Here is a 104,285-nt window from a genome sequence, read left to right on the forward strand (position 1 = left end):
CAACAACAACAACAACTTTTCTGTCTCTTCTCAAGGCTCATGGTGGGGTAGAATCGTAGATCCAGTCCAATTCCCTGCCATGCAGGAACTCTCAATCAAAGCATCCCCAACAGATGGCCATCCAGCCTCTGCTTAAAGACCTCCAAAGAAGGAGACTCCACTACACTCCGAGGGAGTTTGTTCCACTGTCGAACAGCCCTTACTCTCAGGAAGTTCCTCCTAATGTTGAGGTGGAATCTCTTTTCCTGCAGTTTGCATCCATTGTCTCTGGAGCAACAGAAAAAAAGCTTGCTCCCTCCTCAATATGACATCCCCTCAAATATTTAAACAGGGCTATCATATCACCTCTTAACCTTCTCTTCTCCAGGCTAAACACCCCCAGTTCCCTGAGTCTTTCTTCATAGAGCATGGTTTCCAGACCCTTCACCATTTTAGTTGCCCTCCTTTGGACACACTCCAGTTTCTCCACATCCTTTTTGAATTGTGGTGCCCAGAACTGGACACAATATTCCAGGTGAGGCCTGACCAAAGCAGAATAGAGTTGCACTATTACTTCCCTTGATCTAGACATGATGATGATGATGATGAGACCTCTAGAGCTGGGTGGTGGCAAAGGCGGAGATCAAGTTTCCATTGAACAGTGGGGGGGGGGGAATCCCCTTCCTTTGGAATATAAAAAGACAACAACAACAACAATGCTTCTAAAGAAGTAAACTGAAGTCTGCTCTGGAGACCAAGGTTCGGATCACAGCTCAGCTACGTAAACCCACTGGGTGAGCTTGGGCAAATCACACTCTCTCAGCCTCAGAGGATGGAGGAATTGTGCCAAGAAAATCCCGTGATAGGTTTGCCTATAGGGTTGCCATAAGTCAGAAAGGACTTGAAGGCACAACAACAACAAAGACAACCCATCCGAGCCTCCTATTTACAACTTGGCTAAGCTGCCAAGTAGAAGCATTTCTCAAAGGCGAAGAGCCAACCTGGTGCTACTCAATGGGCTTCTTAGCCATGCTCAAAATGGAGAACATTTTGGAATTCCTCCTGTACAGAAAATTGAAATGGAGGACATGTCCAGGAAAAGGAGGGCATCTGTTCACCCTATTCCAGGACATGCCCTTCATTTGAGCCTTCTGTCCAGGAAGAATTCCAAAATGTCCTCTATTTTGAGCATGACTAAGAAGCATGTATTTAAATTTATGCGAGTGGTTTTAGTGACCAGAGATTCTTCTTTTCAGGACATGTCCTCCATTTCAACCTTCTGTCCAATAGGAATTCCAAAATGGCTGAGAAGCATGTATTTATATTTATATGACTGTCTTTTAGCTCAGGGTGACCAGATAGCCCCCTTTACCTTTACCTCCATTTTGGCCTTCTGTCCAGGAGGAATTCCAAAGGGCCCTCCATTTTGGACTAAGAAGCATGAATGTATAGGAGTGTGTGTGTGTGTGTGTGTGTGTAGCTTTTGTTTTGTAACGCCCCACATTTCATTACCCTTATACATGTATGTAATGGCTGCCTCCCAACCAGGGGCCTTTAGGGGACTTAGGCCTCACAGTCAGCTCTGACCACTTTCTGACCACTAGGCCCAGAGCGCATGCGCAAATCTAGGCCGCCAAATTCAGTCAGGAGCTGCCTGAGGCGAGGCGGCGCTGTAATGGCGGCGGCCTCCTCTTCTTTCTCCTCAGCGGAGCCTCTGGTTTGCGAGCGGTTCCATCCTCGGCACGACCCTCGCTGGCTCCTGGAGGGCTTGCCTTCGCCCTTGTGCTTGGCTTGCGCCCTTGAGACGCTGAAAGAGGACGGGGTTTCGGTGGGTCCTCACCCGCTGCCACCCCGTTCCCCCTCCTGCGTCTGCACTGCAGAACTAATCCGGTTTGAAGTCGCTTTAACTGCCATGGCTCCATGGTATGGAATTCTGGGAATGGTCGTTTGTTGGGGCACCAGAGGTTGGGGCAGAGGTGCCCCAACAAACGACCATTCCCAGAATTCCATACCATGGAGCCATGGCAGTTAAAGCGCCTTCAAACCGGATTAGTTCTGCAGTGCAGATGATTGGTACAGAGTGACCAGAGGTCCTTCTTTTCCAGCTCATGTCCCCCATTTCAACCTTCTGTCCAGGAGGAATTCCACAGTGTCCTCCATTCTGAGCATGGCTAAGAAGCATGAATTTATATTTACACGAGTGTTTTTAGCTCACGATGACCAGATTCTCCTTTTCCAAAGCAACTCCTGCATTTCAACCTTCTGTCCAGGAGGAATTATTATTATTATTATTATTATTAACCTTTATTTATGAAGCGCTGTAAATTTACACATTTCAAAATGTCTCCATTTTTGAGCAGGAGCAAAATCGAGAATTTACATTTATATTTGTGTTTTTAACTCAGGGTGACCAGAGATTTCCCTTTTCCAGGACATGTCCCCCATTTCAGCCTTCTGTCCAGGAGTTTCACAGTGTCCTTCCTTTTGAGCATGACTAAGAAGCATGAATGTATATTTATATGAATGTTTTTATCTTTTACTTTGTAATGCCCTAAATTTTGCGGTCCTTTGTCCTCCTTTTCAGTTAGGACATCTGTTCACTGCAGTGACTTGCCTCATTTTGGGGTTTGTTATATCTGCAAGTTAGGATGTTTTATTTATTTTTAAATTATCTAAATGTTTATTTTTACATAAAATTATTTTAAATGTAGAGCATATTTATAAACTATAAATGTTTATAAATGTATTATATGTATGTATGTATGTATGTTGTTGTCTGCCTTCAAGTCATTTCTGACTCATGGCAGCCTATCATGGGGGTTGGCTGAGTAGTCATAGTTCAACACTCAAACTCTACACTATGCTGGCTCTCATACACATTCTCTCTCTCTCTCTCTCTCTCTCTCTCTCTATATATATATATATATATATATAGCCAATGTGAGGGTTAAGGTCCTGGAGACCAGGGTTCAATTCCCTGTTCAGCCATAGAAACTCCCTGGGTGGCTTTGGGTGAGTTACACACTCTCAGCCCCAGAAGACCCCACAATAGCTTCTCCTTAAATTCACCAGTAGTCAGAAATCACTTGAAGACACACAACAACATTACTTAAAATACATCTGAAAATCAATATACACACAAGGTTCTTTAAAAAGAATAATAAAGCAGCTCCTTGCTCTCCTTTTTGTAAAGATCCAAGGAGATAACTATGTAGATTCCTCTGTGGAGGAAGAGGCACAAATTGAAGAAGGGACAGAGTTATTTGTCTTTGTTTACAGTAAGGAAGAGCAGATATTGAAAAACTTATTTTGGACTGTAACTCCCAGAAACGTATATCAAAGTGGTCAGTGGTTCTGTTATAGGTCAAAAATAATTTTTCCAACCCTGGATGTGGTGAGTATAGAATTATGCTAAAGATGTAATGGAAAACATAGGTTTGTGAAGTGATTTCAGGGTTTGAATCTCCATTCAGCCATGAAACCCCACTGGATGACCTTAGGCAAATCACAGTCTCTCAGCCTCAGAGGATGACAGTGGCAAATCCCTTTTGAAAAAACTTTCCAAAAGAAACAGAGGGGATGTACAAATTTACAGAGAAACATTTACATGAAGGTTTAAACTTTGCTTATATTAATACATTGTTCTTGTGTGCCTTTTAATCATTTCCGACTTATGGTAAACCGTAAGGTGAACCACCTATCATGAATTTTTCAGTAAGATTTGCTCAGAGGAGAATTGCCAGTGCCTTCCTCAGAAGCTGAGCGTGTGTGGCTTGCCCACAGTCACCCACTGAGATCCAAAACACATTGCAGAAATAATCCAGTTTGGGACCGCTTTAACTGCCTTGGCTCAGTCCTTGGAATCCTGTGTCTTGTAGTGTATTGTGGTACTAGAGCTCCGACAGAGAAGGCTCAGTGTCTCCCACAGCTACGGTTCCCAGAATTCCCCAACATTGAGCCAGGACAGTTAAAGCGGTCTCAAAGTGGGTGATTTTTACAGTGTGTTTTGGACCTGAGTTTCCATGTCCACGCAGGCATTCACACGCTGGTCTCCCAGAGTTTTGGTCCAACACTCAAACTCCTACATCATGCTAGCTCTCCTTTTAATAAATAATGGGTGTAATTTACCTTTTCTAACTTTTAGCAAGTACGCAAGAAGCATGTGCTCTTCTGCCTTCAAGAAGTTCTGTCTCGGAACGCACAACTGGTCATCCCACTGTGTGCACAAGATGAAAGAGTATGCGCTCATTTCATAACAACTTTGTTTGGTAAGAGATAATCATATATACTTTGTGAATGTCACAGATTTAGAGGAATATTATCCTGCTTGATTGCCATTTCAATCTACAGTGTTTGTTTTGTATACTGGGTGAATTTACAAATTATGAGTGCTAAATTAGATGTTATAAATGTATTTAATGTACTTAGCTTTCCCTCTCTTTGTAGTGAGGTGGGCCTCTAACACCAGACAGATGTATTTTGGAGGAAAATGTTGCAGATTACGTTTATTGAAGCTTTGTTTGTCTTTTTCCATCCCTGAATATTAGGCCACAAGGCTTTGAAAGTAGTAATTGCAACGTGGATAAAGGCCTGGTTTTACCTTTGTTATGATTATGCTAAGAAACAGAGTCCATAAAATGTTTGCCTGCATACCACTATGGTGGCAGTGGCAACAATAATGGCAGTGGCAACAAGTGCCCTGGTGGCGCAGTGGTTAAATGCCTGTACTGCAGCCATTCACTCAAAACCACAAGGTTGCGAGTTCAAGACCAGCAAAAGGGCCCAAGCTCGACTCAGGCTTGCATCCTTCCGAGGTCGCTAAAATGAGTACCCAGACTGTTGGGGGCAAATTAGCTTACTTGCTAATTAGCTTACTTGCTGTTCACCGCTATGATCTTTGGAATAGCGGTATATAAATAAAAAAAAGTGCAGCATATGCATTTTACCACCTTTGGAAGATATTTGTATTGTGGGTTGGAAAGATCTGACCACATTTATAAAGAATTATAAAGTGGATAGATACAGATTGGTGCAGGCAGCATTTGGTCAAAATGTGCTGCAGGTAGTGGTGACTTAGGATATTACAGTACTTGTTTCCACCCAAATTATTAGAGTTTTGCATAAGTCCCATGAGTGAGTGGATTGAGTCTGGTTTGTTGTTGTTTTGCTTTCAAGTCATTTCTGACTTACGGTGACCCTATCATGGGATTTTCTTAGCAAGATTTATTCAGAGAGGTTTTTCCTTTGTCTCCCTCTGAGGCTGGGCAAGGGTAACTAGTCTAAGGTCACTTACGTGACTTTCCATGGCTGAGTGGGGATTTGAACTGTGGTCTCCAAAGTCATAGCCCAACTCTCAAACCACTATGTCATGGTGGTACTTACTATGAATGGTCATTCTGGAATGGCAGGAGGAGCAATCCACCCCTCCCCCAAATAAATGGGTTTTAATTGTTATTTTGCTGGCTATGTTAAGTTAGTCAGGTCACAGCTTTATAATTAAACTGGTTAGGAACAGATGTAGTCTCAATGGTCACAATGGAAAGAACTCAGACACTTACCTTCTCTGTTGGCACATGGGGAATAACCCATGAATTAATGGACTGCTCCTTCATCATGAATGACCATTCACAATAAGTACCAACCTCTCAGTCAGTTTTAAGGGGATGCTGTAAGGATTATTAATGCATTTTAAATACTTTTAATATTTGAAATAATATACTGTATGTGCTGATGTTTTATGCATTTATTACTCATTGATAGCACCAAATTCTTACATCTTGCTTTGTGGTTTTGTTTCCTAGAACCGCAATATGGTTGTTGTTGCTGCTGCTATTTTGCGAGAACATGAATCTGACCTATCTATGAATTTATTTTACAGAGATATTACAAACTATGGAAGACAGCAGTGCTCTGGATTTGCCCATTGAAAGTAAGTACAAAGTGGGACACTTTAACTATTAGTGTGTGTGCAAGCAATTATTTATTTTGAAATTAAATTTGCATTAGGCTTTATTTAATAGAGCAAGTTCCATTAAGAGAAATTCAGGGACCTTCAGATGTTGTTGTTTTGTCCCAAGAGCGATGCTATGGACTTTGGGTGTAGTAAGGCCTCTGGCTCTTAGGAACACAGCCTGAACAAAAGACTTGTCCACAAATTTCTTAAGTTTCAAAAGCTTTACTGGTTGTAAACACAAAACATGAAACTGATCTCCGTTTTCTCAATAGTCCTTCCTAAATACCTTGCTCTCTCTTCTTGGTGGATTCTATCTTTCTTCTTCTGAGGACTTTCTTCTTTTGTGGACTTATCTTTGTCAAAGGAAAATACTCTCTCCGGGTCTGACTTAGCTGAAATCTTACTATACAACTGAAACTAGCTGGAGAGAGACAGTAAGAGACCCTGGGATTTCCCACAATCCTTGTCTTTCTTAAAGCTGTAGATCTCTATTTCCCCTTCTAAACTAATACATAGAAAGACTAATATAATCTTAACTAAATATTTGTCTCAAGAGCACCAAAGATGCTCTGGAGGTATGACAGTTGTTGAATTGCAATTCTCATCATCCCTCCTCATTAGCAAGGCTGACTCAGGCTGATAACAATATATGGAGAGGAATCATAGAATCAGAGTTGGAAGAGACCGCAAGGGCCATCCAGTCCAACCCCCTGCCATGCAGGAAATCCATATCAAAGCATCCCTGACAGATGGCCATCCAGCCTCGGTTTGAAGACCTCCAAGGAGGGAGACTCCACTACACTCCGAGGGAGTGTGTTCCACTGTTGAACAGCCCTTACTGTCAGGAAGTTCCTCCTAATGTTGAGGTGGAATCTCTTTTCCTGTAGCTTGCATCCATTGTTCCGGGTCCTGTTCTCTGGAGCAGCAGAAAACAAGCTTGCTCCCTCCTCAATATGACATCCCTTCAAATATTTAAACAGAGCTATCATATCACCTCTTAACCTTCTCTTCTCCAGGCTAAACATCCCCAGCTCCCTAAGGCGTTCCTCATAGGGCAAGGTTTCCAGACCCTTCACCATTTTAGTCGCCCTCCTTTGGACACGCTCCAGTTTCTCAATGTCCTTTTTGAATTGTGGCGCCCAGAACTGGACACAATATTCCAGGTGGGGCCTGACCAGAGCAGAATATAGTGGCATTATTACTTCCCTTGACCTAGACACTATACTTCTATTGATGCAGCCTAAAATCACATTGGCCTTGTTAGCTCCCACATCACACTGTTGACTCATGTTCAACTTGTGGTCTACTTGGACTCCTAGATCCCTTTCACATGTTGTCTCCTTAAGCCAGGTTTCCCCCATCCTATATCTGTGCATTTCATTTTTTGCCCTAAGTGCAGTACCTTACATTTCTCTCTGTTGAAGTTCATTTTGTTAGCTGTGGCCCAGCTTTCTAGTCTATTCAGGTCATTTTGAATTTTGATCCTGTCCTCTGGAGTATTAGCTATTCCTCCTAATTTGGTGTCATCTGCAAATTTGATAAGTATTCCCCCAATTTTTTCCTCCAAATCATTGATAAAGATGTTGAACAATTACTTCTCTCCAGGATGAAAAGGTGCCATTGTTGAGCACCCTTTGGGTTCGGCCGGTCAACCAATTACAAATCCATGTAACAGTTGCCTTGTCTAGCCCACATTTTACAAGCTTGTTTGCAAGAATGTCATGGGGAACCTGTCAAAGGCCTTACTGAAATCAAGATATACTATATCCACAGCATTCCCTTCATCTACCAAGCTAGTAATTTTATCAAAGAAAGAGATCAGATTTGTCTGGCATGAATCAAAGCTTGTCCCTCTGTATTAAACAGTAGACTAAAATGAATTGGTCTTGTTAGTCACCACTTACATAGGATCTCAACTGGTCTATTCCAGTTGGAATTGTCCTTGGATTTAGCCTGGTGGTCCTTATTCTAGGTAAACATACTTATGATTGTTCTGTCTGGAGAGTAGCTTGATTCTGGTTTTCATGTGTTGTTATGAAAAATACATTTGAAGATAAAAATTTTCTATAGCAATAGTTACGGTAAGTAAAACTTCAGTTACACTGAATATATTCAATGTATATTTCAGCACTGTGTGGCAAAACACAGATACCATGACTGGTTAATTATTAGTTAAGAATCCACTGATTAGGCCTGTCAGTCTTTCCTATTCACCCAGTTTTGCATTCCTCAAATGCATCAGCATCGGAATAATATTTGCATAATTTACCGCCTATTATATTCCTCACAGCAGACCCTGTCATGTAACCCCCCGTCTGGATTCCTCTAGTAGTGTGAGATTATCTCCATCTTCCTTTTCAAACAGTTCTCTAATTTTTAATATTGGGAAGGAGCTGTGCAGATTAGCAGGGGCTGGGTTTTGTTATTCCACACGTCTATGCTCAGGAAAAGCTGAAAGAGCACATCCAGTTTTTGAATTTGAGTTATGTGAATAATACATGCCATGAATGTTCCTAATGCAAACTTAAATATGTGAAAATAGAATTGGTGGCTAAATCCCAATCAGTTTTTGTTGAAGTGGCATGTGAAATCTGCTTGATTTGTTACCAAGAAATTGATTTTCCAGTGTTATATCAGCCATCTGCACTCTTCTTAACCAAGCCAAGCAGTACTTACTGTGGTTTTCCATGAGCTTATTTTTCAGTAGAACAGATGGAATAAGATCATTAGACAGTGATTATGTGCCAAGACACCAAATCTCAGTTGGTACCAAGGAACTAAAACAGTCATCACAAGAATACCTGAGCAGTTAATTTACAGTTTCTGAATTATAGTTTTTTTTTAAAAAAAAATAGCTCCTGCTCCAGTACATGGATTGCTTATAGTAGGTGATAAATCATCCAAATGTATCTGGGAAAAAGCACCTTTGCCTTAATCAAAATGCTGAAAGAAGATTCTGAGAGGGGTGTGCTGACAGCATAATTGATGGTTGTGCTTCTGATTTAACTAAGTAGAATTTTTAATTCCTTCCATATGTATATTATATGAAATATGATATATCATGGTTAAGCTAATTTGTATTATATTATGTCTGTTGTGTAACACTAAACAAAACAGAGAGAAAAAGGATGCCTTTTTCTTCCAAATCTCTTCTTCCACACAAGGACTCTGCAGTTTAAGGACTGGAAAGATCACAGTGAGGCTGGGGATGAATGTGTCAGGTCTCTATATAATAATACCAGCAGTAGTTATGGTAAAACATACTGAACTATATGAAAACTGTATCAAGAATGAGCTTATTTTTCTTATGCTCAGTTTTGGTGGTATTGATAATGGAGCTGAAGTTGGATCGCTACTTGCACTATTTACTGGATGAATGCCGGAAAGAGGTTAGTAGCTTATTCCCCAACACCTTCCAATGTGTTCTTGCTTGAAGCTGAGGAATCTGGGGTGTGATGTGCAATCAAGGCAAGAAGATGGAAAGAGGTTTTTTTGCACCATTTCCAAATTATTGTTGGTACTGTATTGGAGGATTCTTTTCTATGAGGCTATTTCTATGTTTGTGGTAATGTGGTATACCTGAAACTAATTAAAAGGTCCACTTCAGCTTACCTTCTCAGAGTTTCTTCCTATAATGTAACAAAGTTGTATATGGTGTAGTACTTAAAAATGGCTGATAGAATAGATGAGTGATATTAGCCTGTTCATTTATAATAATAATAATAATAATTTATTTATATTCCACCTTTTCCCGGAGGAATCAAGGCGGATTACAGCAAAAACTATAATAAATACAAAGAAAAATAAAACCACATTTCAAAATCACAAGATACATGATGTAGGGAGAATCATGTCCCTAGCTTAATATCCACCGCTGCTGGCAGGTGATGTTATGAGGACAACTAAAATGGGGAACTCTGTGGGCTCTGCTAAATAAGGAGTCCATATTGTAAAAATGATATGCCACAGCCTCCCTTCACTACTGCCATGTCACTGGTGCCTCTCTCACAGGCAAGCTTCCTTTCAAACAGCTGGGCTGGAGTGATGTTCCTGGGCTCAAAGGTCTGTGAGCTGGCTTTTAAAGGTGCCTTTTAAAGGTGTCTGTAAGCTAGCTTTTAAAGGTGCCTCTCTCACAGGCATGCCTCCCCTCAAAGAGCTGGGCTGGAGTGATGTTCCTGGGCTCAAAGGTCTGTGAGTCGGCTTTTAAAGATGCCTCTCTCACAGGCAAGCCTTCCCTCAAACAGCTGGGCTGGAGTGCTGTTCTTGGGCTCAGAGGGAGAGAGTAGGCTGGCCCAGTTCCATCAGGGGCTAGCCTGAAGAAAGAGGCTCCTCCCTCCCTAACTGTCATCTTTCGGCCTCTGAGGGAGAGAGTAGGCTGGCCCAGTTCCATCAGGGGCTAGCCTGAAGAAGAAGAGCCCTCCCTCCAGTCCATCTGCCTTGGTCCAGGCCTCAGAGGGAGAGAAGAATGCTGGACCTGATTCCCTCCCCCCCTCACCATTCCCTTCTCCTTTTGTATCGTGTCTTTTAGATTGTAAGCCTGTGGGCAGGGAACTGTTTGTTATCCCCTCTATTGTAAACCGCTCGGATTCCCAGTGATTGGGCGGTATATAAATAAAACCTATTATTATTATTATTATTATTATTATTATTATTATTATTAAAGGTCTGTGAGCTGGCTTTTAAAGGTGCCTTTCTCACAGGCAAGCTTCCTCTCAAACAGTTGGGCTGGAGTGATGGTCCTCACTCCACTATTTAGAAATAATTAACACAAATGAATGGCATTGACACATTTTTTTCTTGACTTCCATGAATCCTTTTGTCTGGAGAAGTGTATCAATTGATCTGCTGTTTCACAGATACTTCCCTTATTGCAGTTCCATGATTACAGAGCTTTAAAAAGTGGTTGTGGGCTAGTCTCATGAAAGCTTTCTGCAATCATGGAAGTATCACTGGAAATATATATGTGGAACAGTAGCCAGTTATAAAATACCCTTCTTCACTCAGTGGTCCAAATGGCCTACATGATTTCTATTCACATGTGTGCACTGAGTGTAATTGGGCAGGCTAATCCCACTGAGCATTTTCTATTACCCACAGTTTTTAATTACTATCCCAGTGGGAAAGTAATTATTCTTCATTGTAGTGCTTTTAAAACTTTCCTTAGTTTGGCCTTGCTGGGCTTAGTTTAAGTATAAACCTGTCGTGATATTATAAATCCTGGGCATGTAAATTCTAGTTCAGTACATCGGTGAAATTCCTGTTTCCATATGACTTGCTTAGTATTTTCACAAACAAACAAACCCAAATCTACAGTAGTCCTTTAACCTTGCTTTACTGAACATTTTCTCAGGCCTAAATATCATTATATTGTATAACATAAAGAGGTCATTTTTTGTTGCTGATGATATTCAGACAAGTTATAGCACACCAGTGGAAAACTGACAACACTGGATATGTCTGCATGATATGCAAAATTATGGGTCATTGCCTAATCTGAGCAATTAATACACAGTTCAAAACATAGGGGGGAAAAACAGACATGAAAATTTTTATGGAAACTTGGTTTATTATCATTTGTCATATGAAGCAAGGATCCCAGAAAACAAGCTCCAGCTTCTCATGGTCAAATTTGGAACAATACCTTTGACTAGTATAAAAATGATCCTGAAATGATATAATTGACTGCTGTACAACATTTTCTTCAACAATGGCATTTATTTTTATTTTATGTTAGATGTTTAGATGAGATTTGTTATGTATGTAAGGTGTTTTTTTGATTTTTAAAATATATATATAGAAAATATCTATTTGCAGAATACATTTCCCCTTGCTATCATTGTACCTTGATCAAGAAAGCTTCATGGACTGTATGCATATGTGAATTGGCCATTTCATACCATATTAAGGAGTACACCACAGAGCATATAATGGGAACCCCAGTTTAGCAGTTTAGGGAAACAAAGAAGACAAGTATTATATTTTTTCAAACAATAGTCTCTTGAATTGTCAGTTTATTTTATAATATTTGCAGTTGATGATTTGCTTTTTTATACCTCCTTCCCCGTAGTTATACAAGGTAACCACTGTAAGAGGTAGCTTACCCATATTTATTCTTCTTGGAAAATTGGCAGATGCCATCCCAAGTTTTGCTGAGGTATTGGTTATTGAACACAGTAAGTATTAAAAGTGAATCATAACTGTATAGTGATGATATTAAGAGCTCTCCAGAAGATGAGAGGTGCATCTTTTTCATGACACACCTAAAGATTATTATATCAGAAAACAAGGTGACTAAAACAAACCTAATTTCAGCCACACTCTTGGAAACTATTCAGAAGATCAACTGCACTCTTACTGTATAAACTAATGTATACGTTTAGAAATTTTTGTCAAAAAATTGACCAAAAAATCTGAGTCAAACTATCCATGGGTCAGTGTAAGTACTGTACTCGTATTAAAATAGGAACCATCCCCTGGTGAAAGGCAAGAGCATGATCTGTCCTGGAAGCACTGACCCCTTAACCCCCCCCCCCACTCCCATCCATCTAGCCTCTAGGGTGAGCACAAACAGTTATGTCTGCTGGAATTTTGTAACTTCTTTAACATTGTTTTCCTTTGCTTCATCCTTTAGATCCTTTGTATGCCCCTAAGTTTTACCTTTGATTTATCCACAGACCATATTAAAATCCATAAATCTGGCCGCAAAACTTGCCCTCAACTTATATATGAGGTTGATTTACAGTTGAGCATATACAATATTTTTGGTCAGTCTTGTAAATCTATCTGAGCAGAAGTAATTATTTAGCTTTTGAGCAAAAACATTTTAAAGGACTATGATTTAACAACATGGGTTTTGCAGCTATTGATGATTCATTTATAAATTCATAAATTTTTAAGTTTGCCTGTGTGAAGAGGAATGATCAGGCATAAGTCGTACTCAGCAAATATACTGTATATTTTACAGGGTATAGAAGCAGAACATGGACAATTTTTGTAAGACAAAATTACTAAATGTTTTAGAATTTAGGGTTTGAATTAAAAAAAAAACAATATCTTGGTAGAAGACAAGACTTAAAGTGAAATGTGTGGCACTGGCATAGCTCAATAGGTTGGGTTTCATGTGGGTGTATATGGAGGCAGGAAGGATATAGGAGTTTAAAGGTGAGGTAGTAAAAGTGAGAAGAACTGTAGGGAACTAGGGCAGTACATCTGGGGATAAACCTTTGCATTTGGGGGTGATTTGGAAATAAAGAGCTCTTTATTAATCTTTTGGTCTTTGGAAGTAGCTGATATTGGTAGATAATGGGCATGTTTTCTACTAGAAAGGATAGTCATATAAGAGGTCAGTGGAAAAAGGTGCTGGGATATTTTTAAGGATAAATGGTGAAAAACCAGTATAGGTTAAGTCTTCCTTAGGATCAGTGCTTTGAATTTCAGATTTTTTTCAGATTTCAGAATAACTGTATTTGTATATATAGTACTTTCATAATGAGATATTCTGGAAATAGGACCCAAGTGTAAACACAAAATTTATTTATATTTCATATCTTAAAGGCACCAGATCCACTTTGATCTTGGAAGCTAAGCAGGGTCGGCTCTGGTTAGTACTTGGATGGGAGACTACCAATGAAAACCAGGTGCCATAGGGCTATATTTTGGAGGAAGGAACTGGCGAAAACCACCTCTGTATTCCATGCCTAAGAAAACCCTATAAAATTTATGGGGTCGCCATATATAGACTGGCAACTTGAAGGGACATGCACACACATGCCCTTAAACACATAGCCTGAAGGTAATTTTATACAATATTTTAAATAGTTTTGTGCATGAAACAAAGTTTATGCACACTGAACCATCAGAAAGCAAAGATGTCACTGTTTCAGCTACTCATGAGAAAAGTTTTGAGTTTTGGAATACTTCAGATTTTGGAGTTCCAGATAAGGCAGTCTCAATCTGTCTACTTTAAAGAAAATGCACTGTTTTAGTTTTGAAATCTCACAATAAATGTTACCAGTGAATGTGATACGATTTACTTTTTTGTTAAAAACAAAAGAGTGTCTTTGCTGTCTTTGTCATGTAGCACAAATATATTGATTAAGTTAATTGTTTGTCAGAATACTTGCTAAGTATTGAGAACCAAAGTATTTTCTGTTCTGAAATTCAAGGTGGGGTGGCTGTCTCTTCTGCCCTCAAAGTGATACCTCTTTTACAAATGTTTTCTTATACTTTCTGCATGTAACATCATGGAACATCTGGCATCTGGTTTGATGTACCCCAGTGAGAACATAAAGACTGCTGTATGTTATCTTTATGGCAAGCTGTATTCTGTTCCCAGTGTTGCAGAGAGGCTGTCTGTACATTTCACAGAGAGGCTGTGTGACCTTTTTCTGACTACTATGAAGAATGCACAGACCAAGGAACTGCAACTTAATTGTATAGGTAAGGCTCACTGAGGGCACCTCCAGATGAGAAAAAGTCTCTAGAACAGGGGTAGGCAACCTTTTTGAGCCGGGGGCCGGGTTGCTGTCCCTCAGACAACTGGGGGGGCCGAAGCCAAAAAATAAATAATTAAATAATTCTTTTAAAAATTAATTAAATAAATAAACTGGGACAAATGTAGGACAACATTTTCAAATGGAGGACACATTTTTATAAAAAATGGAGGTCACACAAAAAATTAGCTGATTTTTTAAAGATGTTAATATAACTGCATGTTTCGGAGGCTTCTATAGACAATTGCCCCCCTTGCCCGCCGCCTGCCCCCCCTTGCCCGCCTCCTCCTGATAGGCCAAAGGCTCCGGCGGCAATCGGCGGCAGGACCGGGCTGGGGCCGGTCCCAAGGCCTTGCCGGGCCGCATCCGGCCCGCAGGCTGCAGGTTGCCTACCCCTGCTCTAGAAGTACTAGGTTTTGTTCCTGTACAAACCAAATTTACTTTGGAGATCCATATAACATTTTACTCCTTCCAAAGTATTTTGTAGGAGTTCTTGGCATTACCAAAAACTTTACATTCCCATTGCCCAGGTTAGTTTAAATTAGCCCAGTATGGTGAGCCCTTGGTATCCGCTGGGGTTTGGTTCCAGGACCCCGCATGGATACCAAAATCCCTGGATGTTCAAGACCCATTAAATACAATGATGTAGTAAAATGGCCCCTCTATATACAATAGCAAAATCAAGGTTTGCTTTTTTTTGGAATTTATTTTTTTTTTTTGAATATTTTCAAGTCATGGATACTTGAATCCATGGATAAAGAATCCATGGATATGGAAGGCCAACTGTACTTTTTGAAATGAAACGTTTCTGTACTTGCTTATGGGTTTCTATTGTCTGGGAAACAGTAAAGATAGCTGTCACCAAGTAAACACATCTATTGTTTTCAGGACACATGGTCAACAGAAATAAAGTGAAGGAAAGAGGAATATTAGTTCTGAAAGTGATGCCAATGCTTGAACAGTGTAATATTGCTAAACTGCTTTAGCCCTGTGACTACTGAATAATAATGGAAGAGGCTCATGCTGCATCCACATGGCAGAAATAATCCAGTTTGACACCACTTTAACTGCCATGGCTCAATGGTAGGAAATTCTGGGAATCATAGTTTGTTGTGGCAGAGAATGTATTCAGGACAGGAGGCTACTGTTAGAAAAGAATACTGAGAAACAGATCGGTTCCAAGTTGGGAAGAAAGTTAGACATACACTGCATTCTATCTCCCTGTCTGTTTCAACCTATATGCAGAAAACATACATAGAGCAGGTTTAGATTTGGAAGAAGGAATAATGAAGATTGGAGAAAGGAACATTAACAATCTAAGATAGGCAGGCTCTATACTATTAGCAGGAAAAAAAAGCAAAGACTTGGAATGATTACTAGAGAAAATCAAAGAAGAAAGTGATAAGGTAGGCCTACCATTGAACATCAAGAAAACAAAAAATAATAAACATGGATTTACATGAATTCAAACTGAACAAGGAAATTAAAATAGTTAAATAGTTCCCATTCCTTTGATCAATCATTGATCAGAATGGAGGCAGCAGTCAAGAAATCTGAAGAAAACCAGGACTGGGTCGTGCAGCTAAGAAATAACTAGACAAGAGCCTTAATGCAAAAATATAAAATGAAACACTACAGTTCAGTTTGTCCATGCCATCATATTTCCTATCATCATGTACAGATGTGGGAGCTGCACAGTGAGAAAAGCTGATAGAAAGAAAATAAACTCATTTGAGATGTGATGCTGGAGAACAGTGCTGAGGATACTGTGGATGACCAAAAGGACAGTGAATTTGGTCCTAGAACAGATTAAGCCTGAACTTAGCCTGGAAGCCAAGATGACTAAATTGCAGCGGTCATACTTTGGCCACATGAGAAGGCATGACTAACTAGAAAAGACAACAATGCTAGGAAAGGTGGAGGGCAGAGGAAGACCGCATACCAGATGGATAGACTGAATCCAAGGCCATGGCCCTGAACCTGCAGGACCTGAGTGGAACAGGCGAAGACAGGGGGTATTGGAGGTGTCTTATTCATGGGGTTGTCATGATATGAAGTTGACTGAAGGGCAGTTAACAACAAAATGCATTTAATTTACTTTATAGACTTTGAATGCATAGAGATAGCTGAACTACCCTGGAACTGATGCTCTTACTCTGAGTCAGATTGGCACTGGTATTATCCTTCTAGCTCACATTAGATATATGGCTATCTGTTATCTACTACAGAAAATGTAGAAACTAATTTTACATTTCCCTTGTGAATATAGCTTTTATCTGCTCCGTTATCAACTTAATAAATGTGAGATTTGGAGGGAGCAAGTTGTAGACTCTCAGACAAGGAGCTAGTTGGTGAAGAACTAGTATAAGTAATGACTAAAAACATGAACTGCAAGATAAAAGCAACAATGAATTTCCTGGCTTTCCTTAGGCATGCCTGTCTCCTTGTCAACATCACTTCACCATCTAAAACATAATCTATAATATGGAAATAAAAATGACCTATGTTGCAAGCTTTTGGTAAGGAATATTAATAAAAGCACCTGAAGACATTTCAGAACCTAATGATGTATTCCCTTAAATGCTTTATAATCCCTTATTTGTTACAGTTTCTTATCACCTCTCCTCTGCTCTGTTGCAGGTTTGTTACAGCAGCTGCTGAAGTATGGTTACTTTGTTTCTGTTATTATGAGTAATTCAGGGAAAGGAGCAGATTCTGCAAGCCCTGAGTTGTTTGAGGGAGACCGCCCATTACCTTTAATGCTTAAGAAGGTAACTGCTATATAAAGTTAGCTGTTCTCCTAATATATGCTGGATAAAAGCATATAGTTTAATTTACCATTAAGATGAGCTGAGCTGATTCCAAGTATTGTTGTTGTGTGCCTTTGTTTCTAACTTACAGTGACCCTATGAAGGGGTTTTCTTGCCAAGATTTGTTCAGAGGGGGGTTGTCTTTACCTTTCTCTGAGGCTGAGAGAATGTGACTTTCCCAAGATCACCCAGTGGGTTTCTGTGGCTGGGATTCGAACCGTTGTCTTTGGAGTCATAGTCCAGTGCTGAAACTACTACACCATGCTGGCTCTCTAATTCTAAATATACTAATTTATTTATTTTTTTGGCTTTGCTGTATCTCCCTAAAAAGTAATTAGTGAATATGTTCTATAGGACAAAAAATTAAAATTCTGGTCCAAAACACATAGAAATAATCCATTTTGAGACCACTTTAACTGCCCTGGCTCGATGCTAGGGAATTCTGAGAACTGTAGTTTTGTGAGACATTTGGCCTTCTCTATCAGAGAACTCTGGTGCCACAATAAATTACAGTTCCCAGGATTCCCTAGCACTGAGCCAGAGCAGTTAAAGTGGTCTCAAACTGGATTATTTCCACAGTGTGTTTTGGAACTCTGTATTATGACTGAATGTATTATAGAAAGAGTAGGTGGGAAAGCCTCATATTACATGGAATCACATTCACGATACAGTGAGTAAGGGAGAATATATTTCTTATAATTATTAATCTAACTACAGCACACACAGTTATTTCATTTGTAATATTTATTCATACTCTAGGGATTATTTTAATGCTATTTCAATCTTGTCCTGAAATTTTTTTTAAAAAACCTCCATTTTAATATCTGTGATGTTTATTTTTTAAATTATGATGGTATGAATCTTTTTCCTAATGCACTTGATGGAGTAAATTACTGTTAGGAATTTTCTTTAATACCAATTCTTATTTTTCTCTATAGCTATTATTGTCAAGAGATGAGATATTACAGGTAGCAAGTGCTCAATGTATATCTGCGGTACTTGTGCATTCTCCAGGAAAATATGCTCCTGCCTTTATTCATGCAGATATTCCAGGTAATAAAAATAACCAGAGTGTGCTACTTGTTATATGCCTCTGGATTATCATGTAGGTTACCATGAAATTTTATTTCAAAGCCATATTTGGAATACCTATAGCAGTAATTGTGTTGCTTTAGTATAAATCAATAATACATTAGAAGTTAAACTTCAAATCTTACGTATAAGAGAATTATATTTTAGCAGTCTAAATCTTAGGGCTGTATTCAGTCACTGAAGCACAATCTGTGATTCAAAGTTACCACAAGGGATGAGGCACTCATTCCAAAGTAACGAACTTATTCTTTGCAGTTGTTGTCAATGAAGTGTTCAGAATATGTTCTGCACTGCCTAAAAAAATCAAAACCAAATTATCACCCACTTTCAAGGCCTTTGCAGTAGCACAATTAGTTGTGAGATGTGTGCATGAAGGAGCAGTTCTGTATTGCTGCACTAAACACTAAACTGCATGAGCCATCTGACCCATATTCATGCTGCATGGGCTGAATTAATTGATCTTGACATGTGGCGACTTGTAGTGGAAAGGCTGAGTTGTTCCTTCCAAAATTGATGGCTAATGTTGCACATTTGTAATGTGATGTAAATATATGTCAGTGGAGTTGTGCTAGATCCCACAATTACACAACCATCCCATAGAGCATGGCTCTTAACAACAGAATATGATGGATGAGGTGAAAGACCTCTCTATCATTCTCTTCACATGTTAACCAACTGGATGCTCAAGCCAATAAGCAGGACATAAACTCAATAGCACCTCCCACTTGTTTTTCATAATAGCTGTTATTCAAAGATATGCTGTCTCTAATATTAAAGGTAATATAGGCCTGTCATGAGTAATTGGTGCTGATAGCCTTATCCTTCATTATTATGTTTAATCACCTTTCAAAGCTGTCCAAGTTGGTGGCTATCATTGTGTCTTGTAGTGGTAAATTCCACACTTTAACCCAAATTCTAGTATTAATCTAGTCACTTCTCACTAGGTATAATTTTATATACACACATCCCTCCATATTTGCAGCTTTGATATTTGTGGATTTGATTATTCATGGATTTGATAAATATGTTCTCTCTAGGAATCTCTAGGTCCTTCAGTACAACTCTATGGTCAACTTTAACTAAAAGTTGCACTGAAAGACTTAGAGATTCCTAGAGAGAATACTCTACTAGTCATTTGTAGCTCCTCCAGCGCAGTTCTGTGGTCAGTGTCTGTTGGATGTTGATCACAAAGTTGCACTGGAGGACCTAGAGATTCCTAGAGAGGTATTCTTTCAGGTAAAACCATGGTGTTTTTGTTTTTTGCAGTTTTTCCATATTCACGGGGGTCTTGTGTCCCTAACCCTAGCAAATATGGAGGGACAAATATACTCTGTTATGTCTCTGCTTATGCTTTCCACCTCCCAGTAACTTTAGCAGTACTAAACAATTACATATTTCCTTGTGGGGAATTACTTTAGCCTCTTGATCATTTTGGTCCTCTTCTGCGCCTTTTCCCATTCTACTATGTGGTCATTGAGATGAAAGAATGAACCTTATAGTAAGTGATTTAATATTTTATTCTCTTCAGCACATTTGAATGATGTGGACCCAACATGGCTCTGTTCAAGCCTCCTTTGGAACTCCTACCAAAAGTGTCCTTGGAATACTTCTCTCTGTTTCTCAGCTCATTAATTTAGATTTGTTTCTATCGTGAGTTCTGAATCTCAGCTCTTATTCTCAAAACATTTATATTTTACCAGGTGTTATGAGATGAAAACTGTGTTTCTTTTTTAATTTAGTGGAGTTACTATAAGCAAACAACCAGGTTTGATAGGTTACAGGATATGTTGCAGAGTTTTAAAACAACACTTCTTTCTGTTTTTATTTTTATTTTTTCCCCTCCACTGGGAAGTAGTTTTGCTGGGCTCAGCTGATGCTAGGATGAATTTATTTTTGTGCTTGCTTGCAGAGTTCCTGTTTGAGTGTCTCTTCTGCATGAGTGAAATTCTCATCTGGTCAATTTATTGCTGCCTACTGCTTCTGACTGAGGAACAGCTTTTCTTTTCCAAGTGCCACACTGTTTATGGTAAATCTCCACTTTCCATAGCCTGACAAAATTACTGTTAGATTATTCAGCACCTGCACATTAGTTGTTTTCTCTGAAATTGCCACTTTCTGTTAATTTGTTTTTTTACAGAAGGCGCTTTCCATAAAGCTTCTATCCTGTAAACTTCTGACATGATTCACATATTTTTGTGGGGGTGGGGAATCAATATTTTGTTTTTCACTTCTAATTCTCCTGTGTTTTCCCACTGCTTTGCCTATCTTTTACTTTTCCACAATAAAATACTTTAAGGAGAAAAAGACAGAGTAGCTGTATAATATCCTTTGATTAGTAGTACTAAGAGCTGTGGAAGCATCTAGAGAATCCAGATGATGATTTTGTAAATCTGTATATTTTAGGATGTTTTATAGCCTACACTTTGTAAACTGCTTAGAGAGTGCTTAAGTGCACTGATAAATGATATAGAAATGTACTTGCTATTGCTTTCACTGATCTGTGGTGTGAACAGAGAGAGACTTAGTTCCTCCATTGCAGGATGACTGTTGACTGTGATATCTGCTGCACCAAACTTTAAAACAGTGGTTCCCAGCTTGGGTCCCCAGATTTTAGGTTACATTTCCAAAATCACTGGTCATTGGTCATGCTGAAAGTTGAAGCTCAACAGCATTTAGGTAATCAAGTTTATGAACATGTGATTTAGAAATTATAGTTCCTTTAGTCAAAAGCTTTTGCTATGGAGCTAATTAATTGAGTCCTGATCAGAATGGTGAGAGATTGATGATGTTGCTATCTAATTAGTCAGTTTATCTTCCTTGTTTTGTAGGAAGACTTTAATTGCTACTTCCCTTTCGCTACTTGGAAAGCTTTTTATTTGAATAGCAAAATAACAGCCTTTCTCTGTTTGAAAAAATGTAGTAAAAGAATCAACTTTAGTTTTAACTAAAACCTGCCAACAAATGTGAAAAACAAAACAGTGGCTAACAGATTGGAAATGATCAATATACATTCCCCTCCACAAAAAAGAAGACACGGAAGATTGCAGCAACTAAAGGACCATTACATTAACCTCCCATGTGAGCAAAGTCATGCTCAAAATTCTGCAGCAAAGACACCTACCATACATAGAGAAATTCCAGAGGTGAAAGCTGGGTTCAGGAAAGGAAGAGGCACTAGGGATCACATTACAAACATACAATTGATAATGGAGTGCACCAGGGAATTCCAAAAGAAAATCAGCATGTTTATAAATTACAGCAAAGACTTTGATTGCATAGATCATGAAAAACTATGGATTGCTCTTAAAGTAAAGGGAGTGCCACTACACTTAATTTTTCTGATGCATAACCTATACTCAGGACAGGAGGCAACTGTAAAAGAAAATGCAAAGAAACAGAATGGTTTCCAGTTTGCAAGGGGGTCAGGCAAAGGTGCTTCCTATCACTCTACTTGTTCAACTTGTATCCAGAAAATTTCATGCATAGCAGATTTAGATTCGGATGAAGAAGACTGGAGGAAGGAAAATCAACAATCTTAAATATGCAGATGACACCATACTACTAGCAGAAAACTACAAAGACTTGGAACAGTTACTAAAAAAGAAAGTGCAAAGGCAGGCTTAATGCTGAACATTAAGAAAACAAAAATAATACCCATGGTAGACTTATATAAATTCAACCTAGATCACAAGGAAATTGAAATAGTTAAAGATTTCCCCTACTTAGGATCAACAATTGATCAGAACTGAGATTGCAGCCAGAAAATCAGAAAAATATTAGGACTGGACAGGGCAGCTGTGAAAGAACTAGACAAGATCCTGAAATGCAAAGACATAAAGCTGAACACTCAGGTTAGCATCGTCCAAGGCATTGTATTCCCCATCACCATGTATGGATGTAAGAGCTGGATAATGAAGGAAGCTGAAAATCAACTCATTTGAGATGTGGTGCTGGAGAAAAGTGCTGGGGATACTTTGGACAGACCAAAACAACAACAACAAAAACCCAACACACACACACAAATGGGTCCTTCAACAGAACTCTCCCTGTAGATCATGATGACTAAATTGAGGCAGTCGTACTTCGGCCACATCATAAGAAGGAATGACTCATTAGAAAAAACAATAATACTAGGAAAGGTGAAGGGCAGTAAAAATTGGTAGACCACATGCTAGTTGGCCAGACTGAGTCAAGGAGTCTACAACCCTGAGCCTGCAGGACTTGAGTAGAGTAGTTGAGGACAAAGGGACTTGGAGATGTCTCATACATAGGCTCATCATGAGTTGAAGTCAACTTGAGGGGAGCTAACCAACCACAAAACCGGTAATTAAAGTCTTGTTCCAATCCATGCCATAATGGGGAACAAGATCTGACTAATTAAAGTCAATTCACCCTAGATCTCTCAGTTCTTTTAAGTAGAAACAATAATTTATATTGGGTTCCATTGGCAAGGAGCAAATATTAAATTAACATGGTCAGTACCCTAAAGGCACCAGACGACATCTGATCTTGGAAGCTGAAGTGGGTTCAGCTCTGGTTAGTACCTGGATGGGAGACTGCTGATGAATACCAGGTGCTGCAGGCTATATTTCATGAGAAGGAAGTGGCAAAACCCTTGAATATTTCTCACTAAGAAAACCCTATGAAATTCATGGGATTGCCATAAGTCAACAGGTGACTTGAAGGCACACACAAACACACACACACACAGGAACTTTGCTAATGAAGACTTTGCAAATAAACTAGGAGTGTTTTGATCATGAGAATTTTTTTATAGATAAAAATTTGTTGTTGTTGCTCTCACATAGCACTAAATGTAACCAGCATTTAATTTTTTGTTTCTAGCTGATTTTGAAAAGTTTACGTCAGCAAAATGTAAGGGTTGTAATTTGGAAGTACGTAACCATAATTTTATTTCTTTCCTTTCATATACAGTACTGACATATCGGAGCTCTCTAAACAGAATTATTTTTCTTAGATACTGTTTTACAGTGCAGTTCTATATGTAACTTGCAAGGAAGCCCCATTCAGGTCTTCTTTCAATCAAAACTCTATAGTTTCTATGATGTGGAGCAGATGGCCAGGAAAGAAAAGCCTCTGGCTGTGATTGGGTTAGAGCGGGCCATTGCCTGCGGGCCCAAGCGGCACTGCCAGAAGTTGATTTAAACCAACTCCCTTTTGATCTGGTCCTTTAGATCAGAGTGCGGCCTCCAGCTGCTTTGGGGGTGTGCTTCATTAAACACCATGCCCCCAAAGTAGCTGGAAGCTGCTTTTTTTGCCCATATGTTCCAGGCCTAAATTGCCCCATTTGCGAGTATTCACTATCATGGATTTTCACATGTTGATTACAGAATTTAATTTCAGTTGGTTTCTTGTTCTAGGGATTGAACCAATTTTGAGGAGTCTGAAAGAAATCTTGCTTCTTAATAATACAGAATTACAAAAGCAGGGACTTCTGCTTTTCACTGAAATATTGAAAAGGTGAGTGACTTTAATTTTTAATTTGAAGATATTATATTATTTAAAGAAATTTGTGGTAAAATGTGCATGGGAGCAGAAGTTTTAGAAGAAAATAATATATATGTTCAGGAGAGAATGTACATAGTTCACTATGAACTTTCATAGACTTGAGCCTGCTTCCTCAGAGACTCAAGTCTATGAAAGCTCATGCTACCAACTTATCCCTTTCAATTAGTCTCAGAGGTGTTACAAGATCCCTTTGCATACGGATTTTCAAGACTAACATGTTGTATCTTGGAATAATTACTATGCTGCATTTCTCACCAATGTTTAGTCTTAACAATAAATTTGCAGTTTAGTTAATTATTGTTTGCCTTTGCTTTCCATGTAATCAAAGTGGATTTGTGGATTTATTTCATACAAGCACTGAAATGAAACCTTGGCAGTTTCTGCAAGGAGTGTTTCTTACCTCTTTTTAACTCATAAAGCAGTTAGTGAAGCAGTAGAAATAATGTGGCCTTCCCAGGCTTAGTTAAACTGTACTTTACATCATCCCTAACCAGCATATCCAGTATTGAGTTTGAGAGATGCAGTCCAATAACATCTTGGGGGGGGGGGGGGAATGCATGATTCTTAGCAAGATCTTGAACAATTACACAGATCTTAATTGGAGCTGTTACCATTTAATCATATTCTCAAAGTGAAATTACAGCATATATGACTATATTGCTGTTAAGTGCAAAAAACTGTATCCTTCACTCATAGCCATATGCCCAGTTATGTACAGATAGCACCTACTTATGTGTTTTTTTAAAAACACTACTTTTTTCTTATTAAAAATGCATAATAATAATAATAATAGGTTTTATTTATATACCGCCCAATCACTGGGAATCCAAGCGGTTTACAATAGAGGGGATAACAGACAGTTCCCTGCCCACAGGCTTACAATCTAAAAGACACGACACAAAAGGAGAAGGGAATGGTGAGGGGGGAGGGAATCAGGTCCAGCATTCTTCTCTCCCTCTGAGGCCTGGACCAAGGCAGATGGACCGGAGGGAGGGCTCTTCTTCTTCAGGCTAGCCCCTGATGGAACTGGGCCAGCCTACTCTCTCCCTCAGAGGCTGAACGATGACAGTTGGGGAGGGAGGAGCCTCTTTCTTCAGGCTAGCCCCTGATGGTACTGGGCCAGCCTTCTCTCTCCCTCAGAGGCCAAAAGATGACAGTTAGGGAGGGAGGAGCCTCTTTCTTCAGGCTAGCCCCTGATGGAACTGGGCCAGCCTTCTCTCTCCCTCAGAGATTCTGACAGAGTCCTTGATACCAGAATGCTGTACATGATGAGCAGTGCCACAAAACCCTTGTTAGGAAATCTGTGGACCTTTCACATATGCAGTGACTTTTTGTCATTATGCACATAAATGTTAGCAAACCATATTAGATATTCGATGGATCTGGTTCAAAACACATACATATATATCTGTTTCATATGTAACATGTTTTGTTTATAAGACATGCTATAGGTAACTATGAACAGGGATTGTAGGTTAGGAATCCATCTGTTTGGTTTCTAATGCATACCGAAGTAGTACTTAAAGGATTTAGCAGGCACAGAGTGAGCCTGACGATTAGTAATGAAAGTCGTTATGATGTTCATGTATGGTATGTTTTACTTTCTTGGTTCTTAATCTTGTTACTTGAAGCTGAAAACAATGGCACGGTGCAGTTAGGATTTTTATTTCTGATGCTGGTGAGCTGATATTGAGAGTGATTTAAAAGGCTGTATAATGTAAATCAGGATTTTTTTTCTATAGGTGGCTATTCTTTAAATATTTTTAATATTTCTTCTCTTTAGGCAGCCAGTAGAAATAAAACTGTTTACAAATAATGCTCTCTTTAGAGATGCCATTAATATTCTTCTGGAAGCTGTAAATTCTCCTGTTCTTGAAGTAGCAGGTGAAGCAATGAAAGCTGCTACTGCAATTCTGAGGTAAGTGAGGAAGATTTGGGTCCAAAACAGACTGCAGAAATAATCCAGTTTGAGACTACTTTAACTGCTTGGCTCAATGCTAGGGAATTCTGAGAACTGTAGTTTTGTGAGACATTTAGCCTTATCTGTCAGAGAACTCTGGTGCCACAATAAATTACAATTCCCTGGATTCCGTATCACTGAGTCAGGGCATTTAAAATGATCTCAGACTGGATTATTTCTGCAGTCTGTTTTGGACCTTGGTCAGTTTTGGAGTGAGTTATAGGCACACAGTTATCATTCTGTTCGTTGTTCTACTTTTCTATAATTCAGCTTGTCCTATAGAGAGGTATATTCAGCATAAAGTCATTGGTAGTATCTTTATACAAGTGTAATGTCTCATGCCTTATCCATGTTCTGCTCATCACAAGTATTTATTTATCTGAGGTCTAATTCAGGCATTTCTCACTTCACTTTCTTCAACATGTATGAAAGGGAACACTAATCTTTGTGTCATTATGCTTCTCATAGGGAAAACAGCATGCCTGAAAATGAGAGCTTTCTATTCATGTGGAAGTTTCCCATCTTCTTCAGACACATTGCTTTCAAAGTAAATAAAGACATAGGTGTAAAAACTAGTTACTAGGGTCTCCCCTCAGTGGTGTCACTAGGGTTGGTGTCACCTCTCCATTTACCTCCTCCCATACTATACAGAAACCTTAGTAATGTTTTTTGTACTAATGTTACTCAGAAATTGTATTTCCTGTATATCACTGAATGTAATAGCAATAGTTGTGACATGAACAACTAGCAAAATTAAAATTATACATTTAAATTACAATATCATACACACAACCTGAATGTATTTACGTGTACATAGTTGCATGTAGTTAAAGTGAAAATTTGGTAAGATATGATGTGTTTAATTTTTTTTAAAAAAATAATAATAAATATTTTTAAAAATTTAAAATTTAATTTTAAAAAACCCTCTGAGGCCTTTTTTCTTCTCCATCTGAGCCTTGCTCCACTCGGATCATCTCTTCCACTGAACTTCAGCTTTTAAATGGAAACAGGCAAACATCACAGCCTGTTTCTGCCCAAAGGCAGATGTTTGGGAGGCAGTGGTATCACCTGGTTGGGCCTACACCTCCTAGTGTAAACCCTGGCTCCCCTGCTCATGTAGGTGGGTAACAATGACAGTGGAACACACTCCCTCAGAGAGTGGTGGAGTCTCCTTCCTTGGAGGTCTTTAAACAGAGGCTGGATGGCCATCTGTCACAGGGGATGCCTTGATTGAGAGTTCCTGCATGGCAGGGGGTTGGACTGGATAGCCCTTGTGGTCTCTTCCAACTCTATGATTCTATGATTTGAATCAGGCTTCTATTTCCCCACATTTCAGAATTTACAGGTCCAGATACTTCTTCTGTCTAGTAATTTCTCCTGATTTCTCCAAAACCTTTTCATTTTGCTTCTTGCTTTAATCTCCAAACATTTTTGGCAAGAATTAAACAGGTGAGTGCTTGGATGCAAAACAGATAAATGTCCTTCTGTCACCTATTAACCTTCAGAATTCCACTCTTTCTTTTCCCTTTCTTCCCCATCCTTCCTATTTTGTCATTTAAATTTTTTTAAAGATTTAAAATTTACTCCAGACTCCAGAGCTTTAGCACGAAAGCATTAGGCTCCTGTGTTTGGAAAGATCAGTTCCCTCTTCCACTAGTCAATCTGATGAACTCAGGGACTTTCCAAATTATTTAAAACAGTTGTGATATCTCAGTACAAAAAACTTCATTTCTCACTCATTGGGACTTCCCTAAAAAAGCATTTTCAATGAACACAAACCTCTTCAGTTGGGGTGAGGAAGAAGGATGAAGGAAGCTGGGTAGGCAGTTTAGTCAATTCATGTTCAGATTTCATAATGCTATAGACAATTGGCCAGTGAAAGACCTCTTCTGTGTCTTCACTCATTATTTGCTCTGGAGATCTAGATTATTATTATTTTTCAAAGGCAGTGTTTCAAAAATCTTACTATGCTATTCTGCCCATTTCATCCAAAATTCAAGTAAAGTTTGAAACTAGTTATCTGGACCTTTTGAAAAATGGAGCTTTTTGCTGCAGTCTAGAGGCATTCCCTCTCTTTGACTGCTTTCAGAATTGCCAGTGCCCAGATTAGTTTCAGTCTCCCCACCAATTTTTTTTTTTGGCTTAATATATTCTTACAAACAGATTGTGTATTGCACTTTTCACCACAGAAAGGATCATGTAAACTTTCCACCAATAGAATATGGAGAACTACAGAAGCTGGTTGAAGGTGTACTGAAACGCTGTAATGATCTGTCACTGGCACCTTTTAATAGGAGGCTCATGGTTAGTGATTCACTGTTCTTCTTCATTCTGGTGGGGTTGAGTGGTGGGCTGTCTCATACATCAAATTGCTTTCATTTTTCATGAGTGATGAAAAGTCTTCACACTAGCAAACTCTTGTTGCTCTATCTGGCAGAGGTGAGTATTGGGGCCCCATCCCTTCTCATTAAAGGTAATCCTCTCCACCTTCTTCAATTAAGGTGTTGCAATACTGCTGGGAAAAAACAGTCACTTAGTAGTTAAGAATACAGTTGATCTTATGTATCCATGGATTCTGCAACCACGGATTCAACCACCCATGGCTTGAAAATATTTTTTAAAAATTAGAAAAAGATTTTGCCATTTTATATGAGGAACACCATTTTACTGTGCCATTGTATATAATGGGACTTGAGCATTCACGGGTTTTGGTATCCATGGGCGGTGCTGGAACTAAACCCCAGTGAACAAGCGCCCACTGTATGGTTCAGGACAAAGTAGATAGCTATATTTCTTTTAAAATCTTAGTGAGGCAAATGGTAACATTGAAATGTATTTTGGCCCCCAACAGACATCAGTTTCAGTTTCTTTCTCAGATATTTGTTAAATCCCACAGGAGTTGCTGATGATATTAAAATAATCTGAAGATGCCAGCCACAGATGCTAGCGAAACATCAGGAATAAGCTCTTCCAGAACATGGCCACATACCCCCAAAACCCCACAAAAAACTATGAGGGACTCTATTCTCAGACAGGGTAGTAGGGGTGCCTTACCTTGTCACTCCCCTTCTTGACCTCAACAAAATATGCTTGATGCTTTAGCATAAGAAGATGTTGCTTATTTTAATTCCTTATGCCATCATACTTGTTCCAAGACTGATTACCTGTTAACTTCTGTGTCTAACACACAAGCTTCCAGAGACTGAAAAAGAGCCCATAGTAAATTTTGTCCACGCACCAGTATAAATGCTTCTCTCAACCGAGCAGAACACTTTTAAATCCTATAATTTGAGACCTAACTCCATTTTTCTGAGTAGTAACAGAATTATAGACAAAAGGGAATGTTTGCATTTTGTCAGCCTATCTGTTTAACTTGTTAACTGAATATATCATACATAAAGCAGGATTACACTTGGAGGCATGAAAATTGGAGGAAGGAACATCAACAATTAACATATGTAGGTAACATAATGAAATGATTACTGAAGAAAGTAATGGAAGAAAGTGCAAAATCAGGTTTATAGTGGAACATTAAGAAAACAAAAATAATGACCACATATTTACATAACTTTAAAATAGGAGAAGACATTGAAATAGTTCAAGATTTTCTATACCTTGGTGCAGTCACTACTTGGAATAGAAACTACAATCAAGAAATTGGAAGAAGACTGGGGCTTGGTAGGGTAGCTATGAAGGAATTAAATTAGATCGTGAAGTGTAAACATATATCACTGAATACTAAAGTTATGATTGTTCATGCTGTTGTATTTTCCTTTTCTATGTATCATTGTTAAATCTGGACAGTGAAGAAAGTTGATAGGAAGAAAATCAACTCATTTGAAATATGGTGCTGGAGAAGAGTTCTGTGTACTACTAAAAAAAACCCTAATAAACGGGTCCTAGAGCAAATCAAGCCTGAACTCTCTAGAAGCCAGAATGACTGGATTGAAATTGTCATACTTTGGCATATCATGAGAAGACATGACTTACTAGAACAGACAATAATGCTGGCAAGGTAGAAGGAATTAGGAAGAGAGGAAGACCACATTCCAGATGGATAGACTTCAACCAAGGAATCCACAGCCCTGAATCTGCAGGACCTGAACAGGGCTGTGGGTGATAAGTGACTTGGAAATCTCTCATTTATAGGATCTGCATAAGTCGACTTGAGGGCAGTTAACAACAAACTGGAAAACAGAACTTTCTTAACCAACATTTCTTTTCTGCAGTGGGTAAAGGATTTTCTTTTGCTGTGAGGTGACAGTTTTTTATCTGTTAGGTTTAGTTTAGAATTTTTGATTTGAGTATGGAGCATGCTACACTGGGAATTTAACACTGGGCATTATGAACTTGTCTTTTTTCAGGATTTTTCTTGATTTGATTTTTATAGATTAAATAGAAGAAAGTTGATTTTGATTCTTCCAAACTGGAATTATAATAATTCCTAACCATAATAAAAATGAAACAGGTGGGAAAGATAAGTTCATTAGGATGGATGATCAAAATGATTTCAAAACTAATATTTTTTGAATAGAACTGTTACTCTAAACATGAGATTCACATGGCATAAAACATAGTTATTCTTTCATCTCAACATAGAGTCACCTAGGAGGCAGACATCAGAACAAAGCAATTTCACAGCAAGGGCAGTTCCTACAGACTGCCTTGGAAAGCTTCAGAAATGCTTGTAGGTGAGTAATATTTTTGTTCAGCTTTATTGATCTTTTGGAGCACTTAGAAGGCTTCCTGCAGAGTTTATTCACATTTGTATAAAGGAGCTTGTACTGCAGATGTACCAACTGCCCATCTACACCTGAGTATCTAGATAAAGAGGCATGAAGTAGGGTTCCCTGGTTTGCACCTCTATGTTCATTAGGCACAACAGTTGTTCACTTGAAGTTTATTTTGATTTTTTGTCCTAACTGGCAGAAGCAGAGTTTGCTCCATCCCAGGCAGTAATGGCAGATCAGGAGGAGGCAGAGACATTTCACTCTGTCTAGTATCGTAAATTAAATGCTCAGAGAAAAGAGCCAGGCAGTACTGTGCTCCACTTCAAATACAAGACACTGAGCTAACAAGGCCAGATGGGCTGATTAATTGCTGACTATAAATTAGCTTAGCCCAAGTCATTTCATTGCTTCAGAAAAAAACTCTAAAAACGACTGTGCACTGCTAATAGAGAAAATGGGTTGAATCCCAATTCACCACTCCAACCATAAAACAATAGAACAAACTCAATAATACACACACACACACACACACACACACAACCCAATTTTGCAAAAATTCAAAAGAGACTCTTAACAGCATTTGAACAACAATTAGCAGTTGTCATGCTTCTCAAAAAAAGGAGCAGAAAAACTCTGAAAATGTGAATGATAGATGGTAGGATAATGTAGAGCAAACAAATAAAAAACAATAACCCAGGTGTCAAACAGCTAGTGGGTAGCAAAGGAGAACAAAGATTGAGGATGGAGGTCATCAAGCATCCAGTACTCAGGAGGTTCAGGGGCAGCCAGAAAACACAGCAGCACACTATAAATTTAATCTTGTTCCTTTCTCATTGCTGTTCATCATGCTTTATGCTGCTTGGAGTTTCACTGAACACCTGCCATGAAGTAAAAAAAAAAAACTGGTATGGATGGCAGAGGGGAGGACTAAGGGAAACTACAGAGCCTTACTGCATTACAAAACCAAGCTGGGAGGGAATGGCAAAGCATGTCGGTAACATTTCCATGGGGAGCCAGACGTAAAAGTGTCCTTTTTCTTTCCCCAATGGATTTTTCCAGTGTGCTAAATTGGATGCTCCCTCTCGGCTTATTTTTGTAATGCAATAATGCATTACAAACTGTCTCCCGGTTTGTTTTCAGGAACATGCAAGAAAATTCCAGAAAATGACGTTGAAAAAACAACAACTTTATGTTTAGACTTTTAAAAAAACCTGATTAAATCAATGTAATTAAATCAGTGAATTGGTTTTGATCCGCACCTATGTATAAATACCGGTAGCTGTATATATTTAGAGTTCTGACACCTTTAGCTTAATGTGCAAAGTTTGGGATGGGTAAGTACAGTTCTGGTCTCCTTGTTGCCCCCTGCCACTTACATAGTAACTACATGTTGAAAATGGGGAGCAAGATGCTATTTAAGGCTTTGAGCTTTATGATTGAAATGGAATTAAACCTGTTTATTCCACATTGCAGTGCAACAATTCAGGTGCATCAGAAGCCCTTCAAGTTAATGGATAATGTTGAATGATTATATACTATAGCTTCTTATCTAAGCCTTGTGTATATTTTTTTCTAGGTTAGCTGTGGAATGCCAGAATGATCCTCTGGCTCAGGAGAATGCTTTCACTGCTCCCAACTCTGAGAAAAAAGATACACTGAAAAGCTTCTCTGAGTTTCTACTGAGGATGTCTGATTCTCTTTGCATTCCCATAGTCATGGTAGGATTGTTTTTCACTATACTCTTAATCAAGCAGGTCACATATGCTTATAGGAAAGCTAGGACTTTTAAGCGGCTCACACTCTGTGGCACAGACACAAGGAATTTCACCAGTAGAAATGAAACAGTTCCCCATGTCCTCCTGTTCTGCTCCCTGCCCTAATTATTGGTATATACTAAATAATGAGAATTGTTTGAAGATCCTTTAAGGTTGTTGTTGGAAGAATTTATTGTACATTTGAGTTCTTTTTAACAAACTTGTCAGAAACAAGAACTTTCAATTAGACTTTAGCATTTGACTTGGAGTCATAGGCTTGTCAGGTCCATTTAAAAGATTCTTCCTTCCTTTTCTTAATTGCATATTTCTTTCTGTAACAAGGACAGTATGCTTGTTTCTTTGTTCCGCAGAAATATTCTGAAAGGGCTGTCCGTCCATCTCTCATGGAAGTCTTCATCTCAACTCTCAACATCTTATTCATTATTATGCCACATATTTGTAAGATATTCTCCATTAAGTTAGGTAAGATAGAATATTATGTATCCCTCTTTACTATGTATATGATTAAGCAGTAGAATTTGTTTCTGCCTAATACTAATGAGGCCAGAAGTTTGGTAATCCAAATAAACACTGGGTCTCTTTTAGAGTAGATGTTCTTTCATATATTGAACATCCTAATTCAAACATTTTGGATGAACAAAGTTTCTTTTTCTCCAGCAACATCTTCTTTCATCAGACTAAACCTGGAACTAAAGGCCAAATTCTGCACTGGGCAAAGGTATTAAAGAGCTACTAAAACTAAATATCATACTCTGGTCTCTTGAAATACTTCTTTTCATATTTCATGGGTTAATTGCTAGAAATTGCATTTTGTTACTTTCTTCTTTTTCTCAGGTGTTATGAGTTGCTTATAATTTCCATAGAGCAGAAAGTTAGTTTTGAATGCTCTGGAGATGCCAGATAAAATGTCTGAGGTTATAACATTATTATTATTGCTTTGAGGGTTGACATCTTATAGAATAATAAAATATGAAACCAAAGAAAATGCTTTGATTATGATTGTATTGTCAAATTTTCTTTTGCATATTTTTTCCTCCAAGTAACCCTGCTCTGAATCAAGCGTGTTCAAGCTTTCTACATAGCATGTGCCTTAGTCTCTATTCCTCCTCTGAGAAGATGGTGGATTCTTCACAAAAGGGCAAGTTTTATAAAGTAACGTGTTGCTGTGTGCATTTGTAGTACACAGGTATGAGCTTGGGAAGAAAAGATGTGGCATGGAAGTCTAGGGGAACATAAGGTCTGTGCGTGGACGTCTTATGCTGTTGTCAGTTTGTTGCCTCTAAAAAAGGACTCTTCCAATGTTTTTAAAATGAGAGTTCTTGTACCTCCTCCATGAGCCATTTTTTCAGCTTCTGAGGTTGCATGAATTACAAATGTTCACTATACAAATAAACTTCAATTAACAAAGTAGATGTGTTCTTGGGCTCAAGAAAATTTGGTACCAGAGGTAAAATAATGTAGAAAGAATAGGGGTGAATTTTTTACCACAAAAAAGAACAGCACTTCAACATGTTTTCAAGAATATATAATATCAAAACTAACAATAGTTTTGAAATGAAACAGCCAGCTCAGGTAAATTCTGCATAAATACACAAAAACATTTCAAACCTTCTAGAGACCACTTAAAGGCATCTTCCAAATGCTTCTGTCTTTTTTGTTTCACCAGCCTTTCCTTCTATCATTTCTACTTCTGTGGCCAAATGTAAAGATCTGTATAAAATTTACATGTCTTTAACATGCTGGGGAGGGGTAACCAGTGAGAGGCATATCTCTGCTCTCTTTTTCTCTCAGATTTGCAGGTGGTCACACATCCTCAGTGAGAGATCCTGGGGGAAACAGCTGGTTCCCTTGCCTGTTGTGTGCAGATACGTATGTCTAGGATGACATACAGTAAAATCTTGTTCTTCCTCAGCTTTGTTTGCAGTAGTATTATTTATTGTGAATATGCGACTGCAAGTCTGTTTCTCCAACAGACTTCATCCTTCTCCCAGTATCAGTGCTGCCAAAAGATTTGCAGCTAGACAGCGGATGACAGGTAAAGGGGGCTGAGCAGGCATAAAAAGACGGTTATACTTTGCTAACTGAGGTATGTCTGTATTGGCTAATGATCACCTATGATCATTTGTGTGAAGGGAAAAAATTATATTCCCCTCACATTTGAGCAGTAAAGTGGAATAATGAATTAATATGAGGACTATTACTGACCCAGCAATTTAGATAGGGGAACTAACATGCACATGTACCATTGTGTTGGAATGAAAAGCCAGAACTTTATTACTTACAGCTATAAAGAGCCATGCATGGGCCCAAATCCAGACAAATGACCCATTTGTTGACTGATGATCTTATTTTCTTAGCCCATGTGGTGGAAGCTACTTTGTATGGCATAAGTGGGATTCTGTGTGGCCAAAAGCCTCTGTATAGATACCACCTGGGGTTGAGACAGAATGCCCCCAACTCCAAGATCGGTATGACCAGGGTGACCAGATGTCCTAACTGCAGAGGAGGACAAAGCACCACAAAATGTAGGACATTCAAGAAAAATTGAGGACAATACAAGCTAAAGTCTGAAAACACTCATATAAATATAAATTCATGCTTCTTAGTCATGCTTAAAATGGATGACATTTTGAAATTCCTTCTGGACAGAAAGTTGAAATGTAGAACATGTCCTGGAAAAGGAGGACATCTAGTTACCCTGGTATGATTTATGGGATCCAGCCTCAGGCAAAACTGCCCCAAAGTTCTTACAAAAACATTTGCCAGGCAGTAGTCCCATTATATGACCTTGTGGTCGTAGGCAACAGAAATCATACTCATACCTATCTTAGAGTTGGGAGCATTCTGTCTCCTCTCGACAATCCCTAGTCATAAGACATAACTTGAAGGAAGTGGGTTGGATGAAAACAAACCCAAATGCAGACTGAGGTTCAGGAAGATTTTTATTCCATTGGAAAGGTTTTATGCTTCTCCACAGATCTGAATTAAAATGGTTCTAATTGGTTGGAAGCCCCATGAATATGGCATAGCAAGCCCATGAATATGTCATGGGCTTCTGGGATGTGGTTGCTGGTGGCATAGAAGATAGAGCCTTTTTTCCACTTGCCCCGATGTGGACTGAAACATGGGCTCCTCAGGTAATTTTGGGGCCATACATTGGGGTTATTCAGATGGTGAAAATAATCCAGGTAGAATCTGGATTGAATATTTGTAATTCAAATGCATTTTGAATGCATCTGATTATGTTTTGTTAGGGGCTGCCAAAAAAGCCACTTAACCAGGGATAATCAATGTTGGTTTTTTTTCTGAGTTTTTCTAAAAGATTCATGTTCTTGGCTGTGTGACTAACCTATGCAAATAGACCCAGGATAAGCCGGGATACAACATTGCAGGCCTTGAATACATTCACATTATCAACTACATCTTTATTTGAATGCTGACACATGTGAGCAACAGGACTCGAAGAGATGGGCAGAGATGCGATTCCATAGTGTGAACAACAAACCCAGAATGCTTGAGTGAGATTATTTGCATAGTTGCGCTAAAAACAACATGTGAATGGCCCCATTGTTGCCATTATTCAGCAGGAAGAGGCAGGTAAACAGTATTTACTGTTTGTGTGCACATGCATGTATGTATTTTATGTCATTTCCTAATTATTTCCCCCCTCTTAGATCAAGAAATATCTGAACTTCTTCAGAAGAGTCTGCCTGAGTTAAACTTTGGTGTACTGGAAAGCCTCAGCTTCTTATCTGAAACTCCAGATTCCTTCTGTTTAGATGAAACTCTTCGCAGTCACCAGTATAGCCTTCTGCTTCTTTTCTACTTTGCATTTAGTCAAGAAGACAGGTTAGAGAAGTGGCATGAACAGGAAAAGCATGGTGCTGTGACAGAAAACCAGAACCTGAAATCAATCAACATAACTTCTTTTTTAAAAAAAATCTCTTGCTCCTAGGTTTGTTCCAGAAACACAGCTATTCTCAGCTATAAGAAGTTTCCTCCTGTCAGTACAGGACCAGGGAGACTGTCCACCCCCATATGTCTTCAAAGCTGTTTTGTACCTTCTAGCATGCTGTCAGGACAAGACTGAAGCTTTAGACTTGGTAAATGCTGGGTTAATTACTGTTTTTAGGAGCAGCTCTTAATATTTGACTTATTACATTTTTCAAGGCTTTGTTATTGTTCAGCCTTTTCAGACAATTAAAAGTGTTCAGAGTTCTATTTCCATGGTGATTGCAGCCATCTATATCCAACAGCACGCAGATAAATTGCGAGTAGCACATTTCTCATCCTTGTTGATGAGAAAGTAGCCTCGCTTTGGGGCAGTAGCCTTCATTCTCCTTAGAGTTACCTTTTGTAAAAATAGCTAAATGAATAATCTTTGGTTTTTATTTACCACAGTGTTGTAGTGCGCATCTAAGAAAGGGGAAAACTACCACTAAAGATGACAAATAGTGAGGTAGAGAAAGGGGAGTACAAGGTCTGGATGTCTGATCCAGAGCTGAAGTAGCACAGTTAGAGTTCACAGGCATCAAAGCACTAAAAGAAAACACAACAACAAAAACTCTTTGCAAAATGCTACTGGTATGGATTGGAGGGAAGATCATGTATCTTGCCATTGGTGATGTCAAACTACTAAGTAGAAAGTAATTTTTACTTTGGACATGTGTCCTTTATTTTTATTGTAAGCATAAAACCATTGCAAGAGAAACAATAAGGGTGGAGTAGCAGAATGCAGTAGCAGAATTTAAGCACAGGTAAAATATATCTTTATAGCAAAATGATATGAGGATATTTGGATCTTAGCAACAAGCCAGAAGTAACATATTTATTGAAGGCTTTCACAGCCAGCATCCATAGTTTTTTGTGGGTTTTTCGGGCTATGAGGAGTTCTAGAAGAGTTTGTTCCTGATGTTTTGCCAGCAGCTATAACTGACATCTTCAGAAAATTCTGAACATCAGGAATAAACTCTTCTAGAATGCAGCCTCATTGCCTAAAAAACACACAAAAAACTAAATATGTTTTTGTAAGGAAAATTGTCTGGAAAAATGGTGAATTGAGAAGCAACATAGTAAGTTGTTTACTATTGTTTTTCTGCATAAAGCTCTTGGATACATTTTTCTTAGTGTGATAGACATACGTACTTTTTAGAAGTAGTGGATAGTTTAATGATTGTTCTGTATATACTTTCATATTATTATTGTTCCTTTATAGCTGAATAGAACCTTGAAATGTGTATTATTGTGATGATAAATACTCTTAAAAGCTGCATCTTTCATCTCCCCCCGCTCCAGGTTTCACTTGCTACTATAAGGAGGATCCTGGATGCTATATCTGATCTGAGCCTAGTATATGTCCACCATCCTCTGATCCTTAAATTCTTTCTACACTATCCTGAGCTTATGAAAAGATTTGGTCACTGTATTCTCCAGCTCTGGTTTTCCTGTGAAGACTACAGCCAAATTGAATCTGAAGATGCTGTTACAAGTGACTCTCCTGTTTTTCTGCAATCCTTCTCTAGCTTAAATAGTTTGCTCTCCATGCTAAAAGGCAATCTCAGTGCTCTACTTGTGTTGCTGGTAAGTGTGTTTTAATGAATGCAAGGTCACTGAAGGGAAACCTTGAACCTGATAAGGATTCATTTCCAGAATTAATGTATGGATTTCTGTACAAAGTATGGATTGATGGCATCCTGTTTAGTATTTATGAAGTCAAACTGAACTTGAATTCATGGTTACAATTCATCCAACACCCAAGAATGCCTCTTTCCCAAACACACCTTAGAAGCCAGGCAGCACTACCAACATAGGGATTTTTGAGCTGCTGGAAAGGAGGGCAGTGAGTGAAGAAGCACCCACCTGTTTCCCAGCAGTGAGGTGCTTTGCAAGAAGGATTTGTGGCAGGACCCTGCAGAAGTCCTTGTGGCTACCTGTTGGAAAGTACCTAGCTACTGGGGAAAGGCTGGCTGACTCTTCACTTGCTGCCCAAGGCAATGAATACAAGTATATAACATTTTCCCCAGCCTGTACTGAAAACTTTCAGGACACAATAAAACCCCATGCATTGCAGTGCATTTAAAAGTTACTGCTCATACAGGAAGTTCACATACACATAGACATGCAAAATGAAAAATAAAAATATCAAAACAGGAAGAACATTGCATGGATAGAACCACAATTCAAAAAGGATATTGAGAAACAAGTGTATCCAAAGGAAGGTGACTAAAATGAAGGGTCTGGAAACCATGCCCTATGAGGAATGACTTAGAGTATTGGGTATGTTTAGCCTGGAGAAGAGACGGTTAAGAGGTGGTATGATAGCCCTGTATAAATATTTGAAGGGATGTCATATTGAGGAGGGAGCAAATTTGTTTGCTGCTGCTCCAGAGAACAGGACCCGGAACAATGGATACAAGCTACAGGAAAAGAGATTCCACCTCAACATTAGGAGGAACTTCCTGACAGCAAGAGCTTTTCGACAGTGGAACACATTCCCTTGGAGAGTGGTGGAGTCTCCTTCTTTGGAGGTCTTTAAACAGAGGCTGGATGGCCATCTGTTGGGTATGCTTTGATCATGTGGTTGGATTGGATGGCCCTTGTGGTCTCTTCCAACTCTGTGATTCTATAAGAAAATTCTCCACAATAGCAACAGCTATTAACTACTATCAGATTCTGAGGCTATTGGACATTTTGAAAGAACCCAGTATGGACTGTGATATTTGGAAAGAAGAAATACCTAGTTCTATATAGATCTTATAAAGATCTGACTGTCTTAACCTAATAGGGGTGGGAAGAATATCACAATTGTCTATGGACTGATGTCAAGGGCTGTTAGGATTTGCAGTCTAACAACATCAGAAACACTATAGCCATTTAAAATGTTGACCATTTAAAAATGTTGACCATTTAAAAATGTTGACAATATATTTCCAAGTACAGTCAGCCCTTCTTATACACGGATTTGTTATACACGGATTCAAGCATACACGGTTTGAAAATGTTCCAAAAAAGTATAAATTCCAATGATCAAACCTTGATTTTCCATTTTTTATAAGGGACACCATTTTGCTCTGCCATTATATTTAATGGGACTTGAGCATACACGGATTTTGTTATACACGGTGGATCTTGGAACCAAACACCAGCGTATAACAAGGGTCCACTGTATTTCTATGCTACCTATCAGTGTTCGTGTTTGAGCTAATGCTACTGGCTTAAGCAAAAACTGTCCAGGAAAATAAATGTTTTTGAGGAACCCTAATTCTGTTTTGCAAGATGGCTATTTTAATGACTTTCAGATGTGGCCTTTCTGTATTGGATTGTTTGCAGCAGATTGGAAATAAAATCACCCAGTTTTCTATTGATGTGTGCAAGCTGCTGACACGGCTTTTATTTTAGATTGTATTACAAAAATATGAATTCAGATCAAGTGTTAGTACAATCTGTTTACTAAAAATTATTTAATTTTAATTGCTGTTATTTGGATCTAAGTCTTGATCTCTAAGTGGCTTGTTTTTTGCTCTGTGTTGACACATGACATTCACTGACTCCCAATTCAAACCCTTACTTTCCCCTTAAACCTGAGATGGAAAGGATAATATTTTATTCCTATTTTTTCTGTAAAAATGTTTTAATTGCTCTTTTTATGTACATCCCTATTGGTTCTGCTGGACCTCTTGGTGGCTTTCACTACTATCGACCATGATATACTTTTGGGTCCACTTGCTGGGATCAGGCTTGGAGACATTGCATTCTGTCCTTCCTGGAATCTGCTAGTGTTTGCTAATTATTTGTAAATTGGCTTCCAGTCAGATGTCCAGAGCTCTACTATGACAATAGTGAGTAGACACAGCATTCACTTGAATAAAATCTGCTTTGCTTTCTTTCTCAGGACCTTGTCTGCTTTGGCACTGGTGAAGTGGTTCACAAAGTCTTGATTACATTGAAGACTTTTTTGAAACTAAATGAGGATATTCATGTCTGTGATTTGCTTCGAAGCCAGTTCCTGCAGATTCTGCAGAAGCTTCTAATAGAAAATAATTCCAGCACTTTACCAGGTGAGTAAGAGACATGATATTTAAGTCTGGGAGCTGTGTTTGGATACCACATACTCCAAAGGAACTTAATTATTAAATGCTGTCTGCTAGAACTACCTAAGGGGCTGTCCACACAAGTGATAAAATGTAGTTTTGCCCCATTTTGAAACCTACCTGTTTGAACAATACATGTGGCTAACATGGGAAGAATCCGGGTTGAAACTGTGCTCTGAGGCTAAACACCAGAGCAAAATAACCCCTAGTTTGCTCTGGTTCAAGCCGGAAAGTGCAAACTATTCTACCAGCATGTGTACTGTGCACCAGTGCAGAAATATGAGTCCCTTAGCTGCCCATAATGTTTTTTTTGTCGCCTGCCCATGGAATCGATCGTACATGCACATGAGTGATTAGCTGCACCATTGATTCATTACACACCTTGTGAAGCAAAATGATGACCAATGTGGGGTCTCACCACCAATACAGTGCATTTATTGATAACATTAACTGTCCAATAGGGGCCATGGGGAAAGGGGGGCATGTACGAGGAGCCTCCATGACTGTGCTGTGCCAGCATGTCACTGGGTGCACTGATGTGCAGAAGGGTGATTGATCACTTGTGTCATTAATTGGGCAGTTGCATAGCTGGATGTGCGGAGCAGCAAATGGGCTGGTAGGTGGGCAGGACAAGGGAGGTGTGTGCATCTGTGTGCATGTGTTTGTGGTAGAAGAAAAAAAATGGTGCAATGCAGCTTATACCCATGAATGCCCCATTTTGGTGGGTCCATCCTTTCAGATAAAGGGACGGGGTGTTGGTACTGACTGCTTGTTGGTGTTCAACCTGTTGTGGGAGATGGTGGTATGTTCAGTGGATTCTCCCTACAAATTGGGAAACCCTGGAACTAAGCCAGCTTTCTCCCTCTGTCTGCTCAGGCCCTCAGTATCTTAGCAATATTATAGTTTGTAACTAGTACTGTCCCTTGCAGGAGGCAGCGTAGAGGGTTACTGCTGCAAGTTCATGTAAATCCTATGTGTAGGAGAAAGGGTGGGAGTATTGATGTTTCCTTTTTAAATAGGAATTAATTAGCATGAAATAGCACAGTACTATTACTGAATTCTGGAGAAACAGTGTAATAATTACTGTGACCATATATGTTCACAGGAGAAATCATGTCAGTGGTGTGTCTTTATCCTTCATACATAACTAACCTCTCATGAATTGCATGTGTTCTTCGTGAATATACATCCGATGTAAAATCAGTTAACACTCTACAGTAGTGAAGATACATCATTCTCAAGTATGGATTTGAAATGTTACATGATGTTCAAGGAAGTCCACAACAGTTTTCCCCTTAAAGCTAGATGGAATTATTCTAGCTCCTCAAAAGTTTGTCTCAGGATACACAGAGTGTGTGGTATAGGGAGACTGGTAGCTCTAGGAACCCTGGCATTGGGAACCTATTTATCAGGTTTGGTCATGAAGTAACTTGTAGGTTACTGTATATACTCATGTATAAGTCTAGAAATGTACATGAAAAAATTGACCCCAAAAAATCTGAGTCGACTTATCCACTGGTCAGTGTAAGTATTGTATCTTAACTCTTATTTAAAAGATGAAATCATCTCCTGGTGAAAAGCAAGAGTATTTTATGTGAAGCACTGACCCCCTCTACTCTCTCATCCATCCAGTATTAGGAGTAAAGAGTTATGTCTGCTGGAATTTTGTAAGTTCTTTGACATTGTATTGCTTTGCTTCATCTTTTAGATCCTTTGCTATATGCCCCCAGGTTTTACCTTAGACTTATCCACAGTTCATAGCAAAATCCATAATTTTGGCCCCAAAACTTGACCTTGACTTATACATGAGGTTGACTTATAGTTGAGTATATACAGTATTTAGTTTAACCCTTTGTTCAAAGCATGATGCAACTACAGCATCTATGACAGCATTTTGGTTATATTTTGCTTAAATATGTCCAGTGGAGAATCCATCATCTAAGCTAGTCTAGCTTCTCTCCCCTCCCCCCCAATAGCTTTTATTGAAAAATTCTCAGCTGAAATAGGCTTCCCTGTACCTTCTACCCATTGGTTCATATCTTTATTTAGTTAACCAGACGCTGCCACTTTCATTAAACCTCCTCTTCCTGGTGCAATTGAGGTATGTAATGGAGAGAGAGCTGGACAACACAGATTTCAGATTGCTTCATTTGGGTGAGTTTCTGATATTTTTTGGTGTGAGTCTTTGGTTTAGGGATAGGAAAGCTTTATTTGCGGACATACCAGATGTTACTTTAATAGCATGATGTGATGTCATGGACTTCTGGTGTAAAATGTTGTTTAACTTACTATATAATTTAAGGTACAGTGTTTTAACCCATAATGACAACTGTTGTTCGTTTGTTTAGAAATTCTATACCAGATACGAGATACTTGCATTTTAGATATAATTTACATGTATTTTTATATTGTTATATGTATTGTTATATTGTTGTGCTGTGCAATGACCTTTGGTCAAAAGCAATAAAATTTGAATTTGAATTTGAATTTAAGGTACAGAGTGCCCTTGGCTTACGCTGGGATCCGTTCCAGACCCCCCACGTAAGCCAAATACCGTGTATGCTTGAGCCCCATTTAAGTGAATGGGGCTCATGCATGCGGTGGTGCAGCAGCATGCAGGCGCCATGGGCGCGTGCCCCATTCATTCAAATGGGACGTGCCGCCCCGTGCGGCTCTACACAGCTTTGCACGTAAGCTCAAAGACGTGTATAGCACGCCTGCGTATAACACAGGCGCACTGTAATTTGATTATGAAAAGTAATAATGTAAGCAGCTGTCAGGAGGGGAAGGGGAGAATGCTCAAGCGCAGTGCTTACAAGACATGCAATTTTTTCTGTTAGCTCATCTCCCCATCTGGTTGATAATTTCTATTGTTAATTTACTGCAGGCTTTATTTTTAGCTCTGTTACCTCTAGTATGGGCTTCCTTGCCTTTTAGCCTGGTCTCATTCAAGACATACATATTTACCCAAACCTAAATGATATTATTCTTTGCCTCCATCTCTCTGGAGCAAGAAGGGACCTTCAGGCCACTCTTTCTTTTCTTATAGAACATGATATCTTGATCAATCACAAAAAGAGCCATTAGACTCCAGATACATTTTGCATCTCGGGACCTGATCTCCTCTCCAGAGATGATGGGAAAAGTAATTTTCTTTCAAAAGTGTTCTTTTTATGGGAACAGCCTTCCACAAATTGACATTCATAGTTTGGATCTTCTTTGTCATGGACACTATAATCTTCTGGACTCCTATTAACATCAGTAGGCAAGAGATATGGAGCATTTCAGCTGATAACTCTTCTGTGGAAGAAGGTGCTGAAGTAGAAGCTGAACCCATAGCTCTCATATAAAAGCTGTGAATTTTACTTACAAGTACACATTATTTTAAATCAATTTTTCACAAGCTACATGTTTTTGCATGCTGTTTATTTTAAAATGTATAGTTTTCTACATATTTTGATTTCTTTTTTAATCAGAGAATTGTATCACAGAATTGAGAGGTGTATGAAAAAGAAAGGATTACTTGTTTAGCCAACATATTAGCCTGGGAAATGTGAATCAAGTTAGTTAATTTAAAAATGTGGGCCAAATGAAATCTTTGTGTGCACATATTTATGTATAAACTCTCATGCTGCTGGTGTCAAAGAAAATCACAATCTCATCTGCCATAGTCTCCCCCCCCCCACCCCGGGATTAACACCTTTGTCCCTGGTTCTTGATACAGAGGTTATATGGTAGGGATAGGTCATAGATTTCTCCTAAGATACTTAGGAGTTTTGCCTATGTAGCTGTCGAGAATCACTGCCTCATCAGTTTTCTCTAGTCTCTTCAATCAGTTGCCCTAAGAATGAATATTTATTATATTACAGAAGTCAGATATCTGAGTGTTCCAGATCCAATTCTTTGGAGCTTTCAGGAACATTCATTTCTATTCCACAGTCTACAGGGGCATGTCATGGGGATTCTCCACCTATCATGACCCATCCCCTCTAAGGTGTGCCTGATTGTAGGCAGTAGGCGGTTCACTTTCTAGATTGAATACAGGAGAGGATTGCAAAATGTGTGCTAATTACAATCTACAGATGTGACAGTAATCATTATGGAATTTCTTGTTTTCTTTTTTGAAGTAGATATTTCCTGTCAGGGTCTGTAATGATATTAACACCAACTTGATTGGTGTTCTGAGGTGGTATAGCTTTTTCTGTATCAACAGTCTGTACCCAGAGTTTTGGCATATTTGAATACTGACTTTTTCTGTCACACAGTCAGCAATTTGTCTGGAAAATGCAACCCAAGTGATCATGAAATTCTTCAACCATCCCTAAATTTCCTCTACTGGAGTCTTCAGCAGACAACACTTTCCAGTCGGCAAAGAGGTATAAAGTTAAAATTTGATTTTGTGATTTAATTCTGATACTTCTTTCCCACAAGTTGAGGACTGATTATATATCGCAGTTATGTCTGCACAATCTGGTGCAGATGTAACAATAAACATCTAGCCATAACTGAATGATTTTGTTTGAGTTTTCAATTAATGCTATTATGTTCAAATCTGGAACTGATTAATCTTTACTATGGCTTAGGGAACAGACCAGTTTGACCAGAGTTTGAGGTTTGCTTGCTTCCCTAAATCAAGACAAACCCCTTTTCATTCAGGTTTGGACTGTACAAACAACCCCAAAGGGGCAGCTTCCAGCCACCCCTTCTTCAGCCAGATTGGGGCCGTGGAAACCACATGCTGTGGCCCCAATCCAGCCTTTCCAGGGTGCCATAGCTGCATTGCTGCGGCTTGGCGGCGCTCCTTCGGTGCTATGTCATATGGTCACAGTGCTGGAGGAGCACCATGACGCTGTGCACCATGTGGAACAGCTCGCAGCGTCAGAGTGCCTTGGGGGGCAGAGTTGAGGCATGCATCATGTGGACATGAAACACCGACTCCGCCCCCAGGCCAGCCCAAAGTGCTGGTTTGTACAGGGCCATAGTTAATTGAAAATAGAAGAGAAAGTTTCCAAATTCTTTGCAGCTGTGCCAAAGGAGAAGATAAGAAGAGAAAGTCAAAGATGCCAAGGCTGTTAATATAACACTAAATCATAGTTGAATTTGTATCCATATGAAACTGAAATATATTCTATACCAACGGTTCAGGCGCTGACTTTTAACGATCTCAATGTGGCAGTTGAAGACCCAAGCACCCCGTGATGGAGTGAACTCAGTCACTATTCCCAGCTTCTGCTAAGCTAACAATTCAAAAGCATGTAAAAGTGCAAGTAGATAAATATATACCACTTAGGTGGAAAGGTAACAGCTTTCCATGCAGTCATAGAATCAGAGTTGGAAGAGACCGTAAAGGCCATCCAGTCCAACTCCCTGGCATGCAGGAAATCTCAATCAAAGCATCCCCTGTGACAGGTGGCCATCCAGCCTGTTTAAAGACCTCCAATGAAGGAGACTTCACTACACTCCAAGGGAGTTTGTTCCACTGTCAAACAGCTCTTACTGTCAGGAAGTTCCTCCTAATGTTGAGGTGGAATCTCATTTCCTGTAGATTGCATTCATTGCTCCGAGTCCTAGTCTCTGGAGCAGCAGAAAACAAGCTTGCTCCCTCCTCAATGTGACATCCCTTCAAGTATTTAAACAGGGCTATCATATCACCTCTTAACCTTCTCTTCTCCAGGCTAAACATCCCCAGCTCCCTAAGTCGTTCCTCATAGGGCACATATCATGGAGTTGTCTTTGACAACACTGGCTCCCTCAGCTAAGTAATGGCAATGAGCATGGCCCCCTACAGTTGGACATGACTTGACAATTGTGTCAAAGGAGAAACCTTTGCCTTTACCTTTTATGTCTCTCTCACTGTATTATGATCATGACCCATCACAATTGCACAAATATTGGGGAGTTATGGTTGTTATGTGCCTTCAAATAATTTTTGACATATGGTGACCCTAAGGAAAATGGCGACCCTAAGACAAACTTATCACAGAGTTTTCTTGGCAAGATTTGTTTGGGTGGGGAGGTTACCTTTGCTTTTCTCTAGGGCTGAGAGACTGTGACTTGCCCAAGGTCACCCAGTGAGTTTCCATGACTGAGTGGAGAGTCAAACCCTGGTCTCCACAGTCATAATCCAACATTCAGACCACTACACCATGCTGGCTTTTGGAGTTATGATTATTTGCATTTTTTTCCTGCATGGTGAATACATATAGTATAAAGCCTCTTCAAATATGACAAATATATGTGTAATCATGAACTATTATCTGGAATAATCTATAAAATAAAAACTAAAATGCACTCAATTACTATGTGTCTTCCAACAATGAACCATCAGAGGGTTTAAAGATGTGGTATTATCAGTAATGGTGAAAGGGCTACCTACAGCAGCTACAGAGATGTCTGATGGTGGGTGGTGCCACTCTTCTAATTGTTCATTTTACATTTTAAAGACTTTTTACAAATCTATTTATTTACTTTTTCCTATTTTCAATAAGATAGCATTTAAAAATAGCATAATAGAAAGAAAAACATTATATAGAATTAATAATGAATTTCCTCCACATAACTACAGAAATTTTTAAAATAAGACAAGCATAAAGTATAAGTTTGGCTGATGAGATGTTATAGGAGTTGAACTACAGTATGATGAAGGTCACATGTACCTCTGCCCTGTGTTTAAAATCATTGGCTGTAATGTTTTTCTTTCAGGACAAGGACAATGTCACTTGTAGATTTTGGTAGCTACTGACAATTGGTACTTAAAGTTCCCATAACTGTTAACCCTCTATTGTACCCATGTCACACAGCTTTGCTGGCCCCTTTCTTTCCTTCACAGTGGTGGCAATGTTATTTTCCAATGCACCTTTGCTTGAGCTACTTGAGAAAGTTCTCCATTGCACTTGGATGCCAGCCTCTTCATCTGAACCTGCTTTCTCTGCATCCAGTGAAGCACTGCTGTGCTCTGCTTGGTTGCTGACTGCTTCCCTCTTGAGTCAACAAAATGCGTACAATACAGAGGTTAGAAATACTATCATCCTTATGCACAACTTATAAAAGGAAGGGTTAAATACTAATAAGTAGACAATTGTTTTTTGTAAATATGGACAAGTCACACTTTATTCTATAGCAGGAACCTGATGCAGCCAAGCACTGTTAGCTCCCATTAACGTTCCCTAAATCTGTTATATTAATAACACACTGACCTGGTTTGGAAAATCAGCTTAATAAACCAAGATATGAATGAGCATTTTGTCTGCACATGGAGTCTTTTCATTCTTCACTGTGTGGCACAAGCAACTGAGAACAAAACAGGGATAAAACCCTGGCATAAAAATGCTTCCTGGGTCCAGTGGCAAAGTGTTTGCATGGACAGAGGAAAGGAAAACACAAAGAAAGCTGGGACAATAGGAGCTACAACTTTATTTATTAAAGCTGAATAGTGTTGGCATGGCAGGAGAAATAGATCCAAACGTTAGACTGCCAGCCTGTTAAGCACAAACCACCTCAATCTGGTTTTTGATGTGCTCAACCTACCTGTTGAGGTGCAACATCAAATAACAGCTGCAGAATCCACTTGGGTGTAAGCCCCTGGATACTTACCTACAATTTGTTGTTGTTAACTGCCCTAAGTCAATCTCGATCCATGGCAACTCTGTGGATGAGAGATATCCAAGACTCCCTGTCCTCCATTGCTCTGCATAGTTCCTGTAAATTCATACCCATGATCTATTTAATAGAGTTCATCTATCTAGCATGTGGCCTTTCTCTCTTTCTACTTGGGCCCACCTTTCCTAACATTATTGTTTTTTCCAGTGAGTCATGCCTTCTCATGATATGTCCAAAGTACAACAGCCTTAGTTTTGTTCTCTTGGTTTCCATGGAAGTTTCTAGCTTGATCTGCTCTAGGACCCATTTGTTTGTCTTTTTGGCTGTCCATGGGATCCTCAGTGCTCTTCTCCAGCACCACATCTTGAATGAATTGATTTTCTTCCTATCCTTTTTCTCAACTGTCCAGCTCTCATATCCATACATTGTAATAGGGAATACAGTGGCTTGTATAATTCTAATTTTTGTGCTCAATTGTATAGCTTTGCATTTTATGATATTTTCTAGTTCTTTCATAGCTGCCCTCCTCATTCTTAATCTTCTTATGATTTCCTGGCTACAGTCCATGTTCTTATCAATGTTTGATCCCAGGTATGAGAACTCTTTTATTATTTCTATTCTTCATTGTCTAGGTTGAATATGCCAGACAACCTATGGGCAAGTGTTTGGATTCTTTGTGGTCATTATTTTTGTTTTCTTTATGTTGAACAGTAAGCCTGCCTTTACACTTTCTTCCTTGGCTTTCCTTAGTAGTTGTTTCAGGTCTGTGAAGTTTTCTGCTAGTATTATGGTGATTTAAATTGTTAGTATCCCTTCCTCCTATTGTTACTCCTCTTTCCTCTTTGTCCTGGCCTACTTTTCTTACAATATATCCTGCATATAAATTGAACAAGTAGGGTGATAAGATGCAGCCTTATCTGACTCCTTTTACAGTTGGGAACCAATCTGTTTCTCCGTGTTCTGTTCTGACAGTGGCATCTTGTCCTGAGTACAGATTTCTAATCAGGACTATCAGATGTATTGGCACTCCCATGTCTTTAAGGGCATTCCATAGCCTTTCATGATCTATGCAATCAAAAGCTTTACCATAGTCTATAAATATAGTCTATAACAAATTGTAAGCCACTCTGATAGCCTTGGCTGAAGAGCGGGGTATAGTAGTAGTAGTAGTAGTAATAATAATAATAATAATAATTATAAAGCACATGTTAATTTTCTTTTGGGATTCCCTGGTGCGCTCCATTGGCCATCATATGTTTGCAAGGTAATCCTTGCAGTGGTGGCGAACCTATGACACGCTTGCTAGAGGTGGCACTCAGTGGGCACATGCTTTGTCACCCCACCACAGAGTTCACCAGAGTTTGTTTCTAGAAAGCCAGAGGAACATGGCACTTTGTGATAAATAAGTGGGTTTTGGGTTGCAGTTTGGGCACTCAGTCTATAAAAGGCTTGCCATAGTGCCTCTTCCTTTCCTGAACCCCTCTTGGACCTTTGGGATTTCTCTCTCTGCATTTATGGTTGAAGCAGATGGCTTGGCAGGAGTGGCCAGAGACTGCTGTGGCTGTGGTCAGGCTGTGATTGCACTGGGGCCATAGTGACCTCATGGCCCACTTCCAAAGCAGGAATGAGACTCCTGTGAATATGGAAAAACTGTGAATAACTCCGCCTCCCCCCACTCAGAAGCCAGTTAACTAGCTCCCTGCCCCTTTCCCAGCCAGATTGCTTTCTTCCCTAGGGGGTGATCAGGCAGGGAAAGGGAAGAGGAGCCCCCATCCCTCCAAATCTCTTTCCCAGCTGGATCAGTGTCTGGGCTGCTCAGGGAGTGATCCAGCTGGGAAGGAGTCCTGAGGGGTGGGATGGAGGATGCTCCTCTCTCTGCCTGCCCCATTGCCACTTGGACAGCCCAGGGAGCAATAGGGCAGGCAAAGAGTCCCGGGGAGATGGAGGATCCTCCTGCCTTTTCCTGCTCCATTGCCCCTTGGACAGCCCAGGGAGCTATGGGGCAGGGAAAGGGACATGGGGGGATGGAGGATTCTCCTCCTTTGCCAGCCCCATCACCCCTTGGACAGCCAGGGAGTGATGGGGCAGGGAGCGGATCCTGGAGGGATTGAGGCTCCTCCTCCCTTTCCCATCCGGATCACTGTTTGGCCAGCTGGGAAAGAAATGGAGAAAAGCACAGGAGGGAAGGGGAGGAGGAATGCCTGGGCTAGCAGCCTTAACCTTGCGAATAATCAAAACGGCGAGGGTCAAGACCGCGAATATGAAGGGTCGACTGTATATTGATAGTATCCAATTTGTTGGCCATCATTTTATTATTTATTTATTTATTTTGTTTTCCATACTCGTTGACATATGTTGGTTAGCACTAGAGTTGACTCTTTAAATGTGGATTGAAGCAATTTGATCGGAATATCATCTGTCCTTGGTGATTTTAGTATAAATAAGCAAATTAGTGGTCTGTATAAAATTTGCTGTTTCCTCTCTTTGTGTGTTGGCATCATCGGGGTATTGGTAGTTGTGGGGAGACTCTGAGTCAAAGCATTCTCCAGGTATGATGGGGGGTACCCAACTGCTGCTTCCTCTTCCTCTGACAGGTCAGCAGACCATTTTTTTCTGAACCAGGAGAATATGATTGCCAGCCTAAACAAAAAAAAAAGACAAGATGCTAAGTCAATGTTACGTTATTGTTAAGATCATGGTTTGTTCCAAAGCTGGTAACTACAATGTTCTGGTTTTGGACAAAAGAAAAAGCTGTGGTTGGTAAAAGATTATCTGGTTTAATTATAGCCTGTGAAAGATATGAATGGCTGATTGTAGCCATTCCATATCATAGAAGTGGTCTACTCATAGTTCACCAGATATTGAACTGCAGCTTTCATCTGTCCTCAGCAATGGCTAGACTGGCTAGCGCTGATTAAGTCTGATTAGAGTTTCAGGCCAGCAACATCTGGAGAGGAACAAGCTGCATAACCCTGATCAAAGAAGTGGCAAAATAAGTCATTGTCTGCAGAAGATCCATCCACAATGGGTTAAATTAAATCCCAAATCAAACCACAATTTATTCTATAAACTGCCTAGGTAATATATGTAAATGACATGAACCATATCACTTAAACTTAGGAAAGCTGATTCAAGACTACTGTATTGTTACTTTCCTCTGTAGTCTCTAGGAAACTTGAACTATTATGTTAAAGTATGAATTGAGAAAATTCCTGATTCTCAGGAGTACTTTGATGCAAGCACAAAATTGATGGAACTACTTACTGTTCATGCGCATGAGCTAATGTTGTGTCATTGCCTAATCATCTAAAGGGAAGCAACACTTTAAAGAAACAGTTGGCCTCATTTATTTCAGCAAGGTGCTAAAACTGAAGATGAATCAAAAGCATGGTTCCTGACTGTCTGTGTTCTCTCATTGTGAACACAGAAGCTATGGAATTCTGCCTCTTATAAATTAATAATATAAGGAATAAATTGCAGGAGTTACAGTTACAGTGCCAGGGTTCTTTTTGTGGGGAGGAGTCAATCTCTGGAGAGAAAAAACAACAGAGTTTGGGAGGTGAGGGGTATAATTTCCCAGAATCCCAGAATCCCTTTGATAGCATGTCTACTGAGAGTTGTAGGTTCTGGGACCTGTGAGGTGGAGAAGTTAACATTTCCAAACTGGAGAAAATACTATGGTCCCTCTTTGTGTTCTTTATAAGAACCTGTCTTTTTTTCATTCTCTTTCTGAAACCATTCCCTGATTAATTTCTGAAAGGTTCATCATGTAATCTGTCTGGATGTGGACAAATTCTTCAGTGCACTTGCATTCAGGAAGGAGAAGCCCTTATTATTCTTTGGTAGGTGACATCTCTGTCAACATTATTTAATGCTGAGAGAGTAAGTAAAGTAAAGGCCACTTCACATGTTAGAAAATGTAAGTCACTGCTGTTTGGAAAATGTGTAAATTGTGGGACATTGCAGCAAATTGTAGTTTGCCACTGAATTTATTTCTGTGCACTATTGGAACATGCCTATACCCAGGTTTTCTTCAGTTCTCTTCTGACAGTTAGTTGAAGATGCTTTCCCAAGTGGATCAGTCAGCAGGGAAGGAATTGGAAATCTTCCTTTCCTTTGTGTTTCTCCCTTTACCCAAGTAGTTTGCAGGGAGTGCTCTACGATCCCCATCCAAGCATGGATCAAATCATTTCCTACTTCAAGTTTGCCTACATGTTCAAGTACTGTAGACCAGTGATTCCCAAACTCTGACCTTCCAGGTGTTTCAGACTTCAGCTTCCAGAATCCTAGAGCATTGGCCAAGATGGCTGAGGCTTTTGGGAACTGAAGTCCAAACTATCTGGAGAACCAGAATTTGGGAATCACTGCTCTAAACCATTCAGTGAGCTTCGAATGATTTGTGTTTGCATCATCAAGTGTAATATAGGGCCCCTAAAGACAGGCCAAAATAAAACTGCTTCAGGTCACTTTGGAGGTATGCTGTTTAAATGACACACCCATCTTAAGAGGCCAGAAGCTGTGACAAAGCTGTGGCCCAATCCTTAGGACTGGAGCGTGGCTTTGGTGTGGCTTCTGGCCTCTTAAGATGTGTGTGTCATTTAAACAGCATACCTCCAAAGTGACCCGAAGCAGCTTTATTTTGGCCTGTCTGTACAGGCCCATATATATGAGCACATCACATAAGAGAAGCAGAAACCTGCAAACCTAAATACTGAATTTTTACTCCTGAGATGATACTATGTATTTTCTATAATCAGGCAGTGTAAAACTAATGTTTCTGAAATAGACACTGCCACTGAATGATATTATCATATGGATGTGACAGTAGTCAGAAAACAAGCCAGTTTGTAAGTTTACTTTTTTCACGTCCAAATTAAAAAAAAAATTTGAAAACTTAGTGTAGACATACATATGCAATATGGAGCTCTAGAATAGTAATTTGTAACTGCTAACAGTATCTGAAGTGTGAGGTGGGGGATATTCTTTGTACTAATGTATAATTCTTTGTTCAGTCAGCGTCCTTCAATTTTTGAGAGCCTTCTTTAGGCAGACCCTCTGCTCCTCATTTGTGAAATTTGTTCAGCAAGGGAAGGAACTACCACAGTCAAAAGAGGATGTCTCCTTGTATCCACTGGCCTTGGACCATGTACTGTCCTTGGTAATCCATCTACAGAACCTATTGGTCCAGGTAGAAATCTCTTGATAGTAATTTAAATACAATTGGCCCTCCACATTTGCAGCTTTGATTTTTGCAGCTTTGATTATTTGCAGTTTTGATTAATATGTTCTCTCTAGGAATCTGTTAAGTTCTCCAGTAGAAGTCGTGCTGGAAAACCTAAAGTAGTGCTGGAGAACCTAGAAGTTCCTAGAGAAAACACTTCTCTAGGCATTTGTAGGTCCTCCACATGATTCTATGGACGATATCTCATGACGGTTTTTGCAACTCCAATCCGAAGCCATTTCAAGCCCAACCATGCGAATTCACGTTATAACGTGATAGATTATCACACGTGATTGCTTTCTATGGGGAGTCATTCTGAGGCCAATCCTAAGTCAATCCAAGGTCACTCCTGATGTAGGTGAATTTGGTGAACTAGTGAATTCACAAATCTTTTTCCAAGGTCAATTCGAATCCAATTAGAATTGGTCTTGGTGTGGAATGCAATTTTGCTTTGGTCCTGGTACCCCCCCCCCAAAAAAAAAAAAAAAAAAAAAAAAAAAAACTCCAAGGCAATCTGATGTGTCCAGGAGGGATGGCAGGAATGATTCATGTGAGACTAGAGGCAGAGTACCCAAAGGAGAACAAGGCACAGCCAAATAATAATAATAATAATAATAGGGTATTCTAGCTCAAGCCTGGAGGAGAGGCAGGAAAGAAATTTTTTATTATTAATAATAATAGGGATGGAAAGAACGGAGGCTACATTCAGATGTGGCTGGGCGGGATGACAGGAACGATTCACATGAGGCTAGCATTCATGTGAAACAGGAAATTCATGTGAGGCTAGCATTCATGGGAAACAGGAAACAGGAAGTGGCCCCCTTCACCCCAGAAGCGTAAAAGTTCTTGATGCGTTCAGAGCCCCACTGAGCATGCGCAAGGGTGCCAATTCGAATTGTTGAATCTGCATGGTATGATCATTTATTTTGCACTCGTTCCGCTTTGCCTCAGAAATGACCACAATTTCGCTCTTCATGTGTGATAATTAATCATGTGAATTGCCTTGGATTCGAATTGACTCTGCTTCCCCTTCCCTTCGGAATGGTTTTGGATTGGAGTTCCAATTTCACATGTGATAAACTCCTGTGATTGACCTCTGGCAGATTTAACCATAGAGTTGCACTGGAGGACATGGAGATTCTTAGAGAGGTGTTCTCTTAGGTAAAAAGAATAGGGTTTTTTCCCCAGTTTTTCCACATTCATGGGGATACTTCACCCCTAACCCCAGTGAATGTGGAGGGACCACTGTATTTGTTATAAGCAGCACACGGGTGATCTGTTTCAAACTAACAGATAAATCTGAGAATTACATTTTCTCCCATTTCTGTTCCATTCATTATATAATTGAAATCTTGAATATCCACAAACAATAAACCATTTGTTTCAGTACAGACCAAGTGTAAATTCCTGGGCATTTGTCAGGTCTTGTTTTAACTCCAATAGCTTCCTATACTAAGAGCCGAAACAGACAGCCTGAAAAGGGCAGATTGGGGCCACGACAACCTTACGCTGCAGCACCAATCCACCCTGACGCTTCCCAAATAGGAGCAGAAAAGATCCGGCCCAAATAGGGAGTGGCTTCTGGGTGCTCTGGTGGCATGTGGTGTGTAAATGCATCTCAAAGCCACCCCCATGTAATCAGCCGGGGTGGTTTCCAGTCTTGGGGGCATGAGGCATGTAAACCTTAAAATATTATGTAATATTTTTTGATCATTTTGACAGTAGGTGGATAGATATTCTCAGTTTATTTTTGTTATAATCTAAAACTTGTTCTTTAGCTAGATTTAACTAAGTATAGTCAGTGTCTTCATCTTTATGTCTTTATGTCTTTATACTTACAGAGGGATCTTTTGCTATCACAAAGTGCCATTGGCTGTCTTGAGGTCTTCCTGGCATATCTACAACCAAAGAATCAGAGTATTGGTATAGTTTTATTTATTTTATTATTTTGCATAGTTTGGATTATCTGTAGTAATTGAACATCATCATTTCTGTAATTCATGTAATAGCAATAGCAATGGCATTTACATTTCTATACCGCTTCGTAGTGAACTCAGTACTCTCTAAGCAGTTTACAATCTGTAAGCTAATTGCCTCCAACAAGCTGGGTACTCATTTTACTGACTTACAAAAGGACGGAAGGCTGAGTCAACCTGGAGCCCTCTGGGTTTGAATTCACAACATTGTGGCTGCAGCATTGGCATTTAGCCACTGTGCCACCAATAAAACAGAAATGATGTCCCAGTAGACTAACCTCAATGTTAACTGGTCTAGCAGTTTTCTTAGACTTTATATTCCCAGAGAGCTCCTCCAGACTGTCCAATAATTCTGGTAAAAGTCAGAGCATTTTGTTCCAGGATTTCATGCATTCTAGTGCTTTGTAATGCTTATTTCTGCCCCTATTTCCAGTGGTGCTCTAAATATACTGGTTCCTCTTTGTTGCTGTTTATAGTGGAGTTTAGCATTACACCCAGTCTGCACTTCACTATTTTCTCCCAGTTGAGGTGTGGTTCACATGCCTTCCCTCCATCAATGTGTTCCTCTCTATGAACTCAATACCTCTATCCAACATGGTCTTTCCTCAATATCCATGTTTCCAATTTTTGCACATTACTTCCTTTTTTTATTTCTAATTTTCTATTTATTTATTTATTTTTAGTTTTTTGTGATATAAAACTATACTGCTTTAGCATTATAAAAAGAGGGGAGAAAATATATATTCAGTAATACTGGAAATGAACTGAGGGAACACAGATCACTGGAAAACATATGTGGAAAAGGTGACATCCTCATTTGAGATATCATAAGTGGGCCTGCTCAAAAATATAGCAGGAGGAACTGAAACAGGTTTGTGAAAGTTCCCTGACTGGTATTAGAGATCCCAGGACAGGGAAAATCAACCCCCCACTACCTGAATTTCAGGATAAAAACACAAGACAGGAAGAGCATTGTACAGATATTTTTTAAAAACACTGATAAGTATAGCTACAGCTCCTGCCAAATCCTGTGGACTTTGGTTGGTCTGGAGGAACTCAGAATTTATCTTCTGCTTTTATATCCTTTGGTACTTTTTGGCTGTTAATGAACTAGGTAGGCAGTTAAATTGTGACAAGTAGTAATGGCTCTTCTTGAAGGGGGATAGTAAGTTTTATCTTCACAAATTTGTCTCTTGCTAGAACAATTTCCCTTTATAATTTTCTTGATTAAATAAAGGATGTCTTTACTGTATATGAATAAATTCAGTTAGTTAGGATCTTTTCTATTGGGTTGTTCTTATTAAAACCATTAAACTAGTTCTGGTTCGTTTCCCTACTTTTAGCATGCCATATTGCTTCACAACCGTGGAATAAGTTCCTGCTGATCACACTTCTGGATGGTGGTGAAAATTCCTTACTTCAACCAGAAATTCTTAGACTGGTTACTTTAGTGAGTACAGGGCTATACATTATCCTGCAAAAATCTACCATGAAGGGCGCTCTGACTTCGTTTATCTTCTTTATGTCCCCTTTATCCTTATGGCAGGAGTATCAGTCATAGAGCCCTGCAGATGTTATTGGATTGCAAGTCCCAGCAACTCTAGCCAGGATAGTCATTGAAGAAGAATACTGGGAATGGCAAGTCCCAACAATATCTAGGAGCCCAGTTCTATGATGATATCAGGGCCAAAGTAGATGTGCTATCTGTAATTAGCTCTTCTGATGAAATCCACTCCCAATACCTTAAATGTAGTTTTTGGGATTCTGATTTTGATGAGAACATTAATATTGGAGAGGGAGTAAATACCCTTGCCTCCTTAATTCTCTGATCATAATCTTTCACAAATGTCTCTTTCCCCAACAAACTTGAAAGCAAATTCAGGATGTGTGTGGTCAGAATATGCAGTGCATTGTTGGAGTAACAGTTTAAATGATGCCTCTGCTCCAGTTAAAATTGGAGACCCACATAGATGTTTCTAAATTTTAAAAAATCAAAAATTATTAAAGAAAATATGGGAAATGTGAATTTACCTCTTCAGTATTATGACTATTTTGCCACCATAGAAACTGAGGTAGAAACCAAGGTAGAAACCCCTTGGGCTGACAGTTTCTCAGCATATCAGGCTGAATGATATTGTGGGCTAATGCAGATCACATAAGGACACAACAAGGGATCTGGGGGAAATCCTTTAATATTTGTAACACATGCCAAACTATTAGACATCAGTGTCTTGGATTATGGAGTCAGAATATCTGTATTTGTCCACAACATTCTTAGCTTCAGGAGAGATAGCAAATTTTACTTCTTCCTTCTTGGGGATGATAACCACCCCCCCCCCCCCACACACACACACCAATTTTGCCAGTATATGTCTTGCATATTTTCCATGCGGTGTCACTTTTTGCTAGCCCTGCAGAATAATCATATGCATAACTATTCAGAAGTAAGAGCCAATGAGTTCAATAGGACTTACTCCCAGGTAGGATTACAATCTTAAGTATTTCTGTATATTATGATATGGCCTCACATGTAGCTTTATAATTAATATTTTGTAACTTTGGAAGATTACTTCTAATGTAATTTGCTACAGAACAATTACCGTATATACGGTAGTTGTGCATAAATTGACCTCATGTATAGGTTGAGGGCAGGTTTGGGGGCCAAAATTATGGATTTTAATATAACCCATAGATAAATTGAGGGTAAAACCTGGAAAAATAGTTGGTCATCTAATCCTGGCCTTGACCCATCTGGAGCAGGATATATCCAGACTAATAATGTACTAATTTCTAACTTCTTTTCTGAAGTATTATTGAAGAATCAGTTCAAATAACTCCTCTGGCATGTGGAGTCGAAGGCTTTCATGGCCGGCATCCATAGTTTTTTGTGGGTTTTTTGGGCTATGTGGCCATGTTCTAGAAGTTTCTTCCTGATGTTTTGCAAGATAGCCCGAAAACCCCACCAAAAACTCCTGTGGCAATTACTGGTTTTGTGTTAATCTGAATATTAGTCTGCATTGTGGTTAAAATAAAACTTTATTTCCCTTTCAAGTTCATGCAGTATCAGAGAACCAGCATTGTTTCACATACTGAAATTAGCCACATACTAAAAAAAGCAGCAAATACCAAATTGAGAGACCTTTCTGATGCCACAGTTAATGCTCTTCGCTCCTTCCTTCTTCAGGTGAGGATTTTTCTGAACATAATCTGCTAGCAGTGAGCTGATGTTATACTTAGAGTGACAATGGTTATTCTTCCAGCTGCTATTTTTGTTCTTGTCCATTTCATTTCTGTAAAATCTACTTACTAGGGAGGGGACCCATTTTGCCCATTCCTGTCCTGTACTGTATGGGCTATATGATGTAACATCATTGGTAAAGGCATTTGCATTTTTGTCCCTTTTATGCCTTTATTTAATACCTTCCTTTCAAGTGAAATAATCGCTTTTAAAAGTAAATAAAACAAAATTCACTCTGTACAGTAGTTTATTTTGCATTTTTTTTTGGTAACCGTGTTCTTTAGTTTGCATTGTAAACTCTTCTGGGCAACATTATGAAATGTAGTGAATAAATATTACAAATCAGTGGTTCTTAACTTGTGGGCCATGGATCCACAGAGGCACACAATATCCTCGCAGGAGGCTCACAAAAGCTTGAAGGTAGCTCAGACCACCACCTCTCCACAGCAGAACAGTTGTATCACAGGAGCCAAGGCACAAATTGGTGGGAAACAGCAGGAGAAAAGTCTTCCCTCTCCCTTTGAAGCCTCTGAGGGAAGGTTTAATGGATGATGTAATTATTTTTATTTGGCTTTTAAATCATGAGTTGTCTTGAGGTCTGCAGCAACAAAAGATATTTAAAGGGGGTCCCTGCTAAAGAAAAGGTTAAGAACCACTGCTAGAAATAATTGTAGCACCTTCAGACAGATTCAAGTGTTTTCTTACTTATTTATATCAGTATAGCATTGATACCATGGACTATTTAGTAACCCCCCTGAATGTTGTACATACAAAACAAAATAATCTCTACCCCTACCCCTACAATTTAAAAATGGAGGACACAAAAGGAAAAGCAAATGGGGAAGGAAGAGGAAAACAAGAAATTCAGTTTATGAAATCTGGTAGATGAGATGCTGAATAACAGATGGGGAGAGGCAGATTCTAGTAATGCTCTAATCAGGCTTCTATCCTCTAGTATCTGCACGGAAAATGAGATGCAGAAGAATTTTACATAAGGAGCAAATATATGCAAGATTGGCACTGGGTCAAAAATACACTTATGCTGTCCCAAAACCAGTAATACCACATGGGCATACAGATGCTGATTATCTATGCTTTATTCCATACAGTTTTGGGATTTATAGAACACAGCGAGCTTCATATGTGTAGACTGTACAATGTGGCTTTCTGATTTCAAAGCAGAGAAAATATAACTTTTTTGCTGAAATTCTCTTATTTTAAAGGTACCCTGTGCATCTGATTTTGTGGCATGGTATTTTGTGCTAGGGAACTCTGCTATGTGGACATGCCTTTGGGTTTATCACTAGTGAAGATGAAAGAAGGTATGAAAGAATAAACTCATTGATTATGTCTGTAATTTATTTCATTTCAATGTCAGATTCAAAGTGGAAAATGTCAAATGGATTCATCTCAAACAGCCTCAGTTGAAATCTTGCTGGAGAGTCTCCCATCCACAAACCACAGTCATTCGACCCATCAAGACATGGTGTATCCTTTGGCAGGATATTTGTGAAGTTACTGTAGGCATGTGTCTGGCCTGCTTTTTGTGGCATAACACACCAGAATTTCACTGTGCTTTTGTCAACAATTGAGCACAGGCAAAGTGAAAGATATAAAGTCAACATCAGATGGAAAGAAATAGGGTTGTAAGAGATTGTACACTGGATGCTTGAGATATTGTGATGTGTGTTAGTTGCATAGGAATTATAAAGTATTGGTTTTTATTCCACTTCCTTGTTTACTAGTGGAGGGCCTTTCCTGTAACAGGTTACTAGAGACACTGCTTGAGAAGCTTTCATGGTAATTCCATTGGTAGGTCCTGTTATATGAGGAGAAACAGTATAGCTAAAGACAGTACATCATGGACATAAGAGAATGGACACAGATGGGGTACCCTTGGGTTTTGAGATTAACTGTGAAGGGATCCTGAGTTTTTCGCTTTGTAGCGAGTTCCCTTAAAATTGTTCAGCGTTAGGAACAGATTCTGTGCTACTGAAGCATTATGCAGGACTGTAATTATTAGTTATAACAATTTCATTCAAAAGCTCAGAATGACTGTGATATTTGTATCATAATTTCCGTGTTTCTGTGGCTAAAGGAAAAGCATTATGTGAAAGGATAGGTACACATTTTTTTTGATAGATTCAGCCTGAAGCTCCTTGTCTAAGATAGCATTTCTGCATTCACTTATCTGGGAGTAAGGTCTTTTGAACTCTTTTTAACAATGTTCTGAATAGACATAAAAACACTGAATAGGAATGAAACTCAGACATCGAATTAGGAATGCAATTAGAATCTGACAAACATTTGAGCTACTTTGAGAAATACTTTCTGCTCCTTACCCCCTCCCCAAAGTGCTTCCAGAGTTTTAGATAGATTTTTTTCCAACAACATATATTTTTTTTCACTTTTCTGTTGATTTTTCATTTAAGACTTGAATTCAGATGTCTTGGAGGTGTGGCAGTCTGTCTCTCACAGATCAGAAACTGAAATAAAGAAACAATACTGAGAAGAGCTCATAATAATGGATTGATAAGTAACTTGGCTTTGTATTTTTGTGCCAGCCAGAAGGCTTAGAAATATAATACAAGTGTTTAGAGCCTGCTCCAGAGGTGATTTAGTAATCTGTTCAGTAATTGAAGCATAAACTCCCTAATTAAAAACTTAAAATATGTTTCCTGTTTTTCTTGGAAATGGCTTAACTGAAGGGTGCATTTAATTTCACCTTACTGAGCTGGAAGATAATTTGCAAATGGTACTGATAAATTCCCTAAGCGCTTGCACTCAATAAATAGACTGAAACTGTTAATGCTCAGTAAATGAGACTGAGACTGGTATTTGTGCCTCACACAATTGGGTAATGCATCTGAGAACTGAGTAGTTTTTGGTGGGAACTCCAGCCCCTTCAGATGTCAACGTAAATGGTACTAGGAGCTACTCGCCCCCTCCCCCAATTCCTTTTCACCCATCATGCTGTTCATCTGGGATAGCATCCAGCCTACTAGTCACTTGTGACTTTTTGCTCTTCTTCTTCCCTTCTTTGCTTCCTCATAGATGTTCTCTCATAATTTTTTTTTTTAAATAGTGAGCCAGTGTGGTTTACTGGTTTGAGTATTGGATGTTACACTGGAGACTAGGGTTCAATTCCCTGCTAGCTTATGTAACCCAGTGGGTGATTTTGGGCAAGTGATATGCTCTCAGCCTCAGGGGAAGGCAATGGCAAATCTCCTCTGAACAAATCTTGCCAAGAAAACCCCATGGTAGGTTTACCTTACGGTTGCTATAAATTGGAGACAACTTAAAGGTACACAACAACAGTTTCTTCCCTCTCCAACTCTGTTCCCTGTTCTCTGTTGGAGAATGCTCCTTTTGTATGGCCTTGAAGGCTCTTTTTAGGAGCTGACACGCCTGTGGAGGAAAGACTGCCTACACTGATGGCCATTCCAAGTGCCTCTTTTTGCTTGGGTGAGGGCTATTTAGTGCACTCCTTCCCCCATCTGTAAAGGCTTTATTCCTCAAGGAATCAGAGAGTGTGTCTTGTCTCAGTTTGCACCTCTGGAAACAGTCTCTCAAGATTGAAGATGTTGCCACTCAAAACTAACCTCTTCACTTGGCATTGGTGGCTATTTGTAAAAAAAAAAAAAAAAAAAAAGCCCTCTTATGGAGCTTCCAACAGCTTGGAAAACAATGGTCTCCCCATGAATATCAGAAGCCAGGCCTGTTGTTTTGCCTCCACATGTTGAGACTTAAGGTGGCCCAGATACTACCTAGGCTTCCCCAGCTCTAGGCAGATCCATTTCCACATGGCCTAAGCCTGGCAAGGGGCATAAGAGAGTGGTCTGGATTCTAAAGCTTTCCATAAGGAGAATAAATGATGTAAAGGAAAAGAGAAGACCACTCTGATATTCACCTTGGTATCAGTGGTTACCCCAACCAAGCATCCTTCCTTGCTTCATCCTTCTTTGCTTGCCAGTATTGAGACTGTGGCTCACATCGAGTCAGTCCAGGAAGTGTCTCATCTAGCATGCACCCAGTCCTACCAGCCCTCAATGTAGTAGTTTATTGGAGGACCTTGTGCTCCTAAGAGAGCCACTTATTGGCTCATTTACCATCTTGCCTCTCTCCTTGCCACCTCACCAGCAATCCAACTCATCCAGATGGACTTGTATGCTGCATTGTAATCAACCTGATATGGCTTTCCACCCCCAGACTGGGCAGGCCGAAGACCTCATATAGCCCAACATTGCTCTTCATCTCCAGACAAAGTGTGCACTTATGTAATGGAGTCCCCTGGGAGGCAGGGCTATTGCTTGGGCTCAGAGTGGCATTGGTACTGACACTGTGTGGTCTCCCTGATTTGGCAGCATCTGGCTACTACGTATATGGTTGCTACATATATGCCCTGGACAAATCCACCATGTGGCCATCTTCTGGTACCATTGTAAGAGGCCTATTATATCTGCCCAGAGCTTTAATAGAGCTCAACCCATTGCTACACCAAATATCAAGAGGTCTATCAACCCAAGTCACCACGGGAGCATTGATACAAATCCTGCTCAAGGACCCTGCACCATGCTGCCTCTTGTCCTTGGCATGTGATACTGATAGCAATGGTTTCAGGGCTTCTGGACTAGCTGACGGCTTCAGTACCGATGACTGTCTCCATACCGCAAGACTAGGGAGCTCCTTTGGCAATGGTCTCCTATCCTCTGGACCAAAAGGTGGCATCGACATCTAAATCCCAACCTTTGGACCAGGAATCTACTTTGGCAAGCACCATGGATGCTGGCATCATCTGCTTTGCTTATACTACAGACTGAGATGGGCTTCGCACTACCTGCTGTTCAGCTTTCCTCATCTTCTAGGCTTAACCAAACTGCCAGACACTTAATTTTTTTATTTATTTGGTATTGGTGTCCTCTGATGACTTCAGGGGAGAAAGATGAGAGTGTGATTGACATGTCTTCACAGTCACCATCCCCTTCACCTCACCTGCAGAAGGGTAGGTGACACAGCTCCTATTGTCACCTACTTAGGCTCTCCAGCCATATGCAGAATCAGTTCCTGTGGACTGTGAAGTCACTGGACTCGGAGGTCATGAGCTGACCTGCCCTCTCACTGGATCTGGTCTTTCAGCATGTGGCTATTCAGAGCTCCATGCTGGTTATGCTATCCCTGATGCCAACCCTGCTAGACTATGTGAAATAGTCATGGGCCAAAACCCTTGTCTGTTCCACTGACATAGATGCATCTTGAGAAGGTACAGCAAGAAGGGACCCCCTTTTTATTTACTCACTCAATTCCAAACTCTGTAGTGGTAGAGGCATCATAGTTGAAGTTGTCCTGTAAGTCACACTCCACTCCATAAGACAGAGAAGGTTACTATCCTGACCAGTTTGGAAAGCAATTCTATTCCTTGGTAGGCCTGCATGGTGAGATATCAACATTTTCTCTGAGAAAAGACGCTATCCTTTATTCCATACTTACCAATGGTCAGAAGAATGGGGCTGTATTCTTGCAGCAGAAGGCACTTCAACTGGCTGCACAGCACAACTGAGTTGCATGTCACAGGGCACATTGTGCCACAAATGCTATGGCAACATCTATAGGCAGGGATGTAGCGGGGGGGTCCAGACCCCCCTTCTGTTAGATAAAATGAGTGGTGCATGCCGCTGGACCCCCCCCCCCTTCCCAAAATCCTGCCAATGTCCCTTCTATAGGCTGTTAACACTATGCTTGGCTGAGGTCGGCTGGCCTCACTGAGGAAACCAGAAGGACGATCAAGGACCTTCCCTTTGGTGTGGAGGGCCTATTTACTCAGTGAACTTGCACATGAATGGTAGGCAGGAAGGGATGGGGAACATTCTGCTCTAGAACATTCTGAAAGGGCTGTCTGTGCAGGTGCAAACCTGTTTGTGTGGAGGGCACAGATGACTAAAAAAACCAGTTAACGGGTAAGCAACCTATTGTTTTAGTTAATGCAAAATGATAGTGTGGTTTATGTAGCTAACAAGTCTCATGAGAAAGCAGTTATGGATAAAAGATTTTAACACAGCTAGCCAAATTTGTAGTCAGCACTCTGTTTGGTTGACCTTTCCCCCCACTTACTGTTGGCAATAGCAACAGTAGTGAGTTATCAATTCTTTTGGTACAAAAATACTCCCTTAAAGCTTCCAAGAACTGATTTTCATATTTTTGTATCTGTGCTAAGAAAATCGTATTTATAGTGAGGGAATTTATGATCTCTTATCTCATTCTCACATTATTTCCTAGACTGTAGTAATTTCTGCATCTCTTTAATGTTTTAAATGAATGTATAGCATTTCATGTTAAAATGTAATTGTATCAGTTACCTTTATATATTTATAAAATACCTAAAACTACTACACAGTATACAGAAAATAAAAAGAGATGCATTCTTTGCCTATAAACGTACAGTTTAATCAAAGGCAAGATACACTGAAGGGGAAAGAATATATATGAAAAGCAGTTCAAGTGGGGGCAGCTGAAGTAAAAAGATGGGTCTAAAGGAGACGTTTGAAAGAGGAAAGAAGGGAAAAGAGTCTGTTCTTAAGTGAAAGGGCACTCCCACACTAGAGAGCTACAGAGGGAAAGGGTGCAGGCTTAAAATAGAGAAGGCTGTTTTAGGCTTAACGACAGAGACTGACAGAGATGAAGAGCAGGAGGAAAGTAGTGCAGTATGAAAAATGAAAGTATGCAGTATAATCTGAATGGCAGGCAATGGAAGCATGTAAGATGAAAAGATAGCAAGAATAGGAGATGGGAGATTATCTGAAGGCTACTAGAATACTCTGTGAAAGAGATAAGGAAATTATATGATAATTAACTAAAATGTTAATTAAAACAATTAACTGGATGAAAAAGTAAATCATAGCTATAGTGGTCAGCTGAAGATGGTAAGAATCTGTATATCTTCATGAAAAATCAATTTCCCTGGATTCCTGAGAAGAATAAACAGCAATATTACTGACAGCAAAAAATAAACCTGTCTTTAACTCAGCCTAAGTAATTCAAATTAGCCCCGGGCAAATAATCAATGGGTACTTGTTTCAGTTAATTACTAATTAAAGAACTCAATGTTCAGCCTTCACTTTTTTCACAACTACAATATGAATTTGAGTATGTGTTGCTGACTACATCTTAATATTTCACCCCTTTTTTTGCTATGCAGATAGAACCATATTCAGGTTCTAAAATAATCAGGGAAAAAAGTCTGATTTTGAAAATAAGTAAAATAGCAGTTCTCAGAAGGTTGTGATTTGGGATAGGTTATATAGGGAAGAGCAGTGTACCCTTTTTCACTTCTAATGTCATGGGCACTAATTCATACCCTTCCAAATTTGACAGATAAAAAATGGAATGTGTGTGGTTAAACAACATCAGAGTACACTCAAGTTGGCAAAAGTTATTGAGGAAGGACATACAAGCTACGAGAGGCTGCAGCAGTTTGCTTTTGTCGGCGCCTACTAGGAAGGGCAACACTCCGCTCCCTCCTCTCCTTTCCCCCCTCCCCAGTTAACCACCAGCAATTTACAGCCACTGAAATTTGAAGCGACTGATGTAAGTTGACAACAAAGGGGGGAGAGGAGTAAGAAAATGGGACATTTTAAAAGCAGCTGAAAGAAAGGGATGAGCACTAAAGTCAGAATCATCCAAACCATTGTATTCACCATCACAATACAGGTTGCAAGAGCTAGACAGTGAAGAAAGAGGATAGGAAAAGAATCAATTCATGTGATGTTGGAGAAAAGTGCTGAGGATACCTGGGACAGCCAAAAAGACAAATGGGTCCTTGAGCAGAATAAGCCAGAAATCTCCCTGGAAGGCTGTTGTACTTTGGCCACATCATGAGATGACATGAATCTTTGGGAAAGATAACCATGCTAGGCAAAATGGAAGGCAGTAGAAAGAGAGGAAGACCATCTGCCAGATGGATAGACTCAGGGTGACATTTTGTCCTCACCACAAAGACACTGAGAAATGTAGGCCATTCAAGAAAAATGTAAGACCTGACCAAATAAAAACTAAAAACAGGCATATAAAGATACATTCATGCTTCTTAGTTATGCTCAAAATGAGAGATGTTTTGGAATTTCTCCTGACGGAATGGTGAAATACAGGACATGTCCTGGAAAAGGAGGATGTTGGGTCATCCTGGACACGCTCAATTGGAGAGGACATGGGCATGAATCTACATGAATTGAACAAAGCAGTGGAGGAAAGTGGGTCTTGGAGATGTCTCATCCACAGGGTTGCCATGGGTTGCGGCAGGATGATCAAAAGTCAACTACAAAGGAGGACAGGGCACTGCAAAATGGAGGATGTTCCAGAAAAATGTAGGACAAAATAAAATAAATGACAAAATAAAAGCTAAAAATAATCATAAAGATAAAATCATGCTTCTTAGTATGTAGAGAGATCTTGTAGCACCTTTGAGACTATGAAAGAAAGAAGGTAGCATGAGCTTTTGTAGACCCTCAGATGCATTTGGTGGAGACATCTGAAGAATCATAGATCATAGAATAATAGAATTGGAAGAGACAGCAATGGCCATCCAGTCCAACCCTCTGCTCATGCTGCCAACTTCTTCCTTTCATAGTTTTCTGTGGGCTTTTCTGGGCTGTGTGGCCCCATTCAGGAAGAATTTATTTCTGATGATTTGCCTCCAACCGTGGCTGGCATCTTCAGAGGGTGATGGCATGGTGGAGTATATTTACCTGTGGGACCCTGGCGTGGGAGGCAGTGGTTCTACATGTTAATGGTGGAGTTTGTCTGTAAGCAAGCTTTGGCTACCAGTACTGAAAAACACCAAAATGAAGACTCAAGACAAGGAAATTAACACCACGCAGGTTCAAGAGGTTTCTCCTCCCGCAGACAACGGATTATCAATAAAATAGACACAAATCTCCGTCTTGCATCCTTCTGAGGTGGCTAAAATGAGTATCCAGCTTGATGTGGGCAATTAGCTCACAGTTGTAAACCGCTTACAGTAGGGGTCGGCAACCCCCGGCCCACATGTGGCCCGGCGAGGCTGGGGGACTGGCCCGAGCCCGGTCCTGCCGCTGATTGCCAAAGGCCCCATGCCGGCGGCAATCGGCGGCAGGACCGGGCCTCTCGCATCAGAGGCCAAAGGCCCCTCGCACAAGTGCGCAGGGGTTTTGGGGGGCCGCCGGCCTCCTTCCTTCTTCTTGGACTCCGTGGAGGCTGGGAAGAAGCCCGCGGGGCCGGGAAAGAGGGGGAGGCCTCCAGCGCTGGCGGCTCCCCCTGCCGGCTCTTTCCCAGCCTCTGATGGGGCCTGGGCCCCGTGAGGGGCCGGGAAACAACCAGCAGGGAGGCCTCCAGTGCTGGCGGCCCCCTCCGCCGGCTCTTTCCCGGCCTCTGATGGGCCCTGGGCCCTGTCAGGGGCCGGGAAAGAGGAGGAGGCCTACAGCGCTGGTGCCCCCCGCCGGCTCTTTCCAGGCCTGTAGGAGCCCCACTGCGGTCCCCGGAGCCCTCCAGCAGGGCTCCAGGGGCCGCAGCGGGCCTATAGGAGGCCATGCAACCCCAGGCCTCCCTCTGGAGAGAGAGATCTGGGGCTGCAAGGGCCGTGGAGGAGCCCAGGAGGCAGCCTGCCGCTCCGGGGCTCCGTCGCGGCCCATGCAGCCCCAGGCCTCCCTCCGGAGAGAGAGATCTGGGGCTGCAAAGGTGGTGGAGGAGCCCAAGACGGCGGCATGCCCAAGCCCTTCCCTTCGGCCTCCTTCTCCTTCAGCCGAAAGGGCCCCTTGGAGCCCGTTCGGCTGAAGGAAGGGACCGAGGAGGAGAGGGCGAGCACACGCCTCCTTCCCCCTGCGGGGCTTCAGCAGATCTCAGGTGTCCTTCAGAGGACACCTCAGGCCTGGCGAAGCACCAAGGAAAGGAGCAGGGGCCGCGCGCCTGTTGCTCCTGCCCCTCACGGGCCCTTACTGGTCCCCAGCTGTCTCTGAGAGGCAGCTGGGAGCCAAGGAAGGGCAGGAGGAGCAGGCGCGCGCCTGTCACCCCCTCTCCCCAACCCCCCCCCCCCACTTCTAGCTGTTTCTCAGACAGCTGGAGGTCGGGAAAGGGAGCAGAGAAAGCCCCGCCCCTGAAGGGTGGAATCTCCACCCCTGGCATGCAGCCCCACCCCCGGAGGGTGGAAGCTCCCCCCCAGCTTCGGCCCCCCAGTTGTCTGAGGGACAGCAACCCGGCCCCCGGCTCAAAAAGGTTGCCTACCCCTGGCTTAGAGACTGCTTAGAGCAGGGGTTCCCAACCTTCCTAATGCTGTGACCCCTTAATACAGTCGGCCCTTCTTATACACGGATTTTTTATACACGGATTCAAGCATACACGGTTTGAAAATGTTCCAAAAAAGTATAAATTTACCTTGATTTTCCATTTTTTATAAGGGACACCATTTTGCTATGTCATTATATTTAATAGGACTTGAGCATACACGGATTTTGTTATACGCGGGGGATCTTGGAACCAAACCCCAGCATATAACAAGGGTCCACTGTACAGTTCTTCATGTTGTGGTGACCCAAACCCATGAAATTATTTTCATTGCTACTTCATAACTGTAATTAAATAGGTGTTTTCCAGTGGTCTTAGGAGACCCCCATGAAGGGGTACCGTCCCACAGGTTGGGAACCACTGGCTTAGAGTGATATGAAGCAGTATAAAAATGAAACTGCTATTGCTATATACCTCCACTAAATATTTGAAGGGATGTCATATTGAGGAGGGAGCAAGCTTGTTTTCTGCTGCTCCAGAGACTAGGACCCGGAGCAATGGATGCAAGCTGCAGGAAAAGAGATTCCACCTCAACATTAGGAGGAACTTCCTGACCGTAAGGGCTGTTCGACAGTGGAACACACTCCCTCGGAGTGTAGTGGAGTCTCCCTCCTTGGAGGTCTTCAAACAGAGGCTGGATGGCCATCTGTCGGGGATGCTTTGATTTGGATTTCCTGCATGGCAGAATGGGGTTGGACTGGATGGCCCTTGTGGTCTCTTCCAACTCTATGATTCCACAACACACCTCCAGGCTGTGTGCCATTCAGCACAGTACAACATACATACTAACTCCTCCATTAACATATAAAAACCACTTCCTCCCACACAAGGGTCCCACAGGTATTTGTGTGTGTATGTGTGTGTACATACATACATACCCCACACACTCCTATGCCACCATCCTCTGAAGCTGCCAGCCACAGTTGCAGTGAAACATCAGGAATACATTCTTCCAGAATGCGGCCAGCCACACAGCCCAGAAAAAACCACAGAAAACTATGAGAGAAAGAAATGGGCAGCATGAGCTTTCCTAGACTTAAGCCTACTTGTGCCCCGGTTGTCTCCAACAAATGCATCTGAGGAAGTGGACTTTAGGAAAGCTCCTGCTGCCAACTTCTTTCTTTTAGTTAGTCACAATCAAAGGTGCTTCAAGATCTCTCTACAGACTGATTTCACAAACTAATACAGCTATATCTCTGAATTCATGCTTCATTTTAGTCTTGCTGCTGCTCCAAATGGAGGACGCTTTGGAATTCCTCCTGTGGAGAAGGCTGAAATGTAGGGCAGGTCCTGGTAAAGTCCCTGGACAGCATAACAAACAGTAGCAAGCATTCCTTGCTCCCCCAACTCTGCAAGCAGATCAGTCTATCTGCACACGTGGCTGCTGCTGCTGCAAAGGCTCCCAGGCTGCTTGAAAGGGAACTACAATACAGGGGATCCTGGGAAGCCCAGCAAGGAAGTGACGTGGCCTTGTGGGGGTGATGCTGGTTTGCTAGCAGCAAGGCCAGTCAGCCGGAGAAAGGGACCGGGAAAAGGAAGAGAGGCTGCAGCATGACAGTGGGCTCCTGTTTTGGAGATGCTTTGCAGGCAGAAGGTAAGATCCCCCCCCCCAAAAAAAAAAAAAAAGAGAGAGATGCTTGGGCAAGGAGTAGTAGTTTTAGCCTGCGCAAGCCCCTAATTCTCCAGTGGGCATGTTAGTAGCAAACTATAGACTTGAGAACTGCAAAGATAGAGCTTTGTTAGTAGCAAACTATAGATCGTGAACTGCAAAGCAAGCTGCAGAGCGCTGGATGCATAATCCGGTTTGAGACCGCGTTAACTGCCAGGGCTCCAGGCTGGGGCATTCTGGGAATGGTAGTTGGTTGCACAATAAACTACCATTCCCAGAATGCCCTAGCCTGGAACCCTGGCAGCTAATGTGCTGTCAAACCGGATTATGTCTCCAGTGTGGATGCAGCCCAAGAGACAGAAGGGGAGAATCGAAGTTGACCACCTGCCTTAATGAAACTTCCCCCCAAATGTTTCGGCAGCTGGGCATCTGTTCCCATTTTGCAGGGCTCCTACTCCAGATTGCTCATTTCTCCCCCTTGATATCCATTCATTATTCTGGAAGGATTGCTGCCCCATGGTTCTGCAAGGCTCAGTGTGTGGATGAATCTTTCTGCTGAGAGACAGCAAGTTAATTAGACTGCCCTGAACTTGTCTTCTAAACTGGGGGCTGTTTGGAAGGTGAGGACCCCAATATGTTGGTGTGGGCATGTGTTAAAATAGCTGTGCTGCCTGAGCTGATGGGAGGGCTTGCAAAGAAGTAAGGAAGGAAAGGGTTTTGCAATGAAAGAGTCCCCAGGCACAGTGATAAGATCAAACTAAAAACAGGATCTGTGAAGGGGAACTGCAGTCAAGAAATCAGAAGAAGGCTAGGATTGGGGTGGGCAGCCATGAAAGAACTAGACAAGATCCTAAAAGAGGAAAGATAGACATCTAAACACTGAAATTCAAAGATATAACCAGCATGCAAAGCGACCTTGTAGCACCTTTTAGACTAAGTGAAAGTTGTATGTTGGATTGGTAGGAGTAAATGTTGGAGATTGGAAGAAGTAGTGGACTGGGATGATGATGTTGGAAGGAATTGGAAGATGATAGAAAGATAGAGAACAAGGAAATAGAAGGATTTTAGGTGGGATTGAAAGATGGTTTTAGGTGAAATACAAGAAGGTATAAGGAGGTAGGTTGAGAAATGAGAGATAGGGGGAAGAAGGAAGATGTAAGGATATGAAATTGTTTGAATGGGAAAAAAGTGACTAACTGAAAGAAAGAAGTTGGCAGCATGAGCTTTCATAGACTTCAATCTACTTCCTCAGCATAGACTGAAGCCTATGAAAGCACATGCTGCCAACTACCTTCTCTCAGTCTCAAAGGTGCAATAAGATTTGTCTACATATCTAAGCACTAAAGTTAGACTCATCTAAGGCATTGTATTCCTCATTGCCATGATGCAAGAGCTGGACAGTGAAGAAAAGGGATATGAGGAAAATTCTTTTGAGATGTGGTGGTGAACAAGAGTGCTGAGGATACCTTAGACAGCTAAAAAGATGAGAAATGGGTCCTAGAACAGATGAAGCCTGAAATCTCCATAGAAGCCAAGATGACTAAAATGAAGCTGTCATACTTTGGCCACATCATGAGAAGGTGCCACTCATTGGAAAAGACAGCAATGCTAGGAAAGGTTGAAGGCAATAGAAGGAGAGGAAAATCACAAGCTGGATGCATTCTATTAAGGAGGTCATGAGTATGAATCTACAGGACCTGAGCAGAGCAATGGAGGATAGAAAGTCTTAGAGATGTCTCATCCACAGGTTCGCCATGAGTTGAGATTGACTTGAGGTGGTTAACAACAACAGATGATGATGAATGCTAAATAAAATGCAGTGAAACAGGCAGGTGGGGAGGGTGACTTTGTGACTTCTACACTTATTGGGGTAAATGTAATGTTGCTCCTTAAATTAGCTGTGACTAACAAGTATTGTTCCTTTTGGTGGTAGTGTCCAGGTAAGATTAACACTGGATGTTTCTCTGTGAGCCTTCTAGTCTCCTGTCAGTTTAAGCTGATGTCATGAATTTCATGGAGTTTTCTTAGGCAAAGAATGCTCAAGAGGTGGTTTGTCATTGCCTTCCTCCCATGACAGCTTACATATCTTTGCTGAAAACCAGATGCACATTTTGCCAGGTTTTCTGCAGGAAGTTTTTTCATGGATAGCATGCTGGATGCACCCTATCCTGCCTCCCAAGACTGAGAAGGGAGAAGAAAGGATTTTTTGAAAACCTAAAACAGACAGCTGACAAAGAGAGAATAACTAAGGAAAAATAGAGAAGTCAGTTTTGATGTCTGTTTAGAATGTTGGATAAATGTAATTTCTAACATACATTTGATGTACAATGAGGCACAAGTAAAGCAAACTACTACTATTGCCACCATCTTTTTACAGAAGCAGTGAGAGTAAGGGTTTTACTCATCATAGAGATTGTGAATTTTGGAACATGATTCTGTAGTTATGTAGTTGTGTGTGGGGGGGGGGCATGCACACACACACCTTCAAGTCGCTTGTTGACCTATGGCAACTCCATGGATTTCATTGTATTCTCTTAGGCAGAGGGGCCAGTTCTCCTGAAATATACCCCACAGCACCTGTCATGTCAGTCTTCCTTCCAAGTACAAACTAGGGCTGATCCTGCTTAGCTTCCAAGATCAAACTAGATCTGGTGCCTTGATAAAGGTTTTTTATTTTATTTTAATGTGAATCTGCAAGAGTCGTAAGCCCGCTGCAGTAACTGCTATCGTATATCCTACTGAGGCAAATTATTGCCTTGCTGAACTTATCAGCTACATTATTGTCTCAGGTAATGATGTGTTTCTTTAGAACAAAAACTGTTTGAATTTATTAATCTAAAACGTGATGCTTACCTTGGACCCTTGACAACAGATAGTTCAGAAAGAGGCATGTACTTTGAACCCTTGCATGTTTGTTTGCAAAGTACATCCCAGGATATTCAATGGTGCTTCCTCCCAGGTTGGTGTGTATATAGTTACAGTCTTAAAAACTGACATGTGCTTACAGCCACCGTGTAAAATAAAACTAGCTGGAGAGCTATTATTCAAGATAGTCTGTTCCCTTTAGTACAGCACTTGAGCATGAGCTTTCTACTTTCCTCACACCTATAAAAGTATTGGCTTGAGATACAAATAGAATACAGTTGGCTCTCCACATTCGCTAGGGTTAGGGGCACAGGACACCTGTGAAAATGAAGTTGACCATAGAATCATGTTGGAGGACCTACAAATGCCTAGAGAAATGTTTTCTCTAGTAATCTCCAAGTCTCCAGTGCAACTCTATGGTCAACTTCCAGCAGAGTTGCACTGGATGACTTAGAAATTCCTAGAGAAAACATAAATAAAGAGAGAACATAAATAAAATCCACAAAAGTCAAAGCCGCAAATCTGGAGGACTGACTGCAACAGTGATTCCCTGATCTGTAAGACAAGCCATAATGGCACTTGTAAATTTTATCCCACCTGTTGAATCAGCTGCACCTATTAGTGCCTTGTCACATTGTCCCTAGCAGTCTTTTCTGTCTCATGGTTTATTGATAGTGATCTGTGTGTAGCCACCAGGTATGTAATGTAAAAAATAGGAGTGTTGTAGGAACAGTCTGGTAAGAGAAGGATATGATGGATGAACAGTGATCATTCTGTATATCCTAGAGGCTACTATGACCTCTAGGTGAATGAGCCATCCTTAGTATGCTATATCTTTGAGTCAGTTTTGGACAACATGGCCTTTAATACTGACTACCCTACAAAAGTAGAATCCCTTTATTTTGAAAATTTGCCAAACACCAATTACTGATCTATTGAAATATTTTTTTTTTTTTTAAAAATTGCATTGGTATTTTATGAGCATGGCTAATTTTTTTGGAAGATGGTTTATTTGTTTTTTTTTTTTTTTGCTTCTGTTTACAGTATGTGTGCATGTGCCATGTTAATATGATGATTTTTTTTTTGCTGAGCCTTAGCCTATGGAATGGTGGTGAGAATGTTTTGCGAACATAAGATAGTTGGGCTGCATCCTACGTGAAGTTGTCTACTGAATTTTTCAACGAAGAAACAGCATCCATAGTGATTCCTGTAGTGCTTCAGTTTAGTTTGCAAATCAATCGGTACAGGAATGAACCTCAATCTGTTCCAGTAAATAAATCCACCAACATCTTTCCCAGGGTGTGAAACAGATAGTTCTTATGAAATATGTTGGTGCTGCTCTCGTAATAGGACATTAAATCTTGTTTTATAGATGAGATATGTTGATCTCCCAGTAGTACATCTCCAAAAATAAAAATAAAACTTACCAAGGGACCTGTTACTATGTTTACAGAGAACACTGAGAATGTGTGCCCCAAAGGGATACCACAGTGTTAATTTTTCCTCTGCTTCTGTTCCCTGCACATGTATTGAAAATAAGACTGTAAATATAAGGGCATTCTATGATGCTTTCTCAAATTCTTCATAAACCTTCTAACAGGTTTATGGCCCCCTTTTGTGGTTTTTGTTGCTTCCTAACTGGTAAAAAGAGAATGTGCAGATAACACTTGCATGGTTGAAGGGTTTTTTTGTTTTTGTTTGAGTGTTTTAGTGCTCTGGAATAACACAAAGAAATAGGATGTTTATCCTCTGAGCACTGCTAGAGGGTGACATGTTTAAGGATAGTTCAAACAGAAGCTTTGTTCTTCTAGCACGTTCTTTAAAGAGTTCTGTTGAATCCTTCAAATGCACAGGGTGCTTTGCAGTTCTGATATTATTTTCACACCAACTCTTTGGGATAATCTAGTCTGGGAGAAAATGGTATGCCCAGGACAATCTCAGTGAACGTTGTGATCAAGTGGGAACTTGAACCTCCACTTCCCTTGTTGAAACCTGATATACTGTTCACTATGCCTAAAGGTTAGTGAATTTCTTATTGGAAATGCTGAAACTCAGCAGCACCAAGGGTGCCTTTTGCTTTTCTATTCCTCAGGTTGTATATCATGCTACATACCAGTTGGCCATGCTGGTAGTGGCCATGTTGGTTGTCAAATTTTTGGAGACATTAAAAGCAATCTTTTTTGAACTGACTAAAGAGAAAGGTTCCTCTTCTAGTGTGACGCCCAGCTACCAAGGGCATTTTCAGACAGGGCTTATTCACAGCCTTATTCTTAGAATTTTACAGTGCATTCAGTCATTCTCATCTTCCATTTAAAGCTCTCCTGTGTTTTCCCATTGCTTCTTCCATCTATCAAGGGAGAAAAAAGGAATAGCTACATGGCACCATTCAGTTGCTGCATTAGGAGCTGTGTATTTTAAAGCATCTCCGAACTGGCCTCATGGTGCTTAATCTTAACCATAAAAATCTGTGAAGTTGAAAAATGATAAACAACTGATATCCTTTGAGTTGTCTGGAGGGAATGCAGATCTGACTAAAATACAGCTTTTTTTTTTTTTGTCACTGGACACTAGGAGGTTAGATAGCTTTAATGCAAACTTTACTTTGGTTCAGATCTCCCCACAGGTGTAAAAACTGGAATTTGGGAACTGGCTCACATGGAAGTATTGGGCAAATTGTAATATGGCCACATCAAGAGTGTTAGTGGAGAGCTATCTGCAGCATCTAGCATGTGGTGTAATATCTATCTGATTGTTCCATTGCATGCCTGACTCACAATTCAACTCATATTTGCTGCACCATTACAGCATCTTTGAAACTGGCTTGGAAAAGGATCTGATCAGTAGTGGTTTAGTGGCAAGTTAATTCCTGGTTAATTCCTGGTGTTTTTAATAGCTTACCTGCTTTCCAAAACATGGACCAAACAGGAAGGGTGCTTTCCCCATGTTTAGGGATGAGGTGCCCCCCTTCCTGTTCTGTCCACAAACCATCACTGTTAGTCCATGTGTATACCAGCAGGATCATGGAGACTGCATTAGCAGCTAACAAGAATGTGCAAGTTGAGCTGACAGAGAATTTTTGTCATAATGACAGAAGCTGCAGTGAAAATTGTGCTGGGGTTAACCCCTAGCAGAACAAGATGGGATTCAGTTCTGAGTATGTATGATTGGAGTAATGCTGCACCGTAAGAAAATCACTATTTGCATTAGAAATCCCATAGACGTGTGTTTACCTGTCTTCAAATTGCCTGTCTACTTATGGTGACCCTGTGAATTTCATAGGGTTGTCGTAGGCAAGGGATGTGGTTTGCTATTGTTTTTTAAACAAAGCAAATACACTAATTGTTTCTGGCATATTTGGAAACTGCAGCATGAACATGCATGCAGTCTCTGTATAGGTTTGTTTGTGCTCCACTCATGCCCCCTCCAAAATGGACTCATTGGGACTGACAGTAGAATCAAATAAAACAAATACTGTGGGCCCTTGGTATCCACTGGGGTTTGGTTCCAGGACCCCCCGTGGATACTCAAGTCCCATTAAATATAATGGCACAGTAAGATGGTATCCTTTGCATAAAATGGCAAAAATCAAGGTTTGCTTTTGAGAATTTCTATATTTTAAAAATATTTTCAAACGGTGGATGCTTGAATCCATGGCTATAAATCTGTGGTTATGGAGGGCTAACTGTACAGTGAAAGCCCCACCGTGGCACATCTTTTCCATGATGGTGGGATTGCCTGCTCCTGTGAAACAAGAAGCTATGCTGATAGTAGCATGATTGCTGGTGGGGTCTCCCATGTCAGACAGGTTTTTTCTGTGGAGCCAGACTAAATATCCCAAACAACTTTTGGGCAGCAGCAAATGTGTGTGTGTGTATGTGTGTGAGGGGTGGTACTGGTGGAGGAACTCTCAGAGACAATGACAATTGCATGTTAGCTAAATCTTATTAATACTGCACAGAAGCAAATACCAGTAAACCACTCCTGAATGTCTGAAGCTGCTCAACTCATATAATAGGAACAGAGAATGATAAGACACATGAATCAGGCGAGCTAGACACAGTAAAATAAGAAATGGAACATGTAAACATTGCAGTACTTAGTGTGAGCATGTTAAAATGTTTAAGAATGGGTCATTTTCAGTCAGTGCTTAACACAGCAGGAAATGAAAATCTAAAAATAAATATCAATATAACTGTAATTTGAGTTTATGCTCCAACTACAGAGGCAGAAGAGGAAGAAACTGAAAGAATCTATAATGGATTCCAGGTGGAAATTGATCACATACCAAAAAAGGACAAGTTGGTAACCAGAGGTGATTGGAATGCAGACGCAGGAAACAGTGGAAAACCAAACATTGTAGGAGACTTTGGCCTAGGGTCAAGAAATGAAGCAGGAGAGCAAAGATTGAATTTTGTAAGGTCAACACTTTGTTTGTTGTAAATTCATTATTCAACAACCAGAGAGATGACTATATGCATGGAAACTACCTGATGGCCAATGGACTATATAATTGGAAGCAGAAGATGGAGAAGCCCTTTATCTTTACAAAAGCAAAATTAGGAACAGATTGTGGCACAAACCATGAACTGCTAATATCAAAAATTAGAGTAAATCTAAAGAAGCATGCTAAATAAATAATTGTGTAAAAATAAACCTGAAGAACATCTTGGTAGAATTTAAAGATCACATAAAGAATAGTTCTGTTCTATTAAGCCTAATATACTGAGAACCATAAGAACTCTGGACCAAAACCAGGGATGTTGTCAGGGAACAATTCAAAAAGACACTGTATACAGACAAAAAGACATAAAAGCCTATTAGATGACAGAAATAGGGCCAGAATCCTGAATGTCACTGTTCAGCAACTTGTGCGTAGGGACAAAAACAAAACTATTATAATAATCAATGCAAAAAAATAGAGGAAGAGAACCAAAAAGGGTAGAACAAGAGATCTTGCATATATGAGATGTGAGAAATGTGAGAAATTAAGGGCAATATACTGAAGAACTATGTGACAGAGTTGAAAGGATGACAGATTAATTCAAGGAAGAACCTTTTGTAAATGAACCTACAGTTTTAATAGAAGCCCTCTTAAAGCACTTGGAAGAAATAAATCACAATGATACCATATCAATATAACTTTTTCAAACTATTGTGGTAGAAGCTGTTCAAATTCTAAAAAGAATCTACCAGCAAATATGGAAAACTAAACAATGGCTCACAGATTGGAAACACTCAATATACATTCCAGTCCCACAAGAAAGGGTACACCACGGATTGCAGTAACCACTGGACTGTTGCATTAATCTCTCATGACACCAAAGTGATGCTCAAAATTTTGCAACAAAGACTTTTGCCTTATTTGTTGTTGTTGTTAAGTGCCCTCAAGTTGGTCTCTACTCATGACGACCCTGTGGATGAGACACTTCCAAGACTCCCTATATTTCACTGTTCTGCTCAGTCTCTGCAAACCCATGCCTGTGACTCCTCTAATTGAGTCCATCCATCTTGCTTGAAGTCTTCCCATCCTTCTTCCACGCTCTACCTTTACTAGCATTATTGTTTTTTCTAGTGATCCATGTCTTCTCATTATATGGCCAAAGTACAACAGCCTCAATTTGATCATCTCGGCTTCCAAGGAGAGTTCTGGTTTCATCTGTCCAAAACACCTGGAAGGCCAGAGTTTGGGAATCACTGGGTTAGAGAATTCTCCCTGTCACTGCTCTCTGAAATTACATTTTTGTTTTCAACTGTTCAGCTGGGCATGATTCAAAACATGGGGCTGCAGCTGTCCATCCTTCTTCCTCCCTTCCCCGTATTCTTTGGAAGAAAGATGGCATTGGAGGCTGGTGCTTCATTTTGCAGCACAATATGTTTCCAATGTTTTCTATTTTAATTTTTTTAAAATTCAGAAGGGGCAGGGTGTCTGGCTGTTGCCAAGGGAAGTGTCTGTCAACACAGTGATGCCCATGGGTACTATACTCCAGGTGTCAAGTTGAAAGAGTGGTGAGTGTTTTCTTTTTGACCACTGTTCGATTCTGTATGGAACGTGTTTAGGAGGCCTTAGAAAAACTGGTGAACCAGTATGTCTGGCTGTGAGCAGTAATTCTACTAAGAGCAGCATGCTACTCTGATTTCCATTAGCCTCATTCACAGCTTTAACCTCTCTCTGTTTAGTTATTTGCTGTCCTCTTAAGTGAGGCAGGAGCAGAATATGGTTTTCTGTGAAATATTGTGATGCCACATTTCAACTATGGAACAAATAAGGCATCATGGCTGTGAGGGTAATAATAAAATGATGCTTTATCTTCCTTGCGGTGGAAGCCTTGGCAGGTGACTTTGATTATATGGATTATACGGATAGATATCTGATCAACTTCAGCAGTGTCACTGATAACATTATTTAAAAAATTGTGTGAACTCTGGCTCTGCAGCAGTATCCCGAAATAGCTATGACTATTGAAGGAAGTTGAAAAGTAAAGATTGTGAAAAAGCAGATTAAAAAACAAAACAAAAACAGCAATCCAACTCCCTGACATAATACAATTGTTTCTAAACTCTAAATGTTTTTCAAACATTTCAAAGGACTTTAATAACACAACTCTATTCGTTTTTATTTGGAAATTAGTCCCAATGTATTATGGCTACAAGGATGGGATTGCAGCCTGACGTTATCTGTTGTGTAAGGCATAGGTGGAAATCAAGCAGCTATTAAGATGTTACTGAACTGCAACTCCCTCAGTCATAGCTAACACAACCAGTGGTGAGGGATGCTGGGGATTATGCTTCAGTGACATTTGGAAGGCTGCGTGAATCTCATCTATGGCCTAAGTAATTTTGGCAGTGGTCCATGGGTGCATCTGTACTGCAGATACAATGCACTTCAACTTCACATTAAGTGCTGTAGCTTCATCCAATGGAATTCTGGGATTCTGTAAAATAGAGCCATTAAAGTTAAAGTGGTGTCAAACTATATTATTTCTACAGTGTAGATGCAGCTCATATCATTTATTTCTTTGTTGCATTTATATGCTGCCTTTCTCCTCGTGTGGGACCCAGTGTGGCTCACAAACAATAAAACAAAATTAGCTAAAAACCCAGTAATACAATTATTTAAAATATCACCATTTTAAAAATTATACATTATTATTATTATTAACCTTTATTTATAAAGCGCTGTAAATTTACACAGCACTGTACATACAATCTTTTAGTTAGACGATTCCCTGCCGTCAGGCTTACAATCTAAGAAGACACGACACAAAAGGAGAAGGGAGTGATGGTGGGGAATGTTATTATTATCATTATATTATCATTAAAAACATAGTCAAGTTAAAAGTAGAGTCACCCTCCACCCTAATAAAGCTTTTGTTGTGTGCCTTCAAGTCATTTCGAAGGCGATAAGGCAAATCTATCATGGCATTTTCTTGGCATGTTTCTTCAGAGGGCATGCCATTGCCATCCTCTGGAGCTGAGAGAATGTGACTTGCCCAATGTCATCCAGTGGGTTTCCCTGAAGACAACTAATCACTAAAAAACAACTTGAATATGAAGGTTTATGCCTGTCAATAAGAGGAGAGCAGGGAGGGGACCAGCCTAGCCTCTTGTCTAAGGGAATTCCAGAAGGTGGGAGCAGCCACTGAGAAGGCTCTCTTCAGTGTCCCCACTAAACAGACCTGTGATGGTGGTGGGACCGAGAGAAAACCTTCCCCTGTGAATCATAAGACTCTGGGGTGAAACAGATGGGCCAAATAAAGTATTTTTAAACTGATTTGAAGGTGGAACGTTTAGATGATGCACAACTTCAAAGTGTGTAGAAACTGGATTGAAGCTACGCTCTGGGGCTAAAAACTGGAGCAAAGAAAACCTGGGATATTCCAATTTAGCCCAGAAAAAGTGTACCTTTGATCCTGCATATAAATGCCCCGATGCTGGAGCAGTTCTAAAGGAGCAATCCATCCTAACCCTAACCATAAAGCTCTATATAAGTGCACTGATGCAGGTGCACATTTAAAAAGGATGGAGCTGGTGTACTCAAGTGGTTGGTGTGGCAAAGCAAAAAAGTGAAACTGTGATACCACCAGTGGATAAAGTACAAAATACACAGATCAGGCAGTCCAAGAGGGACCATGGGGTGAAGGGGGCATGTAGGGTGGGAGTCTTTGCTAGTGTTAATGATTGTGCTTTGCTAGTGTTTTTACTGGGCAGATCGATACTTTGATGCCCTGTCAAACTGGAGGATCACAGGTGTTTGGCCAATCAAAGGGGTGGCCATCTAGTGGGATGGCATCCAGGCAGCAAGTAGTCACCGGCAGTGTGTTTGTGTGATGCTGCGCATGCTTGGTAGGAAGGCGACAAAAAAAAATTACCCAGTGGTGTGGGCCATGCACATTCAGGGCACCTTGGCGTCACTGCGGACAGCGGGATTTCGATCAACTTCTGGAAAAAGCAGGTTCCAGCTGCTTTTTCCTGCCCATCTGTTCTGCCTTTCTGGCAGACTGATATACTGAGATACAGTCTTTCAAGTACAGTCTGGACCTAAGCTGTATTTATTGGTTCCTGTCATCTCACTGTTCTTCCAGTACTGTTGAACCAATATTTTTCTTGATATCAGTGCACTGGATAGAATTAATTCCTATGTCTTAAGACTGATGTTCTTAAAATAATAGTTTAGGATTGACATAACCCAGGTAACTTGAAAGGAGATGAGCAATATTCATGTTACGGGGGAAAACTAGTTTGGTAATTCCTCATTGGCTTTTGTTTTGTCAATGAAGCAACACTTTAAGACTTTTTGTTGCAGAGAACTCATATCCAATCAACTTGAAAGTTGGCTATCATGACACAGCTGATCTTACTTGTAGGCCATAGTTTACCTTAGCCTTCCTCTGCCTAATGGCTTCCAGATGTGTTGGGCTACAAAGCCATCATGCTCATGAACCCAGCATGGCCCTGCTGCCTGGGGATGACGATAGTTGAGTCCACCACAGATCATCTACCTCTTACTCACTCTTGGCCTAGGTTGGATAAGGCAGGAATATTTGAATAACATTGCATTACTTCAGCCTCTTTGCAGTGAAATAAAATGAAAATGTACTCTTCTGTGTAAATGAATATATGAGGTAAACCTTACCCACTGGATGATCCTCTCAAGCTTTGATGCTGCCTGCCTTTCAGCTTCATGGATTTTTCAGCCTAGATGTAGTTTTCAGCCACTCCTCCTTGCTTTGTTTTTGCTCATATAATAGAAAGTCTTTCAAATGCCCATTATTTCCTCATTGTGATTTTTTTTTAACAACGCACAGCAATGTATTCAGTACTTAATATTCACTTTGCAGTGTTGACTTGAAGATCCCAGTGGACCAACTGATCTCTCTCACTAGCCAGCTCCATCTGTTTCAGAATTTGTTTTGGAATCTCAGCGATAGACTGAATGTTCTTCTACTGTGCCATGTAGGAATTGGGGAAAATATTCTTAAGGGCCAATGTAATGTGTTACAAACAGCATATTAATTTTAATGCATAAGATAATACAGTAGATCCTTGTTATATGCTGGGGTTTGGTTCAAGGACCCCCTGTGGATAACAAAATCCATGGATGCTCAAGTCCCATTAAATATAATGACATAGCAAAATGGTGTCCCTTATAAAAAATGGAAAATCAAGGTTTGATATTTGAAATTTATACTTTTTTGGAACATTTTCAAACTGTGGATGCATGAATCCGTATATAAAAAAAATACAGTCAGCCCTCTGTATCTAGGGATTCCTTATCCTCACATTCAATCATCCACGGCTTGAATATATATACAGTGCACCCGCGCCATACGCGGCCTTGAGCATACGCACTCAAGCCGTGGGGCGCGCGCGGGGCGGAAGGAGCGGCGCGTCCCATTCAATGGAATGGGCGCGTGCGCCCGTTGCGCCCTGCGCGTGCCCGCGCCGCCGCACCCAAGCCCCATTGTTTCCAATGGGGCTCGAGCATAGGCAGAATTCGCCTTACGCGGAGGGATCCGGAACGGATCCCTCCGCGTAAGGCGAGGACGGACTGTGTGTGTATATGTATGTGTATATATATATATATATATATATATATATGAATTCCAAAAAGCAAACCATGATTTTGCCATTTTATAGAAGGGACACCATTTCACTATGCCATTGTATTTAATGGAATTTGAACATTCATGGATTTTGGTATTCACAGGGGTCCTTGAACCAAGGATACCAAGTCCATTGTCTAATCATTTTTTTATCATTTTTTATCATTTAATCATTTAAATAATTTATTAATGAAGTATTATTTAGTGACTGAATGGTCACAAGGAAAACCACCTCTGAGTATTCCTTGCCTAAGAAAACCCTATGAAACTAATAGTGTTGCTGTATGTGAACCTGCAACTTGAAGGCACATGTACAAACATACTACCACCTCTTTCTTTGCTTTGCCATGTTTTTTACAAACTAAAAAACAAGCAAGCAAACAAACAAACCCTATAGCCTTTATTTGTAAGGAAAAAAATTCCAGTCTTTTTTTAAAAAAATGTCTTTGTCTATATTTTCCCCAGTTTTGTGACTTTCTTTCTCAAGAGGATTGGTCAGAATTATAAATAGTGCAATTGTGGCTGAAATAGATTGGCTGTAAACACATTGGCCTAAATTCAATTGCTGGTCTCAGCAGCCAGGCCAGACATATTGAATAAGTGGCATTTAGATAAATGTTGACTTACCATTCAGTGGTTAACTGGGTGGATTTATGGTAGGTGGAATAAGCAGTTGAATTTAGGCCATTGCAGTACTAGCCATGTTGTGTTCACTTCCCTTCTTAATAATTGGTAGTACTAGATATACTTTTTCCACTGCACCTGCACACTGAAGGTGTTTCTGAACAAAGATGTATTGTTATTACCAAGTAACAATGTCAAAATGCACAGTGGAGCTATTCTGGTTTTGTTCCTCTTTATTGGAATTTTTTGTGGAAAGAAAAAGATGGGAAGTAGTGGAAAGAAAACAAAGTGTGTCTGTGTAAATGTAAGATGATGTCTGGAGCCCCTTTACAACCCCCCACCAATGATGCAGAGCAGTTGCACAACAAATAAAACTTTGTTTGGAAATACTTTCAGCTGATGCCATTGAGATATAACTGAGAACTTTTTCTGGAATTCAAACATTGTCAGCTGAACAATAAAGTTAAGGTTTTGTTTGCTCCAATATGAATAGCTTCCTAACCTCCAATGCCATGTTGTTCTCTATTCATTCAATTTGAAGAGATTCTTTTGGAGAGCTTTGCTTACCATTTCATTTTTCACCACTCTAAATAATTTGGTGTCATCTACAAATTTAGCCACACTGCTCATTCCTAATTCAGAAAATTTATGAGTCATTGGACCCAGTGCTTACCTTTTTCCATAGTGAAAACTGTCTATTTACTCACACTTTCCTGCTCTTTAACTAGTTAAGAATTGGTAAAATCCTATGGCTATTGATTTCTTTGATAGGAGAATTTGAATCCTGTGGTTAGCTTTTTGGAAGGCCAAATAAATAATGGCTATCGGCTTAGTTATATTTACATGCTTATTGATGTTCTCAAACTTCAAAAGATGGTTGAGGCTGGATTATATCAGTGTAGATTTGTGTGACTCAGAAGCAGAAACTTTTGTCTTGAAGAACTAGAATTGTGGATATGAGGCACCTGATGCCTTCCGGAAGATGAGCTGGAGCTGTATGTTTTACTACTCAGTAATTAAACTTGTAGATTTTCCATTTAGGATCATAAAGTACTGATGGGTAGATGGCATTCTTCCTCAACTACTTTAATTTTTGTTACAGATATAACTCAACTGAAAACAAACTTGTGATGCTGTAGAAGAGGATCTGTGGACAAAACTTCCGGATGATTTTTGACTGACAGTTTTGTCTGATGTGGTTTAGTGGACATCACATTAGCCGAACAACTTGTTCAAGAATTCTTTATTTGATTTACCAGGTAGAAGTGTTTATTTTGTCCATTAATTTAGATAACTGTCTGATCTGTAGGTAATATTGATTCATAAAAGATACATTGTTGACTTTTTAATATACCTTAAAAGTACAGTACTATAAATTTATAATACTTCAGCAAACAGTCTTTTTTGTCTAATGAAAAGGGTGGGGAACCTGTGGCCATCCAGTGTAGTTCTACTGTTAACCGACTGATGGGTGTTGATATCCAGCATATTCAAAAGTCAAACATAATGAGTGTTGATGTTCAGCAATATTTGGACAATGACAGGTTGCCCACCATGGTCTAATGGTACTGTGCACCTAATACAATTTCTCATTGGTAGTTGCATGAGTGAAATGAATCCTTAATATGCATGTGGATAAGCTTCAGGTTGAGGACTGCATGCAATTATTAGACGCCTCTAATGCCAGCTCTCAAAGATACTCAAGTCTCCCCCATGCCCCATCAAATGTGCTTCTGCAAGTCTAGCTGTTGGTGAACTATAGGTAGTAGGATTGTAATGGAAAAGAATGCTAGATTGACCTTACATGTCTGCCAATCCCCCACAACGGAAGTGGAAGACTTAGCAGGGATGTGTACTGGCCTAGGCCCTGATTGCTGCTAGCCCATGGCACACTGGCAAATATTTTGCTGCCCCATGCCTTTTTACTTTGAATGATTTTAGATTGAAAATCTGATTTCAGGCAGGAAAAAATCTGTTCTATGGGTACATCTATCTCCTGATACATAAGCTGTATATGTTGCAGTCTGTTTAGCTGATAGTAAACCCCACTGAACTCAGAGGGACTTACTTTTGAGTAGAGAGGCATAGGATTGTAGTCTAAAATCCCAAAGCATATTTAATTCAAAATACATGGACTAATTAGCATTCTTGGATTATTGCAGCTGTTTGCAATTTCCTGCTTTTCAGTATAAGAGGTAAATATTTTCTGGATTGGCCACATTCTCCCTGAATTTATTTGCATGAATAAATAACCCTGTTCTCTTTATAACTGCTAAAACCTACCATTCTGTGTAATTTGAAATCCTTCATGGTGCTAAAGCAACAGCGAGGTAGTCTTTTGCTGCTTTTCTCATACATTGGGTACCATACCCAGGAACTCCATCACCTTTCTGTTCTTGGGCAGGGATGACCAATTTCGTCAGCTTGGAAGAGCAGACAGTCCTGGTGTCCTAGATTCCTGGAGTTGCTTTCCTTTGAGAAACCAGGAAAAGGAGCAGAAGACAATCAAGACTGAGGGGGTGGACTGAGTCACCAGGTGGAGATTATGCAAAGCAGAGCTAAGCTTTCTGTCTCATTTCTGTAATACTCAGGGTGTAAAGAGAGCTGCTCTGTTACAAGGTTTTATATTTTTGGAAGATGAAGAAAATAACTCTGCAGGCCTAGTACTGTTTAGCCGCCCCTTTTACAGCCAGATCAGGGCCATAGCGTGTGGCTGCGGCAACCACATGCTACGGCCCTGATCTAGCCTTTCCAGGTTGCCGTATGGACGTAGTGCCAGATGAGCGCCATAACACTACGTGCTGTGTGGTGCAGCATGTGGTGTTATGCTGCCCTGGGGCGGAGCCGGGGCATGCATTGTGTAGATGCTATGCCCCGACTCCACCCCCAACCCGGCCCAAACTGCAGTCTTCACAGCTCCGCAGTAATTCATCCTGGTTTTTAAAAGCTCGTGTACTGTTGACAGTGTAGAAAAATATTAATATCTTACGTTCCAGGACAAACAGGGAAACAGTTGCCCACAGTAATCATTACAACAGCAAATTCAGGTGATAAGAGCTACTAGGATTTAAGACAGAATTTGGCTACTGGGAAGCAAGAGGCTGGTACTGACATGCTTGCAGAAACCTTAACATTTGGAGTAGTCTCAAAAGTATAAAACAATAATACCTCTAAGGGTGCAGTAAACCCATCAAATAGCCCAGTAAAGACAAAGTGTATTTAGGAGTCACAGCATATCTTGAAGATCCATAATTTCATTGATGCAATGCATGCAAACCAATGCAACTCAGAACTATTTCATATCACTGTTATGTTCCTAGCTACTGTGGCCAGTTCATAACCTAGTGGCCAGCTGTCTGGTGACAAACCTGCTTGTACTCAGCTAGGTTGGTTCTTGGATGGCAAACATATAGTTTACCACAAAAGCCATACTTCAAATGTTACCAGTTTTCTAAGACCTGCTCCTGCAGCATAAATTTGAAAGCCTTGGGTCACTTCTACACCATGATGAAACAATAGATTAAGAACCGGTGAAGATTATGTAGAGTTCCTGTTATAAAATAAAAATGGGGAGGAAAGAGGAGTGGGATGCTTTGGTTGAAGGTAAGCAACTCTGAAGCCTAAATAGAAGGATTTTATTTAAATGGGAAGATATACTGAACCTCTTTTTTGCAAGTTCCATTAAACTTTCTCATAATGCGGAATGCTCTCTACCTGTCTATGTGTTTATTTACAGCTCTCCACCCCTGGAGTGGCATTCTTGTGAAGCCACTATTGGCAATGATTGGCACACATCATGTTTATGTATAAGGAAAATTCCATTTCCATTGAATTTTCAGATTAAGCTGATATATTCTATTCTGAATCTAAGTTCTGTCCCCTTGGAAGTCTTATTCATTCCACCTTTCAGTCATCAGAGGCTTCACCTGTCTCTTTGCAATGTTGGGATTATCTTGGCTGCTCCAAGAGCTAAGATATAGTCTTTTAGAAATACAAGAAAAGAGAAAAAGACAATTGCGGATTTTCAGAGTGCTAAAGTCTGTGCTCACTATCAAAATTTTTGTTTAGCTGCTATGATTGGCAGCAGATGACAGTCAAAAGAGTTGACAAAGACTTTGTTTGAGAGAGATTTAATAACAAGATACCTGCAGTAAGTCACAAGAACTCCATCTATGAACCCCTTTGCCCAGCTTTCTTTTCCAGTTAGTGCAGACTTGCATGTAATGACTCTCTCACACACAGACACCTATCAGAAGCAGTTTGCTTCTGAATGTAGTCCCATCTGATGGGTAGTGTTGCACTCATGTCCTGCTTGTGGATTTTCCACAGACAGGTCATTGATAATTGTGGGTTGCATGTGAGCAAAATGCCATACTGGAGAAGTTTATGATGTAATGAAGCATGACTCTTGCAATTTTATCCTAGCCTTAATGGATCATCTTTTCATTAAAGTAGCTATTATGGTGGCATTAATTTAAGTGAGAATGCCATCTATGAAATTATGTCACTTTATTGCAATCCACAATAAGGATAAAGATGATTAAAATTTAGCTTGAAATTATTACTGATTTCACACCAAGAAGAATACATTTTTGTCAATGTTTTCAAAACTTTAGGTATGGAAGAGTACCCATACAAGCATTCATTTTTATTTGATTTGCATTGCTGTGTTTAGTGAAGAGTACAGTCAGTCCTCCCTATCCACAAGTTCTACATCCACAGATTCAACCATCCATGGCTTGAAAATATTCCAAAAACAAAAATTCCAGAAAGTAAAACTTGATTTTGTCATTTTATATAAGGGACACCATTTTACTACACCACTATATTTAATGGGACTTGAGCATCCACAGATTTTGGTATCTGTGTGAGATCCTAGAACCAAATCCCAGTGGATACCAAAGGCCCACTGTACACATTTCCCATTTACTATGCAGAAGATAAATAATAAGGATATGTAAGCTTTGTCCCAAACCATTGCCAGAGTTTGGAAAGTTGTGGGGCTACAACTTGACAAATCCCCTATCTTAGCACGGGCTAAATTCATTGGAGGATGCTGGGAGATAACCCACCCACCAGCTTTTCCTTGCTAGATTGGATTACATTTGTTAGTACTTTTTAGAAATGAGCATATCGACATTGCCTTCTGGAGAATTTGGGAGAAGAACTCTTCATGAAGCAGACCTCTGCACTGGTGGAATTACCTGTAACAACTGGGTATGTGGAATGATTTTTGTGTTTTAATCTGAAAATAGTGTCCCCTCCCCACTTTTTGTCCTGCCATCTAGGATTTTAAAGATGGATTATTTTCGGACCTGCACCTTGCTCTTTACACTGATATTATCAAGAAGTGTCACATCTGACATGGAGAAGACAAATCCAGATTCAGGCTTTGAAATTTGTATCCTTCTCATTGCCTAGATTTTGGCTTTGAACGTTGAGGGGGTATGCAATTTGAGTGTGAGGGTGGGTCAGGGAAGAATTGACTTTGTAAAAATGTGTGGAAAAATGCTTTTATACTACCTTTCATTATGTGGTACCAGAGCAGTATACAAAATGTACTAAAAACTCTAATATAATAAAAACAACAGTGTCAGCTTGCAACAGTAAAAGTCAGGTATGCATAAAATATTCAGCTTGTGCCAATGAATAGAAAATAAAATTGCTGAAAATCTCTGAACAAATAGGTTTTCCTCAGAGTAGTGCTTCAGTTGTTGCAGTTTGTCAAGTTCAATTATATTGTGAGTGGGGAGGGATATAGGGTTAGCTTATATTAATGCTGTGATCCATAATGATATATGTGCTTTCAATGCCTCTTTCCCCTTTCCTTTCCTTTCCTTTCCTTTCCTTTTTCATTAAAAGATTCTAAGTTAATGAAAATGATGCTGTTCCTCTACCCTAGTACATCAATTATTATTATTTTTTTGTATCCCTGAAATGAAGGCTGGGGTACTTTGGATGGGCTGGAAGACAATGTTTACTCCCAGGACATACTGCAGGGCACACCAAGCTCAGAAATGACCTTACCCCCCAAAGGCCAGGAGTCCCCTTCTGGTTTGTTTCTTAAAAATTTTGTTTGGTGAGGGATGGAGGCTCTCCCTCCTATCGTAATATAAATTTGTTCTCTTTGAGGTTTGCAGGAATGGGAAAATAATACTTCTTTAAGCAAAGGCAGCATTGTGGGAAACTCTGAAGGGCCCATGAGCAACAAAAGCAGCCTTTGGGGGTCATGTGCACCTTTGGGCTGCATTTTGCCCACTTATATCTTAAGGCTATTCTACATGTAAGTATATTGTATGAATTGCTCTGGATTTTCACACATTCACACAAATGCTTAATTATTTTCACTTTCCTATACAAATTCACATCTGTTTTCATTTCCTCTGCCAAAAGTGTGCAGCTATGCAAATCCATGCAAAGTCACATGTTTGATCATTTGTATCCTCACGGATATGCTGATAAAAACCACAAATCCTTTTTCAGCTGAATTTATGGAGTCCCCCTCCCCCACAAAAAGCCCAAATTTTTCCAAATGGCATGTGACCAGTGTTTTTGCAGTGTTTTTAACTGGAATGAGGAGTATTTTAGTCATGTGGACACCCCCCTTTTAATGCTTGTGACAGCACTAATGGTATAAACCATGGATCTTGTCTTTACAACTTTAGATTTATATACCGTATTTTCTGCTTAATGCCCTGGATAGCTGCCGCTTTGTTATTGAATCACAATACAGTAATGCTCATCCAACACTGCTTATTTTTAGAAGCATCAGGGTCTAAAAACACTTCCTTGTACATTAAAAAACAAAACAAAATCTTGCTGGCTATGTGCTGTCTTCTTTGCAGAGCTGTTGTTCTAAGTTAATCATTCTTGTTGCAGCAGACTAACATGGCTACTGCTATGGAAATTATTCCTTTACAAATGTCAGTGCCATTTCTCTTCTCATTCCCCATCATATATATCAAGATAAAATATTGGGACTAGCCTCCAAATACTGTAGCACTTTTAAAAAATCTAGAAAGTGCTTAGTATGCTTTGTTTGATCTATTCTGATTTTATTAGAGTATTTCTAATCCTGTCAGTTGGGCAAAAAACCTTTCTGAGAGGGTGGTGTATATTAAATAATATCAATAATGCATGAAAATACCTGAATAAATGAACAGAAGCAGCAAAGAACTAGAATTAACAAGGTTAAAACTGAGCTCTAGAAGGCTGGCTTGACTAAAACATCTGCCTAATCTTAATAAGGAAATAAGGATCTGTACATTGGGATATGTTACTATCACAGGACCACGCCTGTTTGACTTCACTTTTCTCTGTGGTTGCCAGTCCAGAAGAAGAGCAAGTCCTTAATAACTAAACAAACTTATGTGAGAGGAAGCTCTCCTTTGGGTAATTTGGTCTGAAGGCTTCATAGCAAAGATCAAGGTGTCATACAGAGCCGGCCAAGGCCTCGTGTGGACCTTAGGGGCTTCCTAGATGCATCTTGGCCAAAAAATGGCCTCAAAGGTCCAGGTGTTCCCCAAGAAGCCTTTGGGGGGCATGGTTGTTTAAAGGTTATATTTCTCACCCTATAGACCTGTTCAAGATCTGGAGTAGCTTTTAATCAAAACCAGCAATGGCTACCAATGACCAAAGTGGGTATGTGCTGTTTGCTGAGATTTGTGGATGCAGGTGTGTGTGAGAGATTGACATAGCTTCCTGATCAGTGGTAGCTGCACACTCCAGCTTTCTAGATTCAAGCCAGCACCTTGAACTTGGCATGGAAACAGCCTAGAAGTCAATATGTTAAGATTGGAGGCTTATTTTTCATATTCCTTAGATTTAATATATGTATCCTCATCCTTTTTTTTTTTTTTTTTTTTTGTATTTTTGTTCTTATTCACCAATAGAGTAATTCTAGTTTAGAGCCTTAGCTGGCAGTTTCCAACCCTTTTCTTTGTGTAGCAGCATCAACACATTTTGTGGAACACCATATTATAGGCAAACCATTTTAAACATTTTTAGCACAGCTTATGATTGATAGGAGACAAATTTATATATTAAGGCCTATTTAGTTTACCCAATTATCCTGACTGATTCCTGTTTCTGTCAGTAAACATTTTCATGATACTGATTGCATCTGACATTTTACACTTGATATCTTTCACTAAACAAAATGAATGGCTTCAGCATTGTGACCTTTTCCCTTGCTCTGTCTTTGCAATTTATTCATCCATTCATCCACCTCCCATGTAGATTAGGGCTTCACTGATCAAGCATTGCAGCTCTCCACAGATGATGTGTAATACCCTGATGCACCACCAGTGTTTTGTGGATCAGAGGTTGGATACTACTGCCCCAGATCAACAAATGCCTGTGAGCTATAGTCTGTCTCTAGCAATTGTTCATTTTTCATGAAATGTGATAACAGTAATTAGCAGAGATCCATCCCCTTGTAATGTTTACTTTGGTTGAATGCAAGTAAACTATGATACACTGCAGAAATCATCCAGTTTGAGACTGCTTTAATTGCCCTGGCTCAGTGCTAGGGAATCATGGGAATTGTAGTATACTGTGGCACCAGAGCTCTCTAACAGAGAAGACTAAACGTCTCACAAAACTACAGTTCCAATAATTCCCTAGCATTGAGCCAGGGCAGTAAAAGCAGTGTCAGACTGGATTATTTCTCCAGTGTGTTTTGGATGTATGTGACAAAAAAAGACAAAGACTTGAACATTGTGCCGTGGGCTTTTGATTTGGTTTGTTTGTTGAGGAAGGAAAGAGGGGTTTGCAGCACGGTTTGGGGTATTCTTATGTGTATAGCACCCTTGACCAAGCCACAGATAAGAAATTGTTTGAAGTGAAACGCAAAGACCAGATGAATGCCCTGAAGAACCTGATTGAACTCAATGATGTGAACCAGCAGTACAAGATCATAGACATCATGCTCAAGGGTCTCTTCAAAGTAAGCCTTACCTAACTGAGCAGAGAATTTTCATCCCTGGATGTTGTTGAATAGTCTTGAAAGGAGTTCTGCAACATGAAGAGAAAGAGTGTACACTTCTGGGTTGGCAACTACTTCTCTTAGAATCGTAGAATCATAAAGTTGGAAGAGACCACAAGGGTCATCCAGTCCAACCTCCTGCCATGCAGGAACTCTCAATCAAAGCATCCCCTACAGATGGCCATCCATCCTCTGTTTAAAGACCTCCAAGGAAGGAGACTCCATTATCTGAGATAGTGAAGAATGGGGTCCACTAAAAGCAACCACTCACTTTTGGGCATCTCTACCCTCTGAGTTGGGTCGTTTTGTTTGTTGTTGTTAACTGCCCTCGAGTCGATCTTGACCCATGGCGACCCTGCTGATGAGACATCTCCAAGACCCTCTGGCCTCCTCTGCTCAACTCATGCAAACTTGCCAAATGTTTTTGATGATTGCCTGGGCCTTCCAGTACCTTGAATGATCTTGTCAAGTACCTTCTTACCAGTTTCATCTGCACTAAAGTAAAACAAGAATATATACACAAACGCTTTTGTACCAGATCCATAACTATGAATTATCTGTTTCTGGAGAATTTCTCAGGCAGGATCTGAATATTCACAGAGCAGTACAATATTTTTACTTTGTTTTATTTGGGCTGCTGTTAGGCTAAATTTAAGCAAATGAGGGGGAAGTAAATGGACACAAGATCTGACAAGTGAGTTCCATCTGGCCTACAAGGCCATGGCACCACATGGAAAAGGCAATCACAACTATGTAGAATTACTATTTCTCTATCGATCCCCCCCCCCCCCCCGGCAACAAGCTCCTTTTTTATGCTGTGAGATGTGATGGTGTAATGACACTGTTTGTGTAGACACCTGCATGCACGAGCTACTACCAAGACTGCATTGAGCAGCCTTGATCCAGGAATGCCAGTCTTTGTTTCCAGTGAATATAGATAAGTATTTTCAAGGACTAGTGTATTTATTTACTAGCACATACATCTGGTGGCAGATCTAGGCTCAAATCCTGTTTTATGTTGGTGGAATGTAAAGCACCAGCAATGTATTTACACAGGACTTCTAGAGGGTGAAGGCTGCTGTTTTTCCTCTAGCTATAGAATGACAGCTGGATGGCACTTGGGCACAATGCTGTGACCAATCAGTTACCATTTGTGATGTGGGTGCTGCCTGGCTGCTGTTGTCCAGCCAGAGAAAAATCGTGCAAGGAGATAATGGATACCTCTGTATAATGTCCAAAAAAGTACTTATGCTGATGTAACCCTTCATTACACTAAGTTAGCAAGAATATTCCAGTCCAGTTTTCCAGTAGGAGCACCATCTCCACATTCATTAAAAGTAAAGGTAAAGGTTTTCCCTTTGACAAGATTGTCAAGTTGTGTCCAACTGTAGGGGCGGTGCTCATTTCCGTTATTAAGCCAAGGGAGCCAACATTGTCAGAGATGACTCTGTGGTCATGTAGCCAGTATGACTGCATGGAACACTGTTATCTTCCCAAGTGGTACCTGCTTATCTACTTGCACTTTTACATACTTTCGAACTGTTTGGTTGGCAGAAGCTGGGACTAGTGGTGGGAGCTCTCTCCATCTTGACCTGCCAACCTTGTGATTCTCCGAGTCAGCATCTTAATGGCTGATCCACTGCATTCCACATTCATTAGGCTAGGCTTAAAGTAGTTATGTACTTTAAGCAAACCAAAAGAAGAGGTGGGAAGAAGTTGTTCCTAACAATAGAATGTGGAGAAAATACTGTATGCTTTTGGCAGGAAATAGAATAATCTGAAATGATTTTCTGTTATGATGTACAGGTTCTTGAAGACTCACGGGCAGTACTTATAGCAGCAGATGTGCCACCAGATGGGCCATTCCCTCAGGATGAGAAGCTAAAGGATGGTGGGAGCTCTTCTCTTCTTCCAATTCCAGTTTCCCCTCCATCATTCTTTATCTATTAAGTTTGTAACGATGAGGCATTCTGGCACTGCAGCTCTCTTGCCATCTTGGCTACTCTTTCTTAGCCACCCCTGTCATTTCTATTCTTGTGTGTCATCATTTCTGACATTTGTAAAGGTCCTGAGATGGGAAGAGAGCCAAGTGAGACTGCATAGCATATGGTACGTGAAGCGGAACAGAATCTTATTATTTTGCCTGTGCATATGATAGAAAGTTAACACTTGTAGGTCTGATCAGTATAATTAAATAGGCATATGGGCTCATTGAGACTGATATGTTTTTGTCTTGGTCAGTTAAATGCATCCCATTGGAGTGCAATATCTTTATACAACATTCCTGAATATATAGATCTCTATACAAAGATATAGCTGTGTCAATCTGTAAAATCAGTATGTAGGGAGATCTTGTAGCACCTTTGAGACTAACTGAAAGAAAGAAGTTGGCAGCATGAACTTTCGTAGATTTACCATAAATCTGCTTCCGCAAATGCATTTGGTCTGCTCTATACAGTTGGCCTTCAATATCCATGGATTCTTTTTCCACTGATTCAAGCATCCACAGCATGAAAATATTCCAAAAAAAGTATAAGTTCCAAATAGCAAACCTTGATTTTGCCATTTTATATAGGGGACATCATTTTACTGTGCCACTATATTTTATGGGACTTGAGCATCCATGGATTTTGGTATCTATGGGGGGCTCTAGAACAAAACCCCAGTGGATAATAAGAATCCACTGTACTGAGTAAAAACAGGCAAATTTATGTCTTAAAAGTTAAAGCCCTTTAGTACTTTTCATTCTCTTAAAAATAGCTTTGAAATTTTGAGCTAAAGTATTCCGGTTTCTACAACCACAGCCTCAGGTTTTGTATCTGCATTTAAATGCATGCGTATGTTTTATAGATATTTAATTTTGAGGCTGATTGGTTATTTCTCTAATAACTTTTTAAAATGTCTTGATGAACAAAATGCATCACTCTCCAACCTTTAGAAAAGCAATTATAGCTTTTTTCAAGAGAAAGATACATTTCAGTGATTTTGTTCAATATACTAGTCTCCATCTTGTCACTCTGTGAGGTTATTTTGTGGCCGTGCAAATTTTATACTCTCAGAAGAAACTGCTTCTCACCGCCCAGAAAAAGAGCAGCAGTAATATTTCCTCTCCCTACCAAAGTTGCTTAGAGACATTATTTTTTTTAGACTGCAGTTCTCAATATCTTCCAGAGCACGAGTCTAAAAAAGTTACTTTACCAAGCTCTATCCTGCTTCCATTACTCAAAATACTATGATAACAGTAGGATGTCTCTTTATATACCTTTTCTGTGGTACAATTGTTGGCTAAAAGTTGTCACAAATCTCAGGATTTCTTCTTGCTTTAATTTCTTAAAAATAATCCATGGTTCCTTCTTCCTTGAAGGAAGAATGATGTCATATTAAATTATGTGTTCACCTAGTGTTCACTAGGGTTGGTTTGATACCAGTTTGCTTCCTGGAATTATAAAGTTCAGAAGTCTGGATGCAAGCATGTGAATGCATTCCTTTAATGTTTGTCTTTCCAGGTTCTGTGTACACTAGGCTGCTCCCTCTTACTCTTGATGAATGAAGTTGGGATAAAATTTTTTTTATTTATTTATTTATTTATTTATTTATTTATTTATTTATTTATTAGAGTACTTATGCCCCACCCTTCAGACTTAAAGGCTATCAGAGCGGCTTACAATTATTATTTTTAATTAGACAGTTCCCTGCCCTCAGGCTTACAATCTCTTTATTTCATAATCACTAACACAGACAAATATACCTACTTTTCTGTCACAATAAGCAATTTATAATTACAATTTCAAGTTTGTTCCCAGAGACATAGAGCTGATCATTAACAGTGGCAAACCCGGTAAGAGACTCCCTAACCTTTCCATTTATTATTTCTTTAGCATATTCCCATGTGGTAGAGAACACTGCCTTTTTTGGTGATGTAGTCTTACGGTTTCCCAAGATAGTCCATCATTACTTTGATCGCAACTCCAACTGGCACAACCTAATCCGTTGGGGGATCAGCTTCTGCAATCAGACTGGAGTATTTGACCAAGGTTCCCATTCACAAGTACTAGGACTGGTAAGAAATTGTGGTTGCTTGGGTTTTTTCCTTGTTGTTGCTGTACATTGGAGTGGGATAGTAGACAAAACAGGTAAAGTAAAATGACTTGAGAAAAATAAATACTCTATTAGTAGCCTCCAGTGGTGTCACCAAGGTTGGTGTAGATGCCCATAAAAGGGCTGAGGCGTGGGGTGGTGGACTGCTGCACCCTCCCTTCTGCTACCTCATTCCCTTTCCATCTTCTATGGAGCGTCATTCCTCCACACTGGATGACAACAGGGGATGCCACTGCACAGTGAAACTTACACATCTGCCAGGTGAGCAAGAAATGGTGTCATCTCCCTTTCTTGCTCATCCAGCAGCTGTGCCAGACCTTAAACAAAAGGCACTGTGCCCCCCAGCAGCAACTACGGAGGGCTCATTTAGGGTCTGGCAAAACTGCTGGATGAGCGAGAAATGGAGATGACACTCTTTCTTGCTCGACCAGCAGCCATGCCAGTCCCACTGGGCAGGGGCGTCCCTGCCTCTGGCATCACCCGGTTTGGAAGACAAGGCTTCTTGGGGTGGGGAGCTTGGCCTCCCTTTGGGGCCTCCCCACCTTAATCATAAGGAGCATGACGTGATGGCATGGGGGGAGGGCCCGACCAGATGTCACCCCTCTTCTGGGGTGTCACTCGGTGCAGACCACACTTCTCACACCCCCTAGTGACTCCACTGCCACCAGGTGTCCCACCTCACCCCATGTACACCCCCATCTGGGGTGTCAGCCAGTGCAGTTTACACAGTCCATACACCCCTAGTGATGAGAATAGTTGCCTCAAATATTTCAGAATACCTATATGCAATGGCATCACTAGGGGGTGTGTGGACTGTTCCGGGTCACACCCCAGAGGGGTAGTGTCACCAGCTGAGGTGGTATGCCCAAAAGGACTGGCATGACTACTGGGCAAGCAAGAAAGGGTGCTCCGGAGGCCATAGTGGCTATTCAGTAGCGGCGGCAGCTGGGGGGGGATGGAGGAGCCTTTGGAGTCCTGTGTGGCAGGAGCCATGTGGGACTTGGAAGGCTTGAAGGGCTGCAGTGGTCTGCCAGGCAGGGAGAAGAGCAAGACAGTTAATATAAAATAGTTATGTATATGTACATCTCATTATAAAGGTATTCATTGGGAAATTTTGATTAATCATCACTTTCCAGACTGGGTTTGATTTTTGCAGAAATTAAAAAATTGTATACTTCTGTCATTGACATACTTGACAGATGTACACAAGGGTTCTATGTAGGTTTACTACAGGGAAAAGCTTTCCTTGTGGAACTTGTGGTATAGCATGTCTACGCACTTGTGTCAAGTGTGTTGTTCTTTTGGTTTAGTATAACTGTTTCTTCCAAGCTACACAATATCTATCTGCAGCCTCTGCTTCTCGCTGATTATCTATAAAGGTGTAGTGTAAATTGTAGGATCAGCAACACAGTCCATAAGGGCTTGCAACATTTCTTGCAGCATGATATGCTTACTTTTGGGGGTAGTTTTTTGAGGAGGTATTTCTGTAAAGTGCCAAATGATGCAGGTGGGGAACTCTGACGGGGACAAGCCTGAAAGTCAAGGCATTTGTAGGCAACAGGGAGAGAAGTTTATGGATATAACAATTAGGTTGATCTTCATTATTTTGCTTTGCATTGCAGATGGCACAAGAGCTGGGAATTAGTGAAAGATCTCCAGACTACCGGAATCCCTTTAAAACAGATAATTCTGAAGTAAGATACTAAAGTTATGACTCTGCCCTATTCATTTCCCCTTTATTCTGTCTGCTAGTTGGCAGTTTGCTTGAGAATGCAAAAGAAAAGAAAAGAGATCAGGCAGCATTATGTAATACAGTGGGCCCTTAGAGGTTTCAGGACCTCCTGTACTAAAATCTGTGGATGTTGACATCCCATTAAATACAGTGGCATAGTAAAATGGTGTCCCTTGTACAAAATGGCAAAATCAAAGTTTGTTTTTTTAATTTATATATTTTTTGAATATTTTCATGCCATGGATGGTTTGATCTGTGGATAAAGAATTGGTGGGTATAGAGAGCCTAGTGTAATGTTGTTTCACAAATATCAATAGGGCTGTTTTCTTTCCACCTGCTCCTTAGGTTCAGATCAGGGGACATCTCCCTGGCTGATGACTCTGTGTTGCCAGTCAGATACATACTAATTTTCTTATTTAGTTGGGAGTACAGATAGCTGCCTCCAAAGGGGAACATGCAAAGGGAACTAGTACAGCTGCAACCTAAACCAGCTCTTTTTCAGAAACAGGCCTATGTATGTGACTGCATATTCAGCTTAGGCTGAATCTACACTGCAGAAATAATGCAGTTTGACACCATTTTAACGGCTATGGCTCAGTGCTATGAAATCCTGGGGTTTGTAGTCTGTTATGGCACCAAAGCTCTCTGACAGAGAGGCTTAATATTGCACAAAACTACAAATTCCAGAATTCCATAGCATTAAGCCATTGCAGTGAAAGCTATGTCAAATTGCATTATTTCTGCAGTGCAGATTCAGCCTGAGAGATACAGGATTATTTTACTTGGAGTATCCCAGTTCAGGATTCTTCCAGATGGGCCAATAGTTCCAGTAAATGTTGGTCTATTTATTTTCTGTATTTCATGCCTTGTAATGGTTGTTAAATCTTGACTGTCATTAAATATCATAAACTTTTTACAAAGGCCAGATTTACTGGTGATTCTTACACTACACAATCATGTCCCTGGTTTATAGAAGCAACATAGTAGAATCCATGAAGCATATTATTTTGTTTTATAGATCCTACAAATAGGTTTGACAATATATGTTTAATCCATTATTGGCTAACCTGCCAGGATGAGTGGCCCGATTTTTATGTTAAAGTCTTATTAGAAAATAAGAAACTTGGTCATTGCCAAGTTTTTGTCTGAGGCATGTCAGGATTAGAGAACAGTTAACTTCTGTATTAGTGAAAGATTTCTAAAATAAGTTCACCCTGTATGGTCTGACTATTTCTTGGAGCTGTCCTCCCAAATGGTCATTCTGTTTTTTATTTATCTTGCATGTTGTTAATTTAATTTCTATTTGTTGAGTCTATGGACTGTAATAAAGAACTGTCTGTCCCCTTCAACCCCTCCATGAATGCAACATCTCCCCCTTGCTCCTGCCCCAGTATCCACTTTTGCTGTCTTGCACATTTATTTATTTTTTTTAAAAAAAATATTAGTCATAGTTCTAGAGTGCTATACTGTGATAACACTATAACTTTAAAAGGTAGGATGGGGGAGAAGAAAATTTCAGTTTAGTAATCAGAAACGTAATGCGGGAAGGAAAGTCACAGCAAAACCGCTATGGCAAAAGCCACACCGCCTTTCAACACTTCATCAGTAGCACTGCCCAGAAGTACAGGAGAAACTGAAACAATGGATACAGACATGGGAATTTACCCCTGCCTGTATCAGAAACTTCTAGGACATTAAAAAACACCACACAAAACCTTTAAAAAGTCATGCCCCCAAATTTTCAAGAAATAGACTGGAACAAGAGATATGTCATATGGATAGTGTTAAAAATCCTAATATAGGTGCAGTTCTCACCAATCCCAAGGCTTTGGGCCAGTCTGGGGGAGCCCTTAGTTGCTTTTGGTACTCAGTGGGTGTTGCAAGTTGCCTTTTGGCAGAGGGAAGTAATGTGTTTATCTTCCTGTGTTAGATAATTACACAAACCCATCTGATAGCAAGGAAAATTGAGAGCAGCATTATAGATGCCTTCCCCTGAGCTAGGTTCTGGTTTTGCATCTCTTGAAGGTCATTGAAATTACAGAGTTATCAAACTAATATAAATTAAAGGCAGAAGCGTAGCTGGCCAGCTGTCTATGAGATTTGTTTGAAGAAATGTAATTACTTGCCCTCTCAGTACTCACATGGCTGAGCTCATCCTGTCACTGTCAGTTCTTCCCCAGTGCAGACACATTCCAGAAAGCTCTCCGGGAAGAAGAGAAGCGAAGGAAGAAAGAGGAGAAACGGAAGGAAATCCGCAAGGGGCCTCGTATCTCCCGCTCACAGTCCGAGTTGTAATGTTGCTGCCACCTGCCCAGTCTCTGTGACTTGTGCTGGTGTTAGCTGAAGCAGCTGGAAAAGAACATCCCAGTCTCTTGGTGACCTCAGGAAAATGCTAGGATGTTGAAGTTTTGTTTGGTCAAGTTTGGGAGATTTTATTTCTTCTTTCAACAGGACATTGTCACCTATCAGATTGAGCTGCAAGAAATGGCCAAATGGAGATGGGAGTTTTTGAGCACACATTTCCTTGTGGGGAGACTTTTCTGAGTACCTGGAATGTACAGAGTTTATCAGAGATCATTCTTCATGTCTCTGTGTCTTTTTTGATTTATGTGACTTTGCCAGTTAGTAATCTGAAGAGTGCTTATTGGGAGGGAAAAGGAGGAAGGGAATTTTTCTGGTACATGCCACTTCTACAGCTGATAACACAACATTCTTCTATGCAGTTAAGAAGTTAATTTGACATGGAGGCTACATGGTAGTTTTTTTCCAGATAGCAAAATTACATTGAGTGAGCTACATGTTCTATTAAAAATGCACATTTTTAGGGAATACTTCCTGATACAATATTTTAAAACTGTCATACTTTTGAATGCCCTAGGATACATCAAAGAGATGTTGTTTGTCATTACAGCTGAAAGCCCTTCTTGGTTAAATTAAATCCTCTTGTTGTCAAAGTGTTCCCTCTTGTCACAAGGTTATCTAATGATTTTATTCCTAAAAAGGAACAAAAGTCTAATTTTGGTCTGGGAAGATGGTCAGCAAGGGTATGAAGCATGAGGTGTGTATTCATTTGAACAAGAAGAAAAAGGCACTGAGGTACACTAATTTTGGCCTATGAATCCTTATGAGCTGGTTTCGTAGGTATTGTCTCTTGGTGCAGCTCCTGATTGTCATAATTTTTGTCAAAAACAGTATTATCAGCACTGCACAATGAGTAATTACAAAAGTGTTATGGGATTAGAGATCTCATTCCTTTTACTACAACCAAGTGGCCTCATCTGTTTTCTCAGTGGGAGAGCTTGAAAGTATTGGTTATGTAGATTGTCATGTAATTTTTTTTGGAGCCTGCTGTCTAGTGATGAAAGATTGGAGCAACTTTGCCTGTGGCTGCTGATCTTTTACTTTCTACTACAATTCCTTTTCTGCTTCTCACTTCCTAGTAGCTTTGATATGTTGGTGGTGACCTTTATTTTGAAATGGGAGGATGAGATACCAGATTTGCCATTGTTCTGATACTTTTTTTGGGGGGGGGGGGAAGCAGACAATTTGACAGTGATTTTGTTCTCTATCATTTCTTTTCTTATCATTATACTAAAAAAACCCTAGGAGTTGTGTGCTCCTCATGTGATCAGTGAAGTTTTGAGGACCTCTTCTTACTAGTCTACTACCTTATTGCTACAGAGGAACAAGCTAACTTTCTTCTTGACCTTTCAGCCATTTCATACAGGCTTGGGCCTGGAGCTCAGATTCCAACTCTACTATTGGCTTTATATTAGAGAATGACATTGGTGGCAGTACAGCCAATGCTCTCTTTCCAACTCTTATTTCTCCTCTGGTGAGCTGAATTGTGGATTCATACATCAATAAATGGGCACACTCTGGGCATTTGGCCCAAAACTGTGACACTGCTTTGGCACACTGGTTAGCTTTTGTTCAGGACTGGGATTGATTCATGCCAGCGGAACTCTCTGAATTGAGATAACTGGAACATTACACTTCCCAATCCTATATGACCACTTGCTGTGCTAGCACTCAGCTCATGTGTTCTCTCTGTCAAGACTAGTTTTGGATAAAGGTTTATTTTCAGGCCTTGAATGAATTGCACAGCTCTACATGGTAGCTTGCTCTTGCCAATGGAAGATTATTTTATAGAGAAGGAGGGTATTTCTGTGGATGCTGCAGTTTTGATGTGGTACCTTCAGGCTGTTTTACAAGGCTAAAGATGGAGTTTACTTTTATTTTCTAAACAGAAAGCTGGTTATGCTTTGTTTGCTTTTTTGGATATGTATTTAAACTGGAATTTGACTTTGCAGTTCTTGAATAAAACTGAACATTTTAAAAAAGCTCCAGAACTTGTCGCTTAATTTATGAGCAATTTGACTGTGTCTTGGAAAAACATTCAAGAAATGGCTTTTGGGCTTGTCTGGCATTTTGGTATGGTAAAGACGAAAAAGTCACATTCTTCTGTATCTGGACACTATACATGACTAATTCCTCCCATAGTAGTTCATATTATATTTGTATTTCACTTTTCTGATTCTTCTAGTTCATATTTGGAATATGTGGAGTCATCCAAATGCTGCTCCCCTTTCTTCACTCTTTCTGTTTTGGACAATGCTTCCTTATCTCTTTTGCAGAGGATTGCACCCAGAGGAAGGCTAGCTGGCTAAGGGAGAAACAGTTTATTTCAATAAACATTCAGAAAAAAGAAAGAAAAAGATCTCGAGCAGTCATTCAAGGGTACTGTAAAAGTCTTGCAATAGAAGATTTTAAAACTCTCATGGAACTTTACCTTTATTTCTATTACAGTATTTGTGTAACTTTTGCTAGGACTTGTAATGTGTGCTTTCCTTGCTATTTTCATTACCATAAACTTTTGTGTTGTTATATTGTGCTAGCTAGGTCAATCCTTTCTAGATATTTTAGTCACGACACAGATAAATGTCAAATTGGGTAAATTTCCCTTATTAGCAGTTATAATCAATAGGAAATGCAGTCTGTGTTTCTGATTTGTGTTTCTGACTTTTGATTTCTTCCTGTTTCTGGTGTTCTCTTTCTAGTTCATTAGTACTTTAATATACCTGAGGCTTATGGAACTATTTAGCTATGCCTTCCCTTACAAGAATTGGCTTCGCTCCTCACAGTTAAGTAAGCAGTGAGGAGCATATCCAATTGAGTATTGCCATCATCAGAAAACACAAAATATCATATGAAAATATATAAACAAACCAAAATAGTATAGGTATATGGCATATTGGAGATTAAATTTTACATGTTTTGATGGCCAGTAATCAATTGTGCATAAACATTAATTGCGCTTAATGTTCATATTATAAGCCTCTGAATTATCATTCCCCAATTAACTTACTATATTGTGTTCTCCTGTAAAACTGAGGGAATAGGTCCAAGAAGGAGCAGGAAAAACAAAACAAAAGCCCCCCCCCCCCAAAAAAAAAAAACCTCCATTCAATGGTGCTTGGCTAAAGGTTGCCAACAACACCTCTTCTTGAAGCTCA

General features: G+C 40.1%; 2 protein-coding genes across 4 annotated transcripts; both read left to right on the forward strand.

Annotated features, from left to right (window-relative positions):
* The first annotated feature begins 1,638 nt into the window (after positions 1-1,638).
* MEI1 (meiotic double-stranded break formation protein 1) lies at positions 1,639-61,215 on the forward strand. 2 transcript variants are annotated; one of them, XM_089523733.1, is made up of 31 exons: positions 1,639-1,807; positions 4,124-4,247; positions 5,858-5,908; positions 9,248-9,321; positions 12,000-12,105; positions 14,168-14,371; positions 17,065-17,195; positions 18,173-18,287; positions 20,236-20,352; positions 23,708-23,807; positions 25,639-25,773; positions 28,005-28,119; positions 30,415-30,506; positions 32,122-32,263; positions 32,671-32,782; positions 32,978-33,038; positions 33,361-33,458; positions 35,995-36,169; positions 36,276-36,423; positions 37,616-37,900; positions 40,212-40,377; positions 42,460-42,564; positions 44,676-44,786; positions 47,240-47,421; positions 51,770-51,851; positions 53,022-53,197; positions 55,072-55,153; positions 56,550-56,656; positions 58,259-58,390; positions 59,823-59,932; positions 60,889-61,215. In XM_089523733.1, the coding sequence occupies exons 1-31, from the start codon at positions 1,655-1,657 to the stop codon at positions 60,932-60,934; spliced, it is 3,837 nt and encodes a 1,278-aa protein (XP_089379859.1). In that variant the 5' UTR covers positions 1,639-1,654; the 3' UTR covers positions 60,935-61,215. The 2 variants fall into 2 exon arrangements, with proteins under 2 accessions (XP_089379859.1, XP_089379860.1); XM_089523734.1 differs by lacking the exons at positions 53,022-53,197; positions 55,072-55,153; positions 56,550-56,656; ... (1 more) ...; positions 59,823-59,932; positions 60,889-61,215 and having other exon boundaries at positions 47,211-47,421.
* Positions 61,216-70,199: 8,984 nt separating this feature from the next.
* Positions 70,200-103,112, forward strand: CCDC134 (coiled-coil domain containing 134). 2 transcript variants are annotated; one of them, XM_089523735.1, is made up of 8 exons: positions 70,200-70,346; positions 85,056-85,212; positions 89,242-89,354; positions 92,779-92,900; positions 94,746-94,830; positions 96,818-96,999; positions 98,660-98,731; positions 100,939-103,112. In XM_089523735.1, exons 3-8 carry the CDS (start codon positions 89,252-89,254, stop codon positions 101,062-101,064), a joined length of 690 nt encoding a protein of 229 aa, XP_089379861.1. In that variant the 5' UTR covers positions 70,200-70,346; positions 85,056-85,212; positions 89,242-89,251; the 3' UTR covers positions 101,065-103,112. The 2 variants fall into 2 exon arrangements, with proteins under 2 accessions (XP_089379861.1, XP_089379862.1); XM_089523736.1 differs by lacking the exons at positions 70,200-70,346; positions 85,056-85,212 and adding an exon at positions 87,371-87,556.
* Positions 103,113-104,285: the final 1,173 nt, after the last annotated feature.

The sequence above is a fragment of the Sceloporus occidentalis genome, unplaced genomic scaffold, assembly GCF_023333645.1.
Source record: "Sceloporus occidentalis isolate IW3139 unplaced genomic scaffold, rSceOcc1.0.p SCAF_5, whole genome shotgun sequence".
NCBI lineage: Eukaryota > Metazoa > Chordata > Lepidosauria > Squamata > Phrynosomatidae > Sceloporus > Sceloporus occidentalis.

Bases quoted from the DNA above. Each gene is read 5' to 3' on its own strand.
- MEI1 (XM_089523733.1), top strand. From the start codon at position 1,655: ATGGCGGCGGCCTCCTCTTCTTTCTCCTCAGCGGAGCCTCTGGTTTGC. The intron at 5,909-9,247 runs GTAAGTACAAAG...TCTTATGCTCAG, and splicing joins TCTGGATTTGCCCATTGAAA to TTTTGGTGGTATTGATAATG. The intron at 14,372-17,064 runs GTAAGGCTCACT...GCTCTGTTGCAG, and splicing joins ACTGCAACTTAATTGTATAG to GTTTGTTACAGCAGCTGCTG.
- CCDC134 (XM_089523735.1), top strand. From the start codon at position 89,252: ATGGATTATTTTCGGACCTGCACCTTGCTCTTTACACTGATATTATCA. The intron at 92,901-94,745 runs GTAAGCCTTACC...TATGATGTACAG, and splicing joins TGCTCAAGGGTCTCTTCAAA to GTTCTTGAAGACTCACGGGC. The intron at 98,732-100,938 runs GTAAGATACTAA...TGTCACTGTCAG, and splicing joins TTAAAACAGATAATTCTGAA to TTCTTCCCCAGTGCAGACAC.